The sequence below is a fragment of the Rattus norvegicus genome, chromosome 11, assembly GCF_036323735.1.
Source record: "Rattus norvegicus strain BN/NHsdMcwi chromosome 11, GRCr8, whole genome shotgun sequence".
Classification (NCBI taxonomy): domain Eukaryota; kingdom Metazoa; phylum Chordata; class Mammalia; order Rodentia; family Muridae; genus Rattus; species Rattus norvegicus.
Window position 1 is genome coordinate 81,034,309 of NC_086029.1, and position 144,179 is coordinate 81,178,487.

General features: G+C 45.5%; 2 protein-coding genes and 1 long non-coding RNA gene across 8 annotated transcripts in view; 1 reads left to right on the plus strand and 2 right to left on the minus strand.

Moving 5' to 3' along the window:
* Positions 1-4,450: 4,450 nt before the first annotated feature.
* Osbpl11 (oxysterol binding protein-like 11) lies at positions 4,451-87,579 on the minus strand. 6 transcript variants are annotated; one of them, XM_006248451.5, is made up of 13 exons: positions 87,329-87,579; positions 53,814-53,882; positions 44,846-45,021; positions 43,678-43,757; positions 39,868-40,044; positions 32,696-32,897; positions 30,381-30,517; positions 23,048-23,188; positions 20,915-21,413; positions 19,019-19,205; positions 14,308-14,490; positions 11,366-11,519; positions 4,451-5,987 (listed from the first exon to the last, which is right to left on the minus strand). In XM_006248451.5, the coding sequence occupies exons 2-13, from the start codon at positions 53,873-53,875 to the stop codon at positions 5,925-5,927; spliced, it is 2,061 nt and encodes a 686-aa protein (XP_006248513.1). In that variant the 5' UTR covers positions 53,876-53,882; positions 87,329-87,579; the 3' UTR covers positions 4,451-5,924.
* On the plus strand, positions 5,987-8,838 carry LOC134481083 (uncharacterized). Its single transcript, XR_010056302.1, has 2 exons — positions 5,987-6,139; positions 6,432-8,838. It is a non-coding gene; the product is annotated as an uncharacterized LOC134481083 (long non-coding RNA).
* A 39,442-nt stretch (positions 87,580-127,021) lies between the features above and the next one.
* The window catches only part of Lmln (leishmanolysin like peptidase), a 69,643-nt gene continuing 52,485 nt past the window's right edge, over positions 127,022-144,179 (minus strand). The window contains exons 16-17 of the mRNA NM_001415730.1: positions 137,511-137,721; positions 127,022-131,292 (exon numbers count right to left, since the gene is read on the minus strand). Of these exons, the coding sequence (NP_001402659.1) occupies positions 131,192-131,292; positions 137,511-137,721 (312 nt within the window). The 3' untranslated portion in view covers positions 127,022-131,191. The remainder of the gene's footprint in view (positions 131,293-137,510; positions 137,722-144,179) is intronic.

Sequence of the window (144,179 nt, forward strand, 5' to 3'; positions counted from 1 at the left end):
GCACCAAACCGAACGTTCAGTATCTTTGTAGAAGGGCTGAGGGGGAGATTTGCTTTCTATCGCTCTGATAAATACCATAACCAGAAACTACTTGGAGAAAAAGAGTTTGTTTAATCTTACATAAAAGGAAGCATGGGCAGGAACTTACAACAGGAACTGAAAAGAACTACGGAAGAACGTTACTTACCCATTTGTTCTCCATGGCTCAGTCAGTCTGCTTTTCCTCCACAGCCAATAGGGGGCCACACCACTGTGGATCGCTCCAGGATTTCAGGACTGTGAAAGAATAGATTTCTAGGAAGGGATGGGGAGAGGGAGATATGAAGATCTAAAGGCAGTCTAGTAAATCAGTGGGCTCCAGTATAAATGAGAGACAGTATCTTAAAAAAATTAAGGTGGGAAAGAGGCCAGAAGAGACTACGATACCTCATGTCAACCCCTCACTCCCATCTTCATGCGTGCCCATACATGTGCGCTTGCGCACGAACGCACGCACACACGCGCGCGCGTGCGCACACACACACACACACACACACACACACACACACACACACGTTTACCAAGCTGCATGAATTTTAATTTCATTACATCCGGATGAAGCCTTCACACTGACAAAGTATATTCTCAGGAGACTGGCCGTGAGGTAAGGTAAGCCCACCCTAAGAACAACAGGTACATCAGGAATGAACCTGCGCAAACTGGTGTACACGGCTTCTAACACTGTGTGTGGATGAGCCATGGCCATCTCATGTGAAACCCAGTCGGAACCAAGACCAGTGACTTAAGTAAGAGCGGCCCCATAGCTCGTATATTTGAATGCTTAGTCATCAGAAAGTGGCACTATTTGAGAAGGATTAGGAGGCGTGGCCTTGTTGGAGGAAGTGTGTCACTGGGGGTGAGCTGAGGATTTAAAAGTCCATGTCAGGCATGGTGTCTCCCTCTCCCCCTCCCCCTCCCTCCCCCTCCCCTCCCCCTCCATCTCACTCTCTCTCTCTCTGGATCAGGATGTAGCTCTCAGCTACTGCTTCAGTGCCTGCTTGTCAGCCTTTGTGCTCCCCGCCATGATAATGGATGGACTGAGTCTCTGAAACTGTAAGCAAGCTCCCAATCAAATGTTTTCTTTCATCATAGCTGCCTACGTCATGGTGTCTGTCCCTCCATAGCAATAGAACAGTGGTTCACCACCAACCTCATTCATCTTCAACTGGTGCAGTTTGGCTGTTGTCAAGGCCCAAGGCTCCACTTCCAATGTGGGCTCACACTAGCAACCCTCCAGGAACAGCTAGACCCTCAAGGGGCATTGCTGGGGCTGCATCCCTGGTCCCTCTAGCATGAGGTTCCAGCTTTCTGACTTTGTGCACAGAGGTCAGAGGACAGCTTGTAGGTATCATCTCTCTCTCTTCCACTATGTAGGTAGGCCCCCGAGAGAAAATGGAGACTGTCAAGCTATAAGTCCAGACTGCCTCAAACGTGAGATGCCCCTGCTACAGCTTCACCAGTACTGCAATTGAAGGCCTATGCCCAGGCCCAAGTTAATTGTATTTTTATTTTATTTAGTGAGCATGTTAGTTAGGACTCTCTAACAGAACACAACTGGGGAATGAAAGTGTGTCTCACATATAAAGGAGGTTCATTAGATTGGATTCCACAGGACACCAAACATTCCTGCTTTCTGTATTAGTAGTTGAAATAGTGACCCTTAAAAACTCATTCAGTGTTGGTACTGGTGAGATGGCTCAGGGGTTAAGAGCACTTCCTGTTACTCCAGGGGACTAAAGTCAAGAGGCTCATGACCAACTGGCTGTAACTCTGGGTCTAGGGATCCAACACCCTCTTCTGGCCCCCACGATGTGCACATAAAGCTTCACAAACATACATAAATACAAATAAAATTAAAATCTCATTAAATCCCCCTGGCAATGGGCAAAGAGACACCCTGTTGGTGGTGTTTTTTTGTCAGGAGCGGAGCAGATGGCTGTCCTCCTGGCTTGATGGCTGTCTTGGTGGTCAAAGCTGTTTTATGAACTCAAAAATCAAATCCAATTCACTGTGCACTACAGGAGCAGGAAGACAGAGACTTGTGGACTCTCATGCCCTGCCCTCCTCCACAGGCAGTCACAGTCATTTGCTTGCTGTCACGTCACACAACACAGATGAATGATGTCACTCAGGGACCCGCTGGCTGAGTGGCCAGCCTGTAGTGGGAGCCACCACAATGTACGAATATGTGGTGGTCAGACGGGAGAGAAAGAAGTGGAGCAGCTTGAGCTTTATGAAGACATGGCACTGGAGACTCAAGCCTCTAGTGAGTGGCTAGCTCCACCACCTGGGGCCATGGTGAGGTCCCAGCCCCAGGTGCTACTAAGGGCCACGTCTGAATCTGTGGCTGCACAGTGACAGGGGTCGTTGTCAATGTCCAAGGCTCATCTTACCACTACAGAACATGGAGATGTTCTGGTGGGATGTCCAGGGACCATGCAGCACTCTGGAGAGCTGGCCCCAGTGGGAGAGAGAGCCCTGCCCCCTTGCTGGGAAAGCAGGCCCTGTGTCATGTCTGATCAGCGCAGTAGAGCTGGCCCTGGTGGTGGGGGGTCATGAGTGAGCTGTCCCTGAGGGTATGAGTGATGGAGGGATGGCCCTGCCACTCTTCTGCCTTGAGGTGACCTGGGAGGGGAAGATACCCTCTGCTTTCTCACTCCTCACCACCTGAGGCAGTTGGGAGAGCTGACCCTGGGGTCCTAAGAGTGGGTGACCTGTCCCTGTCCCTCATGGGCTACTGCATCCACTCAGGACAGCAGGTCTTGCTTGGGCAGCTGGCACGCCTTGATGGGACAGCACAGTGGAGCTGGCCATGGAGATGGGGGTGCCGGTGAACTGGCTCCAAGAGCCAGAGGGCAGACTCTAGCTCCTGCAGGTGGTGGTACTGGATGGCCTACCTGAAGCAGTGTTAAGAGAGCTCTCCCTGGTGGTGCAGATGAGAGCTGGCACATTGACCAGCTCAGCTATCACCCAGGCCCAGATCCAGGGCTCTGAGCTGGCCTACCCCAACATCTGTATCATCTGCTAACAGTCAGGACACATGAAAAGGCCAGTCCTGCTGTTCCAAAGCTGCAGGATCTCCATGACACGGGGAAACAGCAGCACAAGAAGGAGTCCTGAATAATATTGATGCAGTCACATAAGCCAGAGATCTGACCAATGACTCATTGCAATGACCATTTGCAAGTGAAGAGGTGTGGACAGAGGGACGTACTGTGGGACACGTGGTGACAGACTACAGCTGCCAGTGAGATGTTTTCTATACTTTGTCGTGTTGTTACTCGTGTGTTCTATGTTGACGAACAGGTTGTGAGGACGAAGGGTAGATGTGAAGGCACAGGGAGGTGAGTGGGACTGGGGTGCATGACACCCTCAGTAAATCTAGCCACGGTGATACATGCCTTTAACGGGAGAGGCAGAGGTAGGTGGATCTAAGATTAGAGCTAACCTAGTGTACACAGAGTTCCAGGCTAGCCAGGCTGTATACTGAGACCTTGACTCACAAAAAAAACCAACAAAACCAAGTAAGATCAAACACTTGTGAACATAAATGTACTCTGTAAGCTTGGGATTCTGAAGGTTTGAGAGTTTGTTTTTGTTTTTCCTGTTTAGAGTCAGGGTTTTACTTTGTACCTCAGGCTTGCCTCAAATTCATGATGCTTATGCCCCAGCCTCAGGATTTTAGCACATAGGAAGAAAGCCAACCCTCTCAACTACCAAATATAAACTTTCTTTTTGAACTGAGTAGTTATATACAATTTTAAAGACATTTTTCTTTTATTTGAAAATACCTTTCTTCATATATAATGGTTTCATCTCCTCCTACCCTTCTCAGTTCTATCTTTTTCTCATCTGGATCTGTACCCTTTCCGTGTCTCATTAGGAAATAACAGCCATCTAAGGAACAATAATAAAATATAACACAGTAAGCCTGGTCGTTTAAAAGATGGCTCCCACAAGCTCAGAGGGAGAGGCATTATTAGGAGGTGTGGCCTTTTGGAGGTGGTAGTCACTGGGGTAGGACTTTGAGGTTTCAGAAGCTCAAGCCAGGCCTAGTATGGCCCACTCTTTTCCTGCTGCCTGTAGAGTAAGATGTAGACCTCTCGGCTCCTTCTGTAGCACTATGCCTGCCTGCACGCCACCATGCTGACCACCATGATAATGGACTGAAGCTCTGAACTGTAAGCCAGCCCCAATTAAATGTTGTCCTTTATAAGACCAAAGAAAAAGCAAAGGAACGCATAGACGCTGAGACAGACGTCTGTTCAGGACTCCCATACAAACACAAACCCAAAGATGTCGCGGAGTCTGTCTTGTGTTGGCCATCTGAAGAGTGGTTTGTACAGCTTTTGTGTTGGGGTGTGTGTCACAGATACTATCTTTTCCCTCGATTTATAAAAGACGCCAATACTGCTGTCTCTATTTTTATTGTTTTTCAATTTTCCCAACACATGAACTATAGCTCATTTTGAGATTTTTTTCAGTGCACTTCACAGCAAAAATGAAAAGGGAATCATTAAAATGGTTGTACACAGACCAATTCTTTAAATTTACAATTTGCGGAAAAACCATTGTCGCTGTTTCCATCCTATGAACCCTACTAAGAGAAGGTTTCTCAGAGCACAGACGCGGCCGCCTGGCACGGCCTAAGAGCGACAGGTGCGTTCGCACGCTGACTGGAAGACCACGTGGGCAGGAGCGGGGTAAGGCACCACTCTGGGACAGTAAGGTAGCTCGCAGTAACAAGAGTCAGCACCACGAGTGGGTGCTCAGCAAATACTTGAATAAATGAAAACCATAATTAGCACAATTCTGTTCACTGCCAGCAATTCTTCAACCCCAATAAAATATCTATTAAAACCCAGTTTGTACCTGAATGCAGATTCCTGCTTTTTAGTTCATACCCTTTCTTCAGTGTTTACATTTCCTTGAAAAATAAAATAAAACCATACTTTATGTGTACTCAGCCACAGACATAATTGAATTACTGACAGCCATGAACAGATTTTAAGTGAACAGAGGTCAGATAAAGCAAACTTGCTCAGGATAGCACATAATACTGAATATGAACCTACAAATGAAAATAGGTAAGGAAAAGTAACAGTTTTGTTTTTTAATATTTGCTAATTTTTTAATGCCTTAGTTCTTGAGAAAGGCCAAAATCTCATGTTGACATGAACACATTTTAAAAAATTGTCTCTTAAGTGTAATATTTAATAAAACTAGGTATTGAAAAATGTTCTGAAATTTTCAAGTCAATGTTTTTTCAAGTATATTAAAATGCTCAGAAGAAAAAAATTCCTCCATGGTTACAATTCTAATTATAAATACACTTTTAAAAGAGAGTTCCAACAGAGCAATTGATGGGCTTCCTCAGACACAGGCAAGGCCTCCGGAGGAAGAGAGGCCATGGTACTACAGCCCAGTGATGTGTGAACACTGACTTCAGGCACAGCGGCTGAATCCACTTGAAGGTCACATTTCTCTCCTTGGCTGGCTTACAAGAGCAGAGAATACTTCAGCTATGGACAGAAAGCCAAACAGACGCTGCGAGAGACCTGACTTCTTACTACAAAGTCACTGAGTTCTCTCTGCTGTTGTGTGCTGCCCCTGAACAGAGCAGGGCTCGAGCAGCTTTCAGATCAGATCAAAGATGAAGCATGGACTGGACTGGTAGGGAAAGGCTCATGTGTGTGAGCAGGCTGGAGAGGCCCATCACATGTCCGTAACACTTTGGTCTTGCTGCAGGGTGACGGGCTCAGCAGGTACATCCGTGTTCAGGCTGTACAGTTAGGAGGCAGGTCACTCAGAGCAACAACTCCATCTGACAGGGCTTGGGGTACACAGAGGAGAACCTCGTTTGGTCCAGTCTTAGAAAGCGCGTGTCACTCTGCTGGTTGTGATGGAATTCCTTTCCACAGGGGTTTGTGATACACCCAGCCATCTCCCTGGAAAGGTGGAAAGGCAGTCAGAGAATCATCCTCCAGCATCTTCCATTCAGAACCCAACCAGGACCAACAGCAACATGGAGTTCTCCAGCGCCTCCGTGCTTGACACCTCAGATACAGCCTGCAGCTGAGGGGGATCTTAGCCACGGTAGGTACGTGTGAACTGTCCCCCACTGTGGGTGTGTTTAGGAGGTGGTGGGTTGCTGGGTCCCTGGAGGACTTGTCCAGCTCTGCCTCCTATGGACCTGACTGCCAAGGTGACAAACAGCCTCCTCCGGCTCCCAGCATGCTCCGCCTGCCACCAAAACAGACTACAGCCCCTGAAGCATAAGCCAGACTCCTCCCCCTTTCAGTGGTTTGCAGGTACTCTGTCAGAGGCAAAGACAGTGACTGTGGTATGTGGAATCACTTAGTGTGTGACTCTTGGACATTATAATTTTGCAGAGGTCACTTGTAGCAATTAAGCCATTTGCCAAGATGCTGCGGATGGGGCCTCACAGCATGAGGGGCAGCAGACAGAGTACAAGAAGTATCCATGAAGCCAAGACCAAGGAAGGAGGGAGGAGAGAGCTGCGGCAGAAATGCAGAATGTCACAGACAGAGCGGGAATGTGGCAGGCAAGGTCAGGGTGATGAGGACTGCGGACCAGTGTGCAAAGGCTTAGCCTTGAACTCTGCCTTTATGCCTTCAGTCTCTTTAATTCAGTCATAATTTAATTAAACCAGCCAGGGTTCTTCAGGCTGTCTTGAGTAAGCTTTGTCTTCACCTGATCTTGTTTTAACAATGAGTCCTAAAGAACCAGTTATGTGAATCTACCAAACCTGAACTCCCAAGTCCTTTTCCTTCACCCCAACACTAACCAACCTCAGCCGCTCTCACCCATTCTTTCAGTCTGCCTGTGCCTAGAAACCCCCACTTGTTAGCCTCAAATGCAGACCTGAGTTTACTCTCTGCCCTCAACTGCAACTGTGTTTAACGGGGTCTCCCTTCATGTCTGGGCTGCTCGTTATATGAACTCACCTGTCTACACTGCTCGTTGTAAAAGATGTCGGCTAACCACGTGTTGTGTAATGTGGTTATGACATCGCATGACATTTTATGACATTGTGTAGTCATATAAAAAAGATGTGCTACTCAATTATCTTACTTTATAGACAAAAACCAGAGGGTTTGAGCTCAGTGGGTGGGACACACCTGTACTCCCAGCACTTGCAGGCTGAGGCAGGAGGACTGCGTTTGAGTGTAGTAGAAAGGAAACAGGCTGTGAGAAGTAAATTCTACTGATGCTTATGAAGCACCTGTGATATGCAGAGCTCTGTGAGGACCACACAGGAGACCAACCTCTCTATAACCTAGGACCCTTGGCAGCAGGGCTCACACTGATGACTGTGGTGACCACCGTCAGCCATACTGGTTCCCTGGTGCCCTGCAGTACTCACATGATGCCACATGGCTCCATGCAGCCCCACACAGAACAAGGGAGGGCATTAACTACCCTGTCTGATGACTTGTGTACCAGCGCCCTCCAAATTTAAACCTGCACTTCTAACTATGACTCCAGGGGCAGTTAGCAAAGGACTTCTAGGTTCTACTGAAAAAACCCATTGCTTCATCACACTTGTTATCTTTCTCACCTGTCCACAACCACAGCATGTGGGGATTTAAAAAATAAAAAATGGCCCACTTAGTCATCTCTCCAGCCTTTTCTTTTCTTTTCTGAGGCAGGGTTTCACCTTGTATCCCTAGTTGAAACTCTGTATCAACCAGGGGCCTGCTGCTCCTGCAGAGGATCCAAGTTTAGTTTCACAACTGCAACTCCACTTCATGGAGATCTGACACCCTCCTCAGGCTTCTTCAAGCACCAGGCACACATGGTGCACATATCATGCAGATAAACACTAACACATGTAAAACAAATCCTTAAAACAGTCAACACTTACGAATAGGCTCTCAGTAGCTCATACAAATGAGATGTTTACATGTTGAAGTGTTTGAATGAAAATGTCCCCCTAGGCCCCTAGGCAATGGCACTATTGGAAGGTGTGGCCTTGCCGGAGTCGATGTGGAGAAAGTCTGTCACTGGGGGTAGTTTGAGGTTTCACAACCTCAAGCCAGGTTCACTGTCACTCTGTCTTTCTGCTGCCTTCAGTTTGGGATGTAGAACTCTCAGCTCCTCCAGCACCATGACTGCTTGCAAACCACCATGCTTGCTACTGTGACAATAATGGACTATACCTGGGAACCTGTAAGCCAGTCCCAATTCAATATTTTCTGTTATGAGTTGCTATGGAGTCTCTTCACAAAAACAAAACTCTAAGACACATAAAGGCTCGGTGGTTAAAAGCACCTGCTGCTTGCTTTTCTGAAGGTCCTGAGGTCCATTCCCAGCACCCACTTGGCAGCTCACAACTGAATGAGTGAATGAATGCATGAATCAGGGCTTCCCTTTCATTTCTGTTAATGGCATTTTTTTTTCTTTTTTCTTTTTTTCTATTTTCTTTTTTTTTTTTTTTTTTTTTTTTACAAAAACAGAGTGAGCTTCTTGTTCAGTCAAGAGCTTTAAACAATAGATAGACCTGTTTCTGCTACACCTATTTCTTGTACCCAAGGTCAGCTGGGTATAATTCTGAATCTAATTAGAAATGCTTGTTTGGAGGCTGGAGAGATGGCTCAGAGGTTAAGAGCACTGACTGCTCTTCCAGAGGTCCTGAGTTCAAATCCCAGCAAACACATGGTGGCTCACAACCATCTGTAATGAGATCTGATGCCCTCTTCTGGTGTGTCTGAAGATAGCTACGGTGTTCTTACATATAGTAAATAAATAAATCTTAAAAAAAAAAAAAAAGAAATGCCTGTTTGGTCATATAAACATACACGGATGGGGCTGGTAAGAGGGCTTAGCAGGTAAAATCACTTGCCACTTAAGACCCGGCACCTTCCTGCAACCCACATGGTAAAAGGAAAGAATCGGCTTCATAAAGTTGCTTTTCTTCCCCACACTGGGTCATGTGAGCCCCTCTGTTCACAAAAGAACAAAATAAAAAACAAAAAAACAGGGAGTTGGAAAATGTTCTATCTGTTACTCCTATACAAAAAGTTGGTAAAGATTAGAAAAATAAAAGCACAGAAGCTATTAAAATGAATCTGGACTGTAAAAGAACTTTAAATTTTATTATTATTGTATGGGTATATGTGTGCAACAATGTACACATGGAGGCCAGAGGGAGGAGCCAGAGTCAGACTTAGATTATCAACATCATGCAGCAAGAACCTTTCCCTGCTGAGCGATGCCACCAGCCCGAATTATACATTTAAAAAAAAAAAAGATTTATTTACTTTATATGTGTGAGTGTACTGTCGCTGTTTTCAGGCACAGATGGTTGTGAGCCACCATGTGGTTGCTGGGATTTGAACTCAGGACCTCTGGAAGAGCAGTCAGTGCTCTTAACCTCTGAGTCATCTCTCCAGCCTGAATTATGGATTTTTTTAAAAAACTATTTTTTATTTATATGTATATGTCTGTGCCTATGTAACTTTATGTATACTACATGTGCAGGTGTCTGAGGAGGTCAAAGGGCACTGTATCCTCTGGATCAGGTGGTTGTGAGCCACTTGATGGGGATGCTGAGAACTGATCCAGGTCATGTGCACAGGTGGCAAATGCTCTTAAATACTGAGTTATCTCTCAAATCCATTATAGGCTATTGTGGTTTTGTTTTTATTTTTTCCCCATCATGTAGTTCAACTGCAAACTATCATCTCCAAATGTATGAAAGGGATGGTATGTTCTAGCTGCCAGGGATACACTGTGCAGTCCTGGGGATCCTAAGACTCTGACCTCCCCCTGCCTCTGTCTGCAGAAGGCTGGGTTAGGCGCACTGCCGCCGTGCCCCGGTATCAGAGACACTGGCTTATGTTCTCACTCTCTTATTCCCAAGAACTGCTTGCTGGTAGTTTGGGCTCTACTTAAGTACTTGAACTTTTGGTTCTGGTGATCAACCCAGAGCTTTTTTTTTTTTTCTGGAGCTGGGGACCGAACCACTGAGCTAAATCCCCAACCCGAACCCAGAGCTTTCAAAATGCCAAGCAAATAGTGCACCACTGAGCTATGCTTCTAGTCCCTGATACAAGTCTCCATGCAGCAAGCCCGGAGACTTTGAAGAAATGCATCACAAAGTATCCCTGATTTTCTTTCTGAACATCCCTCTATCTAGTCACTTCACTTCCTCTCCATGACCAATGAAACTTCTTCTGTCTCCCTTAAAATGTGGTGCCTGGGGGCTGGAGAGATGGCTCAGTGGTTAAGAGCATTGACTGCTCTTCCAGAGGTCCTGAGTTCAATTCCCAGCAACCACATGGTGGCTCACAACCATCTGTAATGAGATGTGATGCCTTCTTCTGGTGTGTATGAAGACAGTGACAGTGTACTCATATACAATAAATAAATCTTTAAAAAAGAAATGTGATGCCTGGAAGTGACCAGTTTAAAATGTGAAGCAAAGACAGTTAACTGCATCCTGCACTTCCTGCTATTGAACACTAGGTCAGCACTTTAATTTGTGGCCCACTTCAATCCCCAAAAATATTTCATCTGATCTGTGGAAAAGCTGTATTACTTGAACAAGTTGTGGAAAGCTCATGAGAAAGCTCCCACATAAGCTAGACTTTGTGTGTGTGTATGTGAGTGCGTATCTGTGTGTGTTATGTACATAAGGGTAGAAGCCAGATATGAAGTTTGGCTCATTTTTTAAGTTTTAAAAATTCCATTTAGGGGGTTGAGGATTTAGCTCAGTGGTAGAGCGCTTGCCTAGCAAGTGCAAGGCCCTGGGTTCGGTCCCCAGCTCCAAAAAAAAAAAAAAAAAAAAAAAAAAAAAAAAAAATCCATTTAATCAGTCAATTACTTGTGTGTACGTGTGTGTGTGTGTGCGTGTGTGTGTGCTCATGGGGGGTGGGGGGTGGGGGTGGTAAACAGTCAGTTCTTTTCTTCTAACATGTGGAGTCTGAGGATCAAACTCAGATCTTCCCCAGGATTGAGATTATAGCTTTTCCTAGGACTCCAGGGATCTGAACTGGGCCTCTGTACTCGTACAGAAGTTCTCCAGGGGCTGGGGATTTAGCTCAGTGGTAGAGTGCTTACCTAGGAAGCGCAAGGCCCTGGGTTCGGTCCCCAGCTCCGAAAAAAAGAACCAAAAAAAAAAAAAAAAAAAAAAAAAAAGAAGTGCTCCACTGGCTGAGCTGTCCTATCAACTCCCCAATCCTAGTTACACTATTTTTAAAAATGAAGACGCACAAGGGCCGGCAACACAGCACTAACTCGGTAAGGCAGGGTTCCCACTGGGCACACAGTGAGCCACAGCCTGGACGCGTGCAGGACATACCTCTTTAATAAAATATTTGGTTTTCCAGGGTGTGCCTGTTTCAGTCCGAAGCCTTTCTTCTGTTCTCTGCCGTTCTTCCAAGGAGCGCTTGTGCTCTGTGGCCTTGTCAATTTCAGATTCCCTCAGAGAGTCTGTTACATTTTTCCATAATCGTCTAAAATTAAAAATGGTCTGTTTTACAAACATTCTCTTCAAGAGATAATTTAGAAGTCTCAGTAATTTCCAACATTTACCTTTTCTAATCAGATCTACAGTCCACTCCCGAGTTCTGAGAGCACTGGGCCCCAGCAGTGGACACGCAGATTGTTGCAACTAACGATGGCTTTTAAATTAAGAAGCATTTCCTCAAGTTAAAAATTTTGCTTTTAGGAAACTTTCAGAATTAACAAGTAACACGAGATATTTTAAAAGGTTGAAGAGCACAAGGCAGAGGACGTGGCTCAGCTGTGCTTGCCTAACACAAGGTCCCCAGGCCCCACAGAAAGCTGGGTATGGGAAGTAGAAGTGTGAGGAAGAGAAGGTCAAGGCTGTACAGAGTTCATGGCCAGCCTAGGGTACACAGACCCTCCACAACACCACAGGAAGACAAAGAAGGCAATAAAAAAGAAGATAAAATGTAAAAAGATGCTTTGTAAAAGACAGACATGGCTAATGCCTCAGCTTCAGCCCGAACTGAAGTGCGATCGTTGGGAACTATAAATTAAACCACTAGAGTTCCACACAGAGTTCCACACCTATTAGAGGAAGCATAAGGGACAGTCCATGACCACAGAGTTCCACACTTATCAGAGCAAGCATAAGGGACAGTCCATGACCACAGAGTTCCACACCTATTAGAGCAAGCATAAGGGACAGTCCATGACCACAGAGTTCCACACTTATCAGAGCAAGCATAAGGGACAGTCCATGACCACAGAGTTCCACACCTATTAGAGCAAGCATAAGGGACAGTCCATGACCACAGAGTTCCACACTTATCAGAGCAAGTAAGGACACCATCCATGGGGTGTGGAGGGGCTGGAACTGTGACTCAAAGCCAACGGGAATGTTAGATGGTGTGCTGATTTTGGAAAATAGGGATCTACAATCCAGCAATCCTACTCCTAGACATTTATCCAGGAAAAACACGTCTCCACTAAAGTTGACTGTAAATATTCAGTTTTATGATTCATCACAGTCCTAATCTGGTAATGTGCATCTTTTGTACAATGGATTTGACACACCCACACAGTGGAATACTATTCAGCAATTAAAATGAAGGGACTGACTGCTGACACAAGCTGGACCTGCAGGAAATGGGTCACAAGAGCCAGATACACACTGTGTGACTCCACACAGAGAAAACATCCAGAGAAGACACATTGACAGAGAAAACAGATGGCAGATCTTTAGGCTGGCAATAGTAAATGGGACAGCTCTCACTTGGATATATATTAAACATTTAGGGAAACTAACAAAACCCCATGATGAACTAAACCAGGAGTCACACACACCGTGCCACTGCCTGTTTTTGTGCAGAAGCCTTAGACAGTGTCCAGGTATTTACCTGCACTGTGTTCGTGGCTTTCACGTTACAATGGCAGAAATCAAGCCGCCGTGCAGACACCATCTGACCCACTAAGCCTCAAGACTGAGTCTCTGTCCAGGTTCAGGAAAGTCGAGTCAGGTGACCCGAGTGATCCTCAGAACCCCGTGAAGGGGAAAGAGAACCCACGAGCATAGTGTTAAAAGGTCTCTGATATAAGTGCCAGCTTTAACATTACAAGGCAAAGAGAGTAAACAATGATGAACAAAACAGAATCACAGCACAATAAAAAACAAAAAACTTAATTAAAGAAGAAAATAAAAAAATAAAAAAAAAAAAAGGGGAAAATTAATGAAACCGCAAGAAGGCTGAGTAGAGATGATTAAGTCTTAAACTGCACTGATGGGGCAGAGTGGGTGGCTGGGGGACTCGATATAAAGAATGCTGGAAAGTCACCAAATATCCTATATAGACCCATGGGAGGTGAGGTGATTAATAAACTACTGATAAATGTATAAATCAGAGGAACTGATTTCCTTAAAGATAGAGACTAGCAAAACTGATTCAAATGGTGGTTCACACCTTAATCCCAGCCCTTGGGAGACAGAGCAAGTGGATCTCTGAGTTCCAGGTCAGCCAGGGTTATACAGCAGTGAGATCCTGACTCCAAAAAGGGTGTGTAACTATAAAAGCCCTCCAGTGTATACTGAAGACGCAGTTAAGCTTTCCTCCGAAGAACACTACTGATAAACAGCCTCAAAGGCACACACAGAAAAGCCTTCAACGGGAATGTTAGTTAGGAAATGCAATCCAGGAGTCTCTCTCCCATGTCTGGTTCGAGAGCAGAGCCAGCCATCGGTTCCTGCAGTCAGTCTACTGTGATACGTTTCTTTAGTCCAAGCAGACAATCTAGAGGGAGAAGCTGACTTTAGACAGAGAGAGTTGTAAAAGTTTTTGAATAGTTCAGATATTTGGTATTATGGGAAGACTAGGTCAGTGGTAGTTTGCTTTTTGAATTTTGAGTTTACTATTGGGAGAAGGAGCTGCATGGTGCCCTGTGAAGGTCAGAGGTCAACCTGTAGAGTGGTGCTTTCTACTTTTCTCATGGGTTCAGACGATCAAACTTAGGCTGTCAGCCATGCATGGCAAGTGCCTTCCCCTCAGAGCCAGCTCGCCAACCAGGCAGCTGGTAGTTTTCAAAGTTAGTTTTAATATGGGAGACAAAAACTTTTCTATTACTTTTTCATACTAAAATTATACACCATCAGATGCTGTACTGGCAAAGGGTTTTGGAGTGAAGGAGATCAGACCAAGTCTTTCATTCTACAGATGGCAAAGCTGATATATAGTGTAAAGTGACTTAGTGACATGGCTTAACTCCAGAGCCCCCAACCTTCCTGACTGTGAGTCAACACACCTGGATTCGAAGGGATCCTGCTTCTCCAGAGGCCTTACTCTTTTCTTTGTCACGGCCAGTTTAGCCAGGTCCACATACTTGGTCTCTCCGTTGCTGTAGGTGAACTCCAGAACACTGTTCCATTCCCCCTGCACTCTGCACACCACGGTGTTGGTAAGGTTGTACTTCACTTCAGCTGTGACTCTAGAGCAGGTGGGAAGCAAAGGTTTCTTAGACTGTGGAAGCACGAAGACACATCTGGAAAACCACTGCACAGAGCACGATTCGACTTGTCAGCACCTGAGCCAGATGAGTCCTCGATTAACTGCTCAGATGCATCAGTTTTGCTCTTCAGAGAGAATATCAGGCATCAGACTGATCATCAGCATAAGTGGAAAGCCATATCTAACATATTACAGTCTAAAAATGTTAACAGCATTGCACTCTAGCTCTCACTAGTCCTCTCTACCTAAATCATCGGCAGGTCTGGAAATCAAGCATCCAATGTTTATTTATGTTTTTGTTTTCCTCCCCTAGACAGGGTCTCACTATAGCTTTGGCTGTCCTGAACTATGTAGACCAAGCTAGCCTCAAACTCACAGAAGAGTTAACCTTGTCTTTGCCTCTAAATGCTGACATTAAAGGCATGGGAAGAAACCTTTAAACTACTATGCCTGGCCCCAAAATCACAATTCAGTACAAAACCGGTACAAGTCATTAAGAGTTAGAGAAATAGGAAACACAGTAAAATCTCAAGTTCCCAGGCAGAAACAGAGAAATGAACAGTAACTGAACAGTCACCTGGCTGTCAACAGAGTGCTGCTGATTCAGCTCAGGTAGAAGCACAAAGAGGAACCGCTCAACCATTTTTAGTGACGTTTATGTTTCCTGTAGAACACAGAAGAGACAGATTCAAACCCAGGGAGTTGCAGGCAGAGGTTAAAGGTTAAGGCCTTTATCAGAACAGAACTTGGAGGACCTAAGGGAGCACAAGGAATCAGGTACATTTGTCATGTGTGTACAAAGCAAGAAACCAGAAAGGAAGCTCCATTTCCTTCTGATACTCTTCCACAACAGAACTGCAAGCTCGGAGCTCAAAGCAGGCGGTGGAAGCAGGTAGGCAAGGAACCCTGTAATGAAGGATTTGTGGGCCACATCCTGGGGCCAAGGTGTATGAATATTTGGAATGAAAATCAAAAATTCAAAGTTGCAAGTTAGAAGTAATTGCTAACTGTGGTTCACTGGACACAAAGTCCACTTGGCTATAGGGACAGGAACTCTAGGCTATATTTCAAACCATGTGAACAGACAGAATTGTATTATGAAGGTCTTCTTAAAAGTCAGCCAGAATATTTCTTTCTTTTTTTTAAAAAAAAGATTTATTTATTTATTTTATTTATATGAGTTACTGTAGCTGTCTCCAGACACACCAGAAGAGGGCATCGGATCCCATTACAGATGGTTGTGAGCCACTATGTGGTTGCTGGGATTTGAACTCAGGACCTCTGAAAGAGCAGTCAGTGCTCTTAACCTCTTAAGAGATTATTTGATCATTACTAAAAATTTTTTTTTTAGATTTATTATTTTATTCTCTGTGTATGGACGTTTTGTCTGCATACATGTACGCGTACCATGTGCATGCCTGGTGCCAGCAGAGGTCAGAAGAGACCCTGGAACTAAAATTACAGATGGTTGTGAGCCTCCATGTGGGATGCTGGAACCGAACCTAAGTCCTCAGCACGAGCCTGAGCACTCTGAAGCCAGCGCCATCTTGGCAGCTCCCATGTTCCTCTCTGACCCCACCTGCCGTACTTCCCACTCCTTGACGACTCCGCTGTGATCACTTAGGATGTGACGAGATGCTGCCGATCACCTACCTATTCTTCCCATTCTCTGGGCACACCTGAGCAGAACTACATACACTCTGAGGACTGAGGTCTGAGGACTGACTAGTCCTCTTGTTGACTTCTCTTCTGGTGGTCTAGTATTCACGAAGCTGCTACTAGTAAATACTGCCATCCCAGCCTTCTGTGTGAATAGCAGATACAGTGTTCCTTGTCTGGAAGGAACAGCCCTGTGTGTTTAACATTCCAGGTTTCCTTAGTGCTTATGTGTGAGCACAAGACCTCTGTGCCTTGTACAGTTTATGAAGTAGTTTTATCTAAATTAGTGACTGTCAATCAATGTTTCCAGACAACAGAGATGTCCATTCTGAGAGTCAGAACCTGACAGGGAAGAGGCCACATCAGTTAACAGCTGGCAGTGAAGCCGGAGCCTTTAACACAAGTGTGTGGGTTTTCTCATGGAGTTTGTTTGTTACTTTTGTTTGGGCACATACAGAATTCAGGTTGCAGACACCCTGATTCACACAGTAACAACAGCAACGACCAAGTCTGCATTTCCACAACTCAGACAGGCTTTCAGAACACAGTGGCTTCATTTTACTGGTTATTTTATTTATTTACATTTCAAATGTTATCTCCCTTCCCAGTTTCCCCTCCACAAACCCCCTATCTCTTCCCCCCAGTGGCTTGAACAAGATTTGTTTTGAAGGAAAAAGAAAAGATTTCTTGGCCTAACTCAACAGTATCAACAGATGATACAGTGGGGCTGAGAATGTCCCTCAGTTTGCCCAGCATGCAGAAAGCCTTGGATTCGATCCTCAGGACTGCACCACGCAGAGTGCACACACGTTAAGACCAGTACGTAGGAAGAACAAAAGGCCTTCAGGGTCATCCTTAGCCACATAGAATTGTAGGCCACCCTGCGCTACAGAAGACCCTGTCTCAGAAACAAATTAATGACACAGAACTCAAAGCTAAATGTTACACTGAATAGCTGGTAACTGATAATGTAGGTTCTCTCACTTATAGAAACTTGACAGTGAGAAGTGTCTAGTTGCAAAAAAAAGAAGAGACACTTTGAGATGAACTAGTGTTGGGTCTAGCTATTTGGAATACCAACAAGTTTGTGGATCGAGCAAATCAATACAAATAACAGAGCTTTTACTGAAAGTTAAGGCTTTGCCTTTGGGTTTTATTCATGGTTCACTAAGAAATATATCAGTATTATTCGAAACCAGACATTATCCACTGTGTTCCTCAGGGCTGGTAGGGAAAAACTTATGCAAATATGTCTAGAATTTAGTACTAACCCCCAGCAGTTTGTTACTCTTCTTTTGGAAAAAAGAACAGGCTTTCTTTATCAGAAAATGAGAAGCATATTAAACACCACTTTTTTTTTTTAATTTGACAAGTCAATCAGAACTGGTTTCCAGTTATACCATTAACCTAATTAGTTCTGGAAATCATGGTATTTTTATTAGTTTAACTTGTTTTATGTATTTTTTTTTCCTAAAAGAATTTCCCAAAGTATTCTGGTCTCCAGACAAGCCTGGAATCCATGATCCTCCTAATTCAGCCTCCCAAGTGCTGAGATTGGAGATGTGAACCCCCACCGCTGGCTAGTTTCCCTGATTTCTAATAACAGGCTGATTCTGTTCCCAGTGCTCTGACGGCCGCTTTCTCTAGAGTGCAGAGGTATGACACATGTAATTGGTCGACTGCTTGCTTATGGTTCTAGAGACTGAAGCCAGGATCTCAAACATTCCAGGGGAGCACTCCCACAGACCAAAACTCAGTCCCTGAAGTCCATTCTTTGGTTATTGGTTTTGCTTTTGAGATAGGGTCTCTTGTAGCTCAGGGTGATCTCCCACTCAGTATGTACCAAGGGTAGAATTCTGAGCCTCTACCTCCTGGATTACAAAATGTGACACCATAGCACAATTATACAGAGCTGGAGATGAAACTTAGGGCTTTGTGCATGGTAATTTAAGACCTATTAAGTGGGGCTTCAGAACTGAATAAGCCTTCTTTACATTTCTTTAAAGGTAATTGGGCTGGGGATATAAATCAGTTGTTAGATACTTGCCAAGAAAAGCAAAATCCTGGGCTTGTCCCCAACACTGAATAAAATTGATTGTGGTAGCATATGTCTGTAATCCTAGCACTTGGAAGACTGAGGCAAGAAGACCATCAGCTACAGAACAAATTCAAGGCCAGCATGGGCTACTTGAGACCTCATCTCACAAACAAAAAAACAACCCCTAAAGTATTAAGGGAACCTATCTTCTAATGAAGAGGTAACATTGCTACACGCAACTGCAAGTCTCATACATGAGAAATGGAAATATACTCAATGTGGTTCGTAAGCCAGAAATTTCACTCCTACGTTTTTCTACCTAAAAGATGTCAACACATACATTCTCCATTGACTGTTAATGGTATTCGTGTGTGTGTGTGTGTGTGTGTGTGTGTGTGTGTGTGTGTGTGTGTGTCTGCGTACCATGACATACATCTGGCCTGCAGATGTGTATATAAACCATGTGTATGCAAGTGCCTACAAAAGCCACCCAGTGTGCTTCCTGGACACCAAAACGGGTGTCCACAACATCAGCAGTGTTCTTAACCACTGACTCATCGCTTAGCCTTTAATATTCCTTTTCCTTTGGACATCTATTTATGTAGTTTGTAGCTTTTGACACTCTCTCTCTCTCTCTCTCTCTCTCTCTCTCTCTCTCTCACACACACACACACACACACACACACACACACTCACACTCACACACACACCCTCAGTCTCATCCACATAAGACAAAACAAAGAGTCACGAGTTATAGTACATGATCAAAGAGCAAAACAAGCACTAGACATCATTATTAAGGTGTCCTTACCGGTGCAGTTTGCCACCATAAAATGGCTTAGTATGAAAGGTGATGTTGGCTGAGTAACCAGTCTTTGCACAGTTGACGCTGACTTTGCCACCTAGTTCTACCCAAGGGACAGTGAGAATGGAGCGGGCATATGCACAAGGCAGGGAAAACGTGTACTCTTCTCCGTGCTCCAACAGACAAAGGACACCTGAGAGTGGAGACAGGAGGGTGGTTACAGCTCTTCAAAGAAACGATTTTAAAGATCTTTTCCTATCTAGTAATAAGCATTATTATGACATATTCATTAACCTTTTGATAGTGTGACTTCATTTGAGAGCATTTCCTGATAACACTGAATCAGGGCTACCTTCATTGTGTCCTTCCTGCTCCTCTGGGGCTCATGGGACCTGGAACTGTTAAAGGGCAAGCAGTCTAAGTTTCCCACCAATACTCCTAAAAATAAAATGAAGCCCTGGGGCTAAGGAGGAAGCCTGCTGCAGCATCTGCTAAGGCCTGGCCACAGCTTGACAGTCACTCAGTATGATGAGAGAGTGAGCTTCATTCTAGTCTATGTATTTGAAAGAAGGACAAAATGTAATCTTTAAATCAACTACGATCATCCCAAGTTTTGTTTGCCAAATTCTGAAGCAACAAGAGGTATAAGAAAGCTAAGTGGTGATTTTCAAGCAAATACTCAATTTGGGGTTTCTGTATTAACTGATGTTCCATTAAAGAGCAAAAACAGGGATTTATACTAGTGAATAACTGATCTGTACAAGATAACCAAGACACAGTGAGTGTCCCCAAGCTACATTACTGCCTTAAAGTGTATTAAATTCCATTTATTTGTATGAGGGTGTCTGTATGTCTGTGTGAATGTGAAGGCCAGAAGACAACTGTGGGTGTTGTTCCTCAGGTATCCTTCATCTTTTATTTTGGAGACAGCGTCTCTCACTAGCCTAGAACTCATCATGAAAGTGAGGGCTGCTGGCAACAAGCCCTATGGTTCCACTATTCTGACCCCTCAGCAATGGGATTAGAAACCTTGTTTGTGCTTTATTCTTAAAGTTAAGATAAATATTTAAAATGTTAGAATAACCAAAGACAAATGGAGCTGGGTGTGGTGGTGCAGGCTTCTAGTCCTGGCACATGGAGGTAGAAGCAGGTGGGTCTGTGTGAGGGGAGGTCCACCTCGTCTACACAGTGAGTGGCAGGCCGGCCGGCCAGGGCTACATAGAGACCCTATTTCAACCAGATTTGAATAAATATAGTGAAAACAAAGACTCAGAATCCTAAAATCTCAGTTACTATTTTTTGTTTTATTTTCCCAAGACAGAGTCTCTCTGTGTAGCCCGGACAGTTCTAGAAATTGCTCTGCATATCAGGCTGGTCTTGAACTCAGAAACCACTTGCCTCTGTCTCCTAAGTACTGTGATTAAAGGTATGACACCTTCTCCTGTCAGTTAGCAATTAAACTAATTTCTAACATTGAAGAACATATCAAAAGCAGAATGAATGATCTTAAATCCCATTTTGATAGTGTAGGGGGTTAAGGGGGTATGCACGTATTCATGTATGTTTGTGTGTATGTATCAAGAAGCCTGAGGTCAACATGCAGCATCTTCCTGTAACAAGGCTAACCTTGGAATCATATAGATCTGCTTGCCCCTGCCTCTAAGTGTTAGGGTTAAGAAGTGTCTGCCATACCCAGCTTCCACCTTCTTCATCATCTTCATCATCATCATCATCATCATTATTTTGTTTGTTGTTTTCTGTGTTTCTCTGTGTAGCTCTGGCTACCCCCCTATCCTATATCACACATACAAATGAATCTTTAAAGCCCTATAGCTCATACCTACAGAGCCTTTCCAACCTTGGCAAGTCTAATATAAAACTGGACAACATCTTTCTACTCACCTTCTCCAACCATTGTCACACCTATTGACATGCCTAAGAACTTGCTCTTAGTCCAGACATGTGCATTTACACACATCTTCCTTTCTGCACACTCTGCATAAAATCCTGAGACTGGAGGATGATGGGAAACCTGCTCAGCAACAAATCTGACAGTGTAGCAGTCTGAGGCGGCCTGGGCCAGTGCCTCCTCTGGCAGAGGAGCATGGTTTGTGACGGCTGGGGGAGAAGAGCTGCCACTCACACTGGATGCCACCTCGCTCTTAGGCATCCTCCAGGAGCAGTGGAAAGTTTCTCCAATGATAGGGTTGTACGGCTTCTTAGCAATGGCTCCCTTTCTGCCTTCATGAAATGAGGTAAGGTAGTACTCAACGAATCGAATCATTCGGTCCTCTGGCGTGGCTCCATTGGTGATGCCTAGGAACAGGTCTGGATGTGACATGAAGTCTGCATACATCTCCAGTAAGGACCGCTTCTCCAGGATGAATGTAGGAAGCACCACCTACAACATCAGGACAGGTCATTAACACGGGGATTAGTCCACATCCGTATCTGCAAAGTAATGATCTCTATCATCCAAGAGCAGCTCCTACTGGACAGGCATTGGAAACAGAACTGCAAACCAACAGACCTGGTCCTATAACATGGACAAAGCAGAAGAAGCCTGAGCTGAGACGGAGGTGAGACTGCCTGCACGGTTAACATTAAATACAAATTCAAGGTGAAAAGACAGACAGAAGGATGAGGTGAGTCCAGAGCAGCATGGGCTACTCCAGGGCTGTTTGAGCCTCTTCCTAAGGTTCTCAGGATTCCAGGCTGCATGACTGTATCAGCACACTGTATAATACCAAACTATTAGATAAAACATGTCTCCTTCTCCTTTCTTTTTTATGTAAAGATTTTACGTTTTAAACCATCAGTGTGTGTGTATATTTGTGTAGGATGTATACAGATGAGTGTAAGTCCAGTGGAAGCCAGAGGAGGGTATCAGGTCCCTGAACCACAGATGGTTATAAGCTGCCCAAAAGGGTGCTGGGGACCAAACTGAAGTCCTGTGCAAGAGCAGTAGCCCCTGCAGCCCCCAGTCCTTCTGCCTTTAATAATAGACAGTGGAAAGCTGAGCATGGCAGCACACGCACGATCATGGCCCTTGGGAGCAGGAGGCAGTATGTGTTGAAAGGTGCGGCCAGCCAGCATGTGCTAGCTAGTTTTCATAAACTGGACGCAGGCCAGGATCATCTCAGAAGAAAGAACCTCAACTGAGAAAACACCTCTGACTGGCCTGTGAGGCAAGTCTGTAGGGGATTTTCTTGATTAGTGATTGATGTAGGAGGGCCATTGTGGGTGGTGTCACCCCTGGGGAGGTGGTCCTGGAAGGTATAAGAAAGCAGGCTCAGCCAGCCACAAGGAATGGGCCAGTAAGCACCACGCCTCTGTGGCCTCTGCTCCAGTTCCTGTCTGCAGGTGTCTGTCTTGACTTTTCTTCATGATGGACTGCGAGGTGTAATCGGAAATAAACTCTTCCTTCTCCATGTTGGCTTTGGTCATTGTTTTATCATAGCAACAGAGGAGCAAACTGAGACATGGGTAAGGATCTCTTCACTGGTCATTAAGACTGTAGTAAGCCACTCTCCTGACAGTGAGGCCTGGGGTGTTGCACTGCACTCCCCACCTGACTGGTGACTGCACCACCACACACTTCACACAGACACATGGTGTAAGAGAAAAAGCTCCTATCAAGCATTTAAGTCTAAGCTAGAAACTAAACCAACCAAGCAAAACACTCCGCAGACAACAAGCAAACAAATGAACAAAGTGCAGTCTTGGCCTTTCAGTGATGTACAATCAATTCTAAAGGCAAAAGCTTTCTGGTTAAAGTGCCCTAACTCTAAGTAAGGTAAGTATGGAAAACAATCTTTCACCTCTACATTTACAGCTTTCGACGGAACCAAATCTCAATTTATTTATGACAGGTGTCTCCTAAGTAGCCCAGGCTGGCCCTGAGCTCTCCAGTCTCCTGCCTTGGCTTCACCTGTGCGATGACTGCAGCCAGGAAGCCCCACAGGGGGCTGTCTGCTGTCAGTCTGAAGCATGAGGTACAGAGCCCAGGCTCCCAGCACCTGACCTGTCACTTACTCGGGTTAAGTCCATGCCCAGCTTGAGCTGTGACAGGAGGTGCAGGATGACACTGCGCTGCTCCTCCACGGCCCCCAGGTCATCCTCCTTGTTGTCACAGGTGTCCTCTATCTCATCATCTGCGTTGATGTCTTCAGGTTCCTTCATGTGGGAGAGAGCAGAGTCTACTGTTACTCGGACTTATTAAGGCCTACGAGAAAAACAAGTGCACCTTGGACACTCTTACACTAAGTCTAAACAATCAGGGGGTGGGCAAAACCCTTCTGAAAATACAAATCCATAATTAAGCCAAGAAATAACTTCCCTTGGAGGAGAACATAATGTCCGGTGTTGAACAGATGGTGGTTCTGTAACATATGTAACACATGTTTTTGTTTGTTTGTTTGAGACACCATCTTTCTGTGTAGCCCTAGCTAACCCTGCATTCACCACATAGCCAAGGCTGGCCTCAAACTCGTGTCAATTTTCCTGTCTAGCTTACTGAGACCACAGGAGTAGGCTGACATGCCCAGTTAAAATATACTTATTTTGCAGGAACAATATTTTTCAAAAAGAACCAGGAATGTCCCCTGAATAAACTCATCTTTGACCTAGACCTGGGAATCACCACACCTATAATTTTAAGTGATTTTTGTCTGTTTTGAGACAAAGTCTCTCACCATATAAGGCAAGCTGGCCTTGAACTCACCCTCCTGTGAGGGCATAAGTTTTGAAAATTTCAGGGTTTTTTTTTTTTTAAATTTTTTTTTATTTACTCATTTATTATATATAAGTACACTGTAGCTGTCCTCAGATACACCAGAAGAGGGCATCAGATCTCTCTACAGATGGTTGTGAGCCACCATGTGGTTGCTGGGAATTGAACTCATGACCTCTGGAAGAGCAGTCGGGTGCTCTTAACCACTGAGCCATCTCTCCAGCCCTCAGGGTTTTTTTATTAATTGAAAAAAATTGTGTGTGTGTGTGGTGGGGGGGAGATCTGGAGTCTGGAGTTGTGAGCCACCCAACATGAGAACCACACTCTGGTCCTCTTTAAGAGCAGTATGCTCTCTTAACTGCTATGCCATCTCTCTGACCCAAAATTCAAGAGATCTAAGGAAGAAATATTTGTCCTTGTTTAAACTAAAGCCATAAAGTAAAATTTAATGGTGAATGCACTCCACGTCAAGTCTAAACACTGTGAACTGTATTTTGCTATTCACTCATGCCTGAGAAGATGTGTGATTGAAGAGAGACCTTAGATACACATAAAAACTCTGTAGCCTCTCAGGCAGTCACAATGTCACCAAAAGCATTCTGCATTTTAATCAATAACACCTACAGACTGAAAATGTATACTTCCATGTCACCAGCTCCAATGACTGCTCCAACAACTGCATTTCCATTACTAGGGTTTATGTTTAGTTTCTTAGATTTTGGGGATGAAGGCAAGGATGGGGGAGAGCTTCACTGTATAGCCCAGGCTACATGTCTATTAATACTTGGTAATTTTTGTTTGTTTGGAAGTGTCTTGAAATGGCCTAGGCTGATCTTGAACTCCTGATCCTCTTGCATCCACTTCCCACATGATCAAATTACTGGCAGGCACCCACTCTGGTTCTGACTGTGTGTACAGTGTGAAGGCCAGAGGCGATGTCAGGGATCTTCCTGTACTGCTTTTCATTGATTTTCTTAGACTAGATCTCTCAATGAGCAGCGGTTCACTGACTCTTCCAGGTATCTATCTGCCTGCCTCTGTCTACCTACCCTGTTCCCAGCACTGCAGTTAAAGATGCCACTGCCCCTGGTTTTCACATGCCTGCAGGAAATCCAAACTCAGGCTCTCATACCTGCACGATGGAAACTGCTGAAGGAGTCATGTCCTCAATGCTCCCGGCTTTTATTTCTTTGCCAGAGTCTTCCTTTTTATGTACTAGGCTGGCCTGGAAACTCACTTAGTAGTCCAGGCTGACTTTGAACTTGTGGTGATCCTCCTGCCTCAGCCTTTAGAGTACAAGTTAAAGGCTGGCTACCACACCTGCCCAGCTTGCATTGAACAACAAACATACCGAAGATCAGCAGAACTTCATCAGCAGTCAGCATGTTTATGCAGCAGTGGTGCCCTGCCTCTCACAGAACAGACTGTTAACATCTTTCTGTCAGAGACCTGTATACAGGATATTATCTTTTAGTTGGGCAGCGGTGGTATGAATGTCTCACTGTATAGCCTAGGCTAGTCTTAAACCCAGAGAAATACTTCCTCTATCTATCTCAACCCTATGGAGATGAGCCATGTAAGCACCATGCGGTTGCTGGGATTTGAACTCAGGACCTCTGGAAGAGCAGTCAGTGCTCTTAACCACTGAGCCATGTATGTCTCCAGCTTCAGCTCTGAGGATTTTTAAAAAGAAATATTTTGCTGGTGTCATTTTTTGCTTCCCCTACCACAATTAAGAATTCTATCAAATAAGATACTCATCTGTTTTTGTTCTGTGTGTAGCTAGACCAAAACCAAAACCAAAGCAAACAAACACACACCCGGGGGTGAGCACCTATACACACATACACCTGGGGGGGAGCACCTGTACACACACACACCCGGGGGTGAGCACCTGTACACACACATTCTCCTAAAGAACCTTAAGGTCCAATCCTAGGTACAAAATAAAAAATTTTAAATTCTCAAAATGTTATTTAATAAAGCCCACAATGTAAAGCAACACTCAGGTTCTAAGATAGTGGGCTTCTCACTCTTTTTCTTTAGTTATTATGTGTGTGTGTTTATTATTATGGGCATTCACAGGTGCACATCTGTAGGTCACAAGTCAGCTTTCAGGAGTCGGTTCTCTTCTTCCCTAGGTTCTAAGTACCATACTCAGGGCAAGAGGTTCATGTAGCAAGCTATGCTCTCTGGCCAGGGTTGTAAGCATCATCTTGCTTTATCTTTCTCCTTTTTTCCTATTTCCTCCTCCTCCTCTTTAAAAAAACAAAACCAAAACCAAAAAAAAAACCCCATTTATTTATTTTACGTATGTGAGCACATTGTCACTGTCTTCAGACACACCAGAAGAGGGCATCAGATCCCATTACAGATGGTTGTGAGCCACCATGTGGTTGCTGGGATTTGAACTCAGGACCTCTGGAAGAGCAGTCAGTGCTCTTAACCACTGAGCCATCTCTCCAGCCCCTATTTTCTTCTTTTAAGGAATTCTGTAAACTCATATTATGGCAAATCATTTATGGTCTAGTTTATTTCCTACGTTAAGACTGCACAGACATTTTGTGTGTGTACACCAGAGAGACTTCTGTTTCCATGATCTTGAAGAGCGATGTCAAACCTTATGCCCCTCCTTCAGTGAAGAACCTGGCTGTCAGGAAGCTGCCCCTGCTCTGGATCCTGGGTCAGGTGCGCATAAAAGTCTGCTTCAACATCCACTCAGCATTAGCAAGGGGTAGACAGCCTTCTCTACATATGAACACCACACAAAACCACTGTAGGATATCATCTGAAACTCGGGAGACAGCCGTCGGGGTTAGACAGTGGAGAATTAAGTAATGTCCTCCAGCACTGTGAAACCTCCCTGCCATCTGAGGTTGGAATTTACAGACTACAGATTAAAAAGGCAGACACAGCTTTAGCAGGGGCGCCCCTCACCTTGGTACACTCTCACTCTCAGCACCAGTTAGAGTAAGAACAAAGCCCAGTTACCTCCTGGTTTAAACTCCCTCTACTGGAGGTAATACTAAAGAAAAGCAACCATGCACAACTGTAGAATAATAGTTTTCAGTATAAAAAGTTATTTTCTATTTACTTATTTTGTTTGTATGTATGTATGTATAGCTTGTACATGTGCGTGTGCATGTGTAGGCACATGGTTGTACACATGGAAGTCAGAGGAGAATATGAGGGTACCAATTCTCTCCATCTGCCCCACAGATTGAACTCAAGTTGTCAAGCTTGGCAGCAAGTGCCTTAACCACTGAGCCATCTTGCTGACCTGGTTTTCATTGCTTTAAAATAACAAAACAAACAAACAAATCAAATTTGGATTAGGAAAAGAAAAAATTATTGAAGGTTTTTGAGCCAGGAACTTGTAATGTAGAGCAGGCTGACATGGAGCTCAGAGATGTGCCTGCCCCTGTCTTCCAAGTGCTGGACCAAAGGCATGCACCACCACCACCCCTGAGAAGAGAAATCCTGACAGCCAATGCTAACTAAACCTTGGAGGGAGACAAGAATTCAGAAGGCTCCCTTTTCCTCTGACCTGTCAGGGGCAGCACAGGATGGCCCGAGGTTTGTGAAGCTGACACTGAGTGTGTGCCACCACACCTGGCCAGATGCTTTATTTTTTAAATAAATGTTAATCATTACTTTTTAAAAGCTTAAACAAAAAATGCACTATCAAACTTCAAAAACCATGTTCAAATACGTGAAATCTCGACAAACACAGGTGGCTAGCAGTGACGATGGCCAGGAGTGACTGAGCGTCTAAGAACCTGTGCCATGTGAAGATGGCGGGGGTGGGGGCGGGGGTGGGGGAGAGCGTCAGTCTACCAGATTGATGCTTGCTTCTCTTTTGTCTTCATGTCAGTCGGGGCAGCAAGAAACCACAGAACGAATGTGCGTGTGATGTGTTTAAATGCATGTGGATGTGCACGGCACATGTGGGGAGGAGGACGGCTGGTTCTCTACTTCTAACATTTGGACTCTGTGGGAAGAATTTGGGCCGTGAGGCTCTACAGCGGGAGCCCTTATCCACTGAGCCATCCTGCCCGCCCAGGAGCTACAGCTTTATTCCAGTTTGGTGGAGGTTTACTTCCTCCTTTAGCTGACAGCAAACTGTCTACTACTATACCACAGTGAACAGAATGCATAAAGGTCTATTCTGGCGTACCTGAGAGAGCCTAGCAGCCTTACAGCAACGACCGCCCCTGCATATTTTGTCTGCACTAGGTGATCGTGTCCCATCCCTTACAAATGTCTTATTTTGCCTCCAACATGCTCTGCATTCTTATTTAGGATAGCACGCCGGGCTGCCCGGCCTGCAGTCTGTGTCTTTCACTAGTCAGTCTCAGCTCTCGTGTGGCCCTTTCTCCAGAGCTGCTTCTCTGACATGCTCCTCAACGTAACGTTCGTTCACCATGCCCAGAACCACACCAAACCTTCCCAGAAGGCACTCTCTGATTTCCCTGGCTTTGTGACTAGTAGCACAATTTTATTTTGTTATTTTGGCTCAAAAGCTTCTAATCTGTCACAGTCTGACTGACTTTTGTCATCTGAAAGGCACATTGATGATTCAGTTGCCTGTATTTCTACCTCCACAGTTTCTACAACATTTTAATTCCAAGTCCTATCATATACTAACTTCCATACACGTCCTTCCCCAGGCGCGTGACCCTACTATCTCCCATATGAAGACTCTGTGCTGCCTGAGTTCTTTGGGAGCGTGGATCACACTGTATGCTATGAAGCACTGCTGCAGAAAGTGCCACTTCGCCCTGAGCCATGGCTACAGCGTGTACCAGCCCTGTGATTGGTTCCCGTAAGCCTGACACTGCTGAGTGAGTTTCATCCTTCACAGTCTCACAGGGCGTTATCACCACTCCTGAAGCTCACAGTGCCTAACTGGTTTGCATCACGATTATCATTATTAGTTTTTTTGAAACAAGGTCTCATAACATAGCCATGGAGAGCCCCAAGCTCACTCTGTTTTTGAACTCACAGAGATCCACCTGCCTCTACCTACCAAGTGCTGGGTCAAAGGTGCACAGCACTATGCCCAACCTTTGGCTCACCACATCTCTTTTTTTTTTTTTTGGTTCTTTTTTTCAGAGCTGGGGACCGAACCCAGGGCCTTGCGCTTCCTAGGTAAGCGCTCTACCACTGAGCTAAATCCCCAGCCCCTCACCACATCTCTTTAATGAAAGCCCTATACCGTCTCATTTGTGCCTCTCCCCTGACTCCAGATAGCCTGGTAACTACTAGTGTGCGTGCGTGCGTGCGTGTGTTGTGTGTGTGTGTGAGAGAGGGAGAGAGAGTGTGTGTGTGTGCGCGCGCGTGCATGTGTTCGCGTGGACTCAAGTGTGTCAATGTGTGTTATTTTCTTATTAGCCTGCCTCCCTGGACTTCTCTGCTTTGCATGTTCCTGGCTCCAGTGCTCTTTCATAAATTCAAAGATTCTGACAGGTTTGGAAGTCCTAGTCTCTTATCTTTAAAGAAAGAACTTATTAGTATATAAATAACTATAAAGCCTTCATTATTCTTGACTAAGTAATTATATCGGGGGTGTAATATAAAAAATAATAAAAAAAATCACAGGAGGGAAATAATAGTTAACAATAGTATTTTTATAATAAGAAAGATAAACTAGATAAACAGGGACATTAGCTTAGTATCTTATTTTGATTTTCAAACATTAATTATATAGGCCAGAACATGAGACAGAAAACAGCTTCAACTATCTATGTAATTATGGCAGTCACAAAAATAGCTGACATGAACACAGAAGGCAAAGCAAACAAAATGAAAACCAGGGTTCGGTCCCCAGCTCCGAAAAAAAGAAAGGAAAAAAAAAAGAAAAAAGAAAACCAATGCCCTTTGTGACAACCGTCCTTTGTGACAACCGTCCATCTAGGGCGGACACAGCCCTGTGGCTCTGGAAACAGAACGAGCACCAGTGTCCCCGACTCCTGAAGCTGAGGTGAAGTAGTGCTGTCTGACGTCTGTAGCAGGCACCTCAGTGGGCAATGCTTACAGTCTCAAGACAACATTAAGCTTATAAAAGTAATAGCAATGATTAATAAATCAAATTAATTTAACACTAGTTGATGTGGCACATTCCTTTAATTCCAGCATTCAGAAGAAGGAGGTAGGCAATTCTCTGAGTTAGAAACTGGTCTGATCCATTACAAGACAGCCAGGGCTACACAGAGAAACCCTGCTAGGAAGAACAAATCAAACAAACCAACAACAACAAAGTCCAGAGCAGGGGGGAAGCTGGGTGTGGGGCCAGTGAGGTGAGGCAGGAGAGAAGAGGACTCACAGTTCAAGAACATGCAGGGCTACTCATGAAGGCTAGGCAGGGGAAAGAGTGAGGCCCTGTCACTGGGGCCCCCAAATCAAACAAACAAGCAAAACGAGTATCAGGGAAAAGTAAACTCAAACTAAAAGGGGGACATTATTCTACCTGGAAAACCCATTTCAAGCTCAACTACGTAGAGCGACATAAGCTGCAGGAATGCTAACCCCTCCTCTGGAGTGAGAACAGAACACTTCTGCTGATACAACTGCCTTAACAACAAAAACAACACGGTTCCCTTCTTCCATCAAAATCCAGTTTTCCCATTGCCTTACCCTTGCTAGTCCTCCAGACTCTGCAGCCTCCGGGGCGGCTGCGGGCTTGCTCGGCTCGGTTGCAAAGGGCTGCTCAGCTCCATTTTTATAGTGGTTTGATAAAGGTATCTTTGGTTCCAACCACTCGATTGTCGTCCCTGATGAAGTAAGAGAAAAAGTTTGCGAAGGCTTACTCATAATCTGGGTAGGGGAACAGATCTCTAGATTTTATTTAACAATTTTGTTTTGACTACAAGACTAACACAGTTCAACCTGCACTGAGGAGAGACAGCTGCTTGACATCATTAGCATGAGCACCGTGATTGGGTATCCACAACCAGCCCCCTGCACCTTGAAATGAGACACTACGTAAAAGAACTCAATCCTGAAGAGGGCTGATCTTCTCTTCTGCGTCTGTGAATCATGAAGGGAGCTTCCAAACACTCAATTGGCCACTGATATCAATTATGTCCCTTTAATAATCAAAATGTACATAATTAGATTTTAGTGGGGAGCCACTCTAGGAAATTATGGTAAAACAGCATAATTTGTTTAAATTAGGAATTACAGTTTTCCTAACCAATCAAAATCACTGGCTCTAATTTAAACATGACACGTACATATTCTCTATTTAATTCATAAGCAGCCTAATATCACTTTTAAATGAACTTCTTTCCTGCTGAATGAACAGAGTGACCTAGTGAAGTTAGCGGTCACATTTAGAGACCTGTCATCTTCTCAGTGAGTGGGTCAATGGGCTCTTGTTACCCTCCACTAGTCTAACAAAGTAGACCCTAATCAATAATGGAAATGTTCCGTCCGACTTCGGAGGCTGATCTGCGGTTTACAGAAGCTGGGTTATGGAGTGCAAGAATAAGGAAGACGCAGACTACTGACAGAAAGAGAACAGAAGGATATTTACTACATCAAACGCCAGACTTCAGAAGAGAAATAAATGCCAAATTATCCACCAGGCTAGTAGTGGCTTTCCTTCTTCAATGGCAGTTGGCATTAAGGGGGCATTAAGACTGAAGGAATGCCCAGGCTAAGGTCATGAGGCCTATTATAAAGTTGTACAGAAATGAAAACATTCTCCCTCTAACTTAAAATAACATTTTTGTTATCACTATTCAGATTTTTTCTAAAATATAAGACACATGACTATTAATTAAAAGACCCATGAGCTAGCCAGAAACTAAAAGACTTTAGCAAACCAATGATCTGACATCAAGACCCCTCCAAATCAATACACATACAACTGAGTCTTTAGATAACACGGACTCAGACCCCATGGTCCAGGCACAGTAATACACACTTGTCATCCTAGTACTTAGAAAGCTAGGGCAGCAGTAGCTGAGACTAGCCTGGAATATATAATGAATTTACGGTCAACCTAGACTAATTAGTGATACCTTATGCATGCAAAAATACGACTTTATGAGCTCACCATTCTTCTGAATAGAGATTTCATTTCTCATGTCATGGAAGATTTTAATTTACCAGACATCTTTTCTTAGTCATGAAGAGAACATCAAAGGTAAGACTGCATTAGTTCAAGCCATACTAAAGTTTCACAACTGTTTCAAATGATAAATTCCATTTAATCAAGCCTTTATTTGGCATTTAATATAGTATCCAGCACTAGTGCTGCCTGACAGACTTTTAAGATTAAATAGCACAGATAGAAAGAAGCTGTTTCATTCTCCTAGCAACTCATTCAAATCAACCCCCGTCTTCTCTCAGGGTAACTCATCTAATGTTCAGATTAGGGGAGTAAAGCAAAGCACTCACCTAAGGATGTAATACAACCAGGAAAATGCTACTTAGCATAGGAATGTAACTTCCTGATGTGACATGACATAATATGATACAACACAAGGTATAGCAGGGAGTAAATGAGCAGCGGACAGAGCTGAAGAGCGGACAGAGCTGAAGAGCGGACAGAGCTGAAGAGCGGACAGAGCTGAAGAGCGGACAGAGCTGAAGAGCGGACATGCGCTCGCAATGACTCTGCCCTCAGTAGCTGAAAACAAGAATGGGGAGGGATGCCACTCACTTTAACAGAAACCGAGTGTACAATTACCTTCTGACATGTTGAATTGAAGGTCTCTAACGGTATACTCAATGATGTTAAATATTAGAAATAAAATTACTCTGAATTCCAAAAAAAGTACACAATCAGGAAGTGTGAGTCACATTAGTGCGCCAACTAAAAACCAAGAGACTCAACTGATTTCTTTTCCTTCCCTTCCTTCTTTTCAGGAAGTATTTTCCCAGCATTAGAGCAGGTCTTACGGACATGGCGGTGGTAGACCCTCCCGTCATCTCGGGCTTACCTGAGGGCAGTGCGCCCTTCTGATGCGATGCGTGCTGCAGCTGGAGAATGTGAAAGCAGTCATTTAAGCAGTTCATAGTTGCCATCGAAGTGGCTTTGAGCATCAGGAGGTCCTGGTCCAAGGAACTAAGAAGGCCCGAGGCAGGAAGGCATTCGATCCGTCTAATTAGGTCTCGTTGTTGTCCTTCAGCATGAGACATCATCTGAGGAAAACAGCAGTCCTATGGGTCTTACAGCAGGACACATGCAATGCTCGTTGGTCATTTAAATAATAGCATTCCCTCTCTGAAGCATTCCAGGGTGGCTTGGGCTTAGAAATTTATCTGAACTTTGCTAGGCTATTTTCCTGCTTTAAAAATTATTTTATTATTTTGTGTTTGGGTCTTTTTGTCTGCATACATATATGTGTACCACACACATGTAGTGCCCCCAGAGACCAGAAGAGTGCATCAAATCCCTTGGGACAGGAGCTACAGACAGTAGTGTGCCACCACATGGGTGCTAGAGGTTGAACCCAGGTCCTCTGTAAGAGCAGCCAGTGGTCTTTACCACTCTAGCCCTGGCTAGGCTATTTTCAATTAAAGGGCACTTAATCAACTGAAGATTGTGACCTTGGTCAGCTGTACTTTTAGAAGCAATAAAGCTCAAAATGCTTGCCACTTTTTGCTAACAGCATTACTTCATCGAAGTCACAGAAAGAAGATTCAGAACGCTGTCAAAAGCAGCATTGAATTTAATTCCACAGTTAAAATCAATTTCCAGTTTGAGCCCACATCACTTTGCTCTGATACTTTAGTCGGGCTTAATGTGAGCTACTGGGAAAGCTTTATAGTCTTGCCTCATCCCTCACCTAACTTCTTAGTCCCCGCCTCATCCCTCACCTAACTTCCTAGTCCCCGCCCTCATCCCTCACCTAACTTCCTAGTCCCCGCCCTCATCCCTCACCTACCTTCCTAGTCCCCGCCCTCATCCCTCACCTAACTTCCTAGTCCCTGCCTCATCCCTCACCTAACTTCTTAGACAGGAGGTCTTGACTTCTTGTTCTTGCTATTGTTAGGCTGGGTTTAGAGCAAGTGCGACATTAAAAACTTTTCAGGAAAAAATATTTTAATTAAAACATTCTTTAATTAGGAGCCACCACTACTTCTACCTACTTGCCACCCCTCGTCTCTCTCTGTAACTCACTATGTAGACCAGGTTGGCCTTGAACTCAGAGATCCATCTATCTCTGCCTCCCAAATGCTGGGATCAAAGGCGTGCACCAATACTGCCCAACTCAAAAATTTAACTTTTTAAATTCTTATTTATGTGGATGTCTGTGTACCTGCTAATCTGTGTGCAGCACGTTCATGCAGTAACTAAGGCATCAAATCCCTCGGGACCAGAGCTACATACAGATGGTTGTATATGTGTACCCACTATCTGGGTGCTGGAGAATGAGCAAATCCTCTGCGAGAGCAGCCAGTGCTCTTAACCACACAGAGGGACACACAAGCACATGCACATACGGAGGAGTAAAAATGTAACTAAAAGCTTTTCAACAAAGGAGTAAAAACGTTAACTAAAAGCTTTTCAACAAAGAAAAGTCTAGGACCATAAGAATTCACTGCTGAATTTAACCAGACTTCTGTTGTTTATTTTGAGAGAGTCTCACTGTGTAGCTCTGACCAGCTGGGAACTCACTATATTGACCAGGTTGGCCTTGAATTTACAGAGATCTGTCTGCTTCTGCTTCGAGAGGGCTGAGATTAAAGGCTTGCACCACCATACCCAGTACTGAGCCAGATGTTTAAGGAAGAAATAAGAGCAACAGCCCTGAAAGGATTCCACTAAAAAGAAAGGAAAGGAACAGCCCCGGCCTCAGACACCTGTTACCCCATTTGGTAAGAACATTCTACAAAAAGAAGACAGAGCTGGGACAAGGTAGCTCAGTGGTAGAGCATTTGCTTAGTATGAGTAAGTCCTGTGTTCAACCTAAGGACTTGGGGATGGGTGGTGGTGATTATAGGCTCTGAACTCAGATGGCAAAAAGAAGACCTAAAGAATTCAGTCCTTTATGATAAAGTGCCCTGCTAAGTTAGGTACAGAGGATCATATCTCAACATGAAAAAGACGATATACAACAAAGCCTTAACCAACATCTCATTAAATGGGGAAAATTGTGAAATATTTCTGCTGACATCAGGAACAAGGTAAGTGTGTCCACCTTCACTACTACTCTTATTTGATGTAATTGTTGAAATTAGGGCCAAAGTAATAAGGTACGTGAAATCAAATTGCTCCTTTTACTCTTGATATGAGTCTACATTAGAAAAACCCAACAATCCTACCAAAAGATTCTTTTTAAAAAAGGGCTGGAGATGTAGCTCAATGGTCGGGAGCTTGTCAACCATACAAGGGATCCTGGGTCCATTCTCTAGCAGGGCAAAACAAGACAAATGTGCAGGTATGGTACAATGTGCCTGCAACACCAGCACTTGGGAGGTCAGGGCAAGACAATGGAAGTTTAAAGATCAGCCTGGTATATACTGCAAGACTCTATCTCAAACTAACGATGAGGATGATGGTGGTGATGATGATGTGATGGTGACTGTGATGGTGGAGGTGATGGTGATAGTGACGATGACAACAGTGAGGACGAAGGTGGGTGGAGAGATGGCTTGGTGGTTAAAAGCACTTGCTAATCTTCCAAATGACCCAAGTTTGGTTCCCAGAACCCATAACAGGCAACCCCTAACTACTACTCACATGTGACTCTTGACATTTCCTGGCCTCCAAGGGCATCCACACATGTAAAACACACACACACACACACACACACACACACACACACACACACACACACAGAGAGAGAGAGAGAGAGAGACAGACAGAGACAGAGAGAGAGAGGGAGAGAGGGAGAGAGAGAGATAGAGTGTGTGAATCTTAAAAGTTACAAGTGGGGCTAGCGGGATGGTTCAGCAGTTAAGGGCACTTTTGCCCTGGCAGAGGACCTGCATTTGGTTCCTAGCATTCCCATGGCAGGTCAGAACCATCCACAACTCCACTTCCACGAGATTCAGTCCCCTTCTCTGCTCTCTGTAGCACCAGGCATGCATGGGGTATACTCACACACATACATTTTTAAAAATTCTTTTTATAAAACATTGAGATGGTTCAGCAGTTACGCATCACTCATGGTTTTCTAGAGGATGTGAGTTCAATGTCCAGCATCAAGTCAGGTGGCCCACAGTTACCTGCAAGCCCAGCTCCAGGGACTCGTGACAGGTCTGGCCTCTGAACATGTGGCATACATTTCTACAGATGCACACACTCACAAACTTAAAAAGAGATGGATTAACCAAAGCAGGTAGGTCTGGCGGCACAAGCACTCAGGAGGTTAGGGCATGAGGACTCTCAAATTCAAGGTCAACAAAGCTATAGAATGAATGCTGACATCAAGGTCAACCTGGGCTGTTTGGCAAGGCTCTGCATCAAAGAACTGTCACCTATGAAAGGACACTAGTCCACTTGACCATGTGGTTCTAGCAGGCCTTGTCCTTCTCCCCCATTCCCTCTGCCTTGCTAAAAACCTTTAGATTCCTGAAGCTAGTCTCCAAGGTCTATTCCCTAATTTGGCCACTTCCTCCCTCTGAGCCTGACTACCAAGGTTCACCTATCAAAGTATTGAAGCCTAGAAAGCAAATATCCCCTTTGGAGTACCTAATTAACAGGACCAATGAAAACTGAACACCTCATCCAAACACAGGGTTTCCCATTTTACCTTTATAACTGTCATTTTCCTATGGGCTATGTCTGTCTCCTTCCTCTCTATCCAGAGTCCTTGGTCTCATTCCAGGACAAATATCCCTACCCACTCTCCTTTGTCCTCTTTCCCTTCTCTCTCTTCCTCTAACTCCTGTCTTTGTCCCTTATCCCGCCCTCTGAGACAAATCTCCTCTGTACAGAGAACTTGATCTTGGGGTGTCCTGAGCTGAGACGGATCCTTTCCATCTGTCAGTCACCCTCCTGCCCTGCCAAATATCACAAATAGCAGAATATTAATAAAATTAGCATAAAAATCAGTAGTTTTATATACAAATCATGAGCTTACTAACAAATCATAAAAACAATCATTTTCACTATACCAAAGACAGGGATGAGGGTTGAACCTGGTGGAAACGCATTTGTTCAGCATATGCAAGACAAAGACCTCAGATTCCCCATTTTGTGGGAAAAAAATTAAATTATCATTTTCATTGACGCAGAAAAGGCAGAGATGCTTCTTCAGTGGGCTGCTTGGCCTTGTCAGTGTGGGGTACTTGTCCTGCCCAGCATCCCCACAGCTGAGGTTTCCTTTAGAGCATGCTAATACTGGAAGCACAAAGAAATAGCTCCTGAAGCACGGTGAGAACTGCAAGTCATTCTTAGAGGTCACGCGACAATTTATTAACATCTGCTACTTATAACGTGGTTTCCAGAATAAACTTTGATATTTGTTACTGTAAGATTGAAGTCAGGCACTTGAGAAACTTAAATGATAAACAATGAAAGTGGCTTTTTCTTTGGCAATGGGTCTATGTAGCCCAGGCCTACCTCTGCCCTTGGGTGCTGCGATTAAAGGCATGTGCCACCACATCCAGCTCTCAGTCCCTTACTGATGGCCGCTGGCTTAAGAGCATTTGACTTGCAGGTTCATACATTGCTACTTTATAATTAAGGTAATGAGCATTTCAACAGTTAGCAGCAATCTTAGCTTTAAGATTTTTATAGGGCTGGAGAGATGGCTCAGCGGTTAAGAGCACTGGCTGCTCTTCCAGAGGTCCTGGGTTCAAATCCCAGCAACCACATGGTGGCTCACAACCATCTGTAATGGGATCTGATGCTCTCTTCTGATGTGTTTGAAGACAGCTACAGTGTACTTATATATAATAAATAGATAAATCTTTAAAAAAAGATTTTTTATAACTTTTGTCACAGAAATTTTAATTTAATATCCAAGAACTAAAAGTTGAGTTTTTGGATTATGTGTATGTGAATTTTGATTATTTGTATAACTGATGCCTTTAACAAGTTAAGAGGTTTAAAAGATACGTCTCTCATTTATTTGTGTGTGTGCGTGTGTGTGTGTGCGCATGCACGCGCGCGCACGTGCATGTATGTAATCAAAGTGTATGAATATGATGTGCCATGGCACGTGTGGGCAGAGGCCACCTTGTGGGAATCAGTGCTCTTCCTCCACCATGTAGGTTCTGGGGATCAAGCTCTGGTCATCAGGCTTGGTGGGCAAGCACCTCTATATTCTAAGCCAGCTCTCAGACTTTCAAGTAATCTTGTGTGTGTGTGTGGGGGGGGTTATTTATTTATTTTGGGAGGCAAAGTCTCACTATATAGCCTTGGCTGACCTGGAATTCACTCTGTAGACCAGGCTGAGCTTAAACTCAAAGACTGACTCGTCTCCCAAGTGCTGGGACTAAAAATCACCACACCTGGCCTAAATTTTAATTTTAAAAACTTACCTAGTAACAAAAAATACCAGGAAGAACGATTTAAGAAAAAGAAAAGAATTTACACATTGCTTTTTATGAGAAGGATGCTTTATAACTTATTTATGTAACTGGACTAGAATCAAAAGCAGTTGTCTTGTGTGTCTCAAAGCATATCACTTAATCTCTCTAAGCTTCAAGTTCTTTATCCATAAATACAGACAATGCATCCTGATGAAGGGCACACGCTCCCTAGCCTTCTGCTTTGAGACTCTTGAAGCATTTACAGTATTATTTCCACAACCCACTTCTTAGTCACCTAGAAGCTCTTCTCAATTTAGCTTAGCAAACAATACTTGAAATAGTCACAACCCAACAAACTGATCCTTTATTAATTAGAATTAAAAAGAAATATGAGATAGGGCAGTATCAGAATTTGTGCATAATAAATTTTTATGTGTCACTCTGCCCGTCTGGTCTTGGGTTTTGTTTGGCTCTGCAGCTTGAGCCCAGACTGGTGTGCACTAGCCTAGCCATACTCTCTACACTGAGCTCATGCCTTCTGCCCTATAGATACCATTTCGTTGTTTCTTTTTTTTTTTTTTTTTTTTTTTTTTTTTTTGTTCTTTTTTTCGGAGCTGGGGACCGAACCCAGGGCCTTGCGCTTCCTAGGTAAGTGCTCTACCACTGAGCTAAATCCCCAGCCCCTTCGTTGTTTCTTAAAGAAGAGTCTCTACTTAGGCTGTATGTCGTGCTCACTGGGTTTAATGTTTCCTCTGATATCATGCTGTAGCCTATTGAAGACTTTTTTTGGGGGGGAGGTTGCTATACTCTTTTGCTCCTAAATATCTACAGGGGTTCTGCACCACTGTAATGCATTAAGCTCCTCAGTAAATGGCAGGAACCCTAGATTTTATTAACAAGCTGGTGGCACGCTGCTGGACAGATTCTGATCTGTCCAAGCCTGACTAGGCTGTTACTTGCCAATTTGTCCCACCTAGGCTGATTCTCTTGTAGCTCTCTGTCCTTAGGGCGAACTTCTCTTGGCCATGTGTTCCTGGTCCCTCCTTCGATGGTCACCTCCTCCTCCCTCCTCCTCCTCCTCTCCACCCCCTGCTCTCTCTGAGTTCCCTCACTTGATGGACAGTCCCTCCCTCCTATCCTCTCTGCTCAGGCATAGGCTCCAGCCTTTGATTGACCAATCAGAGATTATTGGGGAACATTCTTTAGTGCACATTGGTCAATACAATACCCATGTCCAGACTGCACCCTGAACTTGGAGGACAGAACTCAACATCTGAATACACAGCACATTAAGAGCAACTGGAGCTCATACTGGCGAGCCTTCTTCCTTGGCATTCCAAGTGCTGTAAGATCACAGGCATGGTCTACCATGTTCGGACTAATGACTTTTGATCATAAATCTTACAACGAAGGAACCAGTAGTTTTATTTGAAAATGAAGTCAGACAGACACAGATTTTTTTAAAAGAAAACTAAAAAATATTAGATTCTGGAAAAATGACAGTATGCCCACACATAGTTGTAAGACATGAAGAATTTAGAATATCAATCTTACTATTTTATCATTTATCCTATCAGAATGGATGGAAACCCTGATGGACCCTCAAGACACAAACAGAACTTACAAGGCTGTGAGAACCAGGCACACTGCTGTTCTGAGCACTTGGCCTCCGAGTCATACTTACTTCTCTGACCTCCACAAGATGGTCTGGATGCAAGTGAGCTCTTTTGTTCACTGATTGCAGTTTGGAATGTCCAACATTAAAAAAAGAAATGGCATTCTGACTTGGTCTCCTCTGGGATATGGGAGAATTACCACTAGATGCAAGCGAGAAGCTCCGGGACTTCAAGGGAGGGTTATTCTGTCAGAAAAAGAAAACAATTTCTCTTGTGCTTTTTACAATTTTGGCTCTCTTGCCATCAAATTACCATATACTTCAGGCTTTATACATGTACAGTTTTGAGAATATATTAACATCAGATTTGATTTAGGCAAATTTTTGAAGATTAATTTTATGCTATTCAAAAATTAGAAAGTTGAAATTTCCAGTTTATCATTCTGAAAGAAGTTGTATATGTTTTGAAAGTCTGTTAGAATAACATTTCCTGATTTCCTTTTTTTTTTTTTTTTTTTTTTATGGTTCTTTTTTTCGGAGCTGGGGACCGAACCCAGGGCCTTGCGCTTCCTAGGTAAGCGCTCTACCACTGAGCTAAATCCCCAGCCCCGCTGATTTCCTATTTTAACACTAAAACACAAAGACAACATAATAAGGAATGAACGTTGTGTGTGCAACAATAGTCTCCTGAAGGAAACGTCAGGTACGGATCTCTGGAACAATCCGGTACTCTCTGATCATTGTTAATGACTAGCAGTTTCCACCATGAGTAAAGCATCACACTGTTTTTCTTGCAGACGAGGCCTAAGACCTAAACATGGTGCTTTGTCTGCAGTGTTTTGAGAAAGGGTCTAGCCCAAGCTAGTATCAAACTCACAAAGCCTCCAAAGTGCTATCATTACAGGTCCACCATTTCCAGACCTAAGTCATAATTTAAAAACAATCAGTGAGGAAAATGCAAGGAGGGAAAAAAAATAGAAGACAATATATGAAGAAAAAATTGTTATCCACAGATATGAAATCCTTTAAATGAGCTACTCATGTACCACTTTTTAGACTCCCCACATCCAACAATTTAGTCCCTTAAAACAAAACAAAGGGTTGGGGATTTGGCTCAGTGGTAGAGCGCTTGCCTAGCAAGCGCAAGGCCCTGGGTTCGGTCCCCAGCTCCGAAAAAAAGAAAAACAAAACAAAACAAAACTCAAACAGTCTAAAAAGCAAAGCATGGAAAACAAACAAACAAAACACTTCCATAAAAGGACATAAATTATTGGGCTGGTGAGGAGACTCAGTGAGAAGCATCTGCCGCAAAGCACGACAGCCTGAATCCAATCGCTGGAACCCACGCTGAAGGAGAGCACCTACTTCTAAAGAACCCTCTGACCTCCATCCGCAATGTGGGAGGGAAGCATGTGCACGCACGTGTACACACACATGAGAATAATCCAGAACCTTTTTTTTTTCCCCTTTTCTTTTTTTCGGAGCTGGGGACCGAACCCAGGGCCTTACCACTGAGCTAAATCCCCAACCCCCAGAACCTTTTTAAAGACACTCAAATTAACAACTAACAAGCACATGGAAAGGGAGTCAACATGATTAATCATTTGAGGAGAAGTAAGATGAAAATCATGAGATCACTGGAGAGCACAGAAGTTAGGGGCCAGGGACATGGCTCAGTCCACAAAGTGATTACAGCTTTAGCATAGAATCAAGTTCAGACCGCCAGTACCCAGATAAGAAGCTGGGCACAACACACAATGTCTATAATCCCAACACTTGGGAGACAGACAAGTGGATCCCAAGAGCTCAGATAAGCCAAATTAGTGAGCTCCAGGCTCAGTTCAAGACCTGTCTCCAAAAACAGGGTAGGAGTCACTGAGGAAGAACTCAGTGTTGACCTATAGCCTCCGCATGCACATACACTCATATATACACACATACACAAGAACTGCCATATGTCCCAGAAATTCTACTCCTACATACATACATACGTCCAAGAAATAAAAGGAGGGGCTGGCAAGATGGCTCAGTCAGTAAGGTGCTAGCCACAAAAACATGAGGATCTGAGTTTGATCCCCAGCACCCGTGTTAAATAGGCAGGCATACTGGTGTGAGACTTTAATCCCAGAGCTGGGGAGGTGAATGCAGGTGGATCCCTGTAGCTCACTGGTCAGTTAGTTTAGTCAAAGCAGTGAGCTCCAGGTTCACTGAGAGACCTGTTTCAAAAAAGAAAAGGTGAAAAGTGACTGAGGAAAATACCTACCTGGCTTTGAACTCTGACCTCCACCCTGTGTGCATACACACACACACACACACACACACACACACACACACACACACACCCCTAAGGTAATATTTTCACTCAACCTCACTCATGGCATCTATTGAATGAAAACACTACCAAGTAAGGGGACTCACACCTGTGATCCTATCACACAGGAGGCTGAGGCAAGATGGGGAGGAAAGTGGTTGTCAGTCAAGCATTTGCTGCCTGAGTGTGAGCTAGAATCTGGATCCCCTGCACCTATGTAAAACAGCTGGGCTTGGTGGAACATTCTGTAACCTTAAGACTGGCAAAGAGGAGACAGGTGGACCCCTGGAGCTTACTGGCTAGCGTGCCTACTCAAATCATAGAGCTGTTCCAGGCTAAGAAAGACAAAGTAAAGAGAGGTCGAGGGAGGTAAACATATGGACACCACATAAACACTCACGGACTCGCCCACATATACACACAAGGCTGAGACAGGGGAGTCTGGGGGATGTGGCTTAATTGGCAGAATGCTTGTCTAACATGTATGAAGTCCTGGATTTGACTTCATACATGACCTGGGTATCATATAAACCCAATGTGGTATAAAATGCTTATAATTGTAGTACTTGGAAGAGAAGCAGGAAAAGCAGATGTTCAGGTCAGCATGAGATACATGAGAACCTATCTCAAAAAAAGAAAAAGAAAAAGCCAACCTGGGCTATACAGCAAGTTCTAGGCCAGTCTGAATTGGAGTGAGGCCCAGTCTCAAAAACTAAATTAAAAGAAAGTACATATGAAAGAGAACAGCTAGTAGGCTGGCATGGTGGCTTACATCTATAACCCCAACACTTGGAAAGCTGGGGCAGTTTTCAAGGCCAGCCACAAGCAGCGTACATAGAATGGGTTTGGGGGAAGAACTATTTGTTATGTGTAAGTATGCCTGAACCTTGAAGGGGAAAAAGCCGACACAATAAACCACGGTCATAAGTCCACAAACAAGAGCCTAGGGTTCAGGAAGCAGAGAACAGAAGTGGCTGTTAATAATCTTGGGTGTCTAGGGGAAGATAGAAACATTCTCTAGTTACATGGCTACCAAGGCCACACAATCTTTTTTTTTTTTTTTAAGATTTATTTATTTATTTATTTATTTTATGTATCTGAGTTCACTGACTCTGTCTTCAGACACAGCAGAAGAGGGCATCAGATCCCTTTACAGATGGTTGTGAGCCACCATGTGGTTGGTTGGTGGGAATTGAATTCTGGTCTTCTGAAAGAGCAGTCAGTGCTCTTCACCTCTGAGCCCAAGGCTGCATAATCATAACTACACTAACATCACAGGATTATACTTTACAGTGTATCAATTTATAATGTGTGAACGGTATCTCAATGTATTTTAACAATCATTGACTTTGTATGTATGCATGTGTGCACATCACCAGCATACATGGGAAACAAGAAGACTGTTCTCAAGAGACGGTTGTCTTCCAACCACGTGAGTCCAAGAGATGAAGCTGAGGTGCTCAAGCTTGGTGGCAATGACCCTACCTCACTGGCTCTACTTACCACATTTAGAAGCATAAAGCCCACAGTTCCCGTTTTTGACTGACACTGTGTACAAGCCCACGTACCTTTCCAATAGCTTCCGTGTGGTGCTGTGTACATATCTGAAGTCTGCTCACCCAGTGCTGCCGCTCTTTGGCATCTGTGGCTGATGAAGAATACAGACGTTACTTACTTCTACACTTACTTGGGGAACACAATTAGTTGTCCACAGGTCATGGATGAGTAAAAGCAAAGGCTAGCATTACTTTCCTTACAGAAAATGTCACTGACCAAGAGGACTAAAGGGTCACCCTTGCTAGGAGTGCACAAACCCCATGTAGCAGGTGAGGACATAATAAGGTCATATTTGTTTCTGTTTATTTACTTATTTTTGTTTTTCAAGACAGGCTTTCACTGTGTAGCCCTGGCTGTCCTACAACTCACTCTGTAGACCAGGCTGCCTCCCAAGTGCTGGGATTAAAGGTGTGTGGCACCACTGCTAGCTGATGTCCCTATTTGAGCAGACAACCTTGAATAAGAACCTGAAGGGTCAGCAGTCCTTTCAGACCTCAGCAGATGGTCAAGTTGGAGAGCCACTATTCTTTATGTATATTTATTCAGCTAAAAAACCCACACATTTTTTTCATAAATTAACCTAGACAGAGGTTATAAGCCAGGCATGGCAGCACAAGTCTGTAATTATAGCTCTCAGAGGCAAAGGGCAAGCATTTGAAGCCAGCCTGGGCTATGTAGCAAGACCCTGTCTTAAAAGCTCAAGCAAGTACATGGTCCTACCACTCTGCACATTCCAATTTTATCAAAAACCAATATGAAAACCCAAACCCCAAACCAAACATGGCAAGTTAAATTTATCTAATGAATATGGGCATAACACACCCACAATTGTAGTTATCAGTCACTAAAAGATGTCAAAAGGACAATGGGCGAAAGAGAAAAATTCCCTGTGGCAGACATAAAACAGTAATATTTAAATGTCTAGGTCTTACAGTTATCACTAATCAGGTTTCATTCATAAAATAAATCGTTTTTATCAGGCCCAACACTAAACAGACTCATTCACTGGCCAACTTGAAAACCATTATTAAAGCAGATTTCATAACCTGTCAGAGCAGTTCCAGGACTGTCCTGTGGTGTGTCATCAGTGACAGTGGGCCCTGAGCTAGGCCTGACATCGGCGTGGGGCGGGGCAGGGCAGCTTCTGCTGGGGGACCCCAGTGCTAGGTCTCAGCCTACCTCTGAGTTTATACTGCTCTCCGCTGGCAGCATTCACTGTGAAGGTGTGGGAGTCCTCATCGCTGGGTGAGATCACAGCCCCCGCAAGCTGCAAAGTCCCTCTGGGTTTCTGATTCCTAGACTGTTCATTCACAAAGTACTCCAACAGCCCCGCTTCATTGTTTAAAACAAAAAACCTGCAATGATGTTAAAAAAAGTTGTGATTTTGAAACATTTACCCTAGCTAAACTAAAGCACGCAAACTTCTAACATTTAAAAACTACAGTGGTTTCTTTATTGAAAAACTCACAACAGGGGTTGGGGATTTGGCTCAGTGGTAGAGCGCTTGCCTAGCAAGCGCAAGGTCCTGGGTTTGGTCCCCAGCTCCGGAAAAAAAAGAAAAAAAGAAAAAAAAAAAAAAGAAAAACTCACAACAAAACAAACAAAAAAACCCTAAAACTAAACATGCCAACACACCACACCAAATTTCCTAGGACATAAATCATGGTAAAACTAAACATATTTAAATATAAGGCACAAGATGCAGAGCTGAGGGAGAAGCATTTATTTTAAATAATTTTTGTGGTTCTGGAGATCAAATCCAGGGCTTCATATACCCCAGGCCAAAGTCCCATCTCTAGCCCTAGAAGTGCTTCTCAGGGAAGAACACATGGAACTCAGGAAAGAGTTCCACTTCTGGGAAGAACTCAGGAGATGCTCCTCTAAAGGAGGAACATCTCTCCCTGGTAAACTGCAGACAAGGGCATTGCAGACAAGGGCAGAGAGGTTTGCTATGACAAAATATGAACTCTAGGCTGCCAGGATAGAAATGAGTATGGGAGTTGTGGAGATGTCCCTATGGTTAAGAGCACACAACTCTAGCAGACAACTTGAGTTTGGTTCCTAACACCCATTCTGAGGAGCTTGAAATCACCTAGAACTCCAGGGGGCTCCAACACCCTTTTGTGTTGTTTTCTACAGGACACACACACACACACACACACAAATAGGAATAATAAATCTTTAAAAAACTATAAGTCTCGGTAATCAAAGAGCTGAATATGATCTAGGCTGTAGCAATGAAATATACACGGGGAATAAGGACACAGCAGATGATGCTGGGCTGTACCTTTAGATAGGTCACAAGTGACCTGCCCTGTTTAAAAATGAAAAGACTGCAACTAGAGACACAGAAACTCAGGGAACTTGAGATTAAATGATGAAATGCTGATATACCTTGGCAAAGAATTTGATGGAACACTGGTGGACTTTGGAAAAGAATTTGATGTTCTGATTCAATTAAAGACTGGCCAGTTTAGGATGCACCAATTCAGATCCCACTTTAAGTAACATAACAGATCTTTTCCTTAACAGTTACAAAAGGTTTGACTTTCTCAAAATTTATGCTTGGGTTTCGGCAAGCTTTATTGGCATCCTACAGAAGAGCCGAGTTCCTCACAGAGCCCGGTGTGGAGTATGAGCCAGTTCAAGAGCCGGAAACACGTTCCATCTCAAGTGACACAGAAATGACCACATCGAAGGAGTCGGAGGGACAGATCAGCCTTGTGCTGATGATAAAAAATAAAAAGGTTAAATCTGCCTAAGAAGAGAGGTAGAACACAGACTCACCCCCCCCCTTCCCCTAAAGATTCTCATTGTTGTTTAAGACAGGGTTTCCCTATGTCCTAACAGACCAGCTGGCTTTCAACAGACAGAGAGCCGCCTGCCTCTGCCAGACTCAGCTCCCTCCTAAGCTTTTGGGCCTGGAAAAATGTGTTCTCATAGTTTGGTAAAATTTAACTTTAATATTTTTGCAGCTCCTTGTTTCTCTGGCTTTGTTGTTTTTCTAGACAGTGTTTCAACTATCCCAGGCAAGCCCCAAACTCTCTATGTAGTCAAAGACGACTTTTAATTATATCTCCTTGTCTCTGCCTCCAGAGCACTGGGCTTCCCAGTGTACCACAGCCTCGTGTGGCTCTGAGGCTCCCACACAGAGCCTCATGCACACTAGGCAAGCAGCCTACAGACTGAGCTCCAGCCAGTCATAATTTTGTAATTTTAACTCACATTTCATTAATTATTGGTAGAGTTGAGTTAAAGACTTTCTATGGGTTTGCTAAACATTATAAATTGCCAATCACATCTTTGCTCATTTTTAAGAGTTACTTTTTCAAAGATTTGAAGGGATTACTTGAATTAACACAAAGCAGCTATGGGTTCACATTCCACCCACCACCACTGGGCTCAGCTGCTAGGGAGTCGAAACACAGGGAGATGGACTGCACTTATCCCAGGACACCATCTTTCCATGTTAGGCTTTAGGGAGGGCTTTAGGGAAGTGCTGAGACCCCTCTCCAGGGGTGGGAAGACACAGTCTAAGCTGTAGGGGAGCCAAAGTTGGGGTTCCCTGAATTCTGGGCCTTTAGTCGCTGCTGGAGAACTGCACAGAGAAGTTGGGAACATGTGGTGGTCCACCGGACCGCAACAAGACCGGGACAGGGGACTCCCAAACTCCTGGACATCTAGGCATCGCTAGCCCTGTGGAGTTGGGGGCCCACAGGCTGAGGATGGTAACTAGCCAGTTCCGGGGAAAATGGGAGCTCTGACTTAGCTCACTGGTGATTGTCCTTAAGTTGTCTGGAGGTTGTCTGGAAGAACAGAGAAGTCTTCTACAGGAGGCTTAGTTTGAGGCTAAGGCGAAGGCCTTGTCCATGCACCCCATGGCAGTTCTTTTTTTTTTTTTTCTTTTTTCTTTTTTCTTTTTTCTTTTTTTTTCGGAGCTGGAGACCGAACCCAGGGCCTTGTGCTTGCTAGGCAAGCGCTCTACCACTGAGCCAAATCCCCAACCCCTGGCAGTTCTTGATGAAAGAGACAGTCCATGTTTTATCCTTACCCTTTACTGACTCTTCATCATGGAAAATGGATGCATACCCACTTCTCAGGGTGGACCCGACATTAAATACCTTTTGCAGGGAGGAATCTCCAGGAAGGGGAACTTATTGGCTAAACCCTCAAGGCCTCTAGGTACCTCATCAGCATGGAGAACTGCTCTGGGCCTGTATGACCACAGGTCATGTTTCCTTATGTAGGAAGTGTAGCATGTGTTCCAGGCCAGGAATCTGGCAGAGGAAGCTGCCTACCATCTCAGGTGTGTACCCGAGTTTCCCAGGACTCAGACCCCCTCTACCATACCAGGTTTCCTGGCAAGGTCCATTGTCCCACAAGCAGCCATTGATATGGTCTTAAGTTTCTAAAGCTGCTTTTATAAAATGCCTGCATGAGTCTTCCACTCCATGGCCAACCAGAAGCCCACCCTGCTTGTTCTCATGCTGCCCAGGCCAACCAGCAACACCAGGAAGAAGCAATGTGACGAGAAGCGGTGCAGAGGTGGAATTGGAGTCATCAGGGTAGTGACAGGTGTGAGAGAGCTGAGGTCAACAGTGAAACACGTCATTGCCCAGTGGGGTCACTGAGTGGGTGCGGCAGAAGCCTAGAGCTTGCATAGCACACTTAGCCCTCAGGTCTTCGGATTGACAGTGATGATGTAGGCCCAGAATGAGGAATGGTTTACTTCATGGACTGGACCTCCTCAAAGGACCACTGTGGTCCATGGTGTCACTGAGGCTCATGTGTGGGTCAGCAGTCCTGAGGCAGTCAGGGTCTGAGTTAACTCTGAGGCCCATGTTGCCACCTAACACCATCTAGATATCTGTGATTTATGCTTCAGCCTAAGGCCTTGTTGATGTTCAGGTCCATGCTGCAGGCAAGGGCCATGTCTGGGTCCAAGACCCTACTCAAGCTGGAGTCTGTATTGATGTCTGTGGCCTGTGTTACCATCAAAGTCCATGTGGTTGTTCCTGGCTTGTGCTGTTACCTAAAATCATGCTGATATCTGTGGGCTGCGCTGCAGTTGAGGTGGTGTTGACTCTGCAGTTGAGATGGTGCTGACTCTGCAGTTGAGGTGGTGTTGATTCTGCAGTTGAGGTGGTGCTGACTGCAGTTGAGGTGGTGTTGATTCTGCAGTTGAGGTGGTGTTGACTCTGCAGTTGAGGTGGTGTTGACTCTGCAGTTGAGGTGGTGTTGACTCTGCAGTTGAGGTGGTACTGATTTGAGTGGCCTGCACCACCACCTGAAGCCATGGTGATGTCTGGACCCAAGTTGCCACCAACAACCATGTTTGGATCTGTGGTCCTACTAAGGCTGGGGTCTATGCTGATGTCATGTGGCCCCTGTTACCACTGAAGGCCAAGCAGATATCTGTGGTCTGTGCTACAGCCTGAGACCATACTGATGACCATGTGTTATGCTGCCACTGGAGGCCATGTTGGTGTGAATGGCCTGCACTGTCATTGGAGACCATGTTCAGTGTCTGGGTCTGAGGTCCTACTGAAGGTAAGGGCCATGTTCATGATCAGAACTGTCACCAGAAACTTTGTGAAGTCCATGATTTGTGTTCCCGCTGACTGTAGAGAGCAAGAAAGCTGCTTTGGCAGTGACACTGGTAACTGCAGATGCAGCTGAGAAAGGAACGTAGAAAGCTTCCCTGACGACCCTCCCCTTCACCACCCTGCCCCCTCAAAAAGTAACAGCCTAGACAGGAAGCCAGGAGGAGAACTCTTAAAAAGTGTGATAAGGAAGCTGAAGTTAGCTCTCCACAGTTGATGGCTCTGCTCTGGTGGGGGTTTGGGAAGAAAAGGACTCAGTTCCATTTGAGAGACAGACCACTGAGAGGCATGCTCCAGTAAATACATAGGTAACACAAATTGGACTTGTTTTTTGTTTGTTTGTTTTAGGGTTGTTCTGTTGTTTTGTTAGTGATGTAACAAGAGTGGGGAGACAGCCATAGATGGACTAGAAAGTGAGTGTAATCAGGCATATGATGTTAAATTCCCAAAGAATCAATAGAAATACTATATTGAAAAAAAAAATCACTCAAGCCAACTGTGGTGGTTCTTGGCCATAATCCTAGCATTTAGAAAGCCAAGACAGGATTCCAAGTTTAAGGCCAATTTAGGCAACTTAACTGAGATAAAACTTCAAAATTAGAAATACACAAAAGCTAGAGAGACTGCTCAGTGTGGAGCTTCCTTAGCACATGCAAGGCCCATGGTTCAAGGCCCCAGTAGCAGAAGGAAAAAGAAATGTGTAGACTAGAGGGCTGGAGGGATGGCTCTGCGGTTAAGAGCACCGACTGCTGAGTTCAATTCCTAGCAAACACATGGTGGCTCACAACCATTTGTAATGAGATCTGATGCCCTCTCCTGGTGTGTCTGAGGACAGCTGCAATGTACTGATATAAATAAAATAAATCTTTAAAAAAAAGTGTGTGGACTTGAGAAAGACAATCCACATAGTGAGGGAGGGAAAGCAGTCTTCAAAAGGTACTTATCTAAGTAAAAGGTTCTTATCTAAGACAGGTTGGCCTAAATGATAAACTAGAAAGATATGAGTAAGTGCTGAGTACATCAGGAAATTTAACATTCAGCACAAACCTCCACAACAGAAAACTCACCTTTTTTGTTAAAGGGAAATACTGCAAGGTTATGTGGGTTTTATCTGTTTGCCTTTGCAACTGCAGGAGGGCAAAGACTGCCGGTTTGAAGAAATAACTAACCTCAGGCTTCAGGGCCACCTACAACTTGAACATCATCACATGCAGCTGCAGTCTAACTCCGAAGAAAGAAAAGAACACTAGTGATGGTTCTGAGTGGGAAGACAACTGCACGCTCTGCTCTGACCTTCCAGAGGCTTTCCACCATCTACATGCACAGACTCCCGGGCCACTCTGCCACCTTCGAGGACTAGAGTCAAAACTAAAAGGAAGTGGAGTCAGGAAAACTCTATTCTGGAGCAAGCCATTCTTTGGGGGTGGGGTGGGATAAGAGCACAGACAGGGTGGCTCCTCACTGGCCTCAGACACCCTACGTAGCTGTGGACAGTTTTGAACACCTGATCCTCCACCTCCCTCCTGAGTGCTATATAATTACAGACATCCAGCACCATGCCCACCTCAGAAACTGTTTTGTGTAAACTGTTTGCAGGCCAGAGACAACCTTGGGTATCATTTCTCCAGAATGCTATCCACCTTATTTTTGAGAGAGGATCTCAAAATGGCCTGGAATTCTGCATTTCGGATGGCTTGACAGTGACCTAGTGATGGTATTACAAGCGTGAACCATCATGCCTGGCTTTTTAAAATAGGCTCTGGGGAATCAACTTGGGTCCTCAAACCTATGCGGCAAGCGATTTACCAACTAAGCCATTTTTTTTAATTACACGCATTTGTGTATGCATGAGAGTGCCATGACGTATTTGTGGAGGTCAGAAGACAGTTTGTAGGAATGTTTTCCTTCTGCGTGCCATATGGGTGCCAGAGATGGGAATCCTCACCCGAGCCATCCTGCTGGCCTGTCGACTGAGTTATCTAACCAGCCATCACGCAACTCTTTATAGCGGACACTCATGCTAGGTATCTCCAGCCTGCTCAAAGCTGCTCTTAGTCAAAACAGAAATGACTTGGAGGGAAGAACACTGTCTTGAATAGATGGCAAAGGTCCAATGTGTTTGTCCCTTAAGCTTCTTTCTGCAATGCACAGAAGAATAGCTTGGCCACAGAGCCACAGAGCTCCCTAAGCCTCTGGCTTCTCAACAGCGTCTTACTCCCTCTGCTCCTATCTCATCCTTCCATCCACCCCTCCCACTCAAGAGCTGGTGAATCCATGCAGCGCCTCACGACCTCCAACACAGCGGTCAGAAATGGAACGTGAAGGCGTTTTTGTTCTTCTTTAAAAAATGCTTTTGTCCTTATTTGTATAATTTGTGTGTATTTCTGGTGGGAGGGTGGGAATGCATGTGCCATGGCTTCTTTTTAAAAAATCTTATTTTCCATGGGTGTTTCTGCTATTCTTTATACAGTGTATGAAAAACATTCTTTCAAAAAGAGAGAAAGTCTTTCATGTATCATTTCTGGTTGTGTTGTTTTGAGGTAGGAAGAAAAACAACTCATGTTACCCATCATGGTTAAAGCACGTGAATTATAAACAGCATAACACATGGTTCTGTAAAGTAATCTGTCTATAAAAACAGACTTTAGACTCAAAATTAGTTGCTTATGAATTTTAGTTTTATTACTTCAAAGACTAAGGGCTGGGGAGATGGTTCAGCAGGAAAGAGCATGCGCTTACAAGCAGGCGAGTCTGAGTCCAAGTCACCGTCACCCACATAAAAAGTCTGGCACGGCTGTGCACACCTGTATCCCCAGCACTGAGAGGCCCCAAGAAGTAAGTGAGGTGCAGAGAAATAAGAACCCTTGTACACAACTTTGGCTGGTCAGAATAAAAGGGTAGAAATAGGCACAAGGGCTCATGTCTGTAGTCCTAGCTACCCCAAATGATAAGACCAGAAGAACTGTTGGGGCTGAACCTAGGCCACACAGAAAGAACTCATTTGTTTATTAATTTTTTTAAATTTGGTCTTTTTAAGATAGGGTCTCTTTTTGTAGCCTGGCTGTCCTGGAACTCACTATGTAGACCAGGTTGGCCTCAAACTCAGAGATCTGCCTGCCTCTGCCTCCCAAGTGTTGGGATTAAAGCTGTGTGCCCACATGCCTAGCAGCAGTTCATTTCTTTAAAAAGAAAATCCACACTGTACAGTATAGTCCATTAGTTCTACTTCTTTAAATAGACACAAAAATAAAGAGACTTGAACAGATATTGGCACAACATTCACAGCAAAGCTTTATTTACAATTGCCAAAGGAAGAAACACCCAAATGTCCACCAATAGATGGATGGATAAACAAGGTTTTATATTCATATGCTGGAATATTACTGGTCTTTAAATAATAGTGTGGACCAAGGAAACGGTTTTTTGGGTGAAGGCACTTCTGCCAGACTGATTCCCTGAGTTAAATCCCAGGACCTTCATGATGAAAAGTGAAAACTGATTCCTGTAAGATTTCCTCTGACACACACACACACACACACACACACACACACACACACACACAGAGTTTGGCATACACACACACAAATCAATCAATCAGTGTAATTAATAAACTAGGCCAACAAAATGGCACAGTGGCTGAGGGATGTTGCCAGACCTGAAGACAGTTCAGTCCCTAGGAAGCACGTGATGAAAGCAGAACCGACTCTGATCTCCACACTCTCTGTGACACTCAGGCACACAGGTTAATCCCAGCAAGCAGGAGACAAAGGCAGGCAGATCTCTGAGTTCTAAGACAAATAAGTTACACAGACAAACCCTGTCTTGAAAAACAAAACAAAACACCCCTGACCAAAGTTGTGATACAAGACTAGAACCCAAGAATCTGAAAACTACGCTGAGTGAAATAAAGTCACAAAAGGTCATGTATGCTCCCTGGGCACGAGGCAGAAGGAGTGGTGAAATCCAGAGACTAAAACAGAAGGAGGCTGTGGAATGAGCTGGTATATGAAAGGTATGGAGATTCAAGAAGATGAGGAAGGTTCTGCAGACTGGTAGTTTGGACAGTTGTACAAAATGGTGAATACATTTAATACCATTGAGTTAGATGATTTAAATCTTATTATTTACTGTCAATTTAAAAAGTAAAACCTTAATACCCTTGCCCTGCAGCTATTAAGTCTACAATGTACCTAACATACCCGGCTTCCCTAATCACCAACTGCCTATGTGGCTGTGGACTGCTTAACTAACCCTCCAAGGCCACAACTTGAGAATCAAGCATAAATGTCCATTTTCCCCACGAAGAGTCTCCCCTTTGCACACAGTAACAGCACGTGGCAGGTGAACACACCTCTCCATTCCTGAAGACAGTGCTGTCACATGCCAACTTCTCCACCTCTAAGGAGAAAGCCTTCCAATTTGCAGGAGAGATATGGTAAATTAAATCCTCTAAAAGTTTCCCAGCTATGTGCACTGACATCAACATAGAACACACTCAGTTCCCAACCTCTTAGGAGGCTGACAGCAGAGGACAACAGGCTTACCTGTACTGCCACCCAGTGACAAGGTTGGTGTACTTCATTAGATAGCCATTAACACTCTCCATGTGATCACTGTTTCAAAAAGAACAGAGCTGAAGTTAGTGGAAATACAAGGAAACAAACCCAAACCCAGACAACTGTACAGTTTGGAAAGCAGCTGCAGACACTACACTGTCCAGGCAAGGGCATGCTCGCCCTTAATGTCTGCCCTCAGGAAGCAGAGGCAGGAAGATCTCTGTATGGAGCTGGAGAGATGGCTCAGAGGTTAAGAGCACTGATTGCTCTTCCAGAGGTCCTGAGTTCAATTCCCAGCAACCACATGGTGGCTCACAACCAACTATAGTCCAATGCCCTCTTCGGGTGTGTCTGAAGACAGCTACAGTGTGCTCATATACATGGAATAAATCTTCATGAGTCATCCTTCACAGCCTGTAAGTAACCCCAAGGAACTCACTGGCTCACCAAGCTAGGGTAACTGTGTCTGGTGTGTCAGCTACAGTGCACTTATATATAATAAATAAATAAATCTTTGAAAAAAAGAGAGAATATCTGTATGTTCAATTGAAACCAGCCTGGTCTACATATTGAATGCCAGGTTAGCCAGGAATACAGAGAAACAACCTTATGTCAAAAGACCAAAGATAAAAAAGAAAGAAAAAAAGTCAAGCTTACTAATTTTCTTCAAAATAAGTACAATATTTCATTTATTATTTGAAATATAGTCGTGTGAACTAAAACTGCATAAATATGAACACAAATGCACTGTGAATGTTCTACCTGAAACAACTACCCGAAATGATTTCCCAGTCTTTCTCTGCTCTGCGTACGTAACATACACTCTGCTTTCCCTGAACCAGTTCTGTCCTTAAGACTTACTCTTTTGTCCAGTCCCCTAGCCCGATAACCTGAGTGTTGTACTCTCCATTAACCTTGCAAAGCCCCAGGTAGAACAGAACAGAAATTATTTCCTCAAAGGATCAAGGTGTCCATAATTCACCACTTGGAAAATCACTTTAGTCTGGGTTCTCCACGCCAAGCCTCTTCTCTGGAAGGTGTGCTACCCCACCTGTGGCGTGTCATAAAAGTACTGCAGCCGAGTATGTCCTACAAGAACTGGACTTGTAGGGCATCTGCCTGTGGAGTATAGGGAAGCTTTCCTAAAACCTTCCTGCACTAACTCCCCTTTAGAAAAGCACAGACATGTTAAACCAAAGAGGGTCAGAAGAGATGGTTCAGTGGGCAAAGGGCTTGCTGAGTTCAATCCTTAGCTGCGGACACTAAAAAGAAAATCACAACCCCATGCCTTTAATTCCAGTGCTGGAAAGAAATGGGAAGATCTTGGGGCCTCATGGCCACACAGTCTAGCCAACTGGTGAGCTCCAGGTTCAGTGACAGACCATCCCAGAAATGAGGTAAAGGGCTGGAGATCTAGTTCAGCAGGGAAAGGCACTGGCCAACAAACCTGATGATAGGACTTGCAGCTAGGAGCCTATGCTGCAGAGGGAAAAAACAGGTCACTCCTACAAGCTGTCCTCTGACTTCCACACACATGCACAGCACATACTCATGCTTGTGCATATGTACACAGACACACTAAATAAATGTTTTATATAAAAAGGTAGAGAGTGATAGAGGAAGTCACCTGACACAGATCCTCACACACCCGCATGGGAGCACCTGCATACCCATCCCATCACACATACACCAAAAATCAATTAAAGCAAGCAATTAAACACCACATCACTGTCATTACCTCTATTCAGTCACCGCTCTTCCTCTCTTACTAATGGTGTTCCTCATTTGCAAGTTACTATACCAGTCATTTAATAGCTGACAGTAAAAATGGAAATATATAATCTCAATAGTGTTATCTACAAAAACATCCAAAGTGGTTTCTCACAAGCCACAACACAGTGATTTGTGTTCTAATGTTATCAATACTTCATTGGTGAATACATATAAAAAAGAGTTAACTTTTAAAAAGACCTACTAGCGGGCTGGAGAGATGGCTCAGTGGTTAAGAGCACTGACTGCTCTTCTGGAGGTCCTGAGTTCAAATCCCAGCAACCACATGGTGGCTCACAACCATCTATAATGGAATCTGATACCCTTCTCTGGTGTGTCTGAAGACAGCTACAGTGTACTCATATAAATAAAGTAAATAAGTCTTTAAAAAAAAAAAAAAAAAGACCTACTAGCACACACCTGTGTCCCTGTACTCAAGAGGCAAAAGAATCAGGAGTTCAAAGCCATGGTCAGCTACCAGGCCAGAGATAAATAAAAATACAGTCTCAAAAAAGGTTAGGTTTCTCATAAAAACTAAGAGAAAGCTGTTGATGGTGATTGACTTGATAACAGCATAAATCCAGTCTCACAAGAAGCAGATTCAAGCTGGGCATGGTGGAAACATGCCAGAAATCCCAGCCCCTGGGAGGTTAAGGTAGGAACATGAATGAGTCCAAGGCCAACCTGGGCTACATAACAGCCACCTGTCTCGACACAGCAACAGAGAAGAGCAAGACTCAAGTGAGTGAGTGTAGACTACTGCTTGTTCTGCTACATGAAACACCAGCCCCCAGGTTACACAGAAACAACTGAAAACTTGAATACTCCTATTCCTTGGCACGCACGAACAGTCACAGGCTCTCTTTCATCTCTCTTCCTTTCAGTTCCCCAAAACTAGTCAGTACAGCCAGTTGATGTGGGAAGATGGTGCCACCTGGTGGCCATGAGAAGATGCTGTGAGACTCAATGTTTTGCTTTGGGAGCTGTGGTGTAACCTGTGGCCCAGACTAATTTCACAGTCACTATTCAGCCAAGGATGGCCTTAGACTCCTGCTGGCCCTGCCTCTGCCAGGACAGTGCTGGGATGAGAGGCACGCAGCACATCTCTGTGCTGGACCCAAACACCTCTTTGTTCACTCCTTATCTCCTTATACAGGCTGGCATCCCCTAACACAAACATCCCAAGTCCTAATTCCCTCATACACCAAAATCTTGAAAGCTCTCGGCCTGAAACGTTGCTGAGGAAGTTTCTGATGCAAGCCTGTGACCGAGTGAGTGTGACCTCCCAGTACTTATGCTCCACTCCTAATGGACCTTTGAGTATTAAGACAATCTGGTTGCTAATGAGGAAAACATTACACATCTCATTTTACCATGCTATTTCATGTTCTGTGAATCAGGTGATTAAAAACAAGACACTGAAAACTAAGCTATGAAGAAGTTATCTTCAGTAACACCACTGCTCCCAAATTGGGTGAACTTCTGATTGTTCACTGTATCACCTCCTGGGAATTAGTCCTGGACACTGTCTGGGAAAACGGCTGGTGAGGGGCTGCAGAGATTGCCTAGTGGCCGAGAACACATCCTGCATCCAGCAGCCTCAGTTTTCTTCCCAGCACCCGTGTTGGTGGATCACAATTGGCTGTATCTCTAGTTTAGAGAGGTGCGATGTCTCTGGCTTCCTTGGCATCAGCATGCACAAACCCTCATACATGTTATAACCAACGTGATTAGTTTCTACTTTAAATATAGATATAAAGATTTAAGAAATGACTGAATGCAGGTAGGAGACAAGTATAGGATATAAAACTAATTGTTTTTCTAGTTTTAAATTCTGTGATTTTTTGTTTTGGTTTGGTTTTGTTTGGTGGTAAATAAGTTATTATATTCTATACAAAAAAGTAAAACATAATGTGAAGCCCCATGGCTTACACTCTCAGCCTATTCTACCTGTACAGAAGTTGAACTGTGGAGAGTGGGATGTGCTTGTTTATCTGCAAGCTTTATTTGCAAGGTTAGTAAAGTTTATAGCTGAACTGCCCAGTGGCATTAATATGTTTAGTCTGATACGTCTAGAAAACAACTGTTTCAATTCCCAATCTCCATTAATACTACATACTTACTTCTTTTTGTTTGTTTCAGACAGTCTTACTAGACAGACAGACAGACAGACAGACAGACAGACAAACAGACAGACACACACACACACACACACACACACACACACCCTAGGCTGGCCCTGAACTTCTCAAGCTATCCCTCCTGCTTCAACTCCCTAAGGGGTGGTGTCACAGGTGCTAAAGTTACAGAAAATGTTTAAAATCAAACTTGCTGTAAACACTTTCAGATCCTTTCTGTTAGGAACAGATGATTCCAGGAGTGCCTCTAGTCCCAGCACTTGGGAGGCAGAGGTAGACTCTCTGGGTTTGAGGCCAGCCTGGTCTAAACAGCAAGTTCCAGACAGCCAGGGCTACACAGAGTAAACCAGTTTCAAACAAACAAGAAAAGGAAACAAGGACGGAAAGAGGAAGGAAGGGAGGAGGGAAGGAAGGAAGGAAGGGAGGAAGGAAGGAAGGAAGGGAAGGGATTGTTACAAAGCAGTCTAAAAAACCACTGAAAAATAAAAGAAATTCCCCAGGAGAAAACATGCCACAGAGAGAACACAGCAACACAGCCGCTGGCACTGGAACACAGTAACAACAGAAGTGCGTTTTAGCTGCTATCCAGATTTTAAAAGGCCTTCCCTCTTTCCCTTTTCAAGTTTCCCTCCAAGTGTCCTCTGTGTGTGTGTGTGTGTGTGTGTGTGTGTGTGTGTGTGTGTGTGTGTGAGAATGTATGTATGTATGTATGTATGTATGTATGTATGTATGTATGTATGTATATGAGCACCCTCTCTTTCCTGCCCCTCCTCCCATCAGCCCCCTTTGTCCCCCTGGGCACTGTCGCTTCTACTTTCACACCAGAGTCACCAAATCTATTTTATCTGTACACAATCTAGGAGCCACAAACCAGAGAACACGTATGCTATCTGTCTAAAAAAAGTAGTGTCTCGTTAAACAGAGTCCAGGACTCTGTGGTAGCAGGGCTGGGGTGACAGGACCTGCTGACTGAGTAGATGAAAAATGAGAAAGGGAAAAAAGGGGGGCAACAGCTAGATTCCCAACCACAGTAACTAGGCAAAAAGCAGATGCCACACCCACAGGGGGTCACAGAGGAATTCACACTTCACCCACTGGCCTAAGAACCTGCTAGGTGCCCAGAGTCATGACAAGAGAGGCAGCGCTGAGAGAGCTGAGAGAGACCGTTAAGAAAAGTTCAAGGGGGGTTGGGGATTTAGCTCAGTGGTAGAGCCCTTGTCCTGGGTTCGGCCCTCAGCTCCGGGGTGGGGGTGTGTGTGGGGTGTTTGAGGATTAGTACAATGAGGCATCAGGACGGAGAAGCAAGAGTAGAAGAGTACAGAAGACAGGGGCCTACACATATTTTGAGGTGAGTGTGAAGCCAGTGGTGCTCAGCGCTACTGGAGACTGATGACCAAGAGGGAGAAGCTGAGTGGACTGACAAGGCAGAGCCAGGTAGCAGTAGTGAAGTGAGTACAGAGCCTCCAACACTTAGACCTGAGCCCAGGGACATTTCAGTTTGAGTTGATCAAGCCTTTAAATGCTATTTTTGAAAAATACTTTCTAAAAAATTCATTTCTTTTATGTGCATATATTATTTTGCCTGCATGTAGGTCTGTGTGAGGATGCTGGATTCTAAAGTTACAGAGAGCTATGAGCATGTGGGTGTTGGGAATTAAGCCCAGGTCCTCTGGAAGAGCAGCCACTGAACTACCTCCCAAGCCCCCTTAAATGCTGTTCTAATGAGGAAATCTTTATGAATGAAGAAATTTAAAGAACAAGCATTCCTAGAAATGCGGGTATGCCATGCAGACCTTTGAATCACAGGGATGAGTTCTTCAAATTTTGGTTAGTGGCCTTTGTATTTAACTCTAGTCCTTTTTTGTTCAGGAGCTGTTTGTTTTGGTAGAATGTGTGTAAAACTTAGGAGATAAAGGCAGAAACTCTGTGACAGTTGTATCTACCATGAATAACAATCATATACTTGAAATAAGTACTATAGAACACACAGTTATATGTACTAACTACTGACTGGGCTGGAGAGAGAGCTCAGTGATAAAGAACTTACCCAGTAAGCTCAAAGCCATTGGTTTGTTCCACACCAAAACTAATCATTTTATTATTGCAGTATTCTCTAAAGATTCTGATAGAACTATAGAGGGTCTGAAGATTACCCTATTCACGAGCTAACAAATTAGCATGCTACAACTTCCTAGGGAGTGGCAGACAACTCCTGTGTGGGAAAGAACAGACTGACTTTAGTTCTCAGAGCAATAGCAGCACACATTTTCAATCCAATCCCAAAGGGCCACAAAGAGGGCAAGTGACACCTACACACAGGACAGAGTATGTTAAAGGGCAGAACTTCAAGGCCTGGCTAGAACACACGTCTTATCAAAAGCAGCAAGCTGTACTATTGACCCTGCCAAGTAAGACTTTGTTTCATCACATGAGACTTAATTTCATCACAGCAAAAAATACATGAGCAATGGCACACATGACCTGTCTTCTGAGGAACGTTTGGTGAGCAGAGGGATTGGCTGCCCTTTGTTCCACAGTTGTTTTCAAGGCTGTGTAACAGCAGCCTAGAAGACAGGCATATTCCAAGGCTTCCACCAGCCCTTCCTCTGAAAAGAACAATTGCATGCGAATGCAGAAGACAGACCTGCTTTTAGCTAGTGCTGGTTAACCGGTGGAGAGCCAAAATAAAAGGTTTTAAGTATTTAAAGTTTGGAAAGGCAGTCCCTCCCACATATGCCCAACCTGCCTTTTAGCACTCCCTTTGGTTTGCTCCTTTCCATCCATTTCAATAAACAGTGCAGTTGTGGATTTGTAAACCTCCCTTTGCACATCTTTAAATCTAACACTTGGGAGGCTGACACAGGTGGATCTCTGAGTTTGGGGCCAGCCTGGTCTACAAAGGGAGCTCAGGATATCCAAAGCTACACTAAGAAATCCTGTCTCGAAAAACAAAACCAAACAACAACAAAACAACAAAAAAAGTTGATACAGAGAATAGAAAAATAAAGGGGAAATTTCATCTATGAACTGTCAGCATTCACAGTAAAAAAGGAGGGACCCTGAATTGAGAAATCTGTCCTCGGGCTGGAGAGATGGCTCAGTGGTTAAGAGCACTGACTGCTCTTCTCGAGGACTGAAATTCCAGCAACCACATGGTGGCTCGGAACCATCTGTAATAGATCCAATGCCCTCTTCAGGTGTGTCTGAAGACAGCTACAGTGTACTTATAGATAATAAATATTTTTTAAAACAAAATAAAAAAATCTGTCCTCTTTATAAGTGGTAAGTAAAATCCATATGTAAATTGAATATAAATGACTCTAAAAGAAGGACAATTTAGAGCTAATGGAATAAACTCAAACAATTTTTTCTTAGAGTCGTTAGGTGAGTCTGTAAACACTTATAAGGTTCTTTTCTTCCCTGATTTTTCTCAATGACTCTGCAAATGAAAGCCAGGAGCTTCTGACTTCCACTCTGTTGGGTATGCACATAATTGGGAGTTAAGAAACGGAAAGGCTCACACACTGAAGGGGCTCAAGAACAGTTGTTATGAGTTAGAATCCTAACAGAACATGAGACAAACCATGTATTGAACAAGTTATTACTATCAGTAAGTATCCATTCATTTACAGCCTATCTTCTTTAATATTTCTATGGAAATAACTAACTAGACATAAAAACTTCTCCATTACTAGCTATGGGATCCTAGCCAACTCATTTCAACTTCCATTTTCTTCCGCTGTAAAGCAGACAGTACACACTTCCTCTGAGAATTGTGGGGCTTAAATATGTCCCCGTCCCTTCATTCTGAAGCTGGCTGAATATGGCCTGAAAATACTGGGGCACACTGAGCTGGACACATCTAAAGCCCAATGCTTTAATAATCTGACTGCCCCAGATTCATTTATCCTCTATATCTTCAGATTGTAAATGTGGGTGACAACTGGCGTCAACTGTCCCTCCCCTCACTATCCCCCTCATCCACTCCTCCTTTTACCCTTACTGTTCTGTGTCCTGATCCCTTGACTCAATTCCTAGCACCTAACTGCCTCTTAAGTCACTAACAATCAAATCAAATTTGTTTGATCACACCAAACAATGATTTGATATTAGGTGATCATCCAGACTCCATTAATTACTAACAATGGTGGACATCCTCTGGTATGTAGCCAATGGTCCAGACAGCTGGTGTACATGCCCTCTGTAGGACGGCTTCTGACTGCCGCCAGCAGGAAAGTGATGTGATGTCCCTTCCATGCTTACCTTAGAAAGACTGGGGGTTGGGGATTTAGCTCAGTGGTAGAGCGCTTGCCTAGCAAGGCTCTGGGTTCGGTCCCCAGCTCAGAAAAAAAAAAAAAAAAAAAAAAAAAAAGAAGTGGAGAGAGCTGCAGAGAAAGCGGGTAAAAGCATTTGCCACATAAGTCCGGCAAGTCAAGTCAAGTTCCATCTCTAAAACCCACAAGTAGAAGCAAAGAACTGACTGCCACAGCTGCCTTCTGACGAGGGTGACATGGACACCCTGGTACTTGTTCACACACATACACACATCACACGCACACACTGAGTGATGATAAATTTTCAAATACTAAAAATAAAAACAAGACAGGAAACAACTGAGGAAGATGCTGAAGTTGACCACTAGTGTACACACGCATGTACACATGCACCCAACACACACACACACACATGCACTCAACACACACATATTCACATACATAAACACATGCACTCACACACACACCATGTACACATGCACTCAACACACATATTCACATACATGGACACACGCACTCAAAATACACACACAGATATACAAGCACCAACACACACACAAAAGTATACATATACCCAACACAGTACACATGCACCCAACACACATGTACTCCCCCACATATATGTATATACACACAAGTACACATGCACCCAACACAGACATACACAGTCAACAGACACACACATGTATACAAGCACCCAAAACACACATACACCCAACACATACATGCACATATGCTCCCAACACACACACATGTACACACACAAGTACACACACAAGTACACATGCACCAACATACCCAACACACACATGTACACACACATGTACATACACACACATGTAGCTATACACACACACACACACACACACACACATGTTCACACAAGTTTTTTCTTTGTCATTAAAAGTGCTCTAAGGGCCAGTAGGATGGCTCAGTGGGCAAAGGCACTTGCTACAAAGCTGAATGAACTGAGTTCAATCCTTGGAATCCACACAGTGGAAGGAGAGAACTGACTCCTGGCTTAAGCCTCCACATGCCTACTGTGGCATACATACCTACACACACAAATACAAAGGAATGCAACTTTATCTGGCACTGTGGCTCACACCTTTAATCCCAGCACTCAGGAGGCAGAGACAGGCAAATCTTTTGAGTTCCAATCCAGCTTGGTCAAAGAATTAGTCCCAGGATAGCCAGGACTACACAGAGAAACCCTGTCTCTAAAACCCAAAAACCAAAACAGAAATAGGGTTGGAGAGCCACGTGTGGTTGTGCATTCTTTTAATCCCAGCACTGGAGAAGCAGAAGAAGCAGGCAGATCTCTGTGAGTTTGAAACCAGCTTGTTCTACCTAATAAATGCAGGCCATGTGGGGTTTCATAGTAAGACCCTGTCTCAAATAAAGAGAGGAGGGGGGCAAGGGGCAGGGCTAGAGACAGGAAAGTGATTAAAACTTCGTGTTACATAACAACGAGGACTGGAGTTCAAGTCCCTGCACCCACTTAACAAGCCAATTCTACAAATATCTGTCCCTCCAGCTCTGAGGGACCCAATGCCCTGTCTGGGCTCCAGGTGCTCACAGGCATGCGTACTGCACACACATGGGAACATGCTTACAAAGACATGCACACACACAGTTTAAAAAAACAACAAAACTTGGGAGACAGAGGCAGGTAGACTGCTGGGAATTTGAGGCCAGCCTGGTCTACAGAATGAGTTCCAAGGCTACACAGAGAAACCCTGTCTCAAAGAAAAGAAAACAAAATGAGGAATCAGTAAGAATACTTTCTCCAGGGAGGGAAACCAGGTGGTTGAGACAAGCATTTAAGACAAATATATCACATATGTAATCCTTCTACCTATATATTTTTTTTAAAAATTAATGAAATGTTTTAAATGATATCAATTAACATTTTAAAATGTCAATTTACATCTTCGACCTGGCTATAATCCCAACATTTTGGAGGTAGAAAGATCACGAGTTCAATGTCATCCTCAGCTACATAGCAAACTCAGGTCAAGCCCAGTTACTTGAGAGCCATTCTCAAATATCTGTCTGTCTGTCTGTCTGTCTGTCTGTCTCTCTCTCTCACTCACACACACACACACACACACACACACACACACACACACACACACGTGCGCAATAATGTACATTTTCAGAACTGAGAGAGTATCAGATTATAATGGAGACTAAAGCTGCCGGTGAGACGGTGAGACTCGTAGTGTTCAGGTAAGCAGTTCTATACCTGGCTCTAGCATTCCTGCAAGATTTCCTCCGTCAGATTCCATTAGCTGAGGTCAGAAAGGAGAAAGAGATAAGCCCACAGCACAAGTAAGACCAGCCTTGGAAAGGGGAAAAGCCAACCAAAGCAACTAAAAGAGAAAAGCCAGGCCAACCACCAGCTGAGGCAGGGCAGGGCACTGAGGGGAAACAGACAAAGTACTGTCAGGAAGTCAAGAAAGTGGGGTGCCGGTGCAGCTGGCTAGGGGATAAAAGGGCTGGCTTTCTCAAAGAAGTCAAGAAAGAATTCTAAAAGCATGTGTACTTACAGGGAACTCAGGTGGACGACAGACATAAAAACACTCCTTATTCCTTGGTAGGGACAGTGCAAATGGTCTGAGTTGCCTGAGAAGCAATGAGTGCAAATTGTTTTCCAGAGTAAAGGATTAGATCACTTTTTGTAAATTGTTATTATTTTGTTTTAAGCATCTTTAGACTCTAAACCTGGGGGAGGGGGAAGAAGCTAAGAAGGAGACCACGAGTTTTGAGCACCTAGTATTTGCTCTAATTCTATTTAATTTTTCACTTTAATTCAGAGTGGTTTTCAGAAATTACTACTTTAAGAAGACTGACCTCTGCTTCCTTGAATTTTTCCTTACTTCCTTGAATATCAAAATATCCCCACAAAAAGAATTTTCTTATGGTTCATCTTAAAACATAAGGGGAGAGGGGCTGGAGAGATGGTTCCGTAGTTAAGAACACTGGCTGCTCTTCCAAAGGACCTGGGTTTGGTTCCCAGAGCCCACGTGGCAGCCCACAACTGTCCATGAGTCCAGGTCCAGAGGATCTGATGCCTTCTAGCTTCAGCAGACAATGCACACATGTGCAAACATACAGACATACATGCAGGCAAACATTCATACATATATAAAATAAAATGAAAAAAAATCACAAAGAAGGAGAGATTCACTGACTTCAATCCCCATTTGCCAATTAAAAAGTTACTCACTCTCTCATTTCTGTAGGTTACGCCTGCATATCTCACATACACATATAATTGCATATTAGGTTTTTTTTTTTTGGTGGGGGGGAGTGATACAGGGCTCTCTATGTAGTCCTGACTGTACTGGAACTCACTATGCAGATATGAGGCTGGCCTCAAACTCAGAGATCCTCCTGCCTGCCTCCTGGGTGTCAGGATTAAAAGAGAGTACCACCACACCCAGCCCATATTTGCATATTGTAATACAAACTCCCTTCATATATATGAATAGTATTCATGATAAACATGTATCTTTCACAAAATCTTGGTTCTAACCCCTTCCAAGTTTCACAAGTGCAGTCAAAGAGCTTAAAACAATCCAAAACCAAACCAACCAAACAAAAACCAACTAGAAGTAAACAGGCAGTTACCCAAAATTTCAGTATTCACCAGTGTAGATCCAACATCATAGGATGCCCTAACTCCATCCATTCTTAGAATTATGAGTAGTCATCTCTCCCTACACTTCGCACACATATAATTTAAAAAAAAAACAAAACCAAAATGAAGCTTTTGCTATTTCCCCAAGTCTTCCATTTTGTATTAGTACAAAGTAACGAATATAGAGTTTCTCAAGAGTTATCCAGTTCTACTGTTTGTCTGCCTTTTTACCCTCCCCCCCTTCTCTAAGTCAGAAGCGCCCAAAGGGGTAAGGTCTTCTCTGACTCTTGTTTGTATAATCATTCCTCAAGTGTCGAGTCCAGCATTCGCCTCTGAAAGCGCTGAGTTCCACAGTTTCTGTTCTAACAACCATTCAGGCTTACTTGTAAACAGGCTACAACAGAGGCAAAAAAAAAAAAAAAAACCAGAAGTGAGTGCAGAAATAAATAGTGCAGAGGAAGGATAAACCCTTGGGCAACAGAGAAAATCCTGGGGTACATTTCTGAATTCTTCAGAGGGCCTCAACAAATAAATACCTGTTGAACGAATTTCTGAAGAAAGTGAACCCTGTTCGTGAAATCGGGGTTCTATCTCCAAGTCAGATTATCAGCCGCTTCGGAAGTGGCCTTCCAACTGGGCTATGCAGACCCCAACACTCTCCGAGCCACCTTAGAACATCACTTTGGAGGGTCATACCTGTACTGCCAGCCTTTTGTACTGCCACCGCGGCTGTTGTTGCTGCTGCTACTGCTGATGACACCCCCACAGCTGCTGTTGCCGCTGTTCTTGTTCGGGGTCACTGCTGTGGCCAAGCCCTCTAGCTTCCCTTCACTCTCGGAGACTTTCATCACTGATGTGGGCTCACCTCCCTGCATCTTAACTCCAAAGTTCATCTGCCCTTCTCGGGCGGGAGAGACCAAGTGCAGAGCTATTTTGTAGGTACTTTTTCCCTTTTTCACTCTCAGCGGGATCTCAGACCTCGGCTAGAGTGGAAACCGACAGTGGTCCAGAAAAAGAGGACACGCATTTCCACTTTGGTTAAAAGTTTTAAAGAGCACAGATAGCCTTCAAATAGATGCCTCTATCAAGCAAGAACAAGGAGGACAAATCACCCCGCCAGAGGGCTCGGTGCCACACTCCGAGGAGCAGCCGGGCGGCGCGGGCGAGGTCGCCGATCCTCCGCCTGGGAACGCGGGGCAAGGACGGGGACCACGGCCCGGGAGCCCCGGAGCCCACGGCCTGACCTCAGGACTCGGGGTCGGGCCAGCCGCGGTGCTTCTTCTCCTCAGCGGGGTCCTCGGGAGTAAAGGCCCGTCCAGCCAGCTCGGCGGTTCCCGCCGCAGCCCCGAACTGAGCCGGAGCGGTCGCGCGCAGCCCGTGGAGGGTCGGGCAGACGCCGCCGGGTGGGACGCGGGCTCCGAGGCCGCTTCAGCTTGGGCCGGAGGCGTAAGGTTCACCACGGGCTCCTCCAAGAGCCCTAGCCCTGGACCCCGGCGGAGTTCACCAGAGTCAACTGCTCCCTGGAGCTTTCTTAGCCCTAAACGTAAAAGCCAGGGCCCCGGCTGCCGCCCCACCCACAGCCGGTCACCCACCCGCCTGATAGCTCTCCCCGCCTTCCTTTCCGGTGTCGCGTGAGCTCATTTCCGCTAGAACTGAAGCGACGGTGCCATCTTTGATTGGGGCAGTCGTGCCCGAAAGGAGGCGGTGACAGGAGTCTCAAGGGAGAAAAGGAGCTGGTGGTGGGAAAGGAGGGAAAAACAAAGGGAATGGAATGGCCTTTCTAAACAGGTCCTATACTCTCTTGTAGAGCCCTATTCCTTCCTTGCCTTTACCGGAACCTAAAAAAACAAGAATTTACAGAACAAAGGGGGACAAAAAACAACTGATCAGTCATTTTGGAACAAAAAACCTAGCATGGTATTGGATGAAGGTAAATCAGTCTGAAAGAAAAGGAAATTAGAGCTCTTGGTGATGCAGGAGAACTTGATATATAAAGGAATTACTAATAAACTTACTTAGGAAATATTAAGTTACGCAAAGTAGAGTTTAGCTAAAAGAAGACAAATTCTTCTAATAGGACTAGAAAAAACAGTAGTTTATAGCCAGGCTTGCTACAAATTTAAGAAAGAAAACTTTTACTAGAATGGAAGTTTAGGGTCTCTAAATAAGTTTCTCATATTGTTTATCCCCTGAGCTTGACCTCAAGTTAAGGCTCCACCCCCATAACAAAAGGAGACAATCTTTACCTACAAGGAGCCATTATGCCCATCAAAGAGCATTCCTCTAAGACACAACTCAGGGGCAATGCATCTGCAACAACCATCTGCAAGGCTTGGCCTGCAGTTAAGTCTTAGTCTAGTCCAAGTGGGCAAGATGAACCTGGGTAACAATTATTTGAAAGAACCACACTGGTGTACTTGAGAAATAACCCTTGTCTTAGGGTTCTCTAGAGTCACAGAACATATGGAATGTCTCTCTATATTAAGGGAATATTGTAATGAGTCTGTAGTCTACTAACCCAACAATGCGCAGCTGTGAACGGGAAGTCCAAGAGCCTAGCAGTTGCTCAGTCCCACCAGGCTGGTTTCAGCTGGTCTTCTGTAGAAGTAGGTTCCAATAGATGTGCTAGCAAGTAAGTGCAAGCAGTCAAAGAAGAAGGAATCTTCCTTCTTCCAATGTCCTTATGTAGATCTCCAGCAGAAGGTGTGGCTTAGATTAAAGGTGTGTACTACCACACCTGATCCTAACACTTGCTTTGTCCCAAGCTGACCTTGAACTCAGAGATCTCTACTTAACCCAGTCTCCAGGGATTAAAGGCATATACTATGTTGCCTGGGCCTAAACTTTTCATGGCCACTATGCCTCAAGATCTCCATGTCAAAATCTAGGTCTGAAACTTGTGTCTTTCAGTCTCAAGATCTGGATCACAGGTGTGCCCTCCATTTCCGGATTGTAGTTCATTCCAGATGTAGTCAGGTTGGCAACCAGGACAGCCATGACAACCCTGGGGATAACTTTACTGTGTAACCGTCCCATTTGCCCAGAATTGCAGTCTCCTATTTCCATTTAAGTTGTTCAAGGTGTAACCCAAAAAGAACGTAGGGATGATGGCCTATGTGGAATGCATAGGTATGTATCAGCCAATAGTGCCTTCTATTCAAGACTCTCCTCTTTACAGAAGGCAGAGTTGGATTACTATTAAAGAACATTGTGGGCTGGAGAGATGGCTCAGCGGCTAAGAGCACTGACTGCTCTTCTAGAGGTCCTGAGTTCAAATCCCAGCAACCACATGGTGGCTCACAACCATCTGTAATGGGATCTGATGTCCTCTTCTGGTGTGTCTGAAGACAGCTACAGTGTACTTATATATAATAAATAAATAAATAAATCTAAAGAACATTGTTCTTGGTCTTATATGGCGTCAAGGGAACCAACTGCATGAAGTTCTCTGCCTGCATAGTCCTGGGTCTGATGGTTATCATGAGTGAGTGATGTCACTGGGTTCTGGTTATCAGGTACAGCCTTGGGTGTAGTGGGGGTTCTTGTCTAAAAGGCGTGTTTTACTAAGTTCATCACACTGGACGATATGGAAGTAACCGCCACAAATAAAAATAAAAATAAATAAAAGGACTTTGGTTGGGGAGGAAACCTAATCAGTGAGATGCAATGGAGAACCTGACTTAAAGAAGGAAAACATTTATAAAGGGATGTCTCACAAAATAACATTTGAAATGATGGAAGATGTTAAATCTCAGCCAGTGCCCGGACAGAACACACCCAGACAACATGGTTCCACATGGAGAGGTTTAATGAGAGGAAGAGGAGAGGAGAGAAAGGCCTGCCATGGGCACGTGGGGGTGGGGGGGGGGAAGGGGGCAAGAACAGCAAAGAACAGAGTAAGCGGGGGGGGGGGGGGGGGGGAAGGGGAGCAAGAGAGAGAAGTTGGGGCAAGAAGCCCCTTTTATAGTGTCAGGCACAGCTGGCTGTTGCCAGGCAACTGTGGGGCGGAGCACCTGGCTGTTCCCAGGTAGCTGTGGGGGTGGAGCTTAGACAGAATACCAACAGAAGACAAGGATGTTAAAGGATGAACATCTGTACTTACTCCATGAAGTGGGCACCTGGAAGCCTAGAGCAGGACATGGAAAGTGGTATGGAGTGAGGGTGGAGAAAGGCAGGAAATTTGGATCTTACTGTACATTCAATGCTGTTAGAAACAAAGAGAAAGGGCAAGCAAGCTGGGGAGAGGAGGGAACACAACATCACCATTCTGAGGGAGAGACAGCCCCACAGCTGGAGAGAGGTGAGAGCCCCACAGCTGGAGAGAGGTGAGTGGCAGCCTCATAGCCAGGGTGTGTGTGTGTGCCTCAGTAGTGTGAGCCTCAATAGTTGGGACAAGGTTTGACTGGGCCCAAAAGAGACGAGCAGTAGTGGAGAGAGATAGATGATCTTGCCACAGACTTCATGGTAGAACCCTGTAGGGGGAAAGAAAGCCTTCAGAGGTCCGGGGAGGAGCTGTGTTAGGAGAGGAGAGAGCTCCCACATCATGGGGTCCTGAAGGGAAACCTTCAAACTCCAGAACAAAGGAGGTTTCCGGACTTTTCTATGGGTGGCAGGAAAAAAAGAAAAGGAAAAAAAATAAAAAATAAAAATAAAGGGATGAGTTGACAGTAGATGAAGGACGCTCAGTAAGTCTGCTGTTTAAATTGTTCACTCTGGTGATGGAGTTCTGTCGGCGCTTGCCTAACAAGCCCTGGGTTGTACCCTCAGCACCACACAAGCCAGGTATGGTGGCAACCCCTGTAAACCCAGAACTTGGGAGGCGGAGACAAGAGAACCGGTTATCCTTAGCCACATAGTGAGTCTGAGGCTAGACCGGGATACATGAGACCTTGGTTGTTAGAAAAGTAAACTCTAAGTGTAGAGAGAGTTGGTTTTAATGAATGAGAAAGGCAGACTGGTTATTAATAGCAGGCAATTACACAGAAGTGGGTCATAAATGATGGTGGAGTCACAGCGGGTGTGATGAAGCACATGTCAACCCAGGATTGAGGGATAACATGGGTTGTACTGTGGCAAGAGTCAGGGACTGGCTCCAGGTAGCCAAACCCACCATGGAGTTCAGTTACTAAGAAAACCGGTACAGGCTCGGAGAGGGCAATTCAAAGGTCGCTACATTGTTTTGTGTAAGAAACTCACCAGGGTAAGTTATGATGAGACCCTTACAGAATCAGAACCAGGGAAACCGTTGGCATGGATTTGTTCTGCTGTGATACTAGGGATGGGACCCAGGACCTCAGACATGCTAAGCAAGTGCTTTACAATCCAGCTATTTCCTCAGCCCTGTTTTTCTTTTCTTTTTTTTTCCAGAGCTGAGGACCGAACCCAGGAACCCAGGAACTTGAGCTTCCTAGGCAAGGGCTCTACCACTGAGTTAAATCCCCAACCCCCTGTTGTTCTTTTTATTTTACGACGGGGGTCTTAAGTTGCCAAGGCTAACCTTGAACTTGTGATTTCTGGCCTCGGCATCCCCCCATAGCTGGGATTACAAGCCTCCAACCACCAGGCCCAGCTAGATATTTGTCTTATTTGTTGTTGAATATTAGGGTCTAAATCCGACCTTCGCTCAGTGTCCACAGAGAGGGGAAACTATGATTTGAAACCTTCAGAGGGATGCCTGATCCAGGGAGGTTGGGGTAAGTCCATAGCAATTCCGCTGGCCAGTAGATATGAGTCTCCTTTTCTGGGAGAAGCTTCATAGTGGCTCAAAGAGATGAAACTGACATGAGCTGGCTCATGTGGCTTTGGGCAAGGAATCTAATAAACTTCTTTGTATCTGTATTTCCTCATCTATCCAGTAGTAACATCTCTGTGAAGGACTGAATTGTGTCTTCATCCCCACAGAATGTTGAAGCCCTAACTCTCCCTTCTGTGAGGTGGTATTTGGAGGCAGGACCTTTGAAAGATGATTACAGCTAAATCAGGGGGTGTAGACAGTTGTCCTTGTCATAGGCGTTACTGTGTAGGAGCAAGACCTCCTCCCATGGAGAGGAGGGAGAAAACAGTTATCTGTACGCTAGCACTAGCGAAAGAGCTCACACCAGAAAGCAAGCACACACTGTCCCTTCGTCCTAGAACTTGCACCCTCCCGAGCTGTGAGAAAAACCCTTCCTGTCCTCTGAACCCTCCAGCCACATCCTGTATTTCTGCAGGTCAGCTCTGTCAACACACTGAACCTATTAAAGAAGGTTTTGTCCCTCAAAGGAAGTGTAGCTTTCTAGCCATGTTCTGACTTTACAACTAGACCTGCCTGGATGTCTCTGTAGGTGCAGAATCCTAATAGCAACCCAGCCTGTGTGGTTGGTGAACATGCAGGGACATGGTCACCTCAGCTTCAAGGTCACCCATCTTTTCTCACAGGCTTCCCCCGCCACTCTTCAGTATTATAATTATAATAAAATATTTATTCATTCAGTGTGAGAGAGAGAGAGAGAGAGAGAGAGAGAGAGAAAGAGAGAGAGAGAGAGAGAAGGACAATTCGCAGGAATCAGTTTCTTCTTCTGCCATGTGGCTTCTGGTCCTCTCTGGCCCCTTTCCTTGCCATTCTTCAAAAAGTACTTTTTTTTAAAGATATATTTTTTAGATTTATTTATTATATATACAGTGTTCTGCCTGCATGCATGTCTGATCCCATTACAGATGGTTGTGAGCCACCGTGTGGTTGCTGGGAATTGAACTCAGCACCTCTGGAAAAGCACAGTGCTCTTAACCGCTGAGCCATCTCTCCAGCCCTAAAGTGCTCATTCTTACTCTTTTCTATCTATTGCCTTGATTTGTTTTGTTTCTCCAGTGGTGTATGTCTGTGTGTGTGTTTTCAAATGTGTGTGCATGTGTGTATGTGTGTCCATATGCATGTGTGCGCATGCGCCATGTGTGTGCACTGTGTGTGTGTGCATGTGTGTGTGCACCTGCGGGTGTGTATGTGTGCACTTGTGTGTATGCACTTGTGTGTGTGCACCTGTGCGTGTGTATATACTTGTGTGTGTGCGCATGTGTGTATGTGTATGTTTATAGCATGTGTAAGCTTATGGGACTGGAGACTGGGACCAGAACCTGTGCATTCAAGTCAAGTGCTGTACTACTGAGCAACACCTCCAGTATTTTTATTTTCTTTATGGCAATCTAGTATCATGTGCTTGTCTAGTCAATGTGAAGCCTAGAATTCAATCCCAACACCAGAAGGAAAAATAAATAAATAAAACTATGCACTTAGGCCTCAGGCTGCAAACACCGTGGCACTGCCCCTTGCTGTGTGCGATTTGAGCAAACTATTTTGGCAAGTTCCTTGGTTTCCTCATCTGAGAACGTAGGAAGACTTGTACAAAGTGCTTAGTACAGGACTTAGGGAAGAAGGTGACTCCATGGGTAAGAGCGCCTGATGCTTTTGCTGAGTTGCTGAGCAATTCCTTTCCCCGCCCACAAGATCAGATGCTCAAAATTGCCTGAGACTCCAGCTTTAGGGGGACCAACACCCATATCTGGTCTCTCAGGGTACCCTGCCACACATTTACACAGACGGACAGTATGTTAGTTTACTTCCTATGCTATGAACCGTGAACAAAAGCAGCTTGGGGAGGAAAGGGTTATCTCAGTTACACATCCTCCATCACTGAGGGGAGACAGGCTATGAAATAGTCAGGAACCTAGAAGCAGACACTGAAGCAGAGGCCCTGGAGGGACCTTTCTTACTGGCTGGCTCCTCATGGCTTGCTAATACACCCCAGGACCAGCTGCCTAGGGATGACACCACCCACAGTGGGCTTCCCTACATGAATCATAATTAAAATGCCTTCACAGTCTTGCCTACAGGCCACACTGATAGAAGCATTTACTCATTTGAGGTGCCCTCTTCCTATGTGATTCTAGCTTGTGCCAAGTTCTCACACACACACACACACACACACACACACACACAAATCTGACCACCATAGACACACATACCTAAAAATAAAATCCTTGGGGTTGGGGATTTAGCTCAGTGGTAGAGCGCTTGCCTAGGAAGCGCAAGGCCCTGGGTTCGGTCCCCAGCTCCGAAAAAAAGAACCAAAAAATAAAATAAAATAAAATCCTTCTTAAATGCTTCTTCTACCTTTCTTCCAGCTGAGATGCAGGGATGGAAGGGTGGCTTGTTTCCTGGAAGCACAAGAACACCTGCTTTCTCTGTGAGCTTTAAACTGTGATAGCATGAAATCTGGGGTGAACATGAAAGGCTACAGAGAAACTGTGGCTGAAAGGCAGGCTCATGGGGGGAGGGGGATGTTTGCCCGGAAACCGGGAAAGGGAATAACACTCGAAATGTATATAAGAAATACTCAAGTTAATAAAAAAAAAAAAAAAAAGAAAGGCAGGCTCAGAGGGTTTGGGAAGCAATAAGGATCTCATAAACCGAAGGCGGTATCGAGGCTGGGTTGTGGGAGTGGGGAGCAGTAATCTGAGAAAGGAGCAAGGGAGGGAACATCGCATTCACGTGTTCACATTCACAACGATGTACTATCTTAGTAAAAGAACTGCAATTCATCCGGAACCCACCTTCTACCACTCCCTGTCCGTGTAGGCAGAAACTCCTTAGCAATTCTCCACCCCGGGAGGGGTGATTCCCCTGTTGGGCTCCAAGAGAACAGCCTAGCCCGGTAAGAACCTCTGCCGAGCTCAAAGCTCGCAGTCCCCGAGTTAAAGAAACAGAGGCGGCTGGGTACTTGTGTTTAGGAGGGGAAAGGAAGGCGGGAGCTTGAAAAGGAACTGCTGCTGTGCTCCCATTTGGGGGAAATGAGATGTTCTCTTGCAGGGACTGTATCTCTGCCCCTGCTGGATGCCGGTCAAACTAAAAATACCGCCCTGCACACCCAGTAGTCAGCAACACTAGTTTTCCAAAGCTGGAGTAAAAAAGGGCAACAAAGCTCTACCGGGTCCCCGGTCTATTTTTAGACTCTTTTGGCTAGTGATACAGGTAGTATTTGCTCGCAGAAGCCCACACAAATGACTGAGCCTGAAGTCACATGACTTTTCTGTGGGTAAGTGTCAAATGCCAGGGGTTACCTTGGGAAAGCAGAGACAGGAAAAGCAGCTGCTGCTCATTAGTGTGAAGTCAGGGCGAGGGTGAGGGGTGGGGTGGAATTCTGGGCACACTTGTGGATCAACCTCCAAGACAGCATTCGAAGTTATTGTTTCCATGAAGTGAGTCAGATGGTTGGAGAGTGCTGGTTTATTTAGGAAGATGTGTGCCCAGATCCCTCGTAAGGAGAGCTCATAGGCTCACAGAAAGAAAATAGGGCAGGTCTTTTATTTGTTCTCTGCAGGATAAGAGGTGGCAGCTGATTTTAAAACGTTCTTGCAGTGATTAGATGTATTTGAAACAGTTTATTTTTTAAAAATATTTTACTAAAATATTCGAATAATCATTTTATTAAAGATTTTATAAGCACGTTTTTATTTAAAATAATTCAATAAACGTTTAATAAGCATTAAATATTTTTTAAAATATTAAAAGATTTTTAATAAAAATCAAAGCGAAAGTGGTTTCATTATTGTTTAATGCTTAGAGAATAGGCAAGACTTCACAAGAGAGATAGAAAAATGAGCCTACGGACTGGAGAGATGGCTCAGTGGTTAAGAGCACTGACTGTTCTTCCAGAGGTCCTGAGTTCAATTCCCAGCATCCACATAGTGGCTCACAACCATCTGTAATGGGGTCTGATGCCCTCTTCTGGTGTGTCTGAAGACAGCTACGGTGTACTTATATATAATAAATAAATCTTTAAAAAAGAAAAAAAGAAAACTGAGCCTACAAAGTCCTTGGAGGCCAGGGGTCTTAGTCAGTGTTTTATTGCTGTGACAAAACACCATAACCAAGAAGCAAGTTGGAGAGGAAAGGTATTATTAACTTACATTTCCAGATCATTGGCGGAAGTCAAGACAGGAACTCAAGCAGGGCTGGATCGCACAGGCAGGAGCGCATGCAGAGGCCATGGAGGAGAACTGCTCACTCTATTGCTCCCGTGGCCTGCTCATCTTGCTTCCTCATGGAACCCAGAATCACCAGCTCAGAGATGGCCCCACCGACGGTGGGCTGGGCCCTCCCCCTACATCATCAGTAGTTAAGAAAATGCCCTACAGCTGGATCTCACAGAGGCATTTTCTTTCTTTTTTTTTTTTTTTTCCGGAGCTGGGGACCGAACCCAGGGCCTTGCGCTTGCTAGGCAAGCACTCTACCACTGAGCTAAATCCCCAACCCCACAGAGGCATTTTCTTAACTGAGGCTTATTCCTCTCTGTGTCAAATTGGCACACAAAAGCAGCCAGTACGCCGGCTATGGGTGTCTAAAGCCTGTGATCCCAACACACCTTAGTTTGAGGCCAGCCTGAGTTACAAAGTGAGACCTTGCATCAAAACAAACACTTTGATAAGGCAGATCAGGAGTTAACCTTCCATGGAACAGCCTCTCCCTTCCCGCCCCTGCCCAGGCTGTGAGCACATGTGCCATGTGAACCCCTACATGTAGGCTGACACAGCGGACCTCTGTAAGAGCTGTGGCCTGGTGTCTTCCCACAGCAGGTCAGAACTCTGAAGGTCATTGTCTCTCAACTGAATGTTATTCTCTGGCATGGCTCATGGGGGAGGCTGCTTTGTCCCAGACACCAATTGTGTGGTGGTATTTATGATACATTCACTCAGGGCCAGAGGATCAAGCTATGGACTCCCCATCACATCAGCCATAGCCCTCCACGACCATAGTTTTCTCAATACCAGAATGGCTGTGCTGGTTTGAGTAAGAATGACTCCCTAGGTTCATATATTTGAACGTTTGGTCCCCCTGTTGATGGAACTATTTGGGAAGGATTCAAGGGTGTGACCTTGGGCTGGAGAGATGGCTCAGAGGTTAAGAGCACTGGCTGCTCTTCCAGAGGTCCTGAGTTCAATTCCCAGCAACCACATGGTGGCTCACAACCATCTTCAATGGGATCTGGTGCCCTCTTCTGGTGTGTCTGAAGAGAGCGAAAGTGTGCCCACATAAAAATAAAAAAATAAAAATAAAAAAAAAATTAAAGGCAAGGGTGTGACCTTGTTGAAGGAGGCGTGTCATTGGGTGTGGGCTCTGAGGTTTGTGGATCGAGAAGTGAGCTCTCAGCTCTTCTCTATACCAGGCCCTTGCTTTTGCCATCATGGACTCTAACCATCTGAAACTGTAAGCCCCAATTAAATACTTTTTTTTTCTATTGCTATGATAAGACATCATGGCCAAGGGAACTTATAAAAGTAACTAAGGTACAAGGAGACGAGAGGAAGATGAGCATGGGGGTGCAAGCCTTTAACCCCAGCACTTGACCGGTAGAGGCAAGCCTTGGCTATACAGCAAGCTCAAAGCCAGTCAGGGTTACATGGGACTCTGTGAGAGGGGGTAGAGGGAGAGAGAGAGGGAAGGGGAGGGAGGGAGGAGTGGAGAAAGGGAGATAGAGAATGAGAGAGAGAGAGAGGGAGAGAGAGAGAGAGAGAGAGAGAGAGAGAGAAATTTTCATAGAAAAGCAGTCTACTTTTCATCCAGAGGGAAGCCAGAAAATAGCTAAGTTTGTCAGATCAGGATCCACAGGGAGGATATCAAATGATTAATGATGCCAGAGGCAACTTTCTATGACAAGAAAATTGTAAAATATGACAGACTTGGTGACATACATAGTAAGAAAGAGATAAGATTACCCAGTAAAATGGGAATAAAATTATACCAGATTATCCAGAGGTTACCTACATGAAGCCCACAGAGAGAGAGAGAGAGAGAGAGAGAGAGAGAGAGAGAGAGAGAGAGAGAGAGGGAGAGGGGTGAGTTTTCTCTTCTAGGGGAGGCTAGGTACCATTTCTCCACTTCTTACAGGTATTATAGGATTTTGGAGGATCTTCTGAACTAAAAAGAGGAAATATGGGCTCAGATTGTCAAAATCATAAAAGCTATTTCTTGTTCTCTGAAAACTTATGGAGGCTGGAGAGATGGCTCAGTGGTTAAGAGCCCTGACTGCTCTTCCAGAAGTCCTGGGTTCAATTCCCAGCAACCACATGGTGGCTCACAACCATCTGTAAAGAGATCCGATGCCCTCTTCTGGTGTATCTGAAGATAGCTACAGTGTACTTATATATAATAAATGAATAAATCTTTAAAAAAAAAGAAGAAGAAAGAAAACATGCTTCAGTCATCAACCAAATGTTTAAATAAAATTAAAAAACGTATTTATTTTTAGACATATGGGTATTTTACTTGTTTATATATATGTATTTGCACCACGTATGTGGCTAGTGCCACCAGAGGCCAGAAGGGGTCGTTGGATCCCTTGAACCTGGAGTGATGGGTGATTGGGAGCCACCATGTGGGTGCTGGGAATTGAACCCAGGTCCTGTGCAAGAGCAACAGGTGCTCTTAATTGCTGAGCCTTCTCTCCGGCCCCATGAATGGATGTTTACGGATTAAATGGCAAACAATTTGCTATGTCCAAAGGATGTAGTCATAAGCTAGACATTGTCCCTGCCTTCTGATTTGAGGGACAGAATAGGGAAGCCAGGCGTTAAATTAAAAAAAAAATCTAATGAGAGAGCTACAGATATGATTCTATGATATAACACCCACTAGCATGCATACGGCCCAAGTTTAATCCATAACACAGCAAGAAGTAAACAAAGGAAAGTGTGAGAGAGACAGGTCTAGAGACAGGGCATGCCAGGTCTGTGTCTTCCTCAGTTGCTCCCCACTTTATTTCCCAGAACTGCCTTGCTCACTGAGCTGGCTAGAATGGCTGGCAGTAAGCTCTGGGAACCGTCCTGTCTCTGCCTTCCCAGGGCATGATTACAAATGTGAGCTGCCATGCCCAGGCTTTAAATGGATTCTAGGAGTCTGTCTAAACTCAAGTCCTTCAGCTCGACTGAGCTGTCCCAGCCCCAGAGATACAGTTTCAGGAGACTTATACCTTTACTGTTGTTTCTTCTTCTTCTTCTTTTTTTTTTTTTTTTTTTTTAAGATTTATTTATTTATTATATATAAGTACACTGTAGCTGTCTTCAGATACACCAGAAGAGGGCATCAGATCTCTTTACAGATGGTTGTGAGCCACCATGTGGTTGCTGGGAATTGAACTCATGACCTCTGGAAGAGCAGTCGGGTGCTCTTAACCACTGAGCCATCTCTCCAGCCCACTGTTGTTTCTTCTTAAACATACTTTTAGCTTAATCAGAAATCTAAAAAATAGGGGCTGGGGATTTAGCTCAGTGGTAGAGCGCTTACCTAGGAAGCGCAAGGTCCTGGGTTCCGTCCCCAGCTCCGAAAAAAAAGAAAAAAAATCTAAAAAATAATAAATACAATTTAAAAATCAGTGCATTAGTATTTTATTTAATAAATCTTCCAAAAAGAACCAAATAAATAAATAAATAAATCTTCCTAAGTGGAAATGCAACTTTAAATTGTAAATTTAAAATAAATGGTGTTTTGGCGGTGGTGGTTTTTTTTTTTTTTTTTTCCGGAGCTGGGGACCAAACCCAGGGCCTTGTGCTTCCTAGGCAAGTGTTCTACCACTGAGCTAAATCCCCAACCCCCGGTTTTTTTTTTTTTTTTTTAAACAGGCATGCCAGGTCAAAAAAAACCAAACCTTCTCCTAAATGCAAATGGTGACTTTTAATCATTCGAAGCAAAAGAATGAGTTACAGGATGGGATTTGAGTCACTTAATGTAGAAAAACACTTGGCGGATGGAAAGACGGCCCGGCGGTTAAGAGCATGTACTGCTCTTGCAGAGGATCCAGGCTTGATTCCCGGCACCCACCTCAGGTGGCTCCTAAGCGCTCATCACTCCAACTCCAGGGGATTCACTGCCCTCTTCTGGCCTCTGCAGGTACTAGCACTTACTGACATAGACACAATCCCACCATTAAAAATCAAATAAAATGATTTTTAAAAAGAAAAATGTTAGCAGAGCTAGATTCTTCCTGGCCCATATATGTGGGACCATGAAAGGTAGCGTGGTCCCAGGTGAGTTAAGACTAAAAGCCCTGAAGGGACGGTAGGAGCTTTGCCTGTTCCTGAGGAACCAAGCCCCTGTCACTAGCCACAGCCCACCCACCCCACCTCAATAAATTTGTAAGGGCAACGCCCCAAGCCCCTCCACAGGTAGAGGACATGACCACAGGTCATGTAGGCTCAAGACAGATCTCCATTATAATGAGGTACCTAAAGACCCAGAGCTTATTGGCTCAGCCAATAAGCCTTCCTTCCCAGACACTCTACCCTGCAAACAGTATTTAATCCCAGGTCCACCCTAAGAAGTGGAGTATGGTTTTACACATCCACTTTTTGACAGGACAATAAATACCTTAAAACCATGGACTGTCTTTTTTTATCAGGATCCACCATGGGAAAGCCACTGAGAAGGGCTTTGCCTACAGAGCCACCATCTAATCTCCCGTAGAAGGCCTCTCTGTGCTCCCAGCCATGACAACCATCAAGCCCAAGCGTACAGCCATCAAGGCAAGGAACTCTCCTCACAGGACCAGCTGGAGTTCCCCTCTTCCCTGCTTCTCCCCCTTGGCCCTGGGCTAGATCCAGCCTGTGGGCCCCCTACTCCATTCTCAGCTCTTCTGTGGCATCCTGTGGTACCTGGATGTCCAAGAGCCTGAGAATCAGATGGCCCCAGCCTCCTTGTAAGCTGGTGGACCCTGAGCCAGCTCTAGCTGTCCCACACCTCCCACTGTGCTTTCCTACCCCTGGAGAGGTGTCCAGGGACTTTCCTATGGCCTGACACCCGCCCCTCGACAGTGTGGGGTAAGCCCAGTCAACTCTCTTGTCCTGCCTTCTCCTGTGGTAGAGCAGACGTGGGACCCACAACCCTACACATATATGCCTTTATTTTGATTTTGGTTCTTGACTTTAATTTTCTTTTCATGAAGCTGGATTCCATGTCTGGTCCTGAAAGCCATAGGATACACAGACATGCTTCCGGCAAGAAAATCTTCCTGAGACTGCAGTAAGAGAGTTGAGTGGTGATCTTATCTTTGCTATTCCAAATTCCCAGGCTCCATGTGGTTAGAAAGAAGTGGGTGGGTTCTCTCTTTCTTCTTCCCTTAACATTGCTACAGACTCTGAAGTAGAACTGGGTAATTAGTCTTCAGCAGAGTAAAAGCTTGTTGGATACAATGGAATGGCATAGAGTGGAATGAAGAATCCTTCCTTCCTTCCTTCCTCCCTTCCTTTTTTCCTCCCTCCCTTCCTCCCTCCCTCGTTGCCCTCCCTCCCTTCCTTCCTCCCTCCCTTCCTTTGAGATAGCTTTAATATAGCAGTTAGGTTCACCTTACAAACTTTAGCTAAAATTCAGCACCTACCCACTCCAGCTCTTCCAGGCCACTCCTGATGTTTTAGATTTGTTTTTTAAATTCTGAAAATAATTTTTTAAAAAATGTATGTGTATAACTGGGTGATGGTTTGTCTATGCTTGGCCCAGGAAGTGTCACTGTTTGGAGGTGTGGCACTGTTGGAGTAGGTGTGTCACTGTGTGTGTGGGCTTTAAGACCCTCATCCTAGCTGCCTGGAAGTCAGTGTTCTGCTAGCAGCCTTCAGATGAAGATGTAGAACTCTCAGCTCCTCCTGCACCATGCCTGCCTGGATGCTGCCATGTTCCTGCCTTGATGATAATGGACTGAACCTCTGAACCTGCAAGCCAGCCCCAGTTAAATGTTGTCCTTATAAGAGTTGCCTTGGTCATGGCGTCTGCTCACAGCGGTAAACCCTGACTAAGGCAGTGTTTTCCTTGCATGTATTGATAATGTACCACAGGCAGACCTGGTGCCCATGAAGGCCAAAAGAAGGCATTAGATCCCCTAGACCTGGGATGGTTGTGAACTACCATGCAGATGTTGGGAATTGAACCCAGGCAGTCCTCAAAAACAGTGTTTCAAGGTAAGCCCACCAGAGACCACCACACAGACTCTCTTACGGAGGGCTGGTGGCTGGCTGCACGGGGGACCTGCTCAAATCATGCAGCCCCGAATCTTACAGCCTTTTGCTTTTTATGCCCAAGACCACATCAGTTAGCCAGAAGCAGAACTACAGGAGACATTTAAGGACTTTCCTGGAACTGTGGACTACGTCTTTAAAGGACTGGGTCTCCGTTCCCACTTAGGCAGGTGTTGGGCCTACACCCTGGGTTTCAAGGTCAGAATGGAGCCTCTAATGTGACAGCAGTTGTGCTAAGGTCTGGGGGCTGTGACAACAGCAAATGCTCTAACCATTGAGCCACCCCTCCGGCCCTAGGTTTTAGACTTTAAATCGCCATCGTGTCATGTCTTCATATATTCCCGGAAGATACCAGAGGTAGGTACCTCATGGAGACCACAGCCCAGGAAGTCAGCCCGTCTCAGAGAACAGAGCCTGTGCCCTTGGTCCTGCATGGTATCTGATTGAATTTGCTTCTGACCCTGGGGGACTTCAAACTCTGTCCCTGCTGGCTTTGGCAATCCAAGCAAATGCAGTTCTCTGTCTGCATGCCAGGCAGCTAATAGCTAGAGCAGATTGGTTGCCCGAGGACAAATTCAGCTAGCCCTCTGATTTCCAGTCTCCAGTCTTTCCCAGGTTGAGCCCACCACCCGCTGGCAACCTTTCTCATCCTTATCACACCCCAGGTCCCTAGCCTTTATGTCAGAGGAAAAAAAGTGGAGTCAGTTTTTCCAGCAAAATAAAGCACAAAAGAAATTTTAGCCTCACCTAGTGAGCCGTCCCTCATGACCTGCTGAAGTAATATTTGTGGCCTTTTTAGTTGATAAGAATCACCGACACAATTGCTGAATGGGGTCAGGTAAAGGGGTACCGAAGGCATGATGGACTGGTAGATAAGGGAAGCAATGCCTCATGGGAAGAGAAGAGCACCCAGCCTCCTGCACGTGATGCCAGGAAAGTTCTAGCATAGTCCAGGCTCACGCATTTGGAGGGTGTGAACTAGGGCTTAGCCAGAAAGCCCTATGCTGTTCAGTGTTCTTCATTGTTATCCTTCTTTCTAAACCAAATATTGTGGGAGCCCAAACCAAGCATGTTGGCGACAAGATCCCATGGTACTCGTACAGAATCACTAATCACAAATCCATTTGCTTTGTTTTTGAGATGGAAGGGGGTGGGGTGTTTTTTATTTGGTTTGGTGTTTTCATTTTTTTGTGACAGGGTCTCATGTACACTAGACTGGACTTCTTTCTGATCCTAAATATGACCCCCTGCCCCCGTGGTATTACTATATTATTACTATATTATACAATGTAGGATGATGTCATCACGCAGGGAAAGGCAGGTACAAGATAGAACAAAGCCTGTCATTGGACGAGAAGGAAAGATGGGCGGGAGAAAAGTTTTAGAGAGAGGAGGAGGCTGGAGCGAGGGGTAAGAAGGGTGAGAGGAAGCAGCAGAGAGAACATGGAGGTGGAAGCTAAGATTCCACTCTTAACTGATTTAACTGAATTTAAGAGTGTGGTGACCAAAAACAATGACTTTATGAAATTCATAGGCAAATGGTTGGAACTGGAAAATATCATCCTGAGTGAGGTAACCCAATCACAGAAAAACACTCATGGTATGCACTCATTGATAAGTGGCTATTAGCCCAAATGCTTGAATTACCCTAGATGCCTAGAACAAATGAAACTCAAGACGGATGATCAAAATGTGAATGCTTCACTCCTTTTTTTTTTCTTTTTTTCTTTTTTTTCCGGAGCTGGGGACCGAACCCAGGGCCTTGCGCTCGCTAGGCAAGCGCTCTACCACTGAGCTAAATCCCCAACCCCTCACTCACTCCTTCTTTAAAAGGGGAACAAGAATACCCTTGGCAGGGAATAGAGAGGCAAAGATTAAAACAGAGGCAGAAGGAACACCCATTCAGAGCCTGCCCCACATGTGGCCCATACATATACAGCCATCCAATTAGACAAGATGGATGAAGCAAAGAAGTGCAGGCTGACAGGAGCCGGATGTAGATCGCTCCTGAGAGACACAGCCAGAATACAGCAAATACAGAGGCGAATGCCAGCAGCAAACCACTGAACTGAGAACGGGACCCCCGTTGAAGGAATCAGAGAAAGAACTGGAAGAGCTTGAAGGGGCTCGAGACCCCATATGTACAACAATGCCAAGCAACCAGAGCTTCCAGGGACTAAGCCACTACCCAAAGACTATACATGGACTGACCCTGGACTCTGACCTCATAGGTAGCATTGAATATCCTAGTAAGATCACCAGTGTAAGGGGACGCCCTGGGTCCTGCTAAGACTGAACCCCCAGTGAACTAGATTGTTGGGGGGAGGGCGGCAATGGGGGGGAATGGGGAGGGGAACACCCATAAAGAAGGGGAGGGGGAGGGGTTAGGGGGATGTTTGCCCAGAAACCGGGAAAGGGAATAACACTCGAAATGTAAATAAGAAATACTCAAGTTAATAAAAAAAAAAGTGTGGTGACTGGGGACATGTGTATATCTGGCATGGTGGCAACCTGCCTTGGGAACTAGATGGGTGGAAAGATTGTTGCCAGGCTCAGAGAGAAGCCATCGGCAGTGTGATGTGGAATGGAGCAGAGCAGGTGAGATTCTTCGCTGACTGAGATGAAGACATCTACCAGATACCTTGGGGCACCACGGTACGGATCTAGTGCGGGGTAAAAGACAGCATTTCTTTTTTATAGTTTTACAGCAACAATACAATCCTCCCTCAGCCTGCCAAAAAGCTGGGGTAGCAGGTGTGCGATATGTGCAACTATGTCAGATTTTAATTTTGAAAATCCCAAGCATCTGTACAACGGAATATGGTTCTCTCCACCCTCTAGTCCCACTTCTAGCTCTCCCCATTTCTTCCCCAATATGTTCTTCCTTTTTTTCTTTTTCTTTTTTCCGGAGCTGAGGACCGAATCCAGGGCCTTGTGTTTGCTAGGCAAGAGCTCTACCACTGAGCTAAATCCCCAACCCCTTCTAAATTCATGTCCTTTTTGATTGTTCACTAAGTCCAGTCAGAGCCGTTCCTCTATCCATTTAGACCTTATCTCAAGTAGCCCAGGATAGCCCTGACCTCATGCGGTGGAGGACGACTTTCAACTTCTCATTCCCCTGCCTCTACCTCCCAAGCACTGGTGTTGCAGGCATGAAACATCATCTACGCTTTATTACACTCAGTTCCTATCATCAACCTGCAGTTAGGGAGAAGATACCATATTTTAGTTTTTTAACAAAATATCAGCACATATCTTAGTGGCGTCTTTTTATTTGGGAATTTCAAGAACTTTTTCTTTTTAAATCTTTTAAGTGTTAGGCAAGCATTCTTGGCAAGCACTCGACCCTCAGCCACGCCCCTCATCCTGGAAAAGGGTTTTATAAATACAACCTTTTCATTGCTATTTTACCATGCGTATGTGCGGCCAAAGGACAGTGAAAATGTAGCATAAAATTTGCCATCCTTATTATAACAAGGCACTAGAGAGACTGGGTGGTTTCCATAGCAACCGGTTGCTGTGTTTCCATCAGCTCGAGTCAAAGATGGTAGGGGGTTGGTTTCTTTGAAGGACGCTCTTTGTACTAATTACCTGCCTGCCTTGGTGTTGTGACAAAATACCAACAAAGCAACTTAAGAAAGGGTTCCCTTTGGGTCCCAATTCCAAGGTACTGAGCATCCTCAATTTTAGGGTTGGAGTTGTGACTCAGTGGTCCAGCATGTGTCTAGCAGACACAAGGCCCTGAGCTCAATCCTTAGCAAGCCGTTCCAAGAAATTCAGGACCCCAAAGTCTTCACTTCCCTCAACCCCTCTCTCTTTATATTTGGGGGTGGGATACATTCTTGTTGACCCAAGATCTCGTGTAGCCTTAGCTCGAAACTACTGAGTAGCAGAGGTCACCCTTGACTTCCTTGATCTTTCTTCCTCCCAGGTGCCCAGACTACAGGCGTGTGTCACCACATCCAGGAAACTATTCCCTTTACAACGTGGCTTCAAGCAAGCATTGTTTTGTTTCAAAAACATCAGGAAAGGGCTGGAGAGGTGGCTCAGTGGTTAAGAGCTTCCAGAGGTCCTTCCAGAGGTCCTGAGTTCAACTCCCAGCAACCACATGGTGGCTCACAACCATCTGTAATGAGATCTGGTGCCCTCTTCTGGTGTGTCTGAAGACAGCTGCAGGGTACTTATATAGAATAAATAAATAAATCTTTAAAAATAATCAGGAAAACCAAACCTGTGACTTCAAGTCCCCTCACTGTACACACTTTTATATTTGCTGTCTTATGTGTCTTGAACAGGAAACAGACTGACAGATGTGGACAGAGTGTGAAATACATCAGCCCATGAACCTCCCTGACTGTCAACGTCAAGCACTTGTAAACACAGTTTATAACCATCACAGTCCATCTCTCTGTGTTCCAATGCTAAGCACGTCTTTAATCCGTTGTGGGTGTGCTGCAGAGGTCGGCCTGCAGGTGGCCCCGTTTTCCCCACTAACCTTTACCTTGGAAAACTTTTTCATGGCCCCGGTCTGTTGTACTTTGGATTCTTACTATCGTATGTTCTCTGACCAATGTTTCTCTTGCCTTCACTTCACCTAACGACTCTCATCAGTGTTCAGGCAAGAGATGGGCAAGTTTTTAAACTAGGACAGAACCTTCTGGGTTTGCATGGGTGGGATCAGCTGACACATGAGGTGTCACCATTCTTACCAGATCACCGCTCTCCAAATGGTTGCCATTTAGCAAGTTGGCTGAGGTCCTATTTTTACTTTCCCCGTCCTTTAACAGTTGCTGGCTGACCTGAATCACTTCGGTGTGTGCTGCCCAATACCTCCAGCCTAATCGGAGATGTGAGAAACACCTCAACCCTGTACCAGGTGATCAAATGACCAACATAAGAGGGTGGGTTTTACAGTCACTTGTCTGTGATCTAAGCCAAAGTACAGAGGTGTCAGGTGAATTGACATCTATTTTCCTAAACCTGGTGTGACACACACCTCTCAGCCTGGGAGGTTGAGACAGGAGGATTGCTATACGTGGTCTGGTGTGCGTGTGGAGATCAGAGGACAGTTTTGGGGAGTGAGTTCAGGAGGTTGGACTCAGGTTGTCAGGCCTAGCAGTAGAAATGTTTACATTGGCCACCTTGCTGCCAGTCAGCACCCTCCAAATATTTAATTATAATGACAACACTTAAATGCTGGCAGGTAAGGTTCTCTCTCACACCCCAAGCTCCCATGGAGGGACAGCCCTTCACAGTTTGTCCTTGCTCTGGTCCGCAGTTCTGCTCCCCCACACTCACACTTTGTGGTTCTCCTCTGGGCCTTTGTGGTCTTCACATAGACGGGCCTTGGACTTGTGCTGCTCTCTGCTTATGGTCCTTGCCTTTAAAATCAGTCTTGGACAGCCATCTCCCTCTCTGCCTCCAGGGAAGTGACCACCGCTTTAGTACCTTCCCGCAGGCCCTTACACTCCTCTCCCACTCTGTGCCAGACTGCTACTTTGAGGTGCAAGCCATCGTAGGGTTCTTCTTTTTTCAAAACTTACTTTTTATAAGGGTTCTGAAAGGTTTTAGCCTCCCTTCTAGCCCACCACCCACAAGAGGTAGTGAAAAAGAAAGGTTGTTAGAATAAGGGGGGGAATGGACCTGTTTAGAATCCAATCTGCACTGTCAGGAGATCAGCAGTTCACTTCAGCAGCTCCATCCGCTCGTAAACACCACACCGGCAGGATACCCCGCAGTCCAGTAGTGTCAGAATAGCAAACACTCATTGCAGGGGTGGCACAAGCCAGCAGAAACAGCCAGGCCTCAGCTGAATCGGCATGAGTCAGCAGAAGCGACAGGGACCATCAGGGACACCAGAAGTTCTCGTCTGTGCCTCTCTCGACCAAGCGAAGATCAGCAAAGACAGAGACCAACAAAAAGTGCTGCAAAGCTAGCTCTGTAAGCCCCGCCCCTCCCCACCCCCACCACTGTCCCTCGAGCCCTATTTTTACTCTCTCCAAACATCAAGTGTCCTCCCACAGGTCTTGCCTCAGCAAAACACCATGTGAGTCTCCACGTGAGGAGCTACCGTCTGGATGCTGACATATCCAGAAACTTCCATTTCACTCTGCTAATCAGCCCGAGTCTGCAGAAGCAGCAAGTAGCTGCCAGAACACCGCTAGACGTTTCCTATGAAGTCATGACAGACAGCGAGCAGCGAGGAATAGCCAGGTAGCCCACTCTCCATCCAGCGTCGTCCACCGTCTGCGGGGTCATATTTGTATTCCTTTTTAACATCCTTTTAGCGTCCTTTCACCTGCTTGCTTTAGCGAAACGTCCTTTCACCTGTGTCTGCTTCAGCAAAACATTCCTTCCCGTGTCTGCTTTAGCAAGAACATCCTCTCACCTGTGTGCCCCAGCAAACCATCATTTGACATAACTGACTTCCCAAGGAAACCAGAAGTTTCCACTTCAGGCCATAGTTGCTCATTGTGTTTGCCACTAGAATTCACGTGGTTAGTAACAGATTGCTCTGTTCACCTCAGCATTCCCCTCTGGAGCACAGGTATTCTTGGGTGGTTAAAAAAAAAATGAACGAATGAATGAATGAGTACATGTGTGACTTTTCTCACACGTGTTCTAAGCTTTAATCAATCATGCAAGCATGTTTAGAAAGGTTTGGCTGGGGGAAGGGAGAGCCCATGTGATTGCTCACAAAGTCATAGCTTCAAACTGTCTCGAGGATGGCCTGGGCTGGGTCACAGTAACAGAGTCCACCTGATCTTCATGTCCTTGAGGTCTGTCTGCCCTTGGACACTTCATCTGGGGTGTTTCATGTCTTTGGTAGGTCAAAACGATCTCAGGATTTGACATCACATTTGGTCTAACTCCAGGTTGTTGCAGACCTGGGGTCTGCATACGCACGTGAACTTGTCAGAATTCATTGCCGAAGTGAAGCAAGGCACTCAGTTGTCACTGGTCCCTCACTGAAGGACTTCCAAAGGCAGCTCGTTGCAACCCCACTGCAAACTAAGCCCACAGCTTAGGTAGGGTCTCCTCGCTGCCTCCTCCTCCTCCTTATAATACATGATCCACAGGAAAGAAGAAATCAGGATGTGGATCAGCATTAAAGCCCTCCAGCAAAGCCACAGCTCAGGGTCCAACCCTTAATACACGTACAATCTCTCTCTCTCTCTCTCTCTCTCTCTCTCTCTCTCTCTCTCTTTTTCCAGAGCTGGGGACTGAACCCAGGGTCTTGAGCTTGCTAGGCAAGTGCTCTACCACTGAGCTAAATCCCCAACCCCCCCCCTCTCTCACACACACACACACACACACACACACACACACTACAGTATGTGTATAAGCTGTAGAACAGCACAACCTCATGTATTTTTACCCCTATGACTTAGAAAAATGCTGCGATAAATACATTTTCAATGGATGAAGTGCTGCTGCCGGGTGTGGCACCACATGCCTTTAACCTCAGCACTCAGGAGGCAAAGTCAGGCAGGACCTTCTGAGCTCAAGGCCAGCCTGGTCTACAGATCGAGTTGGGGACAGCCAGGGCTTTGTAGTAAGACAAAGTCTCTAAAACGAAACAAACTGAATGAATGAATGAACGAACGATTCTTCTATGACTATGTACGTCAGAAAGACAAACCTCCCAGTTCGAATATCTGTCTGTAGTCAGACAGTTAAAGCTATTATGCCAGATGAACAGGAATTCCTGACGGGGAGTAAAAGAGCAAATTGAATGAGAAGACTCCTCTGAGAAGAGTAATTTCCAGAGTAATTCTTTCCACCCTGTTTGGAAGTCGGCAGTGGGCAGCGTAGCCTTTGTCAGTCTCTGTGGTAGAGGGTATGCTGGGTTGAACGAGCGTTCACGGAGCCCCTTTATCTTCTCATTTAACACTATTTACTGTTGGGGTGTGTGTGTGTGTGTGTGTGTGTATGTTTATGACGTGTATGGGTGCATATGTACCACAGCACGCATGTGGAGGTAAGAGGACAACCTTGTGGGCTTGTCTCTTTCCTTCCACCTTTCTGTAGGTTTCAGGCCCGGAAGTCAGGTGGTCTGATGAGAGGAAGTGCCGTCCTTGTCCACTGGGCCATCTCAGTGGCCCTCCCCGTGAAACCTGATGGCACCTGTTTATAATTGCATGGCTTTGGCCAGGTTAGATCATCCTGAAGGCTTACATACCATACAGAACAAATAGAAATAAATATCGGATCGTTCAAAATAAAAAAAAAAATCGGATCATTCTACATTCTGTTTGGTGAACTGTCACATGGTACCTCATAATATGTGCAAATTATATGCTTGCAATTGCAGCATTTAGAAAGTGGAGGAAGGAGTTTGAAGCTAGCCTGGGCTACATGGTGAGTTTTGCACAGTGGGTTCCCTCTCAAATTCTCTTTATTTTTTTTTTTTGGTTCTTTTTTTCGGAGCTGGGGACCGAACCCAGGGCCTTGCGCTTCCTAGGTAAGCGCTCTACCACTGAGCTAAATCCCCAGCCCCAAATTCTCTTTATTTTTATGTGTAAGTTTTTGCCTGTATGTATGTCTGTGCGCTGTGTGCATGCAGTACCCATGGCAGCCACAAGAGGGCCTCAGATCTGCTGGAACCGGAGTTCAGATCGTCTTTAGCTTTGGTGTCGGTGCTGTGAACTCAGTCTGAGTCTTCTGCAAGGGCTCTTATCTGCTGAGCCATTTGTCTGTTCCCGTATGTATGACTTTTGTATAACTACTAAAAATTAAAATATAGGACCAGGAGTTAGAGCACTTTTGTCTAGTCTGTTCTATGACCCAAGTTTGATCTTTAGCCCTACAAAAACTAATAAAAATCACAATATAGTTAATAAAATATATAAACATACAAAAGGGGTGAGGGAAGAATAACACCTCCCAGTGCTGTTGGAGGTGTCCTGGTTTTATTTCTGTCATGATGATAAAATACCCCGACAAGAGACAAATTTCTCACAATTCAAGGTTGCCGTCTAACTTAAGAGGGAACTTAAGGCTGCAGGAACTTGAAATAGCTGGTCACATGACATCCCCTGTCTAGACTCTAGAGAAAAAAAACCATTAAAATAAATGCATTCATGCTGCTTGCTTGTTCTCAGCTCGGTGTCTCTACTCTTAGACGGTTCAGGATGCCCCACCACTGCCAGCAGCCTAGGGAATGGTGCCGCCCACAGTGGGCTGAGTCGTCTCACATCAATTAAGACAGCTACTACAGACCTGCCCACAGGGCAGCCCAATATAATAATCTCTGGAGTCTCTTCCCAAGTGGTCTAGGGTTCGTCAACTTGACAGTTAAAGCTAGCTATCACAGGAAGAAAGCAAATGAGGCCATGCTGTTACCTTATGTTGGTTAACAGATGATTTGACTAGGCTCCTCCCAGGGACCTAGGCTTTCATCATCACCTGCAGGCTGCCAGAGGACTGCTAGCTACCCATACCTCCTCCTTCCACTCCCTCTCTGTTCCCACATGTTCTCAGCCGACCTCTTTGTCTGTCCTTCTCTGTCCCCTCTCCCCGGCTTCTTTTTCCAGGTGCCGGTTCCCTCACCTTCCCCACAATAAACTTCCCTTAAATCAGGTCTGTCGTGCTTTCTCAGGGGGACGCCTTGGCAGGTGCCTGACAGGTACTCCCTTACTCCTGCCACAGCTTTATATCGCATTATAGTTCACCACACCACTTTGGCTATCAGCTGTAAGTATTTGGAGATGGAATTCATCTGACCCCATTTTTTTTTTTTTTTTTTTTTTTAGGAGCTGGGGACCGAACCCAGGGCCTTGCGCTTGCTAGGCAAGCGCTCTACCACTGAGCTAAATCCCCAACCCCCCATCTGACCCATTATTGAGAGGACATTAGAAGTTGCTTAAAAGCTGTCCTTGATTTTTTTGTCCTTGATTTCTCTTTAATTTTTATTTTTTTAATAATTATTTATTCATTTATTTAATATATAGGAGTACACTGTAGCTGTCTTCAGACACACCAGAAGAGGACGTCAGGTCCCATGACAGATGGTTGTGAGCCACCATGTGGTTGCTGGGGAATTGAACTCAGGATCTTTGGAAGAGCAGTCAGTGCTCTTAACCACTGAGCCATCTCTCCACTCCCCTCTTTAATTTTTTTTTCTTTTTTCTTTTTTTTCGGAGCTGGGGACCGAACCCAGGGCCTTGCACTCGCTAGGCAAGCGCTCTTCCGCTGAGCTAAATCCCCAACCCTTTAATTTTTAAAAGATTTATTTATCATATATATATATATATATATATATATATATATATATATATATATATATATGCACTGCAGCTGTCTTCAGACACACCAGAAGAGGGCATCAAGTCTCATTACAGATGGTTGTGAGCCACCACGTGGTTACTGGGATTTGAACTCAGACCTCTGGATGAACAGTCAGTGCTCTTAACCACTGAGCCATCTCTCCAGCCCTTCTCCTTGGTTTAATCCTAGAAATGATCAATATGTATTGTGACTCTCTCAAATGGAGAAGAGACACCTTGGGGAACCTCTCAGGGTGAACTGTGCTCTGGCTTCTTTCTGGAGAGCTTGCCACGCACAGTTCCTGCAGTGCAAGCTGTCCCTACTCCCAAGTAGCCTGTGCGTTAAATATTACCTTCAAGGCCATCAGGTGACAGTGCCACTTCCCACAGCCACGGGTTCTCAGGCTGGGCTATCCAGGCCAGAATGTTGCTAATCTGGTACTCCAGGGCATCGATTAGCTGCTCCCCACAACGGTGCCGCCTTGTGGTTTCAGGGCACTGTGTTGCAACTTCAGCAACCAAGGACACAGCTCTCATCCACTCTGCTTGCCTGGGCTGACGGCCAGCATTTGAGGCTGCGCCAGGAAAGGGATTGGGAGCAAGGCAGATGATCCTGGGACCGAAGTCTGACCCTGCACCTCAGGACAGGAGCAGAACAGCTACTCCCTCCTCCCCCAACCTCTGATTTTGAGTAAGGAATTAGAGTTACAGGAAATATGATTGCATGATGGTTTGTAGTTTACGGATGACATTTTTTTTTCCCGGAGCTGAGGACCGAACCCAGGGCTTGCTAGGCAAGCGCTCTACACCACTGAGCTAAATCTCCAACCCCCAGATGACATATTTTTACCCCCAAGAGCCTACTGTCTTACGTGCGTGCACTTATGACGGCTCTGGTTATTCTTAGGATTCTCGTTACAACAGACAAGAAAAATAGAAGTTCAGAAATGAAAGATTTTTTTTTTCTGGCTTGTTTTTGTAGCTCCCTATTAGAGAACTGGCCTTGCATGTAAAAATGGATTGGGACTGGGGGTGGGTTCTAGAACCAGCTGGAGAAAGGATGTAAAAGCATGAATGATCAGTGGTCACTGGAATAACCAGATGTGGCTGCTTTCAAATAGTCTCTTTCTACATCCATTTGTACAAACTCCATTTAACAAACACACATTGAGTGTTCAGTAGGTAGCTGGTGCTGCTCTAAGAGGCTAGCCCAGCCCACGCGGCTCATTTGTAATTTAAGATTTGAGCTGTCAGGCAGGCAGGCAGGCAGGCAGGCAGTGGGGGGCACACGCAGGCCTTGAAGACCAGCGCTCTCGAGGCAGGAGGATCTACAGAGTGAGTTCCAGGACAGCCAGGGCAGTTACACAGAGAAACCCAACCAAAGGAAAAAGGACTGTCTTGTTTTCATGTCTGCTATTTATTGCATATAGGTGTTCTCATACATGTATGTCTGTGCATCATGTATGTACCTGGTGCCTGAGGAAGCCAGAAGAGGGTGTCTGATCCCCTGGAATTGGAGTTACAGACAGTCATGAGCTGCCATGTGGGGCTCAAATCCTCTGAAGAAGCAGTCAGTGCTCCTAACCACTGAACCATCTCTCCAGCCCCCTGAACTGTCTTTTAAATTTTTTTTTCTTTTTTCTTTTTTTTTGGAGCTGGGGACCAAACCCAGGGCCTTGCACTTGCTAGGCAAGCGCTCTACCACTGAGCTAAATCCCCAACCCCTTAAATTTTTATTTACTTACTTACTTACTTGTTTGTTTGTAGACAGGGCCTCCGGTGTCCCCAGCTGATCTCAATTTTGTTATATCACGGAGGATAACCTTGAGCTTCTTGACCCTCTAGCCTCCACCTCCCAACTGCTAGGTCACAGGCCTTTACCGCCACCTGGCTTTATCGGGCGTGGAGATCAAACAGCACAAGCAACAAGCCAGGGCTTCTGTTTGTCAGGCAACACTGCCACCAAACTCTTTTCTTCTTCTCATTATCATAGCCCTGACTGGCTTTGAATTTGTGTCTATCCCCCTGCCTCAGCCTCCTGAGAACTGGACTACAGTGTGTGCCGCTGTACCAGGTGTGGCTGGTGACATTGATACTTGTCACAGAATACAGATCATCCAGAGAGGCCTGGGCTACTTAGTCAGAGGGTGTCTCTCTCAGTCTTGTTTCCTGGTAGAGATGAGTCAACGCTGAGAGTGACTGCTGTGTCTTTGTTCAGCTCTGGGGACTGATCTGACTCAGCACTGAGGGAATGAAGAACAGACAAAGACACCCGGACAGAAATGCTGGGACAGGGTCCAACAGACTTCCTGTTAGAGAAACCATAGCACCCCGGAAGCTTTGAGTGTTCACTATACATCTGAACAAAAAGGCAGTGTTGCTCTATACAGATGAACAGGAGGCAGGGTTATTATGCACTGTTGAACAAGGAGTCAAGATTATTATACACCAATGAACAAGGAGGTAGGGTTATATACACCGATAAACAAGAAGGCAGACTTAACTAGTAGCCATGGGGGCTGGGGATCGCTCTGCAGGCTATAATGTAGAGGAGGGAGCTATGATAGGTATTTTCTTCACACACTATCGACATTCACACATGGACCAAAGGAAGGCTTTGCCATTGCCCTCTGAGCCTCTCGCCCTGCAGTAGGTATGTGGGTCTGAGGCTAGGGTCCTTGACACTGTGCTCACGTCAAACAATACATACATCCACTGGCTTCATTCACTCGGGACACCTTTGCTCCCACAACCTGAAATTGCTGCCCAATAGTTTAAATGTGACATCCTCCTTTGTCTTTGCAAATCTATCTGTGTGGTAGTTTGAGCATGCTTGGCCCATAGGAAATAGCATTGCTGGGGGCGTGGCCTTGTTGAAGGAAGTTCATCACTTTGAGTGTGGGCTCTGAGGTCCTATGCTCCTCCCAGTGCAGAAGACAGACTGGCTCCTTCTGGCTGCCTTTGGATCAAGATGTAGAACTCTCAGCTGCAAGGGCACCATGTCTGCCTGGATGCTGCCGTGCTGCTCACTGTGATGATAATGGACTGAACCTCGGAAACTCTGAACCTGTAAGGCAGCTTCAGTTAGAGGTTTTCTTTTTATAAGAGTTGCTTTGGTCATGGTGTCTTTTCACAGCAATAAGACCCTAATTAAGACAATCTGTGTATATATTACTTTTAAACTCTTCAAGAAAATAAAGTTTTATTTATGCGTGTGATATCTGTGTGTGTTGAAAGACCCCTGGAGCCGGGAGACCCTCACTCAAGTCTCGGGATGACGCGACCCCCCCAAGAACTCACACAAGACCGTCCTTGTTGTAATCATATGAGGTTTATCGATAGCAACCAGTGCACTGGGGTCGAGACTCGTATCCCACGCAGGGGCAGTGGAGTTCGACCCCGAGAGGCTGGGAGAAGAGGTATTTAAAGGGAGAAACCACAACCCGAGGGGCCAGGGATGGCGTCATTGGAAAGTGTCGAGAATACCAGTGAAAAATCACAAGGAAAAACTCTCTGTTTTTCAAGATTGTTTCCTAGGAAAAGCTGTCTCCTGCTTTTCAAGATTGTTTAACTTCATGGTCCGCTAGTTCCTAGGAGAAGTTGCTTCCTGCTTCTCAAGATTGTTCTCTAAGATTTATGGTCAGCTAGTTTCTGGGAGAAAGCTGTTGAGCCGGCCAATGCAATTACCCATTCTATAGCCCTAGGAGAGACTTCTTTGGGGCCTAACCTGTTTTTTTTTTCTTTTCTTTTCTTTTCTTTTCTTTTCTTTTCTTTTCTTTTCTTTTCTTCTGCTCTAAACTTTGTGCCTAGGGGGGCAACTTTAAAACTTTTACCTTTCAGTGTAAGAGTGTGGTTTAGGTTAGACCTGGAGGGGGAGCTCAGTGCGTTCTGTCAGCGACAAAAGAAGACAGTTGGACAGATCTTTTTCTGTTTGTTTGTTTGTTTGTTTTGTGGACTCTTTTCGTAGACCAGGATAGCCTTGAACACATAGAGATCCATTTGCCTCCACTTGCCTCTGCCTCCTAAGTGCTGAGGTTAAAGGTGTGGGCTAACACGCCCTAACCCCTTTTCAGTTCACTGGGGGCTGGAGAGATGGCTCAGGTTAAGAATGCATGCTACATTTCCACAAGACCTGAGTTCAGTTCGCAGCACCCACATCAAGTGGCTCATAACCACATGCTAGCTCCAGGGAGACTGGGAGAGCCATCAACTCTGGTATCCGCATGTACCCCTACCCCCCCACAATATAATTAAAAATAAATCTTAAAAAGAAAAAACCTATTGGTTGCATATCTATCGGGTGGCTCAAACTTTTAATTCCAGCACCCAGAGGGATTTCTGTGAGTTCAAGGCCAACCTGGCCTATCTACACAGCAAGTTCCATGCTAGCTAGGGCCACATAATAAGACCCTGTCCCCAAATTAAATAAATAAAACACAGTGGCAGAAATCATTTGTACATAGAGGCTTACAGAGCTGGCCGTGTGGCTCAGCTGTAAAACACTTGCCTGGATGCTAAAGGCCTTGGGTTTGATTCCCAGCACCATAAACAACAACAAAAGATGGATCCCTTCCCAGGTTTCAAAATCCGGTGTGACAACTGTGGTTCGGGTGCTAACTGTGAGCAAAGGCAGCATGAGACAGCAGGGTCATAGGGCAGGACCCGTCTGACAGTGAGGTGGTGCCTGGAGCGGGAGGAGCCTTCACTAAACAAATCGTAGACAATAAGTAAGGCTTTGGCTCATGAGATAGCTGGGAAAGGTTACTGTGCACACGGGAGACAGTGGGAAACGTGGCACCAGCCAGAGATTGGAGATGAGAGCAGCATTGTGGGTACAATCCAGACACTGGCGCTCCCAGCAGAGGTGTGGAGGTGAGGCTGTGTGGAGACAGGTCCAAGACCATGAGGTCCTTAGAGGTCGTGAGTTTCTATGCCTTCTTCTCTTTGAACAAGTATCACCAGTGAGAATGGAGTTCTAGTACAGTTGTTTTTAAATGACAGTTTAAAAGGAGAGATCCTCTGGGGAGAGAGGAGGATCTGTTACCTCAGGTGAGAGGCATCTTCCTCAGATGAGCTCCTGGGCCATCTAGCTTTACACTAGAATAGAAGCTGAGGAACTGGAATTTGTGTGGGTTTAAGAGGAGTTGCCCTGAGGCCCATACACCATGCTAAGTCTATGGAGCAGAAAACTTTAGCTCCTGGGTCCTATGCACTTTCTGGTTTCAGCTTTCTGTCTCAATCCTCCCCAAAACTACCTACACTCTAGCCCCTCCTCCAAGTCTGTGTGGGATGCTCCTCTTCTCCAAGGCAACCCAAATGCCAAGGCTTCACCCCCAGAGGAGTCTCCTTAACTGACCTCCTGTGTTACCCAGTCAGTTCCATCCGACTGACCCCCTTAGATGGGTCTCATTAGCCATCCCATCCTCGTGGTTCACACAGCTAGTCCCTCACAGATCCTAGCTCCCTACCCTGGCATGCTGTTCTCTTCCTACCAACAAGATGAATGCATGTGTTTTCATGTTGAGAAAATATTGTGTGTCTGTATGGACGTAGGTCCTGTCAATAATAAATTTGATGGCCTATAGCTTAGGCAGGAAATAGAAGGTGGGACATCCTGTAGGCAGAAAGGATTCTGGGAGAGTGCCAGGCATGGGAGATTTGCCCAAGACAGATGCACAGTACCTGAGCACAGGTAACCAGCCATGTAGCAGAATGTTGATTAGAATAACGGGTTATTTTAGGTTCGTATCTAGTCAGAGAAGAGCCTAGCTATATGGCCAAGTTATTTATAATATATGTTGACTCTGAGTCTTATTCCTGGGATGGGGTTGGGAGGAAGAACCACCTGATTTAACCATTTCACTTCCATGCCTATGTATACAAGATTCTCCCTTCTCCCATTCAAGTCTCTGGAAAGTTCCCAATTGTTCTTAAATACCCAGTGGCAGTGGCCTCTGCCGGTCATTCTGGCCCTCCCTTGACCCCATTCTCTAGGTGTCTTCTAACTTTCCATGTCTATAAGACATTTCCTTTCCTTTTTGTGTGTCCCTGTTGTCCTATCTGTCACCACATCACTCCTGGTATGCTTGGCTCACCGACTAGATTGTGATTTCCGGGAAGATAATGGCGTGCAATGCACCACCAAAACAGTGTTAAGTCAGGCTGAGACTGGTGAGCCCCAACCCCAGATAAGCCGAGGTGACCCCTCATCCCAGGGAATAACCAACCATCCATCATGTCCTAGACACATTCCCATTCTCCCCCTCCCCCTGCTACTCCCCCCCCCCCCCCGCCACCCCCCTCCGTACGACCCCACCACACAGACTCCGGCACTTTGAGATCAAAGCAGCCTGTGGGAGGGTGGCTTCCCATCCTGGGTCCCGCACCCCAGCACCAGCGCTTAGCTGTGTGAATGATCATGATCCTGTGTGGGCATGCATCCCCGAGGCTAGCAGCATGTGGTACAAGGCATCGTCTCCATGTTTAAGGAGAATCCTTTAATCCTCTTTTGGAGACTGTACATAGATACAGGGTTTTTTAAAAAGAACGCGGCTAAGTAAATTTTTGGAAAGTCTGGAAATTATGCAGTGTCTTAGAAAGACACGTGTACGTTAGCATAGACGTCTGGTGCTAAAGCTGTTGTATGTGAAGCACAGCTGAGCACGTTTGTGAGCGTTCCCGGGTTGGACAAATGGTTTGAAGGACTACAACGATAAGAGCGGAGTTTGCATTTCCTCCCCAGCCAGAGTACAAATGCTCCTCAGTCCAAACACTTCCCCTTCTGGAGCCTTCGATTCCTCCTCTGTGAGTTGAAAGAATCAAAAACTTCCATCTAAGGGCTCGGTGCACAGCTCAGAGCAGAGTGTTCACCGCTCATGTGTGGGAGCCTGGGTTCTACCCTTCTGGATGGTTCTAAACATCACGATTAGATCAGACATTTCTAATGGTCTGCCTAATCTCCATTTTCTGTCCGGCTGGAGCAGGTGGACAGTTCTGGCTTTAACTCCTTTGCTGGGGCTTTTAGCGTTTAGGCTCCTAGGAGGAGTGCTTAATGTGGTCTCTGTTGGTATTCTGTTTAAGCTCCACCCCCACAGCTACCTGGCAGCAGCTAGGTATGCTCCGCCCCACAGTTGCCTGGCAACAGCCAGCTGTGCCTGACACTATAAAAGGGGCTGCTTGCCCCCTCCTCCTTCCCTTACCCCCTCTTTCCCTCTCTTTGCTCTTTGTTCTTCTCTGTTCTTGTCCACACCCCTCCCCTCCTCTCCCCTCCCCTCCCCTTCCCTCCCCTCCACGTGCCCATGACGTGTCGCCTTTCCTCTCTTCTTCCACTGTCTCTCATTAAAACCCCTCCACTTGGAACCATGGTGTTTGAGTGTCTTCTGTCCCGGCACCACTGAGATTTAAATCCTAACAGTCTCAACCAGGTCCTCCCACCCAGAGACAGCTGGACAGAAGCTGCTTTTCATCCTCCATACAGCTACGGCCTTCCAGTGGTTGGTCAGGAGAACTCCTGGGTAGTTGGGAGCTGTGTGTCTACCCCACGACCTTTAGTCTGCTGAAACTCTTACTCTTCCCTCTCCTCATCTGCGAGGGATGAACCCAGAACTTTAATCCCAGCACTTCGGAGGTAGAATCTGGCGGGGAAATAAAGGTGTGGTGGCTGGAGGGATGGCTCAGTGGTTAAGACCATGAGGTACTCTTTCAGAGAACCTGGATTCAGTTCTCAGCACCTATATGGTGGCTCAGAACCATCTGTAACTCTAGTTCCTGGAGAGCTGAGGCCATTTCTGGCAACAGGCACTCATGTGGTGCATAGATATTTATGCAAGCAAGCATTCATATGCATAAAATAAAAATAAATACAACTCTTTTCTTTTTAAGTATTGTCTTAGGGTTTTACTGCTGTGAACAGACACCATGACCAAGGCAACTCAAGGACAACATTTAACTGGGGCTGCTTACAGGTTCAGAGGTTCAGTCCATTATCATCAAGGCAGGAACATGGCAGCATCCAGGCAGGAATGGTGCAGGCAGAGTTGAGAGTTCTACATCTTCATCTGAAGGCTGCTAGCAGACTTCCAGGCAACTAGGATGAAGGTCTTAAAGTCCACACCCACAGTGACACACCCACTTCAACAAGGCCACACCTCTAACCGTGCCACTTCCTGGGCCGAGCATATACAAACCATAAGTATCATATCCCAAATGTTTCATTGTCCAAAGAAACATTGGGTTGAAAAGTAAAATTCTGGGTAAAGGAAGCTGGTATGGAGTGAGGATTGATATCAGCCAGGACCATGAAAGCTACAGACACAGAGAAAAGGGAAGCCAGAAGATTCAGTGCTCATGGGAGAAGATGCTCCAAGCTCCATTCCCTTAAAGTGTGCCTAATGAGCCGGATTCAACCCTGGGACCCACGTGGTAGATGGAGAGAGCCATCTCCAGAGAGTTGACCTCTGACCTCTACACACACGCTATTGTACGTGTTCACACATGTGGGCGCGCGTGCGCACACACCACACACACACACACACACATGATAAATTAACGCAATATAAAAAGAAAGTACATCTGGTTCAAGTCAGATTTTTGGATCTGGAGTTTACATGGTGGGTTGGCTGAGTGGCATTTCCCACTGATGGGGCTCGGAAGGAGACCTCTTGGCTCCAAAGGGCAGCTCCAAGATGGCCGCTGCTGAAGACCCACATGACAAGCAGGAGCTTCGTGTTCTCGTCTCTGCTTTCCTGCCCTGAAACATTACGAGAAGCCTTGTGCTCCGCATCTTGTCCCGGCTTCATGGTACTGACAGACTGCATGTAGGTCGAGTGAAATGAGGACATGACGGGACCAAGGAGGAGTTTTGTATTGTAGATGGAAGAGAGAGGACAGCCAGAGGCATCTGAGTCCAGAACAGAGAGAGAGAAACTAGTAGACTACACACAGCCAGTCGATTGAACAGGGTCACGAGAAAAGGGGTTTGGGAGGAAGAAAAAGAAGAGAGAGGCAAGAGAGACCAAGAGAACTGAGAGAGCAAAAAGGGTTTATGGCAGAAAAGGCAGGGTTATGTGGGGATGAAGAGCGGGGGAAGGGAAACCCAAGAGCTAGAGAAGTTTAGGGGCAGGGGCGGGGCAAGAAGAGCTGGGAGGAGCCAGGACGCCAGCATGGGCTCTGAAACAGGCTCTCGAGACTCTGTGAGAGCCTGGAAGTCAGCATGCTCCTCGGTGCCAATACACACCACAGTTAGCCGTTTGTCCCGGGCTTGGTTCAGACCTAACATAGATGTGTACAGAGCAGTTGGTATAGGTGCTTTGTCGAAAGTGGCATTTTTCTTTATGTTTTTACTTTGAGACAGGGTTTCTCTGTGTAGCTCTGGCTGTCCTGGAACTCACTCTGTAGACCAGGCTGGCCTTGGACTCAGAGATCCTCTGCCTCCCGAGTGCTGGGATTAAAAGTGTGTGCTACTATGTCCTGCTTAGGCAGTGTTTTAAACCAACCATAAGGGTGATAAAAATGATAGCCCAAAGGAGAGCTAGGAGAGTTCAGAGGCTTTGTCCTTTTGTCTTGTGGGGTTTTTCTTTTTCTTTTTTTTTTTTTCTTCTTCTTTTTTTTTTTTTTTTTGGAGTCAAGGTTTCCTGTAACCTTTGCTGGCCTTGCAGAGACATTTGTTACATTCCTCCGAGCTCCACCTCCCAAGTGCTGGGATTATAGCTGTGGGTCACCACAGCCAGCTAGGACTTAACTGTGACAGCCACTCACCCTAAGGACACTAAGTGGTTCTATTTCTGTTAACTTTCTCTATTGGAGGCCGTTTTCCTGTTTCGCTTTCATGTGATTAAATTCATCTAAGACAAATATACCCTCGAAGTCCATTCAGAAAAACATTTAGACTTACCCTGTAGCACAGGTTACCTCCAGAGGACAGACTGAAGTTGGGAGAGCAGGAGCAAGGAAGGTGATTAGAGGGAGGTTGTTTGTCCAAGGTCATCTTCAGGTGTGGAGTTCCAGGTTAATCCTCACTGCACGAGACTCAGCTTCAAAGCTGAGCTACAGGAAAGATCAAAATCCAAACCAACCAAAACCCTAGAGCAATCAACACGGCAAGAACGCTTTCTGGCCCCTGTCCTGTGAAAGGGCAGAGGGAACCCAGCAGCACCCTCCGAAACGGGAACGGCTTGTCTCCAGAGACAATTCCCCACAGAGCTTTATTTTCTAAATTGGCTGACATTGTCCAGCTCTCATGACAAAATTCAGCTAAACTTGGCTGAAGGGAAAGGGGAGAATCTTTGCAAGTCTCTGTATGGTGTTATCTCATGGAACCCAGAGGCAGGCGCGTGACGCAGCCATTGAAAGCACCTAGAACAGAACCATGAAGCCACTAGGTTGTTCCCCTGCTTGCCCGAGGGATCTACCCCGCCCCCCCCCCCCCCCCCCCCACTGCTGATGAATTTTCCTGAGAGCCACAGCTACGTTTTCTAGTACTTCAAAGTTATGGCTGTCTCGCCTACAAACCCCAGCTCCCAGCTTTCCATCCGGTGCCAGTGAGCTCCTGTGGGCAGGAGACCTGGGACCGTTGTGCTGTGGCCACTAGAGGTCGTGCAAGCCAAGCATACTTGATAAGATGGATCTACACAGGTTATCTGTGCTGCGCAAGGAAGCAGAAGAAGATGACCAAGCGTGATCTACCCAAGAGAGCTGGATTGTGACTGAGCAGGAACAAAACGAAACATCCTTGCTTCTCTGGCTGATACACACTGGTGCAACACAGGGCACGAGGGGAGGGGTGGGGTGGGAAAAGAGTACCCTGCAGTTGGGGACCTGGGGAAGGAAGAACAGGACAGTGCCATATAAGATAGCAAGAGAGGGAAGGGTAGCCCGTTCTACCTTCTCGAAGACAGAGCCTCTAATCCTTCCCTCCTCTTCCTCATTCCAAAGTCCTGCCTCTCCCACCGGCATGCCTAACTAAACAGAAGTGGGTTTTGGTTTTGTTGTTTGTTTATTTAGTGTGTGTGTGTGTGTGTGTGTGTGTGTGTGTGTGTGTGTGTGTGTGTGTGTGTGTAGACCGAACAGGTGAATTCATGACCTGATCCTCAGGACATCAGGACTACATAGCGAGTACTTTTACCTGTGGAGCCATCTTGGCTGGCCATAGGATGTGTTTTTAAGTGGCTCTTCCCTCATGGCAAGGACAACAGGGTAACCCTGAAACTCCATGTCCCTGTTTAAAAACCTCTGCCCCGGGCTGGAGAGGTGGCTCAGTGGTTAAGAGCACCCGACTGCTCTTCCAGAGGTCATGAGTTCAATTCCCAGCAACCACATGGTGGCTCACAACCATCTGTAAGGAGATCTGATGCCCTCTTCTGGTGCATCTGAAGACAGCTACAGTGTACTTATATATAATAAATGAATAAATCTAAACAAAACAAAACAAAACCTCTGCCCCAAAGCTATTGTCTAACCTGCCTCTGACCCTAATTCGGCTCTGTTTGGGTAGCTCGTTTTCAATGTTGTATTTTTATTAAGGTGTTTATGTTTATTTATTTACTTATTTACCATGTATGTAAGTATAAGTGTGGGTGCTCCATGGTGCTTGTGCTGGGGCCAGAGAACACTCGCAAGAGTCCGTTCTTGATGTCCGCCCTGTGTGTGAGCTCAGGGCACCAGGCTTGACTGTGTTGCATCGTTACCCCCAAGCTACCTCAACACCATGATTGACATGCTGAGCCTCCTGTGGGAGGGGCGCACATGTGTTCATGTGTGTACAGGGACCCATAATGTTTATCTACTGAGCCTTAGCCCCAACCCTTTGGGCTCCTTCTTTTTTTTTTTTTTTTTTTTTTTTTTTTTTTTTTTTCCGGAGCTGGGGACCAAACCCAGGGCCTTGCGCTTGCTAGGCAAGCGCTCTACCACTGAGCTAAATCCCCAACCCCTCTTTTTTTAAAAAAAAAAAAAAAGATTTATTTATTTATCATATACAAGTACACTGTAGCTGTCTTCAGACACACCAGAAGAGGGCATCGGATCTAACTACAGATGGTTGTGAGCCACCATGTGGTTGCTGGGAATTGAACTCAGGACGTCTGGAAGAGCAGTCTGTGCTCTTAACCTCTGAGCCATCTCTCCAGCCCCTGGGCTCCTTCTTATAAAACAAAAACAAAAACAAAACAAAACAAACAAACAAACAAACAAAAAAACCCCCGTCATTACATTAGACTCACTCAGCTGATGGAGAGAAATATCCCATCTGAAAATTCTTCATCTGAGTCGGGGATACGGCTCAATGGGGCATCAAATGCCTAACCTGTATGAGCCTTTGGGTGCCAGGCACTGAACGGGTTCCCGGGTCCCAGGATTAGGGCATGGATGTCTTTTGGGATCCTTGTGCATCCGGTCTCAGAAGCTGTGTCTTGCCTGCTTGGAGACCTCCTTGCCTGCCGCACACCCAGCTCCACCATAATGCGCGCCCCACACAAAGCCCAAGGAACATCTGTTGGGTTGGCGAGGGAGGAACAGTAAAACAGATCACTGAAAGGCTTCTCTTCCCAGCTTTCACTTCTTGTTTTCACTCTGGGGTTGGTTTTTTGGGTTTTTTTTGTTTTTTTTTTTTTCCGGTTGCTCTATCTTAAGATCTGCAAGGACCAGAAGGACCTCCGCTCTGGTTGAGCAATCTGTTTTCCCATCTGGCCTGGAATTTAGAAAGGAACACAGCCTATCGTCTGAGGCTGGGTGGAACTCGAGGCTGCGAGTAAAACTGAATGCACGGTCTGTCTGTAACCTAGAGTAGCAGCTTTCATAGTTGCTTAAAACAAAACAAAGAACCCTGCACTCTGTGGAGCTGTAGCACTGGCCATGAGCCTACAGGACCAAGAGCCCAGTGAGGTGTCTGCAGATTCCTCCACGGCTGCCAGGAGTGGTGTCCTGATAGATGACAAGCTGATGGTCACTATGGCTGCACAGGAACACCCTGTGTCATAAGGATTTTGGCTTCTTTAAAATCACAGAAATGTTATAGGGCTATGTTTTTGTTCTAAGTCCGGGTATCAGATGTGGGGCTGTTTTAGATCGTCCACAGCAGCTACGATGATTTGCCTCCTGCTCTGGCAGAGGCATGCTTTTGCCAGCTGCAAACGGTTTCTGCAAGTGTCTGACAGGACATTTGGAATTCTGGGAACTCTTGAGAAAGTATAAACATGCTACAGCCCCAAGGGGGGCTGTTCCTCCTGCTGCTCCTCCTGCTCCTGGTTGCTGGTATCCTGATTACAAAGATCAAACTTGCCCCAAGGAATTCAATGCCCATAGTTAATTGAAGTAGTTGAATGATATTGATGCCCCCTTTCCCCTCTAACCTTCTCTCCTACCTAGTGTTGGGAGGTGTGGCTTTCAAGGGAAAAGGGCGGAGTAGGGAGGTAGAAAAGGGAACCCATGAAGTAGCCAAGCATCCGGCTACACCCTGACTTAATCCCAACCATTAGCAGCCAGTGGGAAGTGGCAATGTCACCACCAAGTGACACCAGCTCTGTCACCAAGATCTGCCTGCACAAAGTCCAACCCAGCATGGCCCAAACTGTGGACTCTCTGGTGTCTACTTCTGCCCACTGGACCCCAGCACTGAGAATGACATAAAGTTTCTCCCTAGTGAGTACTGGCCAGTGTATCTGTCTGCTGCTCCCATCACACAAGCATCTAATCCAGGGACTGTTGGACAAGTGACTTCTACCCAGGACTCTCCAGCGTGGTGAACAGCAAAACTTACAGGGATGACTCTGTCCCAGCATGTCCCTGAACCCTGGGGTGCAGAGGCCTTTGATATAATGGAAAGAAGCCATGGAGTCCAAAGTTCCTATCCATTTTGTCTGTCTTCATGGTATGAGAAATCTCTCTATGCTGTACTCCCTTCTCTATCTGTAATATTTAACTAAAATCAAATTATTAAAATGCAGTTGGGGAACATATTACTTCATATTAAGAAAAAATAAATCAACAAGTCACAAACAACCCTAACACAGATGGTGAGGACTGAAATACACATGTCTCCAAAGAAGACATAGAAACTGTCAAAAAGCACAGGGAAGGGGTTGGGGATTTAGCTCAGTGGTAGAGCGCTTGCCTAGCAAGTGTGAGGCCCTGGGTTCGGTCCTCAGCTCCAAAAAAAAAAAAAAAAAAAAAGAGCACAGGGAAAAATGCTAAACTTCACTAGAGAGATGCAATTCAAAATCTCTTCATATCTGATAGGATAGACTTATACATGTTTCCTTTTAGATGAAATCTCACTATGGAGCCCAGGCTAGCCTTGAAATTGAGATCTGTAGAGGGCCACTATAACATTCGCCACCACAAGATGGCGCTGGCTTCCATTGTGCCCCATGTGGAAGGCCAGGATAGCTTTCGCCATTACAAGATGGCGCTGGCCTCCGCCGCGCCAGCCAACTTCCTTTCAGGAAGTTAACTGTGTGCGCATGTGCAAGAGTGCCTTCGTGCCAGGTCTTTGCCCACTCCGGGGCGTGCCTAATGAGATCATGGGTAAGCAACCAATCAGGTGTGGATGCGCTGCGCTAGGGTGTATATAAGCCGCGCCATGCCGGCACGCGGGGCTCTCCTTAAGATTCAATAAACGTTTTAGCTGAAGCAAGGATTCGTATGTCCCCACGTATTTTCTTACTGACGAGGTCGCGAGGGACAGAGATCTATCTGCCTCAGTCTCCAGAGTGCCGGAGTTACAAGCATGAACCCCAGACCCAGCTCCTTTTAAGTGAATAACAAGCATTAGTAAGGACATGGCTTGGGAATGGGGAATGCTGGGGTGACTGCAGGCCAGTCTGGTAATTCCTCAGCAAGTTAACCTTAGAAGAAGACGTAGGAATTCCAGTCCTCATACAGACAGTGTCTAGTACCATTTAAAACAGATCGAAGGGGGTTGGGGATTTAGCTCAGTGGTAGAGCGCTTGCCTAGCAAGCACAAGGCCCTGGGTTCGGTCCCCAGCTCCGGAAAAAAGAAAAAAAAAAAAAAACAGATCGAAGGACATTTGGATTGTTCACAATAACCAGAAAGCAGAAAGAACTCACATGTTCACCAGTGGAACTGGCACATGGAGGGATAAAGTAGCATGTAGAACAGGATATTATGCAGTTGAGGCAGGAGAATTGCTACAAGTACAAAGCCAGCCTAAATTATGTAATGAGGCTTTGCCTCAAAAATTGAAAAACTAGGGGCTGGGAAGGGCTCAGTGGGCGAGGTGTTTGTTGCTGTACAAGCCTGAGGGCCTGGGTTCGAATCTCCAGCACTGTAGAAAGCTGGCTATGATGGTTCCTTAACCTCAGAGCTGGGGTGGTGGGGGGTACAGGGCCTGAGGGCTTGTTGCTCATCCAGACTAGCCAAAATGCCAAGCTTCAGACTCAACAAGGGACTCTCGTCAGTAAGGCAGAGCATGGTAGAAGAAAGGCCCCACAATGGCCTCTGGCTTCTACGTGTGCACACACAGGTGAGTATGCCCACACACACACACACACACACACACACACACACACACACACACACACACACAAAACCAAATAACAAGGCAGAATGTCCAAGGCCCTCACAACATTTGTTAAGTGAAACACACCAGACCAAAACCAACAGCCATTCTGAATATCTAGCATATGCAAAATCACCGCATCAAGGCCGATTACGGAGCCCTAGTTGCTGCAGGGAGTTCTTGCTGCACCTGTTCGGATGGTGAGAGGATCATGGGTAGTATCGATGGTTAACAACATTCTGAATTTAGTCAGGGACAGTGAACTAAAGTCTTAGATATGCCAAGTGGCGGGGTTATGGATTTAGCTCAGTGGTAAAGCGCTTGCCTAGCAAGCGCAAGGCCCTGGGTTTGGTCCTCAGCTCCGAAAGAAAAAAAAAAAGAAAAAGAAAAAGACAAAATTTTGATTTCTTTTTGTTTAGAACAATATTTTTTCATGTTTAGGGACTTTAAATTATGTGTGTGTGTGTGTGTGTGTGTGTGTGTGTGTGTGTGTGTGTGTGTGTGTGTGTGTGTGTGTGTTTGAGGGGTATGTTTAAGTAAACATAGGTGTTCTCATAGGCCACAGGATCCCCTTAGGCTGGTGTTACAAGATGTTACAACTTCTCCAACAAGGGTCCTGGGAACTGAATTCTGGTCCCATGCAAGAGCAACAAGCACTTTTTAAAAAAAGATTTATTTATTTATTATATTGTGAGTCACCATGTAGTTGCTGGGATTTGAACTCAGGACCTCTGGAAGAGCAGTTGGTGCTCTTAACCATTGAGCCATCTCTCCAGCCTGCAGTAAGTACTCTTAACCGCTGAGCTATTTCTCCAGATCCCTATAACAACTTTTAAATATAATAATAATGATTTATTATTATTATTATTATTATTATTATTATTATTATTATTATTATTAGACTATGGCGATGAGTCAGTGGATGAGGACCTGAGTTCAAACCTTCAGGACCATGAAAAGTTGAGCATGGCCATACATGCCTGTAACTCTAGCATTGTGGGGGACAGAGACAGGAGCTGCTGACTGCCAGCACAGCTCCAGGGTCACTGAGAGCCCGGTCTCTGTAAGGTGAAGGGCAGCCTCCTGCGGCCTTTATATGCACGCCATGCGTATACACCGCACGTGCATGCGCAGGCCGTGCACACACACCCTAAAAAACCCTAAGTTATGAACGTTTGCCAAGGGAAAGGAGTGTTCTGTGAGCCTCTCGCCACAGGGTAGAAGCTCAGGCATGGCTGGTGCCAGGATTTACCACAGAAAGAGTGGTAATTATGGGGACCTGCTGGAGACTTGCTCCACTAAGCCTTTGTAGCAGAAAGGGAAGCAGCCAGACTGGTTCTGTTAAATCCAAGGGGGTGCGGTGGTGATGGAGGGGCGGCTGGGGGCGGGTGAGGAGGCACAGAACCGAGATGCAGGTGAGAGCGGTCCATACTCCTGAGCTTAGGATTTCAGGAGACAAAGCTGGAAGGACGAACGCTGAGAGATGTTATGTCTCCTACTTGACCTGGGTTCAGGACGGGCAAGCACAGGGTTGACTTGCACTAACAGCTAGAGAGAATGGAGGGAAAAGCTGAAACGCTGAACTGGCGTTACAATTGGTGGCTTACAAGAGAGAGTCACCAAATGATACACCTTAGCATATCCAAGAGAAAGGAAACAACTCCAGCTCTAGGATTTAGGATTTAAGGATCCAACACCTCCTTCCAGCCTCTAACTCATGTGCAACTCATGAGCGCGTCCCCACACATAGGTATATACATATTCATATCATTTAGAATAAAATCTTTGTGATGAGTAGAATAACTCCATAAGCTAATATAAGGCAGAAAGTGTCACTGAAGGAAAGTAAAATTTATTCTTGTGCTCTTTGGCGATGGAAATGTCTATGCATCTATTCTAAGTCATTTAATAGTAGGTTTGTCAGGGAGCAGGCTGCTGGGTGCACGGACTTCTTAAACTTTAAAAACAGGCTGTCTTTGGGTTTCTACTGCTGTGATAAAGCAACATGACCAAAGGCAACTGGGGACGGGGTGGGGCCGGGGCGGAGGCAGGGAGAGGGTCGTTTAGCTTACAGATCTGAAGCCAAGCCGAGAACCTAGAGGCAGAAAATGAAAAAGAGGCATGGAGAGCACTGCTTACTGGCTTGCTCCTCATGGCTTGCTCAGCCTGCTTTCTTACACAGCCCAGGACCTCCTGCCTCGGGTGGCACTGCTGCCCCCTTGTGGAGCTGGCCCTGCCATAGCAGTCATCAATCAAGACAATACAGACTTGCCTATAGGCCAATCTTATAGAGGCCTTTTCTAAAATAAGGCTCTCTTTTCTGGGCTGGAGAGATGGCTCAGTGGTTAAGAGCACTGACTGTTCTTCCTAGATGTCCTGAGTTCAAATCCCAGAAACCACATGGTGGCTCCCAACCATCTATAATGGGATTTGATGCCCTCTTCTGGTGTGTCTGAAGACAGCTCTAGGATATATAGAATAAGTAAAAGAGTTTATTTTCCTAGATATGTCTAGGTTTGTGTCAAGTTGGCAAAAAACAGAGGAGCCACAATCTCACTCTGTAACCCAGGCTGAGGTGATTGGACTCTGACTAAGAACCTTGACAGAGGATTGACTAGTGGCTTAGTGGTTAAAAGAATGTACTATTCTTTTGTTGTTTTGTTTTTGAGACACGGTCTCTTTCTATGGAGCCCTGGCTGTCCTAGAACTCTGTATAGACCAGACTGACCTTAAACTCATCGTTTCGCCTGCCTCTCGAGTGCTGCTAATAAAGCCACGTGCCTCCACACACAGCCTTAGAGTGTACTAGTTTTGCAGAGTCCTGGAGTTCAGTTCCCAGCATCCACATTCCGCAGCTCACAACCACTTGTGACTCCAACTTCAGGGAATCCGATGCCCTCTTCTGGTCAGTTCAGGCATTACACTTGAGCGCACACACCCATACACAAAATTAAAAATAAAAATGAAATCTTGTATTCAAAAAGAGATCTAGGGGCTGGAGAGATAGCTCTGGCTGCTCTTCCAGAGGTTCTAGTTCAATTCTCAGCAGCCACATGGTGGCTCACAACCATCTCTAATGGGATCTGATGCCCTCTTCTGGTGTGTCTGAAGACAGCAACAATATACTCATATATATAAAATAAACAAATAAATCTAAAAAAAAAAACACTCCCCAATAGAGAAACTGAGGCAGAAGTAATTGTGTAGCTATGGTTCCTGCAGAGCCAAGGTTAAGCACTTCATCCTAATTTAGGCCCACGGTCCCAAGGACATATTTCCTGTTGAGATTCCTTGTGCACATAGGGAGAGGGTGACGGAAATAAGAAAACAAGGAAGGCTGCTGTTTGTGACTACAGGAAGCAGGTGCAGTGTTTGCAAGGCAGAGGTGATGGCAGTGTCCCCCATGCTTGCACCTAACATGGGACACGGCCGGCATTTTAATCACTGGGATACAGTTGACTGGCTCTTGTTTTGCTGTGTGCTGAGGGTATCTGTGGCTCTGGATATCCTAACTCAACCCTGACTGTCCCCTGAGGACCACTAGGTAAGTGCCCAGGACAGTGGCTATGAGCATCCTCTGAACTCTAACACATCAGTCCAGTAAAATCTGCAGGCATTAGTGTCTGAGGTAGAGCTTTTCACCAAGCCAGGGTGAGCAGATGCTAAGAAGTTTGAGCCTGGCTTCAGACCTGCAGGGGCCCTTTGCCTAAGGGAGCTCTGAGTCTCATCAATCCCTCCCTCCCTCCCTCATGCATACATCAGTATTTGTATTCGAGTATGCCTGTGCACCACCTGCATGCCTGGGACCCTCAGAGGCCAGGAGAAGGCATCATATCCCCTAGAACTGATATTATATGTGGTGCTGGGAGCTGAACTCGGTCCTCTAGATGAGCAACCAGAGCTCTTAGGCGACCTGACCTCAGATGTATTTCTCAAAACCTTGTTTTTACAACTTTGTTTCTCATATCTATGAAACTAAGAAACTTTATTTCTTTAATACCTTCATACCAACCTCGGTGGCTTTATTGGCAGATGCCTGCTGGACCACCATTCTCTCAAGCTTGATGAAGTCCTAACTGTTAATGTGACAAGACCCCAGACCAATATGGGGCCTGTTCCTATACCCATCTCCTTCTGGCCATGAGGAAGCTTACACAAGGTGGGGTACTCCCAAGCCTAAATACACAGTTGGCAGGCGGCTCTGCTGTGTGCAGGTGTCCATGGTCCCTGGGAAGGTCTGAGGCTCTCCCCAAGTAGGAAGATAAGTTCGCAGACAGCAGGGTTCCAAGTGTGGGCAGACTGGGCAGGAGAGGCCCTGAGTGGGTGGATGTCTCCCTTGACAGAGTTTGGAACAGACTCCTGGTCAACAGCCATTGAGCCTGGCTTTCCTCTAAGCTGCCCAGATTGGGACTCAACACCGCTATAGATATGGGGAGACTATCAGTCTATCACCAGTCTCTGTTGGCAGGTCTCAAAGGGGTGCAGGACAGTCCACTAACTTGGCTAAAGATAAACAAGATACTGGTCAGGAAGACAATGAGAACCCCACAGTTTTCTTAGAATCATAGAGACATTCTGACAGACAATACATCCTGCCTTAGTCAGGGTTTCTATTCCTGCACAAACATCAAGACCAAGAAGTAAGTTGGGCAGGAAAGGGTTTATTCACCTTACAATTCCACATTGCTGTTCATCACTAAAGGAAGTCAGGACTGGAACTCAAGCAGGTCAGAAGCAGGAGCTGAAGCAGAGGCCATGGAGGGATGTTACTTACTGGATTGCTTCCCCTGGCTTGCTCAGCTTGCTTTCTTATAGAACCCAAGATTACCAACTCAGGGATGGCACCCTGGGTGCACAGTGGGCTAGGCCCTCCCCCATTGATTACTAATTGAGAAAAATGCCTTACAGCTGGGTCTCATGGAGGCCTTTCCTCAAGGGAGGCTCCTTTCTCTGTGATGACTCCAGCTTGTGTCAACTTGACATGCAAAACTGACCAGTACACACACCCATGGATCTGGAATCACCAGAAGTGAAAATATCGGTAACTTTAGCTTTGATTAACGAGGTACCAACAGATATTTAGAGAAGGGGATAAAGAAAGGTCCCAAAGATAGAGAACGACCCCACTTAAGAAGCCCTAAAACAATAATGGCAAGACCATCATAAAAACAAACAAAAACCCCACCAGCTCCCTTGTTGATAACAAGAGCTCAACATTCTGTCTTGCTAAAACCTCATGATAAAGTCTCTTTAAGAAGGTCCTGGGGGTGGGGGGGCTGGAGAGGTGGCTCAGCAGTTAAGAGCACTGAATGCTCTTCCAGAGGTCCTGAGTTCAATTCCCAGCAACCACATGGTGGCTCACAACCATTTGTAATGGGATCTGATGTCCTCTTCTGGTGTGTCTGAAGACAGTGACTGTACTCACATACATAAAATAAATAAGTCTTTTTTTTTTTTTAAGGGGTTGGGGATTTAGCTCAGTGGTAGAGCGCTTGGCCCTGGGTTCGGTCCCCAGCTCCAAAAAAAAAAAAAAAAAAGAAAAGAAAAACAACAACAACAACAACAACAAAAAAAAAAACCAAAAAACCAAAAAAAAGGTCTTGGGTCCAAGAGGGCAATAGGATGAGGCCTTTCATGAAGAGTACAGAACACAGCTCCCTAACCCGACTCTCTAACGGTTTGTGAAAGACCTCCTGGTGGCAGCAGAAACCAAACAAAAATGCCTAAAGGAGACCCAGGACCTCTTGGAGGCCGTGGGGAATTTACACTACTGAGTCTCAGCTAAAAAGGCCCAACTCTGCCAACCACCGGTGACCTATCTAGGTTACATACTAAGAAAAGGTCAGAGGTGGCTCTCCAAGGCCAAGGGAAAAAATGTCTTAGTTTCTACACATATTTTCTGGCTTTGGGAGCACCAGAAGTGACTAAGCCCTCCACCTCTTCATAGACAGGAGATCTGGGAGAGCCAAGGGAGTACTGACTCAGACTCGGGCCCTGGCCACAGCCGTGACCTACCTGTCAAAGATATTAGACCCAGTTCTCAGAGGGCAGCCATGGCCCTCATGGTTAAGGATGCTGACAAACTCACTGGGCCGAAAGCCTGACCATCACCACACCTCAAGCTATCGATGACAGCTTACCAATGCCAGAATGACTCATTACCAGTCTCTCCACTTAAATCCTCCCTAGAATGACCTTTCCGACCCCAACTGCCCTGAATCCAGCTACCCTGCTGCCTGACCCAAACCTCAACAGGCCACTACGTGACTCCTTGGACATTTTGGCCCACATCCACAGAACCACACCTGATCTTCAGGACACCCGCTCAATAGAGGCTGAGATGACGTGGTTCACCTATGACAACAGCTTCACCCAAAAAGGACACGGGCACGCAGGAGCAGCAGTGGTATCAGAGACTCTGACTAGCCGTGTACATGTGTACCAGCCGGCATCCGTGGGGCCATCTACAGAGAGAGGAGCCTCTTGACAGCTGAAAGAGAGGCTACCAAACGAGATTCTTGCCCTTCTACAAACATTGAAAGGCCCCCAAATTGGCCACCATTCACTGCCCCAGCCCAATGTCTCAATAGATGATAGAAAACAACGGATGGAAAATTCATTCTCCCTGGAACTCACATGCTGAAAAAGATTCATTGCTCTCCCTACATGGGTATCCGAATGACCTGATCAGGCATACATATCACAGGATAAGAAATGCCAACCCCCAGATCACTAAAATTGTTAAAGACTACGAGGCCACTGACATAGTCGCTAATGAAAAACTCGGACAGCAGGGTCCATAGAAGGAGACCCAGAACCTACTAGAAAATCAACTGCACTGAGATAAAACAAAAATAATGTAAACATAAATATTTACTGATGTTTATAGATACCTTTCCAGGTCGGGTTAAGTCTTTCCCCACCCAGGATGACACTTCTTCCACGGAGACAAAGAAGCTCTTAGAGGACATACTGCAAGGTGTGGGTTTTCCCAGATGACAGGGTCAGACAGTGGATCAGCTTTTGTGTCCCAGGTAAGTCAGGAACTAGCCAGTGTTCTAGAGATTATATTATATATGATTATATTCAACTTTATTGTACATATAGACCCCCATATTGTTCAAGACAGGTAGAAAAAATGAACAAAACCCTAAAAGAGACTGTAACTAAAGTGATCTTAGAGACTGATGATGACTGGGTAACTCTCTTTCCCTTCGCTCCCTACTGGGCACAAAACTCCCCTTACCAGATGAGACTCGCCCCTTTTGAAGTCACGTTTGAGACACCCCACCCCCAACGTTCTTTACGCAGAGGCAGAGGGGATTACCAATGGGTAGATGAACTCAAAGGTGTCCAATGGGCTCATAAACATGTTTGACCTAAACTTTGTGCTCTCTATCAAACATGTTCCCTTCCTGCCGGGGTCATTAGAGCCTCGTTTAAAAGGCCCCTATATTATCATCTTGACCATGCCCACTACCCTGAAGGTCAATGGGATTACAGCTTGGATCTACCACATACATGCCCAAGTTTGCAGTTGAAGACCACCCAGACCAGCAGAAGAAAACTCAGTCTCAGGACTCCCTCCTGTCTCCCCCTGATGGGGCCCTACCCAAGCCCCAGGGACACCACAAGGACTGGGTGAGACAGTTTTACCTCATATAAAAGTGTGTGGGGAGGGGTTGGGGATTTAGCTCAGTGGTAGAGTGCTTGCCTAGCAACCGCAAGGCCCTGGGTTCGGTCCCCAGCTCCGAAAAAAAAAAAAGAAAGAAAAAGAAAAAGAAAAAAGAAAAAAAAAGTGTGTGGGGAGAGGGTAGATATCGAGAGCCATTTTGCCTGCTTCTGTGAGAACCTGCCTGTCAGGCAGAGTCAAGTCAGACCAGGGTCACTGGCAGGTTTCCTGGCCTGCTGATGTACAGAATGATAAGAGAAGATATTCTCAGTGTTCAAGAAGTCGAGGGGCGGAAGTCTGTAAATCTTGGAGGAAGCAACGGAGAGGAATAAGGAGGCCTCCAGATGGGTACAGATATCGAATGTATGTCAGCCATCATCTCTGCTGGCTTGAGACTTTGTTCCCACCATGCTCTAAAGTACATAAAGCCTCAGAGAGTTAAACTCGAGGCTGCCACAGCACTGCCTGGACAGCCCTCCTGATTTCTAACCTTTGTCTCGGAGTCTTCCTTTCCGTCTTTCCTATAATCATCCTCACTGCCCCTCAGAGGACTGCTGGACTTCGTACTGGCCGATGGGTACACCCCCAACAAATCTGTCTTTTCCTTTGTCATTTGCTCTAGTCCCACTGTTAGGGTCCAAGAATCTCAGAGAACAATACCCCAGACTCAAATGGTATGCAAAAGCAAAGAGCATTTACTTAGCTGAATTTCCTGCCTGCAGGGGTCTCCCCATTTGAGAATGGAGACCCCTAGTGGAGCTGTCCAGCTTTTATTGTCAGTTGGTGGAATTCCAGGGAGGGGTGTGTGCCCTTTTACCTTGGTGGGTCAGTTCTATCTCTAGGGGTCTGGCTGATTCTACAATTGGTTCGGCTCTGGAGACTTCCCAGGGAGTTGCTTACTCTAGCTTATTCTAGCTACCTATTCTTACTTCAGGCCAGATGACAAGGTGTCTTCGGATTGGCTGCCCACGGCTGTGGCTGACTGACCACAGGTTCCTGGATCCCGGTTCTCATTTCTGGGAAACAGAAACTTAGGCCTAGTCTGCCAACTGTCAGTTTGCAGCCTGTCACAAAGTCAGTTTATCTCTGGCTAACAGTCTTCTCACTAGACTGTAAGGATCCTGGGGTTAGCCAGGTGGTGGTGTCCCACAACTTTAATCCCAGCACGGAGGCAGGTGGATCTGTTGAGTTCCAGGCCAGCCTGGTCTACAGAGTGAGTTCTAGGAGAGCCAGGGCTACACAGAGAAATCCTGTTTTTTTAAAAAAAAACATAAATAAATATTCTGAGCTTGTGATTAATCGGACATTGTATCTGTTTAAAGTATGCTTTTTAAAAGATGATAAATTTGGGACTGGAGAGATGGCTCAGAGGCTAAGAGCACTGACTGTTCATCCCGAGGTCCTGAGTTCAAATCCCAGCAACCACATGGTGGCTCATGACCATCTGTAATGGATCTGATGCCCTCTTCTGGTGTGTCTGAAGACCGATACATTGTATGCATACACATTAAATAAATAAATTAATCTTATAAAAAGGTGACAGATTTAAGTCCCAAAGCTTATTGTAGTGGCCACACCACCACATCACACATAATCCTGTCTAGCTGGGAGGCTGTGGAAGAACACAGAATGCTGACAGACAAGTCGCCATCAGGCGGAGCTGAACAGACAATTCAGAATGTATATCTAGTTGGAAAGAATATCAGTATTTTCTGGAAAGTGGCATTTAAAATGAATTCTAAGGACTTAATTGGATTTTACTGTTAGCTTGTGGTGGGAAAATACAGTAGCAGGAAGAAAGGTGTGACCTCTGCAAGGAGATGAGGTGATACCAAAGACTTTAACTAGCCCAGGCTAGTCCTTGAAGCCGATACCTTGTAAAAAGGTATTTAAGACCAGTGTCAAAGGATGTCTACCCAGCCTAACACAGTGTCCGACCCATACCCAGAGATTTGTGATGCTCAAAGAAAAAGATAGCTTAAATGTGCATTAAAAGCCAGGAGCATTGGTGCACATCTTTAATCCCAGGACACAGGAGGCAGAGGCAGGTGGATCTCTGCCAGTTTGAGGCCAGCCTGGCCTACAGAACAAGTTCCAGGTTTAAAACAAACAAACAAACAAACAACAACAGAAGGTGCTTCACAAATCCAAGAGCGGTGGAGCTGCACCATCAGTAATCATTTCTGAAGGGAAATGCTCCCCTCATAAGCACACCCCTAACCGAGGGGAGAACCTGCTTCAGAAGAGGGGCTGTTGGCTGTGCTGCACCTGGTAAACAGAAGGAAGGCTTGAGGGGCAGAGGCTGGGGCAAGAACCAGGCAACCAGCTTCCACCAGGCCAGCCCAAGCTGCAGGGGCCTCTGTCTGCCTACTTCACCCCCACAACAAGCATGGCCAGGTCAGAGGAAGGCTTCTTCCCTGCTACACTACTGACAACCCAGCCTTTCCGTCTTGCCTCCCTCTCCCCACGCACACGACGAAGTACGTCTTGGCACTCTTGTGGTTTGAATCTCAGATGCTTTCCCATCATAAAGTGGCCCATAAGGTCTGACATGGCCAGGCTGCTAACGTCTCAGTAGTGGGTCTGCTTTCCAGAATACAGGGCTCCGTCACCCAAAAGCAGGACCACAATGCTCGGCTCCCTGCAGGCATGGGACAGCTCCAGCGACTGCCCCTGGTTTAAATGTGGCTTTCCCACACCCTTGCAATGAATGGCCTTTGCTTCTTTTTATTTACTTTGAAAGGCATTCTTGCTGGGCAAGGCGGTTCATGCCTTCAACCCCGAGCAGGGGCAGGGGCCAGGCAGACAGTGAGTTTGAGGCCAACATCCCCTGCACAGTGAGTTCCAGGCTGACAGGGCTACACGGTGAGACCTTGTCTGTCCTTTTGAGTAGATGGCGTTGACAAGGTCTGGGCCGCTCAGGCATCAGCTCTCGAGCTTCATGTCTGGTCTGTTTGGAGCCCCTTGTACTTGTCTACAGCTTGCTTGGTTAAAGGGCAGGGCTCCAGATCAGCACAGTGGAATTGAAGGTGCTTTAAATGGTGGGGGAAATTTATAACAGTTCCCTCTCAAGAGCCTGCTGGCCGCTCCTGGGGAGTCCTGTGTACTAGGCTTGTTCACTTCAACAAAAGGCAACTGACCACGTTTCAAGAATGTGACTGAGCCATCGGGACAGCTGGGCTATCTGAGGCAGGAGGCTCACAGCCAGAGCAGGGAGATGTGTGCAGCGGGTACAGCGCTGGTGCATTGTGTGCTGCAGGGGGAGCATCTCATTATTGACAGATCCGGCCCCTACATTGGGACATTTACATTCCTTTCAGCACAATGATTTGCCTGGCTTCTAACCTTTGTCTCTGAGGCTTCTTTTGGTTGTAGTTCCTTTAATTTTTGCATAGGGATTGAAAACTAAGACAAATTAAAAATAAAACAAAGATCTGGGCATGGTGACTCATGACTCCAGTGTTTTTGAGGCTGAGATAGGAGACTCGCCCCGAGTTGGAAACTAGGGGAGCGGGGTGTATGGAGGGGGGAGGGGGTGGGTGAGTGGTGGGAGCCGGAATGAAAAGGAATAAAATAAAGAACTAAACACTCAAGGATAGTAATTGTAGATATCCACATAGAATTTTTTCTTTTCCTCCTTTTTTGTTTTATTTTTACTTTTGGAGAACAAGGATTCTCTGTGTAGCCCTGGCTGTCCTGGAACTCACTCTATAGACCAGGCTGGCCTCAAACTCAGAGATCTGCCTGTCTCTGCCTCCTGAGTGCTGGGATTAAAGGTGTGTGTCACCACTCTTGGCTTATGAACATTTTTATTCCTAACGAGAAAAACTGAGAGTCAGTCAGATGGCTCGGCAGACAAGGGCCATTGCCACCAATACATCTTCATGCACTAAGGACACTGAAAACACATGGCGAAATACGCAAGCCCAATCTGAACCATTTTTTTAAGGTAGAGATATGTTAATAAAGACATCCTAATTTAGAGAATCAAGTCACAGAACCAATTAGAGATTAGAATAGAATAAGCAAGGAAATGAGTTTCCAGGCTAGGGAAGCCGGGCGTGGATCCTCAGACTTTACGTACTGAACACTTCCTACAGTGGAAACACTAGACACATGTATGACGTTCTTCCTGGCAGTGGCTGAGAATGGTCCCTCGAAAGATCCCACGCAGGAGACAGAGGTGTCGACCCCGAGATCTCTGTAATAGGTCTCTGTAATAAACCTCGCCTTTGCTTATTACATCCAAAATGGTCTCTCTGCGTCTGGGGTCCGCCATTTCCCAAGACTCGAGTAAGGGTCTCTCTGCGTGGGATCTTTCATAATGGGGGCTCGTCCGGGATCTGCGCGACCACCCCAGATTCCAAAGACCCCTTGGAGGTGAGTTGGATGTTTGTCTGAGTGTCTCTGTGTGAGCGGCGCCGCATTCGTCAGTCTGTGTCTGTCTCTGTTTTGGTTCCCGCCGTGTGTGTATATATGTGTGTCTTAGTACTGGTCAGTGTTAAGAGGGCAGATGTGTATTCCTGCCCTGTGCTAAGAGTGTAGATGTGTATTCCTGCCCTGTGCTAAGAGGGCAGATGTGTATTCCTGCCCTATGCTAAGAGGGTAGATGAGTATTCCTGCCCTGTGCTAAGAGGGTAGATGTGTGTTCCTGCCTTGTGCTAAGGGGGCAGATGTGTATTCCTGCCCTGTGCTAAGAGGGCGGATGTGCGTTCCTGCCCTGTGCTAGGAGGGCGGATGTGCGTTCCTGCCCTGTGCTAGGAGGGCGGATGTGCGTTCCTGCCCTGTGCTAGGAGGGCGGATGTGCGTTCCTGCCCTGTGCTAGGAGGGCGGATGTGCGTTCCTGCCCTGTGCTAGGAGGGCGGATGTGCGTTCCTGCCCTGTGCTAGGAGGGCGGATGTGCGTTCCTGCCCTGTGCTAGGAGGGCGGATGTGTATTCCTGCCCTGTGCTAGGAGGGTGGATGTGTATTCCTGCCTTGTGTTAAGAGGGTGGATGTGTATTCCTGCCCTGTTCTAGGAGAGTGGATGTGTATCCCCACTCGGTGCAGCTGCCTTCGTGGTCTGTGAGGACCCTCTGGCTGCGGAAGGGGGGACGCCCCGGGCCCGCAAGCTGCAGCCCCTGGAAGACGTTCCACGGGCGGAGAACAGTCGGGAGAGCCCGGCTGTGGCCAGTCAAGAGGAAGAGAGTGGATGTGGAATCCCACTCTGTGTCTGTGTTGAGAGAGTGGATGTGGAATCCCACTCTGTGTACCTGACTGTGGTTTTCTGGATAGGATGCTTTGTCTTGGTCTTGTTTGCCTGGATTGTTTTCTGTGGTATTGTCCAGTGTCTTTTTGACTTTTGTTTCGTGTTTGAATTTGGACTGATGACTGTGTTTGAATCTTGGACCGACGACTGTGTTTGAAATCATGAAACTGTTTGCTTTGTTCGCTGAAGAGTTTTACTTGGTCCCCTTAATGCTTAGTGAGTAAGGAACTTAATTTTGTGGACCCCGCTCTAGTGGCGGTGTGTTGGTTGATAGCCAAAGTTAATTTTTAAAGCATAGTGTTTTATCTGTGCTTGTGCTCGCAGCCAGCTGTGATGAGCTGGGAAAGATTTAAATTTTGCTTGGGAGCAAAGAACCTTAAAGGGGCAGGCTACATTAGAAATGCTACAGGAGGAACTATCTGAAAAGGCTCAGAACGAGGTGGGAGAGGACTCTAAGGAAAACAAGAACAAGAAAGGAATTTCTGACATTTGCTCACAGAAGGAGAGCGCTCATTAAGAGAAGTTCTTTAGGGAGCCTGCCTTATCTGCTGTCCTTATTCCAAGGGAGGAGCCAGTCTCCAGCATTAAATTACTTTTCTCACTGATCATCATTAACATGGAGAGTGCCTTTGATCCTATCCCCACAGCAGCCAGTTCCTGCCCCTATGGTTAAAATGCCCCAGGTTGGGGGACAAAAAGAGCCCCTAAAATAGTTTCAAAGAATCTACAACAAGCTGTAAAAAACTTGTTTTGTTTTGCCAGTCAAAATTTAGAATTCAGGCTTTGGCGGTGGCCAAGGTCAGGATTAATGTTTTCTTTTCCATGGGCCCTTTAAACCCAGTGAGACAGTTTGGTAAAGGGCTGCTACTGAGGTCCTGATAGCCCCAGGTGAACTGGTTACGATTCTTTTGTCAGCCACCTGGCATCTAGCACCCAGGTTCTAACCATCTCTCCATCCTTTTGTTATTAGTTGTTACTAGAAGCCTAGTGTCATTTGGAGGCTGGTTCTCTTGAGAGGCAAAGCCACGGAGCTGACACTGAAGAGAGATACTCCTTGAGGGAAAATCTAAGCTTGTGCTTATTTGTACAATGGCCTTTTTGTCCAAGAAAGGCCTCCTGGTTTAGCTGTGTGACTAAATGCTGTTTGCCCTCTTCAGTAGACTTCTATTCTCAAGATTCTCTTGTTTTCTCACCATCCCATTTGAGATGCTTGTTAGTAACTGTTACAGGTCTTCTTTACCACTGAGGAAAGACAGAATCCTACTGGAGGCCAGAAAGAGGGTTCCAGACACGGATGGAAGGCCCCTCACTTCTGCCTGTTGGATTCAATATGCCTGAAGGTAGGGAGTGCTCCAGGTCTGCCGCCAGGCTCCAAGGGTAGGTCTCTGAGGGGCTGAAAAATGCCCCAACAATCTGGCTAAGATAAGGAAAGGATATAAAGAGAAAGTTACAGAAATTTAAAGAGTTAAGTTAAGTTGCTGAGAGTTATTACAAGTTACAGAGAAAGAGGTAAAAAGAGCAGAAAGCTAGGGAAGAAAAGAGACAAAAAGAAGAGGAAGTTAGAGAGCTAAAGAGAGATAAAAGACGAGAGAGGAACATATACTGGCCACAGTAGTTAGGGAACCTAGGAAGATAGTACCTGGCAACAGAAGAGAATTCCTGGCTAAAGATCAGTGTGCCTAATGCAAAGAAAAAAGGACACTGGGTCAGGGACTGCCCAAGAAGAACAAGAGGGGCCACTGGAGAGCTTCTTGGTCCTAGAGTGCTGGCTATGTACAGAGATAGAAGGGAAGTGAGGATACAGGGACCCAATGCTCTGTGCTCCTATGCCCCCCCCCAGTGGGCCAATATCTAAAGACCTTGAGTACAAGGGGCTACTGACAACGAACAATACCTATGGACTGCCTGAAGAACAGTGGACCTTGGCATGGGCCGGGTAACCCACTAGTTCATAGTCATCCCTTGCTCATGAGAAAATTGCTCCCCAAAATGGCTTGCGTGGGCTGAAATGGCTGGGTGAGGTCATGTGTATGCATATCTGCAGACTGTGTATGTGGAGCTTAAGATCTGTCTCAGTGCACCAGTACCTGATGCTGGGAGATGAATGACTTAGCGCTGTTCTGCCTGGAACACATCACTCCTGCCAGCTGGACACTAACAATTATCACCCAATCCAGGACTTAAACTGTGATAGAGTAGCTGATGTTTTGCCTTTGAATAGAGTGTCCCAAAAGATGGGACCACTGGTCAGCTGCCATGGACTAGATTCTCCACCGGTTGGGGACAATCTGGTCACCTTGCTGCCCGATCCGGACCTGGAGCCACCACAGCACGAGTGTCAAGCACTGACAGAAGCCCATGGGTGGAGGAAAGACCTCTGCGACTGGCTGATTGACCCCTGCTGAAAGCCAAGGACCTTGTCCACAGACGGGAACAGTTCTCTTCATGAATGAAGGTCAGAGATAAGTGGGTGCTGCCATGGTGGACAACACAATGTCATCTGGGATGGCTGAACTTCTACTCTCCCAGCACATCAGCGCTGCAGATGCCTTTACCTTCTCTTGAATGCCCTGGTGAAGCCAACAACTGCAAGAGACGGCCTCGATAGTCATCAAGAAGATACTGGAAGAAATCTTCCCCAGTCTGGAGTGCCCAAGGTAATCTGGTCAGACAACGGCCCTACTTTCGTTGCCAAGATAAGCCAGGGTGTGGCCAAGTATTTAGAGGTCGATTAAAAATTACATTATATTTGCAGACCTCAAAGTTCAGGACAGGTAGAGTAAATAAATAAAACTCTTAAAGAGATCCTGACCAAGTTAACCATGGAGACTGGCGCAGACTGGGTGACACTCCTTCCCTCTTGCTCTCTTCAGAGCAAGAAATACCCCTTCCAGATTCAGCCTTACCCCTTTGAGATCTTATATGGGGCCTCAGCTCCCCTGACTGTATTAGATGATGTTACTGAACCAACATGTCATAGTAATAATGATTTGTATGCCAGGCTAAAAGACCTACAGGTGATACAGAAAGAAATCTGCTCACAGCTGACAGCAGCCTATGCCCCGGAGACCCCTGAGACATCTCACCCCATCAGTTCCAGGAGACTACAGCTACACTGAGCCCAGACACTCGAGCCTCGCTGGAAAGGACCATACCTGGTGCTGCTGACCACCCTGACAGCTGTCAATTCTCAGCCCTCACCAGCCATGTACTAGCTGTTGGGGCTGAGAGCTGGGACCTAGAGGGAAATTCAGTCATGTTTGTCCTGGGTTCTATCAAGATAGGTGTGGGGATAGGCTTGATTTCTATTACGAATGATGTAACATTACATATGTTAGTACTCTTAATACTTCTTGGGACTGTGCCTCAGGGATCACAGTCTGTATAAGTTTAGAAGTTCTAAAAGCTAGTCATGACCTTGGTGTATAGGCTTGGATAGTGTCCAGATTAGAATCCTCATGTTAAGACAACAATACCAATCTGTTATGCTAGATGAAGCTGAGTTCTCCATGTAGTTCTAAGATTAGAACTGTTAACAAAAAAGAAGAAGGGAATGTAGAACTAGAGTTTTAAAAAGGTTACTCATTGTCAGAGTCCGGATGTGCAGGGCCGGACGTGCCTGAGGGAGAGCCAGAGATAGGACTTGGCAAACCAGCTATCAGCCCCAAGGACATTGACCATCTGTAGCCACCCCCTCCCCTTCCTTCACCCCCCTGAGTGAGATGAGCCACCCTACCTGCCTGCTGAGCTGCTAGAGAGCATGTACACCTTGCTGATGTAATTTCGCGCCGAAAGTAACTGTGCACCATTTGAATTGACCAATCATGTTTAACCTCGCGAATGCCCCTATATAAACCCCCGAGTTTGGAAGCTCGGGGTCGATTCCTCTGTCTCCTGTATGGGATACGTATCGACCCGGGATCCCGCTAATAGGGATCTCGTTAATAAAAGCTACCTCCTGCTGTTACATCAAGGCCGGCTACTTGTGATTCCTGGGGGCACCTCACCCCGCGATTGGAGCGAGAGACACGGCTCCCCGTTTTACGCTCTTTCAATGGACAGTATCCAACGTCAGCCAGACCTTCCCTGGGGTAGACAGAGCTGGCAGTGGTGCAGTTGTGGCAGGCTCTAGGAGCCCTGGGCAGCCGAGCTGAGGCGGGCACACCCAGTGCTCTCTGTGGTTACTTACCTGTCTGCGTTTGCACATCCTCAGTTAAATACGTCAGAGTCTTCCCGTGAGCACCAGTGAGTGTGCACACATGGGGATCCTCTTACGTCATCAACCTGTAGCCCTTCTGACAGGCCTGGAGGGACCTATGGGGGACCTACCGTGGTGAGCTGTCGGGATATACTATGATTTGGATAGTTTCAATTAAGGCTTAAAGCTGCCAAGTTTTTAATGTCTGTTGAAACTGAAAAAAATGTAGGTTGGTGGCACTGAATGCCACTATATATTGAACCTAAGATATATAATAGAATCTTAAGATATCAAGGCAGAAGATGAGAGATGGCTCAGCTATTAACAGTGCTTCCTGCTCTTTCAGAGGACCAGAATTTGGTTACCATAACACCGGTCAGGTGGAACTTCACCTTTACAGGATCCAATCCCTTCTTCTGGCCTACAAGGGTACCATACACGTGTGTATCAAATCAGCAGTAAAATATAAAGGCAGAAAACATTTGTACATATATAAAATGAAAGGGCACTAGTTAGCTACAGAAGACTAAATCTCCTAATTAATGTTTTTAATTTTTGTTTTTATTGTGAGGAGGGTAACATGCCACAGCGTATATGTGGAGGTCAGAGGGCAACATTCAGGAGTTGGTTCTCCTCTCCTACCGTATGGGTCTTGGGAACCGAACACAGATTGTTAGGATGGGCAGCAAACCACTGAGCCATCTGGCCAGCCCCAGACCCCATCTTTAAAATGCTTGACTTATTCTGCAATGTTTCACTTTCTGAGACAAGGTGTTACTTTGTTCCCGGGGACTGCCCTGAACTGGGGCATCTCTAACACAGCCTCCCAAGCACTGAGGTTACCGGTGTGAGTCACACCCGGCCGAACATTTGTGTACGGTGCACATGGGTGTGTTCCTGTTTGTGCACGTGCATTTGGAGGCCGAAGATGGAGCTCAAGTGTCTTCCATTTCCCTCCACCTTTTGTGTGTGTGTCTAATAACCATGCCCCATGTGAGTGCAGGTGGCCCCAGAGACCAGAAGGGGCTTCTGATTCTCCGGAACTGGAATGTACCCCTCCCCATTCTGGGGAGTCTCTCACTGTAACTGGAGCTCCCTATGAGCAAGAGCAGCTGGCTTGTAAGCCCTGTGAAGCCACGCCTGATATTTTATGTAAGTGCTGCGGTGAAAACTCCGGTCCTCCTGCTGGTATGGTGAGCGCTGCACTGAACGAGCCATCAGTTCCTTGTTCTGAAACATTTAAACCTGAACCTGTTGGTGTTCTGTCTAAGCTCCACCCCAACAGCTACCTGGGAACAGCCAGGTATGCTCCGCCCCACAGTTGCCTAGCAACAGCCAGCTGTGCCTAACTATGTAAAGGGCTGCTTGCTCCCTCCTCTCCCTTACTCCCCTCTTACTCTCTCTTGCTCTCTCTGTTCCTGTCCCTTCTCTCTCACCCCTCCCCCTTTCCCTCCACGTGCCCATGGTTAACTGCCTCTCCTCTCCTCTCCTCTTCTTCTCTCATTAAACCTTTCCAGGTGGAACCATGCTGTCTGGGTGTGTTTTGTCCGGGCACGAACCGAGATTTAAACCCTAACAGAACCTTCTGTGAAACTATAAAAGTTGAATTGAACTCCTTCATTAAACAGACAAATCACTGATCTGGGAATGGGGGGTTGGGGCAGGGAGCATGTCTACAATCTCAGCATTTAAGAGGTAGAGACAAGAGGATCAGGAATTCAAGGCCAGCTTGGGCTATTGTATCGGAGGCCATGTCAAAACAAAGCAAAATCCATGAGAAAGGCTCGGGAAAAGGGAATAAATCTGGAACGAGGTTCCCTGGGTGAGCTGTTCTATACCAAACAGAGGTGTAGACAGGACACTGTGTGAGCATGTCGTCAGCGTGCTGAGCAAATGCTACTAGATTTATTCAGAGATTTGAACTTTCTGTTTGTAGTTGTGGGCACTTAGATGAAGAGTCTTTACAAAGACTCTGAAGATTATTAGGAAATCCCCAGAAAGATCTCTGTTCAATAACTATCATCTGATCAGTTGCCCAAAGTGCTTGGCTGTGTCACAGCAGAATGGAAGGCAGATCCGTGGGGGGCTGGGGCGGATGGTCGCTCGCTCACACTCACATGAGTTAGGAAGTCACTCTCATGGTCACAGCATTTGCAATCTGTGGTCCCTGCAGTAGGCTGGTCATGGAGCAAAGGCCCGGCTGCAGCAGGATCACGCTGTTCTGGGGACGGTCTGTCTGCTTCCTTCCCCTCACCTCTTCAAGCGTAATACACAATCTGTCCCCATTCTAGATGTAGGGCAACTTTTTCACACGTAAGTAAAGCTGAGTTTTATTTCCCAGTAGTAACCTCCTCATCTTTCCCTAGTAGAGTCCATGACTGTGTGTTTCTTACCCAGGCTTTAAAAAGTTAATGGTTTTAGGTAAAGACAAACTACAAGTTAGTTTCCATTTTTATTAAAGTCATGTTCTTCTAAGGAATACATTACACTTCAAGTTCACCACCATAAATAAAGAACAATTTTTAATCTATCTTATTAAAAATGTAAACATAAAAGCATTCCCTCCCCGGTCCCAACCTAATTTAAAAGGGAAAAGCCTTTCCAGCTTGACCCTGGCTCCACAGTGAGCAGCTTCGCTTGAGCACAGCACATCAGGCCTCCTGGGCTAGGGGCAAAGGTCATGTCAGGGGAACCAGTGCTCACCATGAAGCCAGCTGTGAGACTGTGAGTGATGTCCACCTCATGCTGGGACAGTTCAGCTGTCTTCAGAGACTGGCTCTCCTCTGGTCATCGAGGCCAGGCATGGAACAATGTGCAGGCTGGAGACTCCAGGAGGCTGAGCAGGGCCAGCCATGACTTAGGCCTTGTCAAGTGTTAGTCTCAGGGCTTTACAGTGTGAAATTTCAGACCAACCATCTAGCCTGCTGTATACATGGCTGTGAATGCTAATTTTTTTGGGGGGAGGGAGGGTAAGGGTAGGATTGAGACAGTGTCTCCCTCTGAGGCCCAGGCTGGTCTTAAATCATAATCCTACTGCCTCTACCTCCTAAGTGCTGGGATTATAAGCATGACCACCATGCCCAGCTGACTCTGTGAATCTAATATTGAAGAGACTGGTGATAACATTTCAAGAAATACTCTGACACACTTACTTAGGTATCTTCCTAAAACTATTTACAACCCATACAATTAAATCTAAATTTCAATAAACTCTAAGCCAACTTAGGTTAAAAACTAATGCTAAGTATAATTTATAACATTTTTAGAATCCCCATTTGGTCTTAAAAATATAAGAATCCTATAGGAAAAATGTAAGTATTACTGGAAGGATGTTCTGCAGGAGAAATCGAAGGAGTCGACACAGAGACTGTCAAAGGCTGTCCCGCTCCTTTCCTGATCCTGCTCAAGGCTCCTCACATGGCTTGGCTTCCTTCCTGTAAATTCTGCAAAAACCTGAGACAATTCACTGGATATGTTTGACACCTGGGACCTTAAAACACTCACAAGGACATGTCTGAACTGAGCACCGAGGTAGTCAGTCTTTAGAAACATTGACATTTCTGATTCAGAAAGGGTCTGCAGTCTACTGATCAGCTGTCCCCCTCTCTTTCCTGCCCCAGCTCACTTCTACCATGGAGCACCCTGCTCGGTTCCTTCCATGGGTGACTGGTTTTGTCCTTGCGATGCGAAAGGATTCACTAGCATGAAGGCTGATTCAAATTCTTCCCTTCACAGCTGAATTCTACAGCTGATCCTGTACTGAAATCTCGACTGCAGAAGCGACTTCTTAGTTGCTATATTCTAAGGGATGACAATGAGCCTCTTACACTGTCTCCTGGCTGGGTGACCATCTAAGCCTTGCTAAGGACACCATGTAGGATCAATGATAAGCGACAGTGACCTTGCTCTGGGCTCACTGAAGAGGAAGAGACAAAACAACCCAGCTAGAAACACTCAGGAGTCCAGTGCTTTGTGACACTGGCTGCATGAAGTTTCACGCTTGTGCAGAGAAAATACTGGGACACCACATTCCAAGCTTAATAAATAAATATATATATATGTATATACAAAAAATGTCATCTGTAACATTTTCTCCAGAAAGTCATTAGTGCAAATATAATATTAATTAAAATATAAAGCAAAAATATATTTCAAGTAGAAAAAGCACCGCTTGGAAACAATACTACCTAGATGGCATTGCCTCATGACAGTAGAAATGTCGTCAAACCTACCAGGGACTCTCAGGACACTCCACTGTTATTTTTGGTGAAATTCTTTATACATTTTGTAGGTTCAATCATAATCACCATAGGTATCAAGGTTTAATATGTATTTCCTTTTTTCTTTTTAGACAGGTTCCTCTCACTATGTGACATTGGCTGGTCTGGAACTTTTGTAGACCAGGCTGGTCATAGACTCAGGTATCCACTACCCCAAGTGCTAGGACTAAAGGCCTGTGCCACCGTGGCTGGCATATTGCATATTTCTTTAGAAACATACTCGCTTTTCTCTGACTTTGTACAGCTTAGAGAATGCAGAACGCTGGCAAACACGGTGTACTGGTCTGAGGATGACGACCATTTTAGCTGCAGTTGGCTGGGTTTAGGAGTCTCGGCTTTGCACAGTGATGAATCCCTCCAACTTACACTGCATGCAAGAACATATTTCAAAGTTCCACTCTTAAAAGAAGGGGAATTTTCCTTTACTCTGAGGCTGCTGCGGTACCACAGCTGGTTAGCATTGCTGTTCACTCCACAGTGCTTGGTCCCCGACACAGCCATTCTCCCATCTACTCCCAAGACAGTATTTCATGTAGCCAATAATTGAATTTTACTATGCAGCTGAGGATGACCTTGAACTCATAATCCTTCTGCCTCTACTTCCCAAGTGTTGGGATCATGGGCCACCAGGTTCCACTAGTAAATGTCTTAACTAGAACACGAAATAACTATATGGTAAGTGGAACAGAGGGAAGACCAGTGTGTCTAAATGTCATGTTTCATTTTAAAACTGTTTTACATTTACGTGTGTGTGTGTGTGTGTGTGTGTGTGTGTGTGCATGTGTGCATGCACATGTGTTGGTTAGAGGACAACTTTCAGGAGTCAGTTCCTTTCTTTTCCCAAGTGGTCTCCAGTAATCAAACTCAGGACTTCAGGCTTGGTGGCAAGTACCTTTACCCACTGAGCCATCTTGCTGGTCCCAAAGTCTGTTTATAACACTACAGTAATTGATTATCTTTAGGGAGAAAAACAGGGTATCGCTTTTCGTTAAAGAGTTTCAAAGTGGGCCTGGAGAGACGGCTCAGTGGTTGAGAGCACTGACCGCTCTTCCAGAGGTCCTGAGTTCAATTCCCAGTAACCACATGGTGGCTCTCAACCATCTGAGGTGGGATCTGATGCCCTCTTCTGGTGTGTCTGAAGACAGCTGCAGTGTACTCACATACATAAAATGAATAAACATCTTTTTTTTTAAAAAAAAAAAAAAAAGAGTTTCAAAGTTAAGTTCCCAGATGGTTGGTCAGGAGAACTGCTTCACAGAATCCACGTGGTACAGGAGGGTCAAGCGCAGGAGGAAAGTGACAGGTTAACAGAGGTAATATACAAGTGCTGTAACAGCGTCCAGATGGGCCGGTGGGCAGGCTGGACCCCAAACCTGTACTCTGCAGCTAGGAAGCAATTCAGACGGCTTTGTCTTAACGAGTTTTTCTTCTTGTCTATGAAATAACTTTGTGATTTAGCAGTACTTCTGGAAGTAACTGCAAGCCTGTCCAGGTCTAAACCTTTAACATTTACACAGGCCAGAAGGGGTCAGTTGAGTTTTGATGAATTACTGTATTTTGTAAATATTATCTGAAGTATAACCCTGCCGCCTTCTGTTTGCATGATTTCAGCCCTCTGACCGCACACTGTACTCCACCCTCTCCCATGGTTTTCCAAGCTGCTATGAAATAAATGAGGAAAATGAGTGGACACTAAGCTCAGGTGGAGACGGCTGAGTGCAGAGCGCTAACACCACTGACCACAGCTCAGCCAACTGCCACACAGCTGGCAGGAAAGGCAAACACGAGCAGACAAGGAGTGATGACTTGAGGGTGTCTGTCGTATCCGATGTTCATTTAAAACATGTGCGATGGTGGCGGGAGATCTGAAATCCTGATGACCAGTTTTGTACTTTGGATGATAGGATCCTCAACTCAAACTCTGGACTCAAGCTCATCAGCTGCTGTCTGAGGGACCTTGGTGCTCATGGATGCTCGATGAATGCACATGCTGAGGTAAGTGATCGTGGCAGACCCCACCGTCCACCCGGCTTAAACGAGAACTGCAGAACTGCCACGAGGTTGCATATCCATGACCTAAGGAACCTTGGCGCAGTTCCTCTCCACACTCCGAGGTGGCTGTGTGGCTGGTCAGCAGTGACTGTCATGGAGCAGTCACACTCGGTGACCCACTCTTCACAGTCCTACTGTGGACAGCACTTCCAAGCCAGAATCCGGAATGCCATGTCTGCCGTCAGCATTTTCTGCCTGGCTTGCGCTCACCCAGGTCCTGTGCTCTGTTCGTGGGAACACGACCAAACTGTTGTCTGGAGAATTCTCTTTTCCACTCCTAGTGCCAAACACACAGAAGGAATCCGGCCAGCAGAGGGAACAGATTGCCGAGGAGGAGCCAAAGCGTGACAACCAGGCTAGAAGAACAGGAGCAGAGATCTAGGGCAGAAAACAGCACAACAGGCTCATGTCTGCGATTAGATCAGCCCGGTTAAATACTGAGAGGTGAGCAGAGGATGAGGGAGGGGATGGAGGGACCTGGAGCCAGAGCTCAGAGAGGGGCGAGGGGGTGGAGAACACATGGAGTCAGAGCTCAGTGGTGGGGTGCTTGCCCTGCAAGCCATGTGTTCAACCCTCAGTGCTCTACAAACAGGTGTGGTGTGCACTCCTGTAACCCAAGAACTCCAGAGGCAGAGGCGAGAGGATCATCATGAGTTTGAGGCCAGCCTGGTCTACACAGAAAGTTCTAGGCCACCCTGGGTGAGAATAAGACCCTGTCTGAAAGTAAATAAACAAATGAGTTTAATATTCTGAAATATATTATTACTTCTGTGATGAGTTTAATATTCTGAAATCTATTACTTCTGTAAGAAGGTTTTGGGAACCAACTAAATGGAAACAATAAAAAAAAAAAAAGGAGAATTGGGGCTGGAGAGATGGCTCAGTGGTTAGAGCACTGACTACTCTTCCAGAGGTCCTGAGTTCAAATCCCAGCAACCACATGGTGGCTCACAACCATCTGTAATGAGATCTGATGCCCTCTTCTGGTGTGTCTAATAATAAGTATTTAAAAAAAAGGAGAATTAATGGAGATATTCATTTTATATTTCTTTCAGAACATTAGTAGGTTTATTCTTTGTTTATTCATTTGTTTTTAGATACATGGTCTTATGCAGCCCAAGCAAGCCTCAAATTCTCTGCGTTGAGAGTCTCCTCAATTCTTGATCCTCCTGTCCCCATCCTATAGGTGCTGGGTATGTGCCACATGCCCTATTAAATATTAGCCTTAATGTTAGCAGTTTAGTACTAAGTAGTTGAATTCACAAGACAGCTAAATTAGGGGTGATGACTGCCAAAAAGGCTTTGCTGTGGGCTAATTGTGTGTCTCCTGCAAGTACACTGAAAATATCACATTTTAAAAATAAAACTTGCAGGTAATACTTGTTTTAAAGACAAGCAACTCAGCCTGGGGGTGCACCTCAGGCGGTAGCATACTGGTCAGGCTTGTATGAGGCCCTAGAATCTATCGCCAGCATGCATAAAGCAGGTAGGGCAATGATGACTGGGTCCATTATCCCAGCACATCATCCCGATTACACACTGAGAGGTACGCAAAGAGTGAGAGAGGGGAAGGAGGCACTGGGCAATTCACAGACGGCCTCAGCTGAAGATGGAGTTGTGGATTAGGCCAGCCACATGAAACTGTCTCAAAAAACAAAAGAAGAGGACACACGCACACACAGAGACAGACACACACACCATAGAGCGATACATGCACAGACACACAGACACAGACACAGACACACACGCACAGACACACACACATATAGAAAAAGAATGAGCATGAGAGTTCCTGGCACAGCTCAATAGGTGGTCAGTTAAAACCTTGTGTGTGCAGTTGGGCTGGAGAGATGGCTCAGTGGTTAAGAGCACTGTCTGTTCTTCCAGAGGTCCTGAGTTCAATTCCCAGCAAGCACAAGACTCACAACCATCTGTAATGGGGTCCAGTGCCCTCTTCTGGTGTGTCTGAAGACAGCTACAGTGTACTTATTGTTACAGTCTGTACCAGTCTGAAGATCAGTGCAGGTTGGGGGCTACAGGGCTCCTTCACAGAAGTGGCAGCACAGCCAGTCTCAGAGAAGCCACTGAAATATGAAGAGATGCTGTGCCCAGTACAGTGGGCTTGGCTGACTGGGGTGAAGGGATGAAGAGAACACACCCACTAAAGAAACAGCAGATGCAGCAGATGGACACCGAAAAGCTAGGGTTAAGTGGGCTGTGCACACCCAGGGTGGCCTAGAACTTTCTGTGTAGACCAGGCCAGCCTCAAATTCATGATCCTCTGGCCTCTAGTGTGGGTAGGAAGTCCGTGAGCTGTCACAGGCTGTATGCAAGGGTGCAGGGAGGAAGCTGAAGTTGCTAGTTTTCATACACATCTTTCCCACTTGGACCCTGAGGAAGGCTCTGCCATCTTCAGAGTCATCTCTGAAGTCCCTGTCACTCCTATAGGGCTGAGGCACTGGGGTCCTGGATACAACTGTGACAACAGTACCCATTCACTCACTCACGGTGCCCTCTGCTCCTATGGGGGCAGGAAAGAGAGCATATAAGGGCCACCTGACTTAATCATTTGTGACCACGGCTGCCCAACCTCCTCGCAATAGATCCTTTGCCTATGATAAGCTCCTGGGGTAGAAACAACATTTCACAGGCTTGACTGAACTTGGCTTCCTCCTGATTTCTCCATATTCTGCTTCTGTACAAAGACTCTTATCCCTGAACCCAAAAAGGTGACTCCCCCTTTATCCTAACTCCAACTGCTAAGGGTCTGAACACTGCCCCACTCCCACATAGCGCTTTAACAAAGAGATGGTTATTGTCTTACAGTTAAATCTGGGCGAGGTGTAAGGATGGGTACCCTCTCAGGACTATCTGTTTTGGATCAGTCTGTGGCCATTTGTGTTCTTATGTTAATTGGGGTCCCTGTGGTGGTTTGTATATGCTTGGGACAGAGTGTGGCACTATTAGGATGTGTGGCCTTGTTGGAGTAGATGTGTCACTGTGGGCGTGGACTTAAGACCCTCCCCCTAGCTACCTGGAAGTCAGTCTTCTCTTAGAGGCCTGCAGATGAAGATGTAGAACTCTCATCCTCCTGCACCATGCCTGCCTGGATGACACCATGTTCCCACCTTGATAATGGATTGAATCTCTGAACCTGTAAACCAGCCCCAATTAAATGTTGTCCTTATAACAGTTTTTTGGTCATGGTGTCTCTTCACAGCAGTAAAACCCTAAGACAGAAGTTGATACCAGGGACTGGGGTACTGCTGTGATAGGCCTGACCATGCTTTTGTTTGGAAGAATGTGGATTTTTGGGACTTTGGATTTGGAAAGCAATGGAATGCTGTAAGTGTGTCTTAGTATCTCAGTAGGAATGCGGAAGACTTTGTTCCTGAGAGTGATTTGAACTGTGCGGACCTGGCCTAAGACATTTTAGTGGAGAAGAATTTCAATATGTGGGCTAGAGACTGTTTCTGTGGCATCTTGGTGAAGAGTCTACCCGAGGCTAAGGTAAAGAGATTTGTATTAATTGCATTGAAAAACCCAGCAAAGACTTTGTTCTCTGGTTAAGTCTCATCAAGAGTGTACTGAACAAGTGTAGTAAGTTTAGAAAGGAAAAACACAAGATATATGGTTCAAATAATAATAAAAGGGCACCATGAAATAAAATGGAGCTGAATTCTGTGTTCAAGGATATAAAGAGATTGAGGGAGCAGTGGTGTCAGGGCAGGATCCCACCCAGCTAAGCTTAGTGTTTGTGCTTGCAGTTGAACAAGGAATAGTTTGGACTTTTAATCTGGAAGGAACTACAATCGAGAAATGGAGGACACACTTGTGAACTGGATCATGTGGCTAGACAACAAAGGATTTTTGATCTGGATCTTGAGGACAGTGGTCATGAAAAACTTAGGTCCAAGCAAGGTAGTGCACACCTTCAATTCCAGGAGACTGAGGCAAGTAGATTTCTGAGTTCAAGGCCAGCCTGAGATAGGCAAGTTCAAGGTGAAGAAATGGTGTCTGTTCACAGAAGTAAAATTCTAACTAAGACAGGACCCCAGAATTTGGTGCCATTGGAAATAACTCCTTGTGCTGTTACGAGTGTAGCCGTAGGAGGCTGAGTGGAGCTGTGTTGGCCGTTTCTGTACAGCAGCTTGAGGGGCTTTGCAGCTAAGATGGCTCCCAGCTACCACCTGGGAAGCAGTCTCCTCTGGACTTTGATCCTGTGTCTTTTTCCCTTCTGTGATTCTGCCTCATGTGCCCCCGCTGCGACAAGTCCTGGGAATCGTTCTAGGGAGCTGACAAATGAGGATTGTCCTGAAGACCCCCAACACATGTACAAAACCCTCTGAATTCACCATCTGACCCAGGCTCGGTGACAGGTGCCTGACCATGCACCTGAGATGCTGACATGAGGGTATCACCATGAGTTCCAGACCAGCCTGTGTTACACAGGTGGACTCTGTCTCAAAAAGCCCAGATAAGACCAAGCCTTGCTCTGTACTTAAAGGACTTTTGGTGGGGAAAGACCCAGGCTTTGGAAAAGACATGAAGTTAACTTTAGAATGTATAAACTTTCAAACGTAAGTTGTATAAAGCCATCTACATTTTGTTTGTTTTTTTGAGACAGGCCATGTGTCCTAGGAGTTTCCATTGCTGTGAAGAGATGGCATGACCAAAGAACAACATTTAATTGGTGTTGGTTTATAGGTTCTGAGGTTCAGACCATAATCATCATGGCTAGCAGGCTAAAGGCTGGAAAAGCCAAGAGTTCTACATCTCATTCCAAAGGCAACAGAAGAAGACTAACTTCCAGCAGCCATGAGGAAGGGTCTCAAAGCCTATGCACATAGTGACACACTTCCTCCAACAAGGCCACTCCTCCTAATAGTGCCACTCTCTGGGCCATCGTATTCAAACTGCAACATCATGGAACCCATTCTCACTTAACTGTTATTAAAAACACTAACATTTGGGGGAAACTGCATGAAATGTTTATTGTTAGTATTATTAAATGCTAAAGTCATACTTTAAGGATTCATAAATTCTGTTATTAATGCTCACTGTGGACACCTTCACTGAGGCCTTCTGAAGCCAGTCCTTTCCAACCTCCTCCTGGTTCTAAAGAACACACTGGAATGTGTCACCTTGGTCTCATGGACTGAATGCAAGAATAGAGTATCCCTATTCTGAAGACCTGAAATCCAAAAGGCTCCAAAACCAAACTGTTCTGGGAACAGAGATGACCCCACTTGAGGAAAATTCCTTATCTGACTTGATTAAAACACAGACACACCAAAAACACTGTATCAAATTACTATTAGGGCATGCGTATAAAGCATATACAAATGTCAATATATTTTGTGTTTTTAGATTTAGGTCTCATGCCAAAGACAGCTCACTTAAATATGCAAATGTTCCAAAATCATAAAACCTCTGAATTCCAAAACAATTCTATTTCCAGATGTTTCAGACAGGAGTAACCAGTTACCCTGCGCTATCCTTTAGTGAGAGCCTCTTTGTCCTTACAAGCCAGCGCCTTTCCCATTCTGCGTCATGTGAACTGTGTCTCATGCCCTTTGCTCCTCTTTGTTGGTGCCAATCCTATTTTGAGAAGCTTATGTGTGTGGACGTGTTCATGTGTGCACATATCTTCAAAGGTGTGTATGGAAGCCAGAGACTCATGTCCACATACTACCTGGACGTGGTCTTCCAGGGAGCCTGAAGCTCAATGACTGGCTGGCTGACCAACCAGCCCCCAGGATCTTCCTGACCCCTCTGCAAAGGACTGAGGCTATAGGCAAGAGCCACTATGCCTAGATTTTTTACAAACGTGTTGAGGATTTACACTCAGGCCCTCATGCTCTTGAAGGAAATATTCTATACACTGACCAGTCTTCCAGAGTATGATATAACTAAAATATAGTTTCTTTTGTTCACTTAGTTTAAATATGAGAAAAATGTATATTTTAAGATGTAGTTTGAAAATTAAATTGTATCTCCTGCCTCCAGGCAAACATCTACTCAAAATGCATAACATTCCATACCATTTCATTAATAAAATATGTTCTGATATATCCAGTGACAAAGGTGCACCCATGGCAATCATGGTGGTACACTATGACAATCCTAACACTTGGGAGTCTGGAGAGGATCACGGCCAGGGTCAAGGCTAATCTGAGGCAACATTGTAGTTTCTAGGAAAACCTGGGCTACCTGGTGAGACCCTGTCTCATAAAAACCATAGAAGATTTAGCAGTGGCACACATAGTAAGAAAATAAACAGATGAGCATTGTGGTACATATGTATAATCCCAGCACTTGGGGATACTGAGGCAGGGAGACCACTCCCATGGAATTCCATGGAAGCCTGGCTTATGTGAATTTGAGGGTAGCCTTGGCTATACAGCAAAAGCCTGGGTTGTTTACCAGCTTCAAGTTTAAAATAACAGCAGGAAGCAGGGTTTTCCCAGAGAACCTCAAGTCAGAGGAGGAGGAGCTTGGCCCACTCCAGAGCCCTGCTAAAGGGCATTTCAATATCCTGTAAGGAACAGCTCTCTTTACCTTCTCTCCTTCCACCAATCATGGCGAGTACTCACCCAGAGGAAGGGCTCGGGTCAGGTTGGCAGCTGGAGGGTCTGTTTCTGGTGGACACTGCTCACAGAAGTCCCAGCAGGAGGGGCACAGTAGGTTTCCATTGTGAATCCAGCCATTCATCTGAATTCGAACCGGGAGGACCTGCCCTGCCCGGCTACACAGATATGAGGTGTCTTGAACCCAAACCTTTAGACCTTGAGGAGAACAAGAAACCTTCAAGTAGGGGAGAAAGGTTAAGTCAGTAAGAGTCTTGGATGGATACTAAAGTTCACAAAAATGGGGGCTGGGAAGGGACGAGCCAGTGAAGAGCTGGGTGTGCGAGTGCTGAGACTTGAGCTCAGATCCTTGCACCCACACACAATGCCAGGCGTGAGGAGGTGCACACAGGCTGGTCCTTGGGGCTCACTGACCAGCAAGTCTAGCTCAATCTGGCGAGAGACTAGCTGAATCATGCAAACTTTGGGTTCAAGACCCTATCTCAAAAAGGAGATGGAGCAGCTACTGAGGAATAGCACCCAAGTCATTCCTGGGTCTTCACACACATGTGCACACCCCACATACATGTGTGCACAAACAGGAACACATAGGTTCCTGTCACAAATGACTAACCCTGTTTCATAACAAGCACAGTTTGGGATGTGGGCATGCTTTCAACGCACATATTATGAGGTAAGGTATTTAGTTTCTAAAAGAATTCCATTTGGTGGTAGTAGGTCTTTTCTCTCTCTCTAAGATTTATTTATGTGTCTCTGTGTGTATGTCTGTATGCCACATGTGTGCAGGTGCCTACAGGGGTCAGAGGAAGGTTTGGGGTCCTCTGGAATTGGAGTTACAGGCAGCTGTGAGCCACTTGTCGTGGGTGCTGGTAACAAAACTCAGGTCTGCTGGGAGAGCAGAAGGCACTTGTGACTGCTGACATCTCTCCAGCCTGTGGCTGTAGTCCTGAAACTCTGGTGCAGCAAAGTGAATTGAGAGGCCCTGGAAGCTGGATTTTAAAGATCTGCACCGCCAGCTCGGTCCCTTCATTGATTTTACTTCAATCTCTGCTAAGCAGAGGCCAGCCATGTCACTCTCCTTGAGTCACCAAAGTCTGCAAAAAGGTACTAGGTACATTTATACAGTGTGTATACACATGTGTACATGTACGTACACACACACACACACACACACACACACACACAGAGTATTTTGCAGTGAAAGCTCTTTCTGCTTTTCTGCTCAGTGATTACAAATATTTACAATGACTCTCTTTAGATTTGGTAACATCTTTAAAAGCAAGAATCAGGAAACCAATTTTAAAGAGCAAATGCATTAAAGGTAACCTTGGGGGTGGGATAGCTCAGGGCTGCCTCACATTCATGATCCTTCTGCCTCACCACTTTAGTGTCAAGATTACAGGCATGTGCCATGATACCTGGCTGTTCAGTTTGGAGGTAAAAAGCCCCCAACAGGCTCCTGGGTTTCAACACTTGGTCCGAGTAGGTACACGGGACTTTGGGAGGTGGGGACTAGCTGGAGCAGAGGTTCCCTACTTGTGGGTTGTTATCCCTTTGGGAATCAAACAACCTTTTCACAGGGGTTGCCTAGGACCACAGGAAACAAAGATGTTTACATTATGATTCGTAACAGTAAAAAAAAAAATATAGTCATGAAGCAGCAATGAAATAATTTTATGGTTGGGTTCACCATAACATGAGGAACTGTATTAAAGGGTTGCAGCATTAGGAAGGTTGAGAACCACTGAGCTAAGGGAAGTGTGAGCCCTTAGGTTTATAGCTCAGACCAACCTTAAACAGACGGGCTTCCTGCCCTGGCTTCATTTCCTGGTCTGCTAAGAAGTGAGTAAGCAATGCCCATTACACACCTCCACTGTCCTCCCCACCGTGAAGAGTCACATCCCCTCAAACTCTGAGCCCAGATAAAACTCTCCCGCATCACGCTGCTTCTTGTGAGGTATTCAGTCATGAGGACAAGCAAAGTAACTAACTTTTCTGTTAAACTTCTATGCTGAGGACCAAGCCCACTGTTGTGCTTGGCTGAGGTCCACAATACAGGGTCTGTCCTCCAGAAGCTTCTAAAAAAATAATATTTTTATTATTGGGAATCATATTATTATATTATAATTATATGATTAGAATATAGTTATCATATTATATGGGAATCATTATTATTCTTTGAGAATTTCATACAGTGTACTCTGATCATATTCACCTCCTCTCCCATCCCCTCTTCTAGTACTCTAACAGAGGAAGTAAGAGTGAGATACAAATATTTTAGTTAGGTCATTCAGGAGGTGGAGACCGGAGGTCAGGAGTTCATGCCTAGCCTTAGCCTACATGTCAAGTTTGAAGCTGCCTGGGTTGCATGAGAGCCTGTAAAAAATAAAGAAATTTGGGGTTGGGGATTTAGCTCAGTGGTAGAGCACTTGCCTAGCAAGCACAAGGTCCTGGGTTCAGTCCTCAGCTCCAATAAATAAATAAATAAATAAATAAATAAATAAATAAATAAATAAATAAATGAAATTTAACTAATAAGCTGTTTATGACGGAGAGATAAAAAATAGTGAAAATAACCTTGATATGAACATCAAAAAGTTTCAAAGGAGAAGTGTAATTATGTCCTAGAGATAGGACAGGATTGGATTTGGGTGACAGTGAGGTAGGTAGACATAAGCTGGGAAAAGAATGCACTCGGCTTTGAGAGAAAAATGATTTAAGAGTGTTGTCATAGGGAACAGCCTTATTTTCACCAATACGGAATTCTCAGAAGCAAGTACGGACAGATTAGTAGATACACACGTGGAAGCTGACTTAATAGTCTCCACTGAACTCAATCGAGTCCAGTAGAAGAAAACCTCATGCATGCTGCAGAAGATGCAGGAGGCCCAGGAATTGCTGGCACTGGGGACAGAGAACTAAGTTGGGATGCAGTTACAAAAATTAATTTGTCAACGGTTGGGTAACAGAAGCCATCTAAGAAAAGGCTATGGCAAGCACGTGGGTTTCCAGGAGATGGCCCAGTGTTTCGCATGGCTGTAGTGGGCGCACCCTGGAGAGGCACTGCCCCAGAGACTTCATCCCAGGATGCTTCTCACTGCTGATATATCTTTTCTGCCATTATTACATAGACTAAGGATTCCTGGGCATCAGCCCATCCTATTGGGTAGATTTCCTGCAGGTCAACATAAACTTTCATGAATTAATGTTGTTTAGATGAACTGATGACTTCCTGATTTTATTCAAATGATTTTAGGAAAAAAGTTTAAGAAGATAGTCTGAGTTGTTTTGACAAAACATGTAATAAAGTTAGGATCAAGAATGGAATGTGTCCCCTCCTCACAGAATAGTAAATAAAGGCTGCATAATAAGGAATACAATGAGCTTTCATAAATGGCACTAATAAGAGAAACAGGCGTGGGGCAGATTTGTGATCAAGGAAAAAACATTCATTCTAGGTCAGGTGCAAGGATGAAGCCACAGGCGTGCACCATGATAAAGAAAGGCCGCGTGCAACTGTGGCTTTGAACTTATAATGAGCTGACAGAATGAAACACTGCTTTGAACTTACTACTGGGCATCTGTGGAGGCATAGACAGGCAGCTCCCAGGCAGGGTCAAGTAAGGACTGGTGACAGGGGCAAGTAGGGGTTGGAATGCCGCCCGTGAGAAGAAAATGTTTTTCTCACTTGGCCTTAAACTATGTTCTGCTATGTCCTGTTTCTGTGGAAGCAGTTCTCATGCTCTCTTGGTTATGGCAAGTATACTTTGATAATAAGAAGAGGGGTGATTTGATATGTGAATATTTTGAGAACAAACCTTTGTTTAGTCTTATTTCTTTGTTTAGTCTTGCCTCAGTTGTTCCTGGTATTGTGGGAATAACGATCTTACAGTATCTTGCCAAAATGGAAATTGTAGTAATGCATATTCATATCTATATAAGGATTAATAAAGCTTGCAACTGCGTGCAGTTGCTTCTGCCTTTGCTCTGCATCCCCTGTGTCCTGGTTGTTTACGACCATACCCAGGGCACCCAACGCACTAGACGTTGACAGACATCCTTCTGTAACTTCCTTTTTGTGTAACATTTATCTATATCTATATGAGGTAATTTTATAAAGAACTTTTGTCAAGAAGATATAAATTGACCAGAGAAAAGAAATAAAAAGTGTAGCTTTGGGGGTTGGGGATTTAGCTCAGTGGTAGAGCACTTGCCCAGCAAGCGCAAGGCCCTGGGTTCGGTCCCCAGCTCCGAAAAAAAGAAAAGAAAAAGTGTGGCTTTTTGTATGTCTGTCTACATGTATGTACATACATACATACATACATACATACGTGTATAGATATATGTACATGCATTTAAATATGCATGAATACTTGTAGAACTGATGAGACAGGTGGTCAAACCCAGTCAAAGTGTGTGTGTGTGCATGTATCTGCTGTGTGTGTGTGTGTGTGTGTATGTGTGTGTGTGTGTGTATGTGTGTGCATGTATCTGCATGTATGCCTTTCTACTTTTCTTCCTCTTTTTTCTCTCTGGCTCATAAAGATTTAGTGAACTCTAAGTCTCCCTTCTGACCAGCCAGGTGCCCTTGAGCCAGTAACTAAATTTCTTTTCTTAATCCCCTGCTGCTATCAGGAGTTAATTGCCAGAAGCTGGCTGCTTTTGGCCACAGAATAGCAAAGGATTAGAGAAGATAGAAACTGCCAAAGGGAAAGCAGCTTTGGCACAACTGCCAACTCCATACCCTCTTCCCCTGCCCGCCTACATTTACTCTAAGATGCCCGGATGGACGCCAGCAGTTGGGTCTACTTTGGGAGAATCAATTAATTAGTTAATTAATTTCAAGGCACCTTGGATGGTCCAGGACCTGCTGTGTAGATCAGACTGGTGTCAAACTCACAGTGATCGACCTGTCTCTGCCTCCTGAGTATTTCTGGAGAGATTTAACAACCTGTTTACAAACAGCCTTGGCGCTCTGAGCATACACATAAGACCTGTCTAGACTCGACTGTCCTTCAACTGTCTTAAGAGGACACAATGACCAACTCCTAAAAAGGGAAGAGATGACATTGCGAGCCACAACTTCAAGAAGCCACCTTAAGAAGTTGGGGGAAAATAATTTCCAAAGAAATTATTTTCTTTGAAATAGGAGAACCCAGGAGCTGACACCAACTCCCCAAGCAGGAGAACCCATAGAAAAAAGAGCAGAGGGTACCCAGGATGTGGAGGTGACCATGTGCACTACACAGGTCCTCAGTTACTGTGTTATGTCCATGTAAACACTACATGCATGGGAGGAAGGAGAGCTCTCACCTCTGTCAGTGTGTGCCTTCCCAGAGGGATCACACTGGGTTCTGGGCTTAGTTGTCCTTTATGAAGGAGAAGCAGTACGGAGTATTTGGAAGGAGTCCAATTAGCTGTATGTAATTTAAAAAGCTATCACTTTCATAGCCAGCTGTGGTGGCACATGCCTGTACTCCCAGCACTTGAAGGCAGGAGGATTGGGAGGTCAAACTCCTTGTTAGCTACATAGCCATATGAGGCTGGCCTGTGCTTGTCTAGTAGGCCCATTTGGTTGGAGTGCTTTCTCTATCCTATCACCACAAGGCAGGGTCTCTTTTGTATGATAAGACACTTTCCTGGAGGCAGAATAGATGGCTGTTCTTTTGACTGGGAAATTGAAGCCATTACTATTTGGAGTCAGTGTTGATTCGTGTCCTTCTGCTGATCTGGCAGTGTTTGGTTGAATGTATGCAAACCCATAAATGTTAGGTATTTCACAAAGAAACTCAAGTACTGATCACATGGACATCCAGAGGGGCAAAGAGACTTTGTGTTAAAGTCCTGGAGGAACTTGGAATAGGAGGAATAGATGCCAACACAGAACAGGCTGTCCATAATGACCCCAGCGAGGGAAACCCATGCATTGCCTCTACCCAGGAGCAAGACAAGGGTGTGCATGGGCTTCATTCTCGTTCCGTACTGGAAGTCCCAGCGGGAGCAATAAGGCAGGAGATACAAATGTGGAGAAACTGAATAGGAAAGGAGGAAGCTGGTGCGTCTCTATTTGGAGAGGATACAATTATACCTAAAACAGCACCAGGACCCTCAGACAACTCATACTCTCAGCCAAGTCTCAGGATCTGAAGCCACACAGAAATCAGTAGCCTTCCTACACACTGCTATAGACTTACTGAAAAGAAACCAGGGAAACAATCCCATCCACGACAGCCTAGCAACCACGAAACCCCAGAATAAACCCAGTCAATCACCTGAAAGATTTCTCCAATGAAAAGTTGAAACGCTAAAGAAAGAAATCAAGGAAGACACTAGGAGACGGAAAGATCTCTCTCTCCCTTCCCCCAGGTCCACGGGCTAGAGAACTCAGTATTGTGAAATGGTCATCTTACCAGAAGCCATCTACAGATTCAGTGCAGTCCCAAGCAGAACTCCAGTGGCATTCTTCACAAAAAAACTTAAAATTTACATTGGAGGCACAATAGATCCCAGGCAGCCAAAGGACTCCTGAGCAGAAGGAACACAGCCAGAGGCATCGGCATACCTGACCTCATGTCCTACTATAGAGCTGCAGGGATGCACATACAGACACAGAGATTGATAGAATGGGATAGAGAACCTAAATAGCTGGTGTGTGTGTGTGTGTGTGTGTGTGTG

Bases quoted from the DNA above. Each gene is read 5' to 3' on its own strand.
- Osbpl11 (XM_063270515.1), bottom strand. From the start codon at position 66,546: ATGAACTTTGGAGTTAAGATGCAGGGAGGTGAGCCCACATCAGTGATG. The intron at 21,414-23,047 runs GTAAGTGACAGG...CTGATGTTGTAG, and splicing joins TGGGCATGGACTTAACCCGA to GTGGTGCTTCCTACATTCAT. The intron at 19,206-20,914 runs GTGAGTAGAAAG...CTCCACTCTCAG, and splicing joins TGTGACAATGGTTGGAGAAG to GTGTCCTTTGTCTGTTGGAG.